Source organism: Muscardinus avellanarius (genome assembly GCF_963383645.1).
Source record: "Muscardinus avellanarius genome assembly, chromosome: 20".
Lineage (NCBI taxonomy): Eukaryota > Metazoa > Chordata > Mammalia > Rodentia > Gliridae > Muscardinus > Muscardinus avellanarius.
This window is the reverse complement of record NC_137806.1, coordinates 35,221,402-35,343,877: the sequence shown is the minus strand read 5'-3', so window position 1 is coordinate 35,343,877 and position 122,476 is coordinate 35,221,402. Positions and strand designations below refer to the sequence as shown.

General features: G+C 54.2%; 4 protein-coding genes across 4 annotated transcripts; 1 reads left to right on the top strand and 3 right to left on the bottom strand.

Annotated features, from left to right (window-relative positions):
- Positions 1–3,724: 3,724 nt before the first annotated feature.
- LOC308277639 (uncharacterized protein C1orf198) lies at positions 3,725–25,945 on the bottom strand (the record flags this gene model as incomplete). Its single annotated transcript, XM_080716920.1, has 4 exons — positions 3,725–3,781; positions 4,124–4,645; positions 11,966–12,016; positions 25,613–25,945. The coding sequence occupies 4 exons, from the start codon at positions 25,943–25,945 to the stop codon at positions 3,725–3,727; spliced, it is 963 nt and encodes a 320-aa protein (XP_080573046.1).
- Positions 25,946–39,412: 13,467 nt separating this feature from the next.
- TTC13 (tetratricopeptide repeat domain 13) lies at positions 39,413–83,063 on the bottom strand (the record flags this gene model as incomplete). Its single annotated transcript, XM_080717248.1, has 23 exons — positions 39,413–39,527; positions 40,641–40,720; positions 40,819–40,897; positions 44,335–44,414; positions 45,551–45,686; positions 46,809–46,918; positions 47,824–47,908; positions 49,185–49,268; positions 50,335–50,427; positions 51,111–51,243; positions 51,728–51,858; positions 53,175–53,331; positions 54,240–54,414; positions 54,525–54,666; positions 55,744–55,826; positions 61,681–61,791; positions 62,483–62,599; positions 65,510–65,602; positions 67,138–67,203; positions 74,758–74,828; positions 75,585–75,660; positions 78,249–78,343; positions 82,838–83,063. The coding sequence occupies 23 exons, from the start codon at positions 83,061–83,063 to the stop codon at positions 39,413–39,415; spliced, it is 2,538 nt and encodes an 845-aa protein (XP_080573374.1).
- Positions 83,064–83,278: 215 nt separating this feature from the next.
- ARV1 (ARV1 homolog, fatty acid homeostasis modulator) lies at positions 83,279–90,533 on the top strand (the record flags this gene model as incomplete). Its single annotated transcript, XM_080717243.1, has 6 exons — positions 83,279–83,431; positions 85,667–85,786; positions 87,163–87,316; positions 88,829–89,053; positions 90,056–90,194; positions 90,350–90,533. The coding sequence occupies 6 exons, from the start codon at positions 83,279–83,281 to the stop codon at positions 90,531–90,533; spliced, it is 975 nt and encodes a 324-aa protein (XP_080573369.1).
- A 6,971-nt stretch (positions 90,534–97,504) lies between these two features.
- Positions 97,505–115,341, bottom strand: FAM89A (family with sequence similarity 89 member A; the record flags this gene model as incomplete). Its single annotated transcript, XM_080717129.1, has 2 exons — positions 97,505–97,765; positions 115,078–115,341. The coding sequence occupies 2 exons, from the start codon at positions 115,339–115,341 to the stop codon at positions 97,505–97,507; spliced, it is 525 nt and encodes a 174-aa protein (XP_080573255.1).
- Positions 115,342–122,476: the final 7,135 nt, after the last annotated feature.

Genomic DNA, 122,476 nt, shown 5'->3' with positions numbered 1-122,476 from the left:
AAGAATAAAAAATAGGCCTGGGGGTGTAGCTCAGAGGTAGAATGCACCTGGGTTCCATTCTCAGTAAAGGGAAAAAAAAAAATATATATATATATATATGGGCAAAATTGATCTCAACAGATTTTGTATTTTATTTAATCCCTGATATCTGAAATATTTCAGCATAGCAAAATTGTCCATAAGATATTTTCCTTGTCCTGGCCCCCTCCCAAGTGCTCAGGGGCCAGAGGGCCAGGCAAGCACCTGCTTTAAGAATCTCTTTAGTTTTTCTCCTAGAAACCTCTTCACAAGTCTGATGAGAAGCCTTGAGTGGGGAAGACAGCTGGAGCCCCCCTCGAAGGGTCAGACCAGCCGCCGGACGCCAGCTCTGCCCCCACCTGAGGCAGCCAGAAATGTCTCCAAGGCTGCCGGCACCGCGGGGAGGGACAGTCACCCAGGAGCGCCCTGCCATCCTCTGCGCTCTGTTTTTTCCTCTGATTACCATTTTTAGCATCTTTTCATATGTCTGAGTTTTTAGGCTTTTCTCTGTTCAATTTCCAAAGTTGCTGGCCTCATTTTGTTAATTTACAGGAGTGCCTTGAGCATTTGTTTTATTTACTTATTTACTTATTTATTTTTAGTGGTACTAAGGATTGAACCCAAAGGCATTCTACCTCTGAGCTACACCCTTAACTTTTTTTTTTTTTTTTTTTTTTTTTTTGCAGTACTGGGGATGGAACCCAGGGGCATTCTACCTCTAAGATACAACCCCAGCCCTATTTTTTTATTCTTTATTTTGAAAGAGAGTATCACTGAGCTGCAAAGGGCCTCACTAAGTAGTTGGGCTGTCTGCGAACTGAGGATCCTCCTGTCTCAGCCTCCCAAATGCTGGGATTACAAGCGTGTCCACCACGCCGGCTTAGCACTTTCTATTTTTATTTTGAAACAGCATCTCACTAGGTTGATTAAAGTCTCACTACTTGCTGAGAGTGTCATTGAACCTGTGTTCCCCACCACACCCGGCTGCGTGGTGCTCTTGACACTGCGTGGAGACTGCAGTGGGTGGGCTCGGGGGGCACTGAGCTGGGGCTAGCCGAAGCCCTTCTTCCCCTGTCCACCACAGCTTCCCGAGTCCAGCAGAGGCCCACACAGACACGTCCACATCCAATATTTTTAAATGGATTTATTAAAGGCTATTAGTATAAAATACAACAGAGTTATAAGTTGTCAGTAAGAATTTATCAATTTTGAAAAGGTGTATCAAAGAAAGGGAGGCGTTCAGAAAGGAAGGGCTCCTGACATGGCATGAGGGCCGCCCAGGGCGAGCTGCTGCTCCACAGGAGAGAGAAAGGCCCTGGCTTTCATCTCTGGGAGCTCTTGTGAAATACCGTCATGCAGACCCAGGTGCTGGGTCCTGGAGCTGCGTCCCAGGCGCAGGCTGGGGCGCGGGGGGCCCGAAACCACGAGCGGGCTGCTGCTGCTAAGTGTGTATTCCCCAAAATAAATATAAGCTCCTGGCGCCAGAATCTGCAGCATGGCGCCTGGGTAAACATGTGGACAATCAGGGCTGTGCACCCCACACTGACGCAGGCCCCAGAGGACAGGACGGGGGCCGCCTCTGCACACTCTGCCCAGGTGCGGGGACAACGGCCAGGCAGGAGGGGCAGCTGGCTTCTGGCGGCAGAGCGGAGCAGCCCAGCGTAGGCCTCTCCAGGACTCGTGCCAGGGAGCTCTCCCCTGGAGAGTAACCAAGCGCTGCGGGTACTGAGTCCCGAAGGTGTCAGCGCACAGCGTCCAAAGGCCTCGGACCTCAGCTCGGAGGAGAACCTGAGGAGAATACTGACATCGGCAAGAAAGTGGGAAGAAATAGTAATTTTTGCCACAAGAGAAGAAAACTGCCCCAACAGAACCCTTCCTCCCTGCTGCCCAGCTCGAAGCCACAGGCTTGCGGGGGTTCTGGCCACGGGGCCTCTGAATCAGCCCACTGCCTGGGGGTAGAGGCAGGCGGGCGGTCTGCACTGAGCCCTGGGAGCGGGCGCCCGCCTGCGTGCGGCCTGGACCTCTGAGCGCCGATCCTCTCGCCACCACACTGGGCGCCTCGCTCCCCGGCACGCATCGACTATTAAATAGTGCAGAAAGGATCTCTCGACCTGCCAAGCCGCAGCTGACCGCCGAAGGAGGAAGGCAAACCCCAGCCCCAAGGGCCAGGTGGGGTTGAGGCGCAGGAACTGATTGGCAAGAACCAAACCCAACCTCGGCTGAGCCACAGCTCTGGCGGAAGTTTTCCTGGGGGTAGAGGGACTTGCCTTGATTTACCTTGGAGCCAGGTAAAATATTCTGAAATGCCTAAGAAACAGACATTTAAAAAGAAGACGATGTGGCTTACAGAAGCAAACGGTTGAAATAAGGTTCTGCCCATACATGAAGGTATCTCCCATCTCACTAACACGTATGGGGAGCGAGCGACGGAGGGCGGGGACGCGGGGGAGACTCACTAAGGAATGTGCGCTCATATTATGTACCATTTTGAATCTCACTACGATGTAGAAATTACAATGCACCAATAAAAGCAGATTAAAGAACAAGAAAGAAGATGCCATCCTTTGGAACCGAACCCAAGCGCACACAGACGGGGCTCGTGGGATTAAGGCTTTGGGTGCAGAGACACAGTGACTTGTGTACCGCACTGCAGGCGCTCGCAGCCCTCCCGAGGCCTCCCGGAGGTGCAGGAGGTCCAGAGGCTGCCAGGCGGAGCCAGGGTGGACAGCGGCTTCCTGGAGAAGCCCACGCTCCAGCACAGCCTGGGAGCGGGCCCTGGCTCCAGGAGGCTGCTGCCGTAGTCTCACGGGGTCCCTAGGAGGTGCTGCCAGGCATCAGACACCTCCCACTCGACGTGGTCGGGGATTGGGGGGCCGCCACGATGCAGCCTGACCTGAAGGGTTCTCGGATGAAGGAGGCATGGCCTGGCCAGGCTCACACTGTGAAGTTCTAACACCGTTAATCGGAAAAACCCCGGGCTCCACCACGCTGCTCCTCCCCGTCCGCCCAGTCCAGGTCACCAGCAAGTCACACAAATCGTAAGCACTTCCAGAAGGAAACCAGTACGAAACCAAGAAAAGTGGCGGCCCACAGGCTGCTAACGCCAGATACAAAATAGTGGCTGGTTGAGACAAAACGCAACCTGCAACTCTTTTTAAACAATAATCGATACTCTGATTAAGTATCAGGGCAGCTCAAAAAACGATCGCCTGGTGTGGACAGTCTGCTTCCTGGAGGTGGCTCGAGGTGGTGGGTGGCTTCGCAGGGGCAGCGACCAGTGTCCTGCGAGCAGAGGGCAGAGGGAACCGCCCCGCGGGGACACGAGTCACCTTCTACGGTAGAGTGGGGTGGGAGGGGGCCGCAGGCGGAGGCACAACCACGTTCAGGACTGTGCCTGGTCCACGGGCTTTCCCGCCAGGAGGCTGAGCCAGGGGAGGCTGGGGAGAGTTTATGGACGGGCGGGACTGAGTTCTTCATAGTCCTTAAAAACCCCAATGTAAAACTTCTGCTATCAAATCATTGAAAATAGCATCTATATCTGGTTTTACCAAAAGGAGAGGAAACCTGGCCACATTTTGCAATTTCCAAAGGATAAAGAAGAGTAGAGAAACTGGGGAAACGCGCCAGGTGACGCTGCCCTCGGACTCTCCGCACGCTCGGGAACGCCGGGGCTCTTGCCGGCCGGACCTTCTTCCTCTAGCACCGTTTACCAGTTGTCCAGAAAATCAAATCCCGTCTTCAAGACGACAGTACTGGAGCTGACCTGGAGCGACAGAAAGACAGGAGCGTCTTCCCCAGCCACGCGCAATCCAAAAACAGCACCTCATTTAAAATGACCCAGATCGGGCGGCCCGCTTCCTCTCCGGGGCCCCTGCCCTCAATTTACTTCAGCGCTGGAGACCAGAGAACCACAGGAGTTTGGGCGCTTGCTGTTCTGGGCCTGTGCCCGCCTGCCCCTCCATGACCCAGACAGGTCTGTGTGCGGCCCGGGGCCCCACTCCGAGCAGAGGACAGTGTGTCCACCCCTAGGAAGGAGTGCTTGCTAGCCCTGCTCGGTTGCCCCGGGGATGAAGCCCCCTCGCGGCCGGAAACAGTGGCCACCCACCTGTGCAAGCTTGGGCTCCGGGAACAAAGAGTTGTCATCATCCTGGGTGGCGTCCAGAGCCGGCAGTGTCCCTGAACACTCAGAGGGGGCGGCCCCCGGAGACACACCCAGGGGGGCCTGGGCCGGCTGCGGTCTCTCTCGCTCCACACCGGCACTGGGAAATGCACGCTGCTCCTGGCGGGGGGCCTTGGCCTCCCTGTCTTTAGGGGTGGGCTCCTGCCGGTAACAGGTGGGCAAGACCTTCTCCCCTTTCTCCATGGACTTGATCTGGCTGGGGGTCAGCGACTGGAACTCCGCCTCGGTCCCCTCCCGGGACCGCTCGGCATTAATCTTCCAGAAGGGCGCCTCCTCTTCCTTCCGGGCCGGACCCAGCGCATCCAGGCTGGAGGACCTGCTGCCCTGGGAGGGCTTGAGGGCCTGCGCGGCCTGGGGCGCTTTGGACGGCGGCCTTGGCTCGCTGGCGGGGGCACCGTTGCTTGGCTCCTGGATGGACAGGCTGGAGATGCTGAACTCCATCTGACTCTGCGCGGGGACAAGAGATGACCACACTCAGAGCTGACGGGACAGGCGCCAGCTCTCCATGCCCCCAAAATGTAGAGAAATGCAAGGACACTGGCTGCTGTCCAGGCATCTGTCTGTCCTTAAACGGCTGTTTTCAGGAGTGCCCTCCATGCCTGAAACACGTCAGGGGGCTCTCAGGCCCAGCCCTGCCACCCGTAGCACCTGATCTGAGACCCCTGAACCTCGCTGGGCATCAGGGCTCTGCTTGGTGAGCACAGCGCCCACCTGCTCTGCCAGCAAGGGCCGGTCCTACCTGAGGGGCTGCTGGGTGTGGCTGGCGCATCTCTGGGAGTTCAGGGGTGGGCGGGACAGGACCCAGTGGAGGAGGAACCCAGCTCAAGACAGTGAACACCCAGAGGTCAGCACTGGGAGGCACCCAGCACACTGGAGCAACCCATTCCTGCTATCGCAGAGACCCCTAACGATGGCACTGCTGAGCAGAGCCAACCAAGGAATTGCTGCCGGAAACCTGAGCGAACAGCCCCCAGAGCGGAGGCCAGACACCCACGTCTTCCCAGCTCCGCAGGACAGGAGAATCGCAGTTCATGGCCAGCCTTAGCTACTTGATGAGGTCCTCCACAACTTTGTGAGACCCTGTTTCAAAATAAAGACTAAAATATAAGGCTGGGGTTGTAGCTTGGAGGTAGAATGCCCTTGGGTTCAATCCCCAGTATTGCAGGGAAAAAAACACACACACAAAAACAACCAAGAAACAGCCCTCAAAGCCGTGGGTCTGCCAGGAGCTGTGGTTGAGAGCAGGGAAGACACCTGGGTATGCCCAAGGCACCAGGAATGTCGTTTTAAAAAATATTTTCAGAACCAGGCGTGGTGGCACACACTTGTAATCCCTGCACTTGGGAGGCTGAGACAGGAGGATCACGCAGGTTCAAAGCCAGCCTCAGCTACTAAGCGAGGCTCTCAGCAACTTAGTGAGACCCTGTTTCCAAATAAAATAGAAAATAGGTCTGGGAGTATAGCCCGGAGGTAGAAAAGCCTCTGGGTTCCACCTCCAGTACCACCAAAAAAAAAAAAAAAATCATTCTACCAATGAGAAAGTGGAGGTTTGGGGTGAGTTACTCTCCTAGGTTGCTAGTCCCATAGGAGAATCCGCAGCTGGGTTCCAGCAGGGTCAGGCAGCTCCAGGGCCTGGGTGCTGACAGAAGCCAGGCTCCGTGTGCATCACAGGACCCTGCGTGCCCACCTGCTAGACCTTTCCTAAAGGACCGCTTCTGAGTAAAACATTCTAATACGCTGCACATCCCGAATTCCACAGCAGAGTTCAGGGCCACCATGAGTATATGGATGACGGTTCCTTTAAATACCAAAGCACTAAAAATAGCTCGGGATGGCCCAAGCCCGAGGCAGCGCTGACTTTGATCTGGGGACCGTAATGTGAGGCAGGCGCTTTGGACCCAGCGCTCTGTCAACTCCCAGGCTTTTTCAGGGTCAGCAATTTCTCCGGCAGGATCTTTGCTTGGCTGCCCACGAAGGGTGAGGCTGCTCGTCCTGGAGGCGTGGAGTGGCCACAAGCACGGCGGCCCCAGGACCTTCGCTGTTGGACAGAACCTAGCGCACTCGGCCGGGTGGCTTCCCCGGGCGGCTTCCCTGAGCAGCAACAGGTCGCTCTGGCACTTCACAGACACCAGACACCTCCAGACTGCTCCTCAGAGCAGGTGCCATCTGGCTGAGGCCCGTGGACAGGAACAGCTCCCAGCTGGGGGCTTTGGAGGTGAATGTGGGAAAATAAGAATTTTTTTTGTGGTACTGGGGATGGAACCCAGGGGCACGCTACCTCCAAGCTACACCCCCAGCCCTATTTGTATTCTTTATTTTGAAATAGGGTCTCACTGAGTTGCAGAGGGCCTAAGTAGCAGCTGAGGCTGTCCGCAAACCAAGATCCTCCTGTCTCAGCCTCCAAATGCTGGGCTCACAAGCGTGCGCCGCTCGCCCGGCTGGAAGTGGGCGTTTAGAGAGGGGCCAGTTCTGCTGCGCCGGCTGCCTGTTTGCTGCGCTCTTGGCATCGCACCCAGCTTGGCTACGACCTCTAAACAGCGGGCCTTCCCGGGCCCCAGGGCTGAGGCTCCCGCCTTTCCTTACCCATGGGGAAAGGGTTCGTTGCCCAGGCTCTCCAGGCTCGGGCAGGCTGCGGAAGGGAGACCCAGGTCTATGCCTGCCTGGGCCGGAGAACCCCAGAAGCCGCAGTCAGGGGCGCCCTGGTGGTCTGTGCACGAAGCCCAGGGCAGTTCAGCGTGTGGGCCGGGTGTGCCGCACCAGCCCTCAGGCTTCAGGCACTTTTATCATTCTGTTTTTGTTTATTTTGGGGACTAGGGATTCAAACCAGGGGCATTCTACCTCTGAGCTACACCCCCAGCCATATTTTATTGTTTTGGTCTCCTTGGCTACTGAATGTCTTGCTAAGTTGCGGAGGCTGGCCTTGACCCTGTGATCCTCCAGTCTCAGCCTCCTGGGATGACAGGCCTGCATCATGGCAGCTGGCTCCACACGGCCACTTTGGACACATGCTCTGGAACCTCAACCTGGGGTTCCAGGGCCCCAAGCAGGCCCTGGGCTGGGAGAGGGGGGTCGACAGTGAGAACACAATGGAATTCTGGACCAAGTTTCTCATTTTTGGAAAAAAGTTGTTTTTTTGTTTTTTGTTTTGTTTTGTTTTGTTTAGTCCTGGGAAAAGAGCTGGGCTCTTGGGAGAGAGGAGGTCACGGCAGCCCTCTCCCGGCATGAGGGTAACTGGGCCCAAGGAAGCTGCCTGGAGAGCGGGAGCAATGGCCAGACACTGATTCATCTCCCTCAGCTCGGGCAGACGGCAGGGGCCAGGGTTCAACACAGTGGTCTCCATAACCTCTGAGCAGGGAGAAGGGAGAGTAGATGAGGAAGCCCCATGCCTGCAATCCCAGTACCCAGGAGGCTAAGACAGGAGGACTGCAGGCTCGAGGCCAGCCTTTCAAACCCAACCTAGCAAGAACATGTTCCAAAATAAAAAAGCAATTAAAAAAAAAAAAGGCTGAGGTACAGCTTGGAGAGTTTCATCCCTAGTACCAAAAGAATTAAAAATAAGTAAATATATAATTAAAAGGGCTGGGTGTGTAGCTTGGAGGTAGAACATCCCTGAGTCCAGTCCTCATACCACCAATAATAACAATGACGGTACTGACACGATGGTGTATGCCTCGATTCCCAGTCCTTGGGAGGCTGAAACAGGAGGATCGCAGCTTTGAGATGCTGAGCAGCCCAACGAGACCCTGTTTCAAAACCAAGACCAAAGAAAAAATGGGCTGGGGGTGTAGCTTGGAGGTCAAATGCCCTGGCTTCAATCCCCAGTCACGTGCGTGCGCGCACACACACACACACACACACACACACACAAACACACACACACAATGAAGCCCCTCTGCTCTCAGCCGGCCTTCCACGCCCACAGTGCGCCTGAGCCTGGGAGGGTCTGCAGAGGTCTGGGTCCAGCAGCCTGGGCATCTGTCCGCCCACGTGGGGAACAGGGTCTCAGCTGGCCACGTCCGTTCTAAAAACAGCAAGACCACAACAGAGCCCACTATCTATTTTTGGGTCCCACTCACTGAAAAGGAATGTGTAATATTTCGGCGAGGGGTGTGTGCACTGCCAAAACCAACTGTTTGGCTTGGCAGCCTCCACAGACCAAGGGCCAAGACCAGAGTTACAGAAGCGTCGTCGGAAAACTTCACAGCGCTGCAGAGGCCCCGCAGGAACAATCCAATGTCACCACGCCGCCCGCCCACCCCCCTGCAGGAGGAAGGGGAGACGCAGAGGGGGCCACGGGAAACCTTCCAGAGTCACAAGGCAAGCCAGCGGCAGCCTGGTGGGGCATCAGAGGGTTGGGTGCAGAGACAGACGGGTGGGGCGGTCCACCTGCCTCGCAGCACCTGCAAGGCTCCAGGCACAGACCAGGAGCTAAATAACTCAGAGCCCTGTTTACCAGGGAAAACTCACCAGGGCCCGGGTGCAGGGGGACCCGCAGGAGACGGGGGCAAATGCCCCCACTGGCTCTAGTGCACTGTGGGCCCTGGGGCCGAGACCCAGGCCGGCAGGCACGCCAGGCTTGGAGCTGCAGCTCACAGGCTAGAGGTCCACCGAGGGCAAAGGGCCTCGCCATGCTATACGGCAGGGGCATGGCCCGGCCCTGGGCAGCCCTGGGCAGCCCTGACTTTGTGCCTCGGTTTCTCCCTCTGCCAAAGGGACTGTGAGGACTGAAGGCAATGCACCACGGTGCTCAGCACAGATCCGCACGGTGACCCCTCAGCTGTGGCTGAGACAGGGACAATCAGAAATGGGTCTGTGCAGCACTGGGGGCAGGAGGGACCGCCGCAGAGGGATGGGTGGGGGTCTGAGCAGAGAGCAGAGGGGGGAGTCTCAGGGCAGCTTAGGGGCCGTGGGAGGGCACATTATTCCTCACGCAGGGTCTAAGGCATGGTGCCAAGGGCTCAGCTCTTGGTCTTGAGAGAAACAGGGAAAGAGGGAGAAAAGGGAGGAGGCAGAATCCTGAGCAGAGATGGGGGTGTCTGTCAGGACGACCCAGGGGTGCCGGCAGTGCAGGAAGTGTGCCGTGATAGGAGGGGCACGGCCCTTGGACTGTGCTTCTGGAACCCTTTTGGCTGGCTGTGAGGGCGAGAGTCTAGCAAAGACGTGACCTGGAACCGAGGGGTGCTCCACGCCCTGAAGGAAGGACCCTCCGTCCCCCATGGGCGGCAGACACCTGCAAGCCACAGACAGATTCGCATCCAGTCTCTCTCCACCAAGCCATGCTGACCGTGAGCTGACCTCCCTGAACTGTTGCAGGGGCACCCGTGGCAGGGACAGGAGCCCCAGCCTCCCTGGACGGGAGAATTCGAGTGTGCCATCCCCAGGCGAGCACTGCACTCGGGACCTGCAGTGTTCGCGGATGCTTGTTCCCTTCCAAGGAAGGACTGAGGGCTTCCCCACCCTGGGAGTGACCTACGTGGCCATCGAATCCAGGCACTGGACCCCCAGCTGACGTACCACCCCCAGACAGGCAACAGAACCCCAAGTTCGAAAGAGACAGGCAAGAGCCGGGCGTGGTGGCATATACTTGTAATCCCAGCATTTGGGAGGCTGAAATTGGAGAACCGTGGTTCAAGGACAGCTTCAGCTACTTAGTGAGGCCCCTTGCAACTCAGTGAGACCCTGTTTCAAAATAAAGAATTAAAAATAGGGACAGGGGTGTAACTCAGAGGTAGAATGCCCCTGGATTCCATCCCCAGTACCAGAGAGAGAGAGAGAGAGAGAGAGAGAGAGAGAGAGAGAGAGAGAGAGGCAGGAAAATACCAGACAGCTCAGCCTGGGGTGGAGCGGGGGTCCCCAGGGCCCGGATGTGGCTGCCCTGCCTCCACAGGCATCCTCCAAACCCTCAGCCCAGAGGGCCTGGGGAATGCAAAGGCCAGCTCCCAGCCTCCTCGCCTGCAGCATTCTGAGCCTTGGCTTTTCCCTCCGCAAACATCGGTAGCATGGGAGAGGAATGCTTGTCCCACGGCGCCCTCCCCCCTGCAGCCTGCCGGGCTGACCGATGAGTGGAAAAGATGATGTTAGGATCACAACCACCCCTGGGACAGGCTCGGCCCCGCCAGCCTCCTTCCAGGACAGGCTGTCTGCAGGGGTAGGGGCGTGGGGAGTTACTGCTGAATGGGTACAGAGTTCCAGTTTTGCAGATGGAAAGAGTTTGGGCTGTGTTAATTAACTTGGTATAATCATTCCACAGTGTATACGACTAGCAAAACATCTCATTGTACTCCACAAGTACACGCAATTTTACAATTTAAAAAAAGAAGGGGGGAGTTCTGGAGACGGAGGTGGCGACGGCTGCTCAGTGTGAATGGATTCCGCGCCCTTGAACCGCACTGGGCTGGGCTGCTTGGCAGCACAGCGTGTGCTCAGCACCTGGGAGCCCTGGGTTCTATCCCCAGCACTACAACAAGGAGTTAACACGATAAATTTTATGTGGCGTGCATTTAATCACAATGAGTAATACATTTTAAAGATTAAGGCCTGAGAGATTAAAAGTGGGGAAAAGCGGCCGAGGACCGCCACGGAGTGAATGCCCAAGCTCAGCGTGGAAAGTCATGTTAGATGTGGCCGCCACCGGGCTCTCCACCAAGGGGCCGACTCTCCCTGCGCCTTGGCCGGGCGACTGACCCACACAGGCGCAGAACCGCGTCCTCCTGGCGGCTCCTGTCAGCTTGGCTTCGTTCTCGATTCTGGAGGGCCTGGCACCACCAGCCCAGGTGTGAGCCGGACACCGAGGCCACTGTCCACTCCAGGTGCCAGATACCCACTGCCCACGCTGGCCCCGGGGCTGTGCCTGCACCAGCGGCCACTTGGAGAGATACACCACTGTGTCCCTGGATGTCACTTATGCCAGAGCAGGAACAGAAGCTATCTCACCCCACACACAGCTCCTCAGGAACATCTAACAGCAGAGCCAACCCACCAACACAGCACTGAATGTTCTGAATCAGAGACTGAAGCCTTTCACGTCCTGTCCTTGGGCCCGACACCTGCCCGCCGGTCGCTCCGCGGCTCACTGAGGCTCTTGTTGGCTGTCAAGATGCTCTTGGGCCACCCTAGCACTGTGGATGACCGTGACAAACACCAAGGCCAGGGCTAGCACTCCATGACGGGCTCTATCGGCCACACACCTGTCCAGCCTATGGACAGCCGCTCGCCTCTCCCCGGTTCAAAGCTTCGTGCACCTGTAAACGCCCACCACTGTCTCGGTGCTGGTGGATAGAGGGAAAAGCAGAGACAGCGCCCCAGAGGGCGGCCCTCGCCCAGGCTCGCAGGAGGACCCAGGCAGTGCGCTGCAGGCCACGATTTCTGAAACCACCTTCTTCCTAACTCCCGCCAGTCCCTCCTGTCTAACAGCAGGACCGTCACCTCTGGCCCAGCGGTGTGGGCCGGAGCCTTGGGTCCTTCTCCTCCCGAAAAAGAAATGTGCAGCCATGCGACTCTTTTTTAAAAAGGACAAATAAGCCAGGCATGGTGGTGCACGCCTGTAATCCCAGAATTTAGGAGGCTGAGACAGGAGGATCTGGGTTCGTGGACAGCCTCAGCTACTTAGGCCCTTTGTAACTCAGTGAGACCCTGTTTCAAAATAAAGAATAAAAATAGGGCTGAGGGCGTCACTTGGAGGTAGAATGCCCCTGGTTTCCATCCCCAGTACTGAAAAAAAAAAAAAAAAAAAAAAGGACAAATAAATCTAAATTTAATCCAACTCACCCTCGTTTCCCAGGAGAAAGGGGCGGAGTGCTCATCTTGCCAAGTAATGTCCTGAAATAAAATTCAAGAGTTAGTAGAAAACCTAAACCCAGGCATACCCCATGCAAATAAACACAACCCAGGATCAGGGGGGAGTCCAGACTCAGGGAGAACCCCAACCCAGTGCAGGCAAGGGTGCTCCGCGCCCCGCCCCGCCCCCAACAGACGCGGAATGAGTTCCCCTGGGAGGTGGGGGGAGGCCTGTGGCGATGGTTTTGGGTCTTCTGGGCTCAGCAGAACAGCCTGCATCTCAGACCGACCAGCGACTAGCTGTGCTCACTGGGTGGTGACTCCAGCCTTTGGGGCTTCTGCTTTCTCCCTGGTAAAGGGAGGATCACGCCATCCTTGCATGAGGGTGAAATGAGGTGACCCCTGAAAGAAGGCCTGCCCATGGCTTCCCACTCAAGACCCACCCACAACCTGCCAATGCCCGGCCACGGCCTGCGGGCCGACCCCACACGGCTGACCTCCTGCCTGCACCACGCAAGGCTCAATCAAGAGAACAGAGGCGACAGCCAACTTAATGCAGGTGGTCAATTCCAGTGAGATCTGATGTCACCCACCCCCACCCCCGGGGAAAGCAGGGCTGGCCTTGGGCCCTGTCCGCTGGCCTGCACTGTGGCCAGGAGCCGCCCCTGGGCTCCCCTCGGCTCCCTCAGCCCTCCCTGCTGGCCAAGGCTCCTCCCTGCCTGGCTGCTACCAGGGATCCTGGCTTCTGGACCATACGTAGGTCCTCTGGGTGACAAAGTCTGAGAACAGGATAAGGCGTTTTATTAGGAATGAGATGATTACATGCGTAGCTCACATTCCTACCAATAAAACACCCAAGTAGTTTACGTCCTTCCTTAAGACCCCCGGTAAATCCTGTCTCCTCCTATTGAGAGTGATCCCTGCCCTTGCAGCTAGGGGACCTGGCTTCCTCCTGCACACAGGGAAGCCCCAGGGGCCCTTCTCTTTGCTTCTGACGCCACCCATTCCACCCAGCCTGGCCTCAACCTTGGCAGAGACTGGGGAGGGGGCCAGGGTCCCCACTCGGGGGACGCCTTACTAGCAGGGCAGCGGCACACAGCCTTCCAGCCCCCGGCCAGGCATCTCTGAGCAGACCCCTCCGGAGTGTGAACCACAGCACTGGAGGCTTTGAATCAGTGGGAGGCTGACAGCTCGACCCCAGGAAGGGGATGGGAGGGAGCCGCACAGGGACCCCACCATGCCACACGCGGCCATACCCAGCACCACGAAGGCTTGCTCCTACCCCATCCCCAGCGCCTAGGGGACCCCAGCAGAAGCTCACCAACTCTGAACAAATAAGCCCTGCGCAAGCCGGACCCTCCCAGAGCTCACAATTCCTGCAACACTGCCCATGGCCCTGCTGGGCTCTGGCCCCAGGAGGTGGAGGACTGTCTGTGGTAGAGAACAAGCCCTGCACTGGGCCCCCAGTGGCCAGGGGCTAAGGACTGCCCCTTCCAAGGCTCTTGAAAGAGCAGCAAGGCAGACCAAAGAGGAGAGGCTGGAGGGGGGCAGAGCTCAGGCCCTTACACCCCTGGAGTGTACCCTCAGCCAAGCTGCGCCCTCTGCTCAGGAAAACCCTCGCAGCACAGACAGGACCGGTGGGCGCAGACCCCAGGACGCACTGGAGATGGTGCCGTCCAGAAAGCCCACGCCGGGCCACGTGACGGCCAATGTCATGGCATGGCCCTAATGCACACAGAGCTCCTCAAGCTGAAGATACTGGCTGGGGACAGGTCTGCAGCGTTCACCGCTCCTGAGGTCAGAGAAAGCTTTTAGAGATGACAAGGAGCCGGGTGTGGTGGCGCACGCTTGTGATTCCAGCACTCGGGAGGCTGACAGGAGGAACACGTTCGCAGACAGCCTCAGCTACTACTTAGCGAGGCCCTTTGCAACTCAGTGAGAACCTGCTTCAAAATAAAGAATAAGAGCTGGGCATGGTGGCGTACGCTTATAATTCCCACACTTGGGAGGCGGAGACAGGAGGATCACGCTGGTTCGAAGCCAGCCGCATGTGCTGGCTTAAGAGACCCTGTTTCCAAATAAAAATATAAAAAATAGGTCTGGGAGTGTAGCCTGGAGGTAGAAGGGCCTCCAGGAACCCCAGTACCACCAAAAAATAAAATAAAATGAATGAATGAATGAATGAATGAATTAAAGAAAGAAAGAAAGAAAGAGAAAAATAGGGCTCAGGGTATGGCTCGAAGGTAGAATACCCTGGGTTCCATTCCCAGTACCACACACACAAAAAAAAAAAAAGAAAAAGAAAAAGAAAAAGAAAAAAGATGACAAGGAGCCAGGCGTAGTGGCACACGCTTGTAATCTCAGCACTTGGGAGGCTGAGACAGGAGGAGCGCAGGTTCATGGCCAGCCTCAGCTACTTAGTGAGGCCCTCTGCAACTTAGCGAGACCCTTTTTCAAAATAAAGAATACAAAAATAGGGCTGGGGGTGTAGCTTGGAGGTAGAGTGCCCCTGGGTTCAGTTTGTAGCACCAAACAAGACTAGGAGCAGGGGCTCTGCCTCCCCTTGGAATTTCAATTAAATCCCAGTCACTTCCCAGCATCAAGCCTGGGCCTCCAAAAATGGCAATGGCCGCCTGGAGGAATGTGTGCTGGCCGGCCCTGGGCAGAGGGCTGGGGCAGAGGCCAGGGCCCGCCCACAACTGTGGCTGGTCTGTGTCCCTGGGCCCTGTGGGGGGCGGGACACTGAGTTAGGTGGCCCTGAAGTCTCTGAAAGCCTCAGCTCTTGGGACCCTGGAATCCTTTCAGAAATAATAAAGCGAGGGCTCTGCTTCTAAGTGGGGGACGCAGGAGACCACCTGAACGGCCTCTATAGGCCGTCCTGGATGTGACCGCGAAGGCAGGGGCACCTTGGGCCAGCGTGCTTTTCCCAGAGGCCACAGTGGGCAGAGGAAGTGTCATGCGCCACCTACGGGGCGGCCGGAGGTGGCGCACGAAACTTGATTCACGGCAGGGTCCCGGGTCCAGCCTTGTAATCGCAACCGTGAAACCCGAAGGACTAACCCACGAAGGCTTTTGGCTTTGGAAGGTGACTGTGCCCGCGACTCTGAGGCACGTGCTGGAATTCCATGGGGTCGCAGACGATTTCTCCCAGGCCGGACATCAAGTCAACAGCCTTTTGTTTTCTCCAGGAAGAAACTAAGTCATGGGGCAGATTCCCTGGATGGCTGCAGTTCTGAGGCTCATAAAACACAACAAAGCACTTAACGAAAACAACCCTGTCAAACAGAAATGTGATGGGGGTTCTGATGTCGGCCTTGGGCACACGCTCCAGCCAGAGAAGGCGCTGCGGGCGGCAGGGCTCCCTAGGCGCCTGGTACATGGGCCCGTGTCCCCAGATTGGCAGCACTACTGACACTCTCAGACACGTGTGCACACACATGCATGCACACACACACGCACGCACACACACACACGCATACACACACACACACACACACACACCCCTCATGTGGCACCGGTTCTGTACGTTCACATGGGTGCCGCCGTCCTCTCTTCCACTCCCAGCTGGCATCCTTGATGTGGCCGGCACAGGCCTGGGGTGCAACCACACCTACTCCCCGGGGTGCTCAGAAGGCTCCCCACCCCCGCCTCCCAGGCACCCAGACTGACTGAGCACCCACGCACATCTGCGGCTCGGCACAGGCTGCTATCTGTGGCTCCTCTGGCCGTGTGACCTTGGGAATCAATTCCTCTCCTAAGAGGCATCCACATCGGAGTCTCTCTGTGGCTCTCATAGCTCGGGAGCCTGCCTCAGGTCACCCGGTCCCAAAGGAGAGAGAAGGCAGAGGGCCAACCATGGAAGGTCCTGGGAGACAGAGCTGGCAGGGCACGAGAGGCTCTGGGCCTGGGGTGGACACCCAGAAACCAGCTTGGCCCAGAGGCCTTTGATTTGGAAAATCCTTATCTGACTTAGTATGTACCTTCTAAAAAAATAATAATAAAAGCAGTATTTAAGTCAATCTTTCTCCTGTCTCTTTCTTTTTAAATTTTTTTTGGGGGGAAAGTACTGGGAATGGAACCCAGGGGCATTCTACCTCCAAGCTATACCTCCTGCCCTATTTTTTATTCTTTGTTTTGAAACAGGGTCTCACTGAGTTGCAGAGAGCCTTCACTAAGTAGCTGAGGCTGGCCGTGAACCACGATCCTCCTGTCTCAGTCTCCCAAATGCTGGGATGACAAGCGTGCGGCACCATAGCTGGCTCCCCTCTCTCTTTGCACAACACACACCTGTAATCCCAGTACTCAGGAGCTGAGACAGGAGGATTGCAGGTTTGAGGACAGCCTCAACAACTTAGAGAGTCCCTTAGCAATTTAGCGAGATCCTGTTTCAAAATAAAAAAGGTCTGCCGGGCGTGGTTGCGCATGCTTGTAATCCCCATGCTAGGGAGGCAGAGACAGGAGGATGGTGCAGGTTCGAAGCCAGCCTCGCTGGCTTAAGAGACCCTGTTTCCAAATAAAAATATAAAAATGGGTCTGGGAGTGTAGCCCGGAGGTAGAAGGGTTTCCAGGAACCCCAGTACCGCCACTAATAATAATAATAATAATAATAATAATAATAATAATAAAAAGCCCGCTCTGCAGATGGGCTTCCTGCGTGTGAAGTGGAAGGCGCTGTCTGCAGGGCGGCCCCCAGCCCTCCGCAGGCTGCTCTGGGAAGGGCAGCGGCCAGGAGCAAGGAGCTGCCCTGACCACCTCTGCGCAGCACTGTATGCAGCCAGCTATGACCGCCGGCAGACAGATGCCTCCCTGGGAGTTGGGGAGTGACCCCTGGGACCGCTGCGGCTGGTCCCAGACCTCAGACGTGGGGCTGAGAGCCCCCGCCCTGGCTCCCAGGTTCGCTTATAAGTCAGAACCACGTAGGGTCTGATTTCCTAAGGAGAATCTGTGGGTCCACCTGACTCGGTTCAAACGACAAGAGCTGGGAAGCTCGGGGGCAGAGCACATGCCTGGCATGTACACCCCAGCACTGCTGAACTAAAAGCCCCCCTAGGCAACTGCTCCGAGCACAGCCACTTCACGGGACCCCAGCTCAGTCACGGGACCCCCGCCCCTGAGCAGCCTCCTGGTGTGGGAATGCCTGGCTACGCTGGCTCTGGGGCCCATGTCTGTGTGGTCAGCCCTACAGAGGCCGCGGCATGGACGGAGTCCTGCTGGGCCGCACTCAACATCCTCAGGCTACTCTCACTAAGCCCCCGGCTTCGGCTGCTCTCCTGGGGCTCCAGGGCTCCCGGCCAGGCCTTGCCCCCGACCCCCGTGAGGCAAGCTCTGATGAGCATAACCCAGGAGGCACGTAACAGTCTCCGCATGCCGCCTGGCTCCACAAGAACCCCTTTGAAAGCTTTTTGTTCTCCTGGCACTTGAAGATTGCATACTAACTATAGCAGGGCTTAATAACAGTGCTTCACAGCTACAGTACCCAAGCTGCTATCACTAGACACCCATCACGCAGAGGCGGAAAGAATATGGGCGCAGTTTGCTGACTACCTCCTACCGGGAATGTGGAGTTGCCCAACTATTCAGCTCCCAGGAAACGGATTCCATGCTCCTGGGTGACTCGAATGTGTCCGTAACCTGCAGGCTTGCTGGGACCATGACTGGCCACTTACTCCCTAAGTCCACAAACCAGAGATGTTTCTGCTTGATACACAAGGGCGTCGTGGCTTAGGCTGAGAAATGCTGTAGGCGGAAGAGAGCAGGCTCAAACGGCAGGGCCTTCAGGAAGGGCAGAAAGCCCCCAACACGGCGCTGGTGATGTCTGGTGACCTGGGCTCCTCAGCACATGCTGGTGAGCTGTCTACACTAAGAAGCGAGAGCCTGCCCACCAGCAACAGCAGGTCACCTGGACCTGTCAATCAACGGAGAAGAGCACGTGCTCCACGCAAATCCCACAACACTTCTGTGTGTGTAGTCTCGAGTGTTAGAGACGGAGATGTTCAAGGTGACCACGCTCCTTGGGGTCTGACACCGACAACCTAGGTCTGCACGAAAGCCCGCCTCGCATGTATACGGAAGCTTTGTCCACAACCGCCGGCACCTGGACACAGCCGAGACATCCTTCAGCAGGTGAGGACAAGCTGTGGGGCGCCAGACAATGCCGCACTATTCAGCGCTAAGAGAAACAAGCCACAACCGGGGCAGTGGCGTGCCTGCATCCCCTGTATCTGGAAGGCTGAGACAGGAGGGTGGCAGGTTCAAGGTCAGCCTCAGCAACTTAGCAAGACCCTGTTTCAAAATAATAAAATCTAAGCCGGGTGTGGTGGCACATGCTTGTAATCCCCGCGCTTGGGAGGTGGAGACAGGAGGATGGCGCAGGTTCGAAGCCAGCCGTGCTGGCTTAAGAGACCCTGTTTCCAAATAAAAATATAAAAATGGGCCAGGTGTGGTGGCGCACACTTGTAATCCCCGCGCTTGGGAGGCTGAGACAGGAGGATCGCACGGGTTCGAAGCCAGCCTCAGCTACTCAGTGAGGCTTCCAGCAACTTAGTGAGACCCTGTTTCCAAATAAAATATAAAAAAGGTCTGGGAGTATAGTCCGGAGGTAGAAAGCCTCTGGGTTCCACCCCCAGTACCACCAAAAAAAAATTAAATAATATAAAAATATAAAAATGGGTCTGGGAGTGTAGCCTGGAGGTAGAAGGGTTTCCAGGAACCCCAGTACCACCACCACCACCACCACTACTACTACTACTAATAATAATAATAAAATCTAAAAAGGGCTGGGGGTGTAGCTTGGAGGGAGAATGCCCCTGGACTCAATTCTCAGTACCACATTAAATAATGAGCAGCCGAGCCAAGCATGGAGCACCCAAGCACGGTGGGTGGGTGCACCCAACGTGTGGGAAATCTGAAGAGGCCGCACTCAGTGGGAGTCCCACTGTGCGACACTGCGCACAGGGACAGCCAAGGGGGCAGTAGAAGACCAGCGGTCACCGGCTGTGGGTGAGAGGAAAGGCAACTCGGAGTTCCCAGGCGGGAGACCGCGTGCGTGTGCAGTGTCACAGCAGATCTCACCCAGCGCCTGCCAGGACCCAGGGTGCGGGGCACCGGCACCACTGTAGTGTGGGTGCCAACGCAGGTGCTGGGCTGTAACAAGGGCACCCCTCTCGGGGATGCGGGGAGCAGCTGAGACCCTGCTGTGGGGCCAGGACACAGGGGACTAACTCTGAACTTTCTTCTTTCTTTCTTTCTTTCTTTCTTTCTTTCTTTCTTTCTTTCTTTCTTTCTTTCCTTTCTTTCTTTCTTTCCTTTCTTTCTTTCTTTCTTTGGTAGTACTGGGGTTCCTGGAAGCCCTTCTACCTCTGGGCTACACTCCCAGACCTTAACTCTGGACTTTCTACTCAGCCTGGCTGTCGATCTAAAGCTGCCGTAAGAGGTTAGTCTACTAAAGGGGAGGGGAGGGAAGAACGACCGTGTTGTGCCCCTTTTACCCCCCGCCTCTCTGTCGCGCCACGCACGTCTTTCTGGAATCTACACGGGTCCTTGACTTGTAATACATTTAACTCTGCTGAGATATGGGGTTTCCATAACTGGAAGTTTGAGCTGTAACTCCAAAGACAAAGGGCAGCTACGACTTAACCACTGGCACATTCTGCTGTGGGTGCAGAGCAAGCTCAGGGCACCACAGGCCACGCGGAAGCAGAGCCCAGCGCGCCCGCCATGGCCGCGGGACGGGGGACGGAGCGAAGCGCTTCAAGGAAAGGAAGAGGAGGAGCAGCAGCCTGGGAAGGCAGGTTCGACCCGAAATCGCTCCTTTATTATTTTTTGGTTCTGGGGAAATGGCTATTCTCCGGTGCTAGGCAAATCTCTATCAGGGTATAAAAGTCACACCTGTCGATTAGAAGGTGGCTCCAAACCTGCCCCTCCCAGCACCACCCAGCAAGTCACTGCCCGATTCCTGCGGCCACCCCCCCACAGGAGCCAGCAGACAGGCGCCCGGGGAAGGCGGAGTGGCTGCCTCAGCGGCCAGGGCACCAGGCCAGGTGCTGATGGGGCAGGGAGCCCTCCTTCTGCCTCGGAAGCTTGTGGGACAGCCCGGCCTCTCCCTTGCAGCCGGAGGAACTAGATCAGCTGTTTCCGAAGGCCTGCACGGCAGCCACGCACAAAACCCCACGAGGAGGGCCACAAAGAGCCGCGTCCGCCGCCATCTCTTCTAAGCCCAGTGGATGCATCAGACAGGAGGCAGCCATAATTCAGACATTCCAACTTTCTAAAAAACGAGATCCTGAGAGGCAACTCCCACACTGGCTGTCCGCCTGCCTTCCCTCCCTCCCTCCCTCTTTTCTTTCTGAGAAAAGAAACGGCTGACCTGCTGACGTGGGAAAGGAGACCTCACGTGTGTGCAGGTCCTGAGCCAGCCAGGTGGAATCCAACCAGTACCACTGGCTGCTCGAGTGGAGCCCTCGAGGGGCCCTGCCAACGGGTTTGAAATGCCACTTCTGCGCGGTTTGGAACCTTCAGCAATAACCATACAGGTGCAACTTTCACAATAAGTTAGTTTATTTTTAGAACCCAAACACCTAGGCTGGCGGGCACCCAGGCCCTCGGGCCAGCAGGAGCCTGAACCTCAGAAGGGAGGGTGGGGTCGCCCGTGCCGGCAGCCAGAGCTTCCACCCCTGCAGCTCTGCGGCACCTGAGCCGGGGAGGAGAGCCACCAGGCCTTCGTTTCACGGCAGTGCAGGGGCCTAGGCTCAGAAAAGGAGGCTAACGCCCAGAGGAGTCCAGGGACACTGAGCAGGCCCCGGCTTCCCGTGCAAGAAGGGATGAGGGTCGAAAGACAGCCAGGCAGCAGCCGGCCACACCAAGCTGCTAGAGTACCTGGCTCCGGGGTCTCAAAACGCCTGTTGTCCCGCTTCTCAGTAGAGGCAGGAGGATCGAGGCCTGCCTGGACAACTGAGACCCTGTCTCAGTGGAGGAGTGCCCCTGAGTTCAACTGGAGGAAGAGAAGAAGGAGGAGGAGGAGGAAAGGAAGAGGAGGAGAAATATCTCAGTGGTAGAGTGCCCCTGAGTTCAACTGGAAGAGGAGGAGGAGGAGGAGGAGGAGGAGGAGGAGGAGGAGGAGGAGGAGAAATATCTCAGTGGTAGAGTGCCCCTGAGTTCAACTGGAGGAGGAGGAGGAGGAGGAGGAGGAGGAGGAGGAGGAGAAATATCTGAGTGGTAGAGTGCCCCTGAGTTCAACTGGAGGAGGAGGAGGAGGAGGAGGAGGAGGAGGAGGAGAAATATCTCAGTGGTAGAGTGCCCCTGAGTTCAACTGGAGGAGGAGGAGGAGGAGGAGGAGGAGGAGGAGGAGGAGGAGAAATATCTGAGTGGTAGAGTGCCCCTGAGTTCAACTGGAGGAAGAGAAGAAGGAGAAGGAGGAGGAGGAGGAGGAAAGGAAGAGGAAGAGAAATATCTCAGTGGTAGAGTGCCCCTGAGTTCACCTGGAGGAGGAAGAGGAGGAAGAGGAGAAATATCTCAGTGGTAGAGTGCCCCTGAGTTCAACTGGAGGAGGAGGAGGAGGAGGAGGAGGAGAAATATCTCAGAGGTAGAGTGCCCCTGAGTTCAACTGGAGGAGGAGGAGGAGGAGGAGGAGGAGGAGGAGGAGGAGGAGGAGGAGGAGGAATATCTCAGGTAGAGTGCCCCTGAGTTCAACTAGAGGTTGGGGAGGTTCTATACCATACAAAGTCTGGGTAAGGTGCTGAGGCTGGCGTATGGAAGCACCTCCCTGGCAGCTCCACCTGCTCAGTGGAGAGGGAAAGAGGCAGCCATTTCACACAAACCAGACACACTGGCTGCCCGGGTTTCCGGGTCACCTGCCCGGGGCCTGTATGCAGCTGAGCAGGTGGCGCAGGGCGCAGAACCCTGCAACTCTCCCCGGTGCACCCCGACCCTGCTGGACGGGCCGCAAGGAGCCTGGGGTAGGGACGGGAGGACAACACACGCCCCAAAGTTCAGTTTTGTCTTGTTTCCTATCCATGAAGATAGATAGAAGTTGCTGAGGCACACAGGGTGATCCCCAAACCCTTGGGAAACAAAAGCCTTTCATCTCCCAAAGCAAGCCATTCCCAGGAGCCTGCTGCTGGAGGCAGAACGCAGCACCCACAGCACAGAACAAGCTGGCTGTTAAAAGTGTCCTTGATTACCTGGGCGTGGTGGCACAGGCTTGTAACCCCAGCATGTGGGACCCAGGAGCCTGCTGCTGGAGGCAGAACGCAGCACCCACAGCACAGAACAAGCTGGCTGTTAAAAGTGTCCTTGATTACCTGGGCGTGGTGGCACAGGCTTGTAACCCCAGCATGTGGGAGGCTGAGACAGGAGGATCGCAGTTTGCGGACAGCCTAGACTATTTAGTGAGGCCCTCTGCAACTCAATGAGACCCTGTTTCAAAATAAAGAATAAAAAATAGGACTAATGGTGTAGCTCGGAGGTAGAATGCTCCTGGGTTCCATCCCCAGGACCACACACACAAAAAAAAAGCATCCTTCTCCAAATTGCAGACCTGCCTGGATGGTCTAACCAAAACACGGACCCCACGGGACATCCCAGGTCAGCGCCTGCTCCAAGCCAGACCCGCTGAGCACCCCACCCAACCCACCCAACTCGGAGATGGCCAGGGCCAGACCCTGGGCAGGCTCCGGATGGGGTGGGCCTCTCCTAAGCTGTGGACGAGAGTCCCTCTAGCAGCAGCCCAGGTTCCCTAACCCAAGGACAGCTTGGCGCCATGATGCGGTGAGGGGGGGCCTTGGCTGAAGCTAAACTTCAGTACATTTTTAGTGAGATCAGATGGGGGGTTGAACCCAGGGGCATTCTACCTCAGAGCTACACCCTCAGCCCTATTTTATTTTGAAACAGAGTCTAAGTTGCCGAGTATCTCGATAAGTAGCTGAGGTTGACTTTGCCATCCTCCTGTTTTATCCTTCCAAGTGCCAGGATTACAGGCAGGTGCCAGCACGCCCAGCTCACAAGCATAATTCTTAAAGGAGCTGGTGAAGACTATGAGGATGGGCGGGGGTTTAAGCACCCTGAACGAGGATGCCTCTAGTTTCTAAGATAATTGAGCAAATCGATTCCCAAGGAAGTAAGAACCCTCAACCTGATGGGTGCCTCCCTTCAACCCTAGTGGCAGAGCTGCCTTCTCTGCAGAGGACCAGGCTAAGTCATCAAAAGAGGGGCCACGCTGCTGCGCCCGTCCTCCACACCGGCAATTTCAATGTCTGAGCTGAGCCTTGGACCATGCTCAGAGCCACCAAGATCTGTGACCAACATCGAGTGTCACATAATCAGGTTTCTATTTATTCCTGGAACACGACCATGGGTAGATGACGGTGGCTACACCTGCAGGTCCCGAGATGTCGCCACGTGGACACGCCAAAACCCCATCCCTGGCAGTGAAGGGGGTATTTAAAGAAGCAGGCAGCACCTTCAAGGAGCTGCCAGGGCTGGGGAGGCCCCAGCAGAGGATCAGGGGGGACGGGGCAGACGGTCCTACCGCCTAGCTCAGGATCCCCTTGTTCAAACCCGAGGCCTATCTCAGAGTTGGCCCGCCTTGTCCGTAACAGCCATCCCTTGTGGACAGGCACCTGCCCTCTTCCAGGGACAATCTCCTGAGGGTGACAATGAAAACAGGCTCCACTTTGATGCCAGCCTCTTGCCCTCTTGATGGAACTTAAAACTCTCTGCTGCAGTGAGCCCACGGCCACCCCAGGAAAACATGTGTCCTGGCGGCGTCCCTCTGTGTCTCCCCTAAAACCCAGTGTCCCCAACCCTCTGCCCCCTGAGCTGAGGTTGCTCAGGGGCAGCTGGGCATGCCCTCAGCCAGTCTCCTAAGCTGAGGTTCAAGTCTGAGACAGGGCTGGCCGCTCCTGGAAAGGCGCACAGCTGCCCGGCACACAGCCTGGCTTGTTTTAAATCACGTGGGGTCTACAAACTCAGAAGCAGGCGGTCTGGCACCAGATAAGGAATTAGAGTCAAAAGTTAAGTTGGACCCATCTTTTCTCGCCAGTGTCCCTGGGCTCTAAGGCAGCCTGGCCTTTTGATGATACACACATATGCCCTCAGCTAGACGCCAAGCCAGGGCCAGCGAGGCACTGCCCAGCCTCGGCAAGTGACCACAGGCTCCCGGCCCTCACACTGGTCCATCCCCAACCCGGCCACAGAGGCACTGCCTGCCCATCACCCACGGGTGCACGGGCACTGCACACGTCTACAGACAAGCCTATTTCCACACTGAGATATTTCGGGCTCTCGGAATACATTTCAAAACCTATATTTTCCTCTCCCCAGCTTACCACACCCTTGTTTTTCCTGGCAAAGCCCTCAGAGTTTAAAGTCCAATGGAGAATTTTCTTTCAATCGCACCAGAATCAGGCCCCGTGGGCAGCAGAGTCCTCCTGCCCTTTCTCACTTTCCTGACATTAAAGTGGGCTGTGACCACAAACATCTCACATTGGCCAACATCCCCACGTGTCCGGCCTGAAAATCTGATTTAAACACCACTCTGAACTTGAACCCCTTCCACAGTCCACAGCATCCTCGGAACTCCTGCCTCCGCGCCTCCTCCCGCCCGCCCGCAGCCTGAGACAGCTGCTGCTGTGAGTGGCTCTCCCTGCACACTGGCTCCTTCTTCCGACTTGTCCCCCCGCAGCAAAGTTGAGCTGGGAAGGCCCAATAGCCACAGCGTACATTCCAGAAGCGAGAGCGAGCCCAGGTTCCAAGGGGCTCCGACCTGGGCCCCTGTGGCTGACCGGCCCCCCGGAGCTGCCCCTGCAGCTTCTGTTTCACAGAGCAACCCCTCTAGAAGTTTCTGCCGCGTCTACACCTGAGGTTGAGACGAGACATCTTAAGTAGCCCAGGCTTGAGCCCATCCAAGTGTTTCCTCTGGATTTTGGTAAAATAAATAAATAAATGAAACAGGATCATCTGGCTCACCCCCCAGAACACATGCTGTCAGGGTCCTCACCCCACACACCTGCGGGCGGCTGGCTTCAATTCCCCTGGGCTCCTGCCTCGCAATTCTTCCCCAGAGCTGGCCACACAAGACGCATACAGCTGTACTGAGTACCTCCCCTTCGGGTCCCCCGGCACATCACCCCCGATTAACAAGGTGGACACCTAGGCTCTAGGACCGGGATTTACCCAGGGCCACACGGCTGCCAGAGGATCTGGACGGGAACCCAAGTGGGTCTGCTGCGGAATTCCTGCGATTTACTTTGGCTCAGCCAGCTCCAAGCCGGCTGCCGGCCAGCACTGGTGAGGGGTCTTTAAAACGCCCTTCTGAACAGCCCCCACCGGGTGTTCCTGCTGCCCCCCTGGCTGCCCCTGGAATCGGGCCAGTCCTGGGGAGGTCTTTAAAGCCCTCTGGTCCCAGGACAGACCCCCACTGGGCCCTCTGGCCACCCCTGGGGCCGGCGGGGGGTCTTTAAAGCCCCCTTTTCCGGGAGAGCCCCTTCCCAGGAGGCTGGTCCCGGTGGGGGGTGCTTAATGCCCCTTCTTCTCGGGACGGCGCCCCCTCGCCATCTCCTCCCGGACAGCCCCCTCCGAGCCTCCCCGGGTGGGGGCCTTTGAAGCCCCTTCCCCGACGACCCCGGGCCGGCCCGCACCCACCTCGTCGCCGAAGCGCACGAGCTTCTGCCCCGTGGGCCCGCGCAGGCCGGGGAAGCGCGCGGGGCGGCCGGGGGCGGCGGGGCCGGGGGCGGCGGGGTCGCGCGGCCCCACCAGGCAGCGGTCGATGATCTCGTCCTGCTGCGCGGGCGGCAGCCGCGCCCACTCGGGCCCGTACTTCTCGCGGATCTTCTCCTTGTCCTGCATGATCTTCCTGGCCATGGGGCTGAGCGACGAGAAGTAGGAGAAGCGCTTGCGCTCCCGCTCGTCCAGCGGCCGGTTCCCGCTCATGACCGCCGAGCGCGAGGCCGCGATCGCCGCCGCCATGGACGCCATGCCCGGCCCGCCGCGCCCCGCCCGGAGCGCCGCCCCCAGCCCGGCCGGCCCACCCGCGCCGCCCTCCACCCCGGCCGCGCCACCGGGGCCGCCCTCCATCCCGAGCGCCGCCCCCACCCGGGCCACCCGCCGAGGCCGCCCTCGCTCCCGAGCGCCGCCCCCACCCGCCCCGGAGCCCCGCCCACCGCAAGCCACGCCCGCCGGAACTGGCCCGCCGAGGCCGCCCTCCATCCCGAGCGCCGCCCCTCCCCGGAGCCCCGCCCACCCCCAAGCCCCGCCCACCGGGAAGGCCACCCCGCCAAGGCCGGCCTCTCCCGGGGCCACGCCCATCGGCTCCGGCCCGCTGCGCTTCCCGGTCCCCCAGACCGGTTCGCCGGGTCTGGGGCGTCCCGAGTGTGCGCCGGATGGCGTCCCCGCTGCTCCGGTTGCTTCCCGGCGGTGACAGCCACGCACCACGTGGTCACCGCGGACAAAGGAAACTTCTTGCACGTGCTTAAGGAGGCCGGAGCTCCGCGCGTCCGTGGCGCGGGCCGCGGTCCTTGGCAGACGGCCCGCGAGGAGGCTGGAGGGCCACCTGGGAAGGCTGGACTCCCTATTGTGGAGGTCACAGCCTTCAAGAAAATTGGCAGGCCCTGCTGAAGGGCCCGGGTATAAGTCCCCGGCCTTGCCCTCCCCCGAGCGCGCCGCCGCCCCGTGCAGACCCAAGCCCGACGCGGGGATTGGGGCCCCGCGACCTCCGTCAGGCACTGTTTCTAGGCAAGTCCCCAGATATTAATTACATTTCCAGAACACTTCTTTAATCATCACCCACCAGACCCGGGAGAGGAAAGAGATCCATGGGTCAGTGTCCTGAGACTCAGGCAAAATCCTCATACCAAAAATATAAACGTGCGGGAGCCGCAAGGCTGATCCAGGAACGACAGGCTTCTTAAGATCTCTGGCAGCTCACCGCTTGCAAACTGAGGAGGGCTGGAGATTGTCACGCTCAGGCAGAGAGGCGATACACCACGCTGGGGGTGCCAGGATGGTCCTGAAGTGCCTCTCTCACGCACACCTCAGTCATAATTACAGAGCCCCCCACCCGCCCTATTACTGTCTTCTTTTTCTTTTCTTTTCTTTTCTTTTCTCTTTGGGCTGGGGGTGGAACCCAGGCCCTCTGTGCATGCTAAGCAAGTGTTCTACCACTAGGCCACATCCCCAGCCCCGGGGTGACTTTAGCAAGACTCAAGCCTCGGGTCTTTGCCTCTGAAGTAGCGCTTGAAGGAATGAACACAAGTGCACAAATACCTTGCAAAGCCCTGCCCCAAATATGAGACGGCCTTATCCTCTTCCTGCTCAGAATCTGAGGACGTTTTTTGGACTGCCTTGAATGTGGTAAGCCCTCTAATGGAAGACATTACTATCAAGAATGTTGCCAGCATAAGACCGGAGAAGCAAGAACCACCAGATAGCCTGACTGGTCAGGGCGTGCGGACTATTCATGAAGCCACAGCCTATGACGTTTATATTTATTTTCAGTTCAAGTTGATGCTATGTAGCAGGGTGTGGTGGCCCAGGCTTGTGATCCCAGTACTCAGGAGGCTGAGACAGAAGAACTGCAGGTTTGAAGTCAGCAACTTAGTCAGCAATTTCAAAATAAACAATAAAATAGGGCTGGGAAATTGACGCTACAAGCCGGGTGCAGTGGTGCGTGCCTGTGATCCCAGTACTTGGGAAGCTGAGAGCGATCACAAGTTTGGGGGCAGCATACAGCAACTTAACAAAACTGTGTTTCAAAATAAATAAAGAAGGCTGGCTGAACCGGGCTTGGTGGTGCATGCTTATGAATCCAGTACTTGAGAGGCTGAGACAGGCAGATCACAGGCTCAAGGCCAGCCTCAGCAATTTACTGAGGCCCTCTGCAACTTAGTGAGACCCTGCTTTAAAATAAAAAATAAAGCTGGACGTGGTGGTGCACGCTTGTAATCCCAGCATTCAGGAGGCCGAAACCGGAGAGTCGCGGGTTAACAGACAGCCTCAGCTACTTAGTGAGACCCTCTGAAACTCAGTGAGAATAAAAAATGGGGCAGGGGCTGTAGCTCGGAGGTTGAATGCCTCTGGGTTCCAGCCCCAGACACACACACACACACACACACACACACACACACACACACACACTAAAATAAAAAATAAAATAAGGGCTGGAGTTGTAGCCCAGAGGTAGAGTCCACCTACTAGGTTCAATCCCCAGTACCACAAAATCAATATATAAATTGATGCTATACAGGCTCAATACGCTGACCTGATGTCCTGACGTTTCTCTTCTTCCTGCCTATAAAGTAGGTGATACTTAAACATGTGCATTCAGTTAGCTTCCCAGAGCTGGCTTTGAAATCACATAGGAAAGGCTCGTTGGCATTTAAAATCCGGCCTCACGTTTTCAAAGCAGTTGCAAAAATAAGTGTTGCTTTCAAAAGAGCACCACTCCTTAAGTGTTTTGGGTCAATTTATTACAAGGAAGTCTTTGTGTGTGTGTGTGTGTGTGTGTGTGTGTGTGTGTGTGTGTGTGTAATTTTCAAGTACTGAGGATTGAACCCAGGGGCATTCTATCTCCAAGCTACACCCCTAGCCCTATTTTTTTTATTCCTTATTTAGAAAAGTCTCACTAAGTTCCGGAGGGCCTCACTAAGTAGCTGAGGCTGGTGGCAAACACAGATCCTCCGGTCTCAGCCCCCAAGTACTGGGATTACAAGCGTGCACCACCACGCCCGGTTCAAAACAATTTAAGTGTAAGAAAATTCAGAGGTGCTGGCCACAGAGTGAAGTCCGTGATCTGGGGACAAGGGGAAGAGTGCTCTTTCCAATTATGAGAAGGAACTCGGAGGACTAGATGGCTCGGAGGCTTCGGCTGAAATTAGAAGCATTTGCTATGTGGTAATGTCGCCATTACTCTGGGCGGAGTAAACACGGAGAAACGCCAGCGCTGTCATAAGAGGCTGTGGTCTGAATAGTTGTGCTTCCCCGCAACTCACGGGCCGAATTCCTCGCCCGGCTGGCGTTGGGAAGTGGGAGCTCTTGGGAAGTTGTTAGGTCAACTGGTTTTTAGTTTGTTTTGTGTCTGTGTGTTTATATATCTTATATAATGAAGTTATCTTTATTATAAGATAAAAAAGCAATTACCCTGTAATGTGCCCTTTTCCTCCACAATATCATGAACACTTTTCTACTGTTAAATACCCTGGCAGCGGGTATGGTAGCACACACCTACAATCCCAGAACTTGGGAGACTGAGACCGGAGGATCACAGGTTAGAGAATAGTCTCAGCACGTAGTAAGACCCTCATCAACCTAGTGAGACCCTGTTTCAGAAAACAAATAAAACAGGAGTGGGGGTGTAGCTCAAAGGTGGAATGCCCCTGGTTTAAAGCCCCAGTAACACACACACACCCTGAAACATGGTTTTCATAGTCATTAAACATTCTAAGAATAAGGAATATAGACCTCATTTAACCAAACCTGTATTTCTGGACTTTCACACACAGAGGAAGTCCTTGGGCAAGCCTTCTGTGGGAGCTGTGCTCCTCGGCCCTGGCATGACCCAGCGAGGGGTCAGCTTTGTGACCCTCTCGGACCACAGGGGAGAGCCGATTGAGACCTCGCCCAAGCAGCTAAGACTGGATGGAGGAGGCAGCCACCTCTGGGGACAGGGACAGAGAACAGAGAAGCTCATCCTGTAACGCAGGGCGCGGAGGACCAGAGAGGAGACCCTCCTGGCTCTTCAGAACACCCTCTTCCTGTCCTGCAGGAAGGTCAGGGCAGGCCTAGTCCCTGAAGGAAATCATCCCTGCCTCCAATGGTGCACAGATGGGTTTCCATGTCTTGAAACAGTCCTAAGAATTTGTGGGTGTGGTACTGCGGATCGAACCCCAGGGCATTCCACCTCTGAGCTACACGGCAAACCTTTTTATCTTGTGGTACTGGGTGTGGAACTCAGGGGCTTTCTACCTCCGGGCTATACTCTCAGACCTATTTTTATATTTTATTTGGAAACAGGGTCTCACTAAGTTACTGAGAGCCTAAGTAGCTGAGGCTGGCTTCGAACCTGTGCGATCCTCCTGTCTCTGCCTCCCAAGTGTGCGCCACAATGCCCGGCTTTTTTTCTTTTTGCGGGTCTGGGGGTGGAACCCAGGGGCTTTCGACCTCCAAGCTACACCCTCTGCCCTATTTTTTATTCTTTATTTTGAAACCGGGTCTGAGTTGCGGAGGGCCTAAGTAGCTGAGGCTGTCCGCGAACCGTGATCCTCTGGTCTCAGCCTCCCAAATGCTGGGATTACAAGTGTGCGCCACCGTGCCCGGCTACTTGTTTACCTTTTATTTAGAAACATGATCTCCCTAAGTTACAGTGTGCTGGCCTTAAACCTGCTATCCTCCTGTCTCAGCCTCCCAAGTGCTAGGATGATAGGCCGGCACCACCATGCCCCGCGGTGAAGCTTCCTCCCAGTAAGGTCACATCCAGGTGGTAAGTTCCTTGCGTTTTGGCACAGAGGCTCTTTGCTGGCTGTGGCTCTTGTGTGGGAGGGCCACTGTTCAGTACTGAGGCCTCCGAGGGAGAGGCACGAGCACATCTGCCTGCAAGCCGTCTCCAGAGCCTGTGCCTTCAGAGGCTGGGCGCGCTGTGCTGGAGCTGGTGTGTGTGGGCGCAGGACCAGGGACACGTGGAGTGTTCCTGAGGAGCGGCTGCGGCCTGGATCATTTTCCTGCCTAATGTGAAACAGCTGTTCTTGCAGATTGCCGTGGTCCGAGCCTGTTTGCAAGGAGGCGTAGACACCGGCCTCTGCCGTGTCACCTCAGCCATGTAGGCAGCGAAATGTTAAACCTTCGCTTCCTGACAAGTTGCTCTTTCCAGAAAAGGAAGAACCCAGGAGGCCCTGCAGGGGTTTTGGAACGCCCCCCCGCCTCCCTTATGGACGACAGCTTCTATCTCCCCTGTTTACACATCGGATTCAACGCTTCCATAATTTTGGGGGGTATTGCGGTGGAACCCAGGGGCATTCTACCTCTGAGCTACACCCCCAGTACCACCAGAAAGAAAAAAAGAAAAAAAAGGTTGCAAGTAGAGTTTGGAGGTAGAAGGTCTCTGGATTTAACCCCAGAACAAAGAAAGAAGAAGAAAAGGACACAAATCCCTACAGACAGCCGCACACACAGGAGACAGACGCGCGTGCGGAGTGAGAACAGAGCTGCGGGCTTAGGACTTGCGCGGCTCCGGCGTGCTGGTTAGGTTGTCTCTCCGGAGCCAGGCGGGCAGCACGCGGGCTTTGATGTACCATTCCTGATATTTTGTGTGTTTCAAGTAAGTCTTTATACACTGAAAGTGGTGGTGGGGGGTCTGCGGTGCAGCTTCACGGTCCTCTGTAGGAGCACAGAGCAGGGAGTCCGCCCCCATCTGCCCACTCTGCCCCTGGCTTTGACACTAAGGGCAGGGTGTGTGCCAGGGAGACTGGGAAGGCTTCCCGAGTGCTTGTTTTGCTTTTCTACTCTCAGGAGGGAGGGAGGAAAGCAGTTTGCACTGTGAAGTCCCTTTATCCCCTGCGCCCGACAGTCTGGCTTGAGGAGAGCCTGGGGAGGACCGCTGTCCTCCCTGCCAGTCCCTCCCGGCTGCTGCCCGCTCCGGCCGCCCACACCAGCCACACAGCGCTCAGGACATCTGTGTGAACACCCGTGTGGCTTCAGCGAAGTTGTGTAAAAAGGACGAACACTTCTGATTTTTCTGAATCTTATAAAAATAGCCAGTTAAGAGAAAATTTAAGAATTTGTAATTGACCTGGAGAACATTGTGTTAAGTGAGAGTAGCCAAACACAGAAAGAGCTAAACCGAGCGTGGTGGCGCACGCTTGTCATCCCAGCACTTGGGAGGCTGAGACAGGAGGATCGCACGGGATCAAAGCCAGCCTCAGCTACTGAGTGAGGCTCTCAGCAACTTAGTGAGACCCTGTTTCCAAATAAAGTATAAAATAGGTCTGGGAGTGTAGCCCGGAGGTAGAAAAGCCTCTGGGTTCCACCCCTAGTACCACCCAAAAATAAACAAACAAAATGCTCAAGCTAGGGAGTATTAGGGACACCAGAGGGACTCCAGATAATGGCAGGGAAGCCTCAGAGAAGCCAGGGGAGGGGAGGAGGAGGAGGAGGTTTATTAATGGAAGAGCTACATTCGATAGGTGTGCACGTGTGGATATGACATTGTTAGCCTGGACGCGCAGCACTGGGAGGGAGGGCGGGGACGGGGCACCAAGTGCTGTGTGAACCTTTGCCATTGTCAGCATCATCTACATTATGATGTGAGACGATGGTGCACCAAAAAAAAAAAAAATATATATATATATAGTCTGTAATTGCCTCAAGATACGTGTGTGTGTGTGTGTGTGTGTGTGTGATGCTGGGGACTGAACCCGGGGGCATTCTACCTTCAAGCCACACCCCCGCCAGCTCTTTTTGTTTGGAAACAGACTTATAAGTTGCTGAAAGCCTTGCTAAATTGTTGAGGCTAGCCACAAACCTGTGATCCTCCTGTCTCAGCCTCCTAAGTATTGGGTTACAGGTGTGTGCCACCAAGCCTGACTATAAATCAAAAAACATTTTTGGGGGTACTGAGGATTGAACCCAGAGGCATTCTACCTCCAAGTTATACCCCAGCCTGATTTTGTTTGGAAACAGGGTCTCACTAAGTTGCTGAGGCTGGCTTCAAACCTAAACAATCCTCCTGTCTCAGCCTCCCATGTACTGACTGGGATGACAAGTATGCGCCACCATGCCCAGCTGTAAATCAAAATATCTAAGACTAGAAAAAGCCACTGTATTTGCCTTCACTTTCCAGGTAACTCGGCCCGAGAGGTGAACTGATCCGCTTGAGGGCAGACGGCGGCCTGGGTTTGGCCTCCTGACTGGGTAGCCTTCAGAAGGGCCTACCCTTTCCTGGCTATGTAGCGTTCCCATCTGGGATGCACCCCACAGCTCGGGGGTTGCGAGCACAGTCCCCGACGTAGTGAGGTTCAGAGGGGCTTTAGGCCACGGCTGGGTCATGAGAGTCGGGACCTCATGGAGGTCACTGCCGGAAGGTTCCATCCACTCGGCCGAGCGGACTCCTGGGGCCATGGGGGTGTGGCCTGGCTGGGCTTGTCTTCTCCTCAGCCTTGCCTCCGCCGTCCCAGCACTGACTGAGCCTTCTTCAGTCTTTCCTTAGGTAACATCCCATTAGAAGGAAGTGAGAGTCCCTGGACAGGTTTCGACCTTACTCAACTGACCACCAGCACCGGCTCGAGCCCGGGCCCCTGGCGGCTGGCCGGGCCAGGAGGGCGGTGGGAGTGTGTGGACGTCCTCTCTCACCATACTCACGGCCACACGCAGGGCACAATATAATCTCCACCCAAGCAGGACAGTCAGGACTGCAGCGCGTGCCAGCGCAAGAGCCCTGGCTTGGAGCCACACGGCAGGGTGACAGGACGGGCCAGTGGTAATAGACGGTTCAAGACAGGGTGAGCTGGTAATCCCAGCATTCAGGAGGCTAAGAGCAGAAGATGGCGGTTTGAGGACAGCCTTAGCTACTACTTAGTGAGACCCTCTGTGACTCGGTGAGACCCGGTTTCAAAATAAAGAATAAAAAATAGGGATGGGGGTGTAGCTCAGAGGTAGACTGCTCCTGGGTTCCATCCCCAGTACTGCAAAACCAACCAACCAACCAACCAACCAAACAAACAAACAAAAAACACACAAGAATGAAGGACTAGACACGGAGCCCTGCCCTAAACCCTGAACCTGGACTCTGCTCAGGGCATTGACTGCCACTCGCATCCCCTTTTAAAAATGGCAGAGGCCCTCATGTGGACTGAGCTGGCCCTGGGCCCCACAGCGTAGCCAGGCCAGAGGCTACGTTGTTAAGCCCAGTCTGGAAGGAAGCGGCCAGATCAGCACAGGCCAGTTTTCAGGAGGTCCCAGGCTACCCGAGTGAGCTAACAGGACGTCCCTCGGCTTCGTGCTTGCCAGAAACCCCGTGTAACCAGGTGTTGCGGGATCCATTTCCTCCCCTGTCCGTCTCCTTGTCCCCGCCTGGGAGCCAGTGCCCCACTCCCTGGGAGCCCCGCTGTGCTTGGTGAAGCAGCGGTCACCCGCCTCATGCACCCTCGAGGCTGGCTCCTCTTTAGCATGGTGGGTTTCAGGGCAGAACTGTCTTGCAGGACGCTCTGCTGTCCTATGCGGCAGCCACTAGACTTGTGTGGCTGCCGAGCCCTGGGCGCGCAGCAGTGAGGCCCAGGAACGGGCACCGCCAGCCTTCAACACATCGGGAGAAGCTCCGAGGCGAACTGGGTCTGAGGTGGCGGTGACCTGAATACCAGGGCAGGGCCTGCAGGCTCCGGCTGACCGCTCAGTGGAAAGCATGCCAGTCCAACCCCGGGGAAGAGGGGCAGAGGCAGATGTGGGCCGGGAACTGAGGCTCCATCAGACGCCTCGAGGCACGCTCAGGAGCCAGGTGGGCCAGCCCTGCTGGCGGGAGCCTGGGCTTGAGGCCATCCCCCTACGTCCACGCTATCAAGGTGACTGGAGAGGTCGACGGCCCATCCCCCACACGGGTGCACCAGAGACCCCACTCTAAACTCCTAGTTTGCTAACGAATTTGATGTACCTTCTTTCCTTTTTCTCCTTTTTGTCCTGGGGACTGAACTCAGGAGTGCTCTACCTCTGAGCTACACCCCAGCCCTTTTATTTTTTGCTTTTCAGCAGGGTCTTGCGATGTTGCCGCGCTCTCTTGGAACCTGCGACAGTCCTGTCCAGTCTGAAGCGATATCCATTTTCTTTTTCCTTAGGTTCCAGCACTGTGATCACAGGTGTAACTGTACGAAGAACAGAGGAATGCAGTAAGGACTATGGGCGCGCTTCCACCCGTTTCTGGTGAGCCCTTTGCGGGTGCAGCCAGAGCCAGGGAGCCGGCCCAGTGGCCCAGGCTACGACCTCCGCCCTCCCGCCTGGGCATGTGCCGGTGAGGCATGATCTGCGGTCCTTCGTTCTCACAGGCCAGGCTGAGACAGAGTCTCAGACACGTGCCGCATCTTGTAAGAGTCAGCTCATCTACTTGGGCCAATTTCCTAACTAAAAAATGGGTATCTCGCGAACTTCCGGGAAGATGGCGACCGAGAAAAGCGGGGCTTAAGAGTCCCGCTAACAACCAATCTCCATTACCACAAAAAGAGCGCCTTTCATAGCCAGAAAACACCATCACCAGAAAAACAAAAAAACCACCAGGCTCCAGAGAGAAAGCGGACTGAGAACAGAGCTCAGGGCCACAGAGGAGACACACGCGCCCGAGGACGCGGCAGCAGCGCCATACTGCCGGCGGCAGCGGCGAACTCAGCGGACGGCTACAGCAAGCCGAGGTGAGCTGATGCGGAACAGCCAGGCGGGATCTTTCGGCGCAGACAGCATTTAAAGCTCCCAGTGGCTGAGCTCAGCACATGCTGCAGGGATTCAGAGTGGAAATCAAAACCAGAGAAGAAAAAATACGCCAGCCTCATGGCCGAGGGCGTGGCAGAGGCGCCATATTGCCACCGGCGGCGGCAGCAGCAGTGAATTCACCGAGTCCAGTACAGCTACATCTACGTACTCAAGAACAGTGAGTCAAATTGCGGGCCACAGAGGAGAAATCCCAGTATTGTGCCTCCTGGGACTTGACCCAGTGAGGGAGTGGTGGTGGCAGAGATATCACACCATAGGAGAGCGTGCAACCTGGCACCCCCCACAGTCTAAAGCAGCCTCTATCGACTCCCTGGGTCGGAGACTCTGTGATACAACCCAGTAAAGGAGTAGTAGGGTCTGAGATAATACAGACTCGAGATCCAGAGCACCTTAAGTGAAGCCATAGTGACCCAAGGGAAGAACCCAGAGAAGGCACAAACCTCCGAAATCATGGGAAAGAGGAATAACACTGAAGTAATGAATGTGCACAACCCCACAACATCAGAACCTGATAAAACAGAAAATCAGAGATTTCTAGAAGATCAAATCAGGAAAATAACTGTAGAAATAATAGAGGTGCTTCGAAAAGAACTCAGAGAGAGCCAAAAAGAGATAAAGGATGCAATTAATGAAGTAAAGGCCTCAATTCAAAGCACAAACAACCGATTAGACCACATGGAGAACAGAATCTCGCTCTTAGAAGATGAGCAATCCAAAAATGAATGCATAGTTTCTAATCTAGAAAAAGATATCCAACAGCAGGAATCTGACATTGAAGAAATATGGGCCCATCTTAAGAGAGCTAACCTAAGAATAATTGGAATAGAGGAGGGAAAAGAAAGTGATACCAAAGGGATCAACAATATCTTCAAGGAAGTAATAGCAGAAAATTTTCCAAATATAGAGCAAGAGGTTGATACACAGATCCAGGAAACTTATAGAACTCCCTTTAGACAGGATCCGAGAAGAGGATCCCCACGCCATATAATTGTCAAAATGACCAATGTGGAAGCCAAGCAGAGAATCTTAAAGGCAACAAAAACAAAGGGCCAAGTGACATTCAGAGGCAAACCAATTAGAATCACTCCAGACTTCCCAAACCAAGTCATGAGAGCCAGAAGGGCTTGGAGTAACATATTCCAAACTCTGAAAGAAAACAACTTCCAGCCAAAAATTTCCTATCCAGCAAAACTTTCTATCAAATTAGATGGAGAAATAAGAAGCTTCCATGACAAACAGAAACTGAAGGAATTTATGTCTTCAAAACCAGCGCTAGAGAAAATACTCAAAGAGATTAACTACAAAGAAGAAATAGGTAACACTCACCAGAACCAGAGAAACAAGAGTTTCCATCTAACAGACAACTAAGATTGGTTATCTGTGGAGATTCATTATTTATGTTAGTCTTTTACCTATCTCTAAATTGTATTGTTTGCCTTTATTGTTGTTAATTTTTAGGATTTCTAGTTGGAATATTAATATACCTTCAGATATAGCATTTGGAAATATTTTATCCAATTCTATTAGTAACTTTTAATTCTGTTTACATTGTCTTTGGATATACAATATTTTTTTTATTTTTTAGGGAGTTTGTATATTCTTCTGTTGCCTGTGCCATTGAAATCATATCCAAGAAATCACTGCCAATTTCAATGTTATGAGGTTTTATGACCCAGATTTTCTCCTAAAAGTTTATAGTCTTAAGATTTATATTTAGGTCTTTTATCTAGTTTGAGTTAATACTTGTATGTGGGATTAGGTAAGGGTCCAATTTTATTCTTTTCCATATAATTATTATTTTTCAACAATATTTAGTTAAAAGATTATTATTTCCACCACCAAATCTTCGTGGAAACCTTGTCAAAAATAACTTGACAATATAGGGAAGAAGTTAGCTCTAGGCTTGTATTTAACTCCAATGGTCTATATATCTGCCTTTAGAACAGTACTACACTGTTTCAATTATTGTAGCTTTATATGGTTTGAAATCAGAAAATATACATCTTCTAGCTTTGTTTTTGCTTCGAGATTGTTTTGGGTATCTAGAGTCCATATTCCATATCAGGATAGATTTTTTTCTGAAAAATAAATATATGATAGTTTCACCTAAAAAAAAGAAAAAAATATTCTCTGGTAAGAAAGAAAGCAAAAAGAATTATTGAAATGTTATCTTTAAGTCATCAAAAGCTTGGTATCAGACAAATGAAACTGTTATGTGAGATTATCATTTTTAATTTTGGATAAATTGCTATAATACTAGATGTCAACCACTAAGCCAAGCATGGGAGGGAGGGATGGGGAGAGAATGGGGTGGGGATCGGGTGGGGGCTGACTGGGCGATGTGTGCATGTATGTCTACAAAAGTTTGTATCCCACTATGATGTATGAATACAGTGCACCAATAAAATAAAATTAAAAAAAAAAATGGGTATCTCCTCTCCAAAGCCACAGAATTGGTGAAAACCTAAGGAAAAGTCCCTGGTAAAATTGAGGATTTTGACTTTAGACAAGATCAACAGGCTGAGCGTGGGGGCGCACCTGTAATCTAGAACTCGGGAAGCTGAAACAGGAGGGTCATAGGTTCAAAGCCAACCATAGCAACTTAGTGAGGCTCTCAGCAACTTAGCAAGACCCTTTTCTAAATAAAGCCAAATGGGGTAGGGGTGTAGCTCAGAGGTAGAATGCCCCTGGGTTCAATCCCAGGAACACACACACACACACACACACACACACACACACACACGCTAATGGGTTTGTCTCTATGGCCTCACTCCACTCTGAACTCTGTCTATACCCGCACAGATCCACTAGGGCTTCAGGAAAGAAACTCCACACATGCCTCTGAGCCGTCCCGGTGCGCCTCAGCAGGTGCCCTACCAAGCCGCAGGCTGGCCTCATGGTGCCTACTGACCCCCAAGGCCAGTACGATGCTCCGGACTCACTCCGGCCGTTTCCCCAGCCCCGTCCTTTACCTGTGCTGAGTGTGAAGGGAGGGCCGGTTTGGTCAAAACAAGACACACGCACACCACCACCCACTCCTCAGGTAAGAGCCACGCACACCACCACCTGCTCCTCAGGACAAGGGCTGGGCACCGCACGTAGGACAGGTGCTGGAACCGGACCAAGGGGCCACATCTTGAGAAGCCTTCCGGTGACCGCAGATGCCCAGCCCATGCCATCACCATGGTGCCAACTCCCGTACGCACCTCTGCCACGCTGCTCCTAGGTACGATCCCAAGAAAAAACTAAGCCAGAGAAAGTGAGAGCAAAATGAAAGACCAGAAGTGAGAGGACTTGGAAAGGGCAGCAGTTCAATAATCCCTACCACTCCCTGCATCCTGAAAACAAGACAAGTAATTTCTGATTGTTCTCATACCCAAAAGCAAAGCCAGTCCACAATAAAAAACAGACATAATCCAGTGCCCAAAACTGGTGATTTATAGAAACCACCTTGGTTTATTTTTTTCCAACAAAGAAAAGAAAAACATGGTTCAGTAACTCAGTGTTGGGACGTTGGCAAATACCGTCTGCGTCATTCCGAGTGGTGCTCCTGGCCGCGAGCCGTGGCGCCGGGTCTCCACAGCCCCGGGAGACAGGAACCAGGCGCCCGGCGCGGCGGAGGGCTCCGGGAACACTGGCGTGAGGGCGCGGGTGCGCCTTGCTTGTTCTTGGCATCGTTCATCTGAATTATTAATTTTTGGTTTCTGAAGTAAACACTGTTGCTGAGAGGAAAGTCACATGATCAGCAGTACCCAGCTGGCGGGGACACCTCCCTTCCTAGTCAGGTAGCTTTCCCCAAAAAACCCGCTTTCATGATTTCTGTTGCGGTTCAGAAAAGTAAGGAGAATTATTTCAAGTATTCAATTCCTATCAAAAATTGGTATCAAAAGTAATAAAGGACCTAATTCCTTAATTCCATGTTTTAAAAAATAGCTTAAGAAGCAAGAGGCCCGGCCCTTTACGTGTGCAGACCCCACAGCACGGCTAGAGTTTCTTGAGACACGGTGGTGAGGGATCTGTGTTTAGCACCTCGATTATCGACCTTAACGTTGGAAACGTCTCTGATACAGATGGGAGGGTCTTGTAAGAAGGCGAGATGCTGAAAAGGAGAAACAGACATGCTATGAGATGTTCTATTTATTTACTTTTTGCGGGTCTGGGGATGGAACCCAAGGGCATTCTACCCCCGAGCTACACCTCCAACCCTATTTTTATTATTTATTTTGAAACAGGTTTCAGTGAGTTGCAAAGGGCCTCACTAAGTATCTGAGGCTGGCCTTGAACCTTTGACTCTCCTGTCTCAGCCTCCCAAGTGCTGGAGTTACAACTGTGCGCCCCATGCTCAGGAAGGCCAGGCTTATGGCACACTTATTCCTGCAACACATTCACGTGCCAGCACCGTGTGTGTGTCACCAGCACCATGGCCCTTCCTGGCCAGGCTTTGGGCCAGGCAGCTCGCATCCTGAGCTGCGCAGGGCTCAGCCCGGGCTTCGGGGAAGCTGCCCAGGCCACGCAGGCTGGCTCTGGAAGAGTGGCTTTGGCCCGGCACCGCCCTCCCCATCCATCCTGACTCAGCACAGGGGCGGAGCTGAGTGGGCTCAGGGTGGCCAGGTACACTGCGAAACGCTGACCCAAGCACAAGGTCAGCTGCCATTGTCCCCCAAAACTGATGGAAGAGTCACACTGAAACCATGTAAGAAATGGAAGCAAAACCCTCGACAGTGCGCTCACATTACCAGAGTGCGTATAAATCAGAAAACCCCAAGGAGAACCGGAGACACAAACGAGCACACCGGGCAGACGCGGGGCCTCCCACTTCTCACGGCACAAGCGCCCGCGAGGAGCCAGTCCCGTCCGCGGGTGAGATGGAAGGACGAGTGCGGGCCCAGAGAGGGCCAGGCCTCAGCCTCCTCGGCCTCGTCCGCTGGCGGCGCTCGCTCACTGCTCGGCCTGTCTGGGTCTCCGTGGCTCTGCACCGCCGGGATGCAGCCCTGCACACGAGCCCAAGGGCGGAGCGAGGTGGAGGGGCATATCAAGGGCGCACCGGCTCCTTTCACAGCTCTCTCCTTGTTTCTGGCTGGCCTTTCGCTGCTGCTCTTAACTCACTCCGCAAGGGCTCTAGACCACGGCAGGACACGCGGCCTCGGGAAGGGGACTCAGGGGATGCGCGGCCAGGCCCACAGCTGCGGGGCGGGAGCACACGCCACGCTACCTTTTCAGGTTCATCCAGCTCTTGGCTATTCTGCTGAAGGCCTCTGAGCCGGGGGCCGTCATGGCTTCAAAGTCGACCAACTGGAAGAGAGGCGAGGGAGGGGCTGAGAGGAGGCCAGCCGGCTGCGGTCCCCAACAGCAGGAGCAGAAGCCACAGGCGCCCCGCGCCGCCCACCTACCTTCCCCTTGGGGATCTTCCCCGCCACTTCCTTCCCGCTCGCCATCAGCGCTCCCACGATGACGGAGTAGGCGATCACACTGGCCAAGGAGGAGGAGTCAGGGGGGCCACACGCAGCCCCCCGCACGCCCGCGACTCCCCACCGCGAGCACCAGCTCTCAGTCGCACTTAGAATACTTTGCTTTTGATTATGCAGCAGTTTACTACTAAGATATTTACTGATTTGCTAATTCAAGCGGAAATGTCACCAAGAACTTTCTGAGAAAAAAAGTGTTTTTATTTATTGGTTTTCTTCCTATTTGCTTTTTTGTTTTTGAGAAATAATAAGTTATAAAATGTGTTCATGCCGGGCATGGCGGCATACACTTATAATCCAGTACTTGGAGGCTGAGACAGGAGGATCCCAGGTTTGTGGCCAACCTCAGCTACTTAGTGAGGCCCCCTGCAACTCAGTGAGACTGTTTTAGAATAAAGACTAAAAAATAGGCTGGGGGTATACCTCAGACATAGAATGCCCCTGGGTTCCATTCCCAGTTCTGCAAAACAACAACAACGACAAAAAACACATGCCCACATTTTTTTTTTGTTGCTGCAATACTAGGGATGGAACCCAGGGGGTACTCTACCTCTGAGCTACACCCCCAGCCCTATCTTATTCTTTATTTTGAAACAGAGTCTCACTGACTTGGGAAGGGTCTCACTAAGTAGCTGAGGCTGCCCGTAACCCAGATCCTCCTGTCTCAGTCTCCCAAATACTGGGATCACAAGTGTGCACCACCATGCCCAGCTCTACTTATGTTTTTAACAATTTTCTTGAAGCATAGCTTTAAAATTATATATATATATATATATATATATATATATATATATATATATATATATATATGTCAGGTGTGGTAACACAAGCTTATAATCCCAGCACATGGGAGGCTAAGACAGGCAGACTATAGGTTCAAGGCTAGCATCAGCTACTTAGTGAGGCCCTGGGCTCACCTTCCATTTATCTTAGGAGGTAGAATGCCCCAGAGTTCAATCCCCAGTATACTAGTATTGGGAATGGCCTAGGAAGATTTGAGAAAGTTATGATTATTAATATATTTCAAAAATTGGGTGAGGGGCAAATCTGTGCAAGGACTGGTTTCTGTCTAAAAGCAGGCAACTATTCCAATGTAAATTAACCTAGCTAAAGGTAACTGGCAAGTCAATAGGAGAGGGGAACTAGGCCTTTCTCTATCTGAAGACAGACCTACATGATTGGATAAGCCAGCTAAGATGGTAGGAGGGGTCGACCTTCATGAAAGGAGACACCTGGCCACACCTTGCTAGGGGAGGTATCTTCCAGAGACATTCACTACATCAGAATTACGCAAACAAGATGGAGGTCATGGGTATAAAAATTCTGGTCCACGTGCTATATCTTGGGGAGTGGTGAGTTGGCCCGGGCCACCCTCCCCCCTCACGCCATTTTGGCATAGGGCTGTAACTATTTCCTGTATTTCTATTTTCTGTATTTCTATCTTTTTAATAAATCTTCAGCAACTGTCCAAACTATGCATATTTATTCTTAGCTTAGGACAAGAACCCGCGGTTTTTCTGTTTTTGGTCATTTTGGGTTTTGTTATGGGTGGTGAATTGGCTCAGACCACCCACCCCCATGCCATTCTGGCATGAGTTGTAACTATTTTCTGTATTTCTATCTTTTTAATAAACTTCTTTAAATCTTCAGCAAGTGTCCGAGCTATGTATACTTATCCTTAGCTCAGGACAAGAACCCGCGGTTTTTCTGTTTGTGTGGTTGTGTTGGGGGAATTATTTCTCCCCACACACACCGAACATATTTCACCGTAACAATATATACAATAAAGTTTATAATTATAAACATACGATTCTTATCTTTTTTGTATGTGATCCTAGGGATTAAACCCAGGGGCGTTTTACCTCTGAGCTTCACCTTCAGCCCCATTTTATTTTTATTTTGAAATGGGGTCTCGCTAGGTTGCTGAGGTTGGCGTTGAACGGTGACCCTCCTGTCTCAGCTTCCCATGAACTGGACTTCCTGGGGTGCACCACCATGCCTGGCTTATGCATCCCATTGTTAGGTATAGAAGTACTACTGGCCTCCTAAGAACAAAAGCAGAGGAAAGGCAGCAGTCTGACCTCGGGGCGCCGGGGTACCTGTCTGGGGGCCCCGCCTGTGGGCAGAGCCTGCTGGTCAGGCCTCTCCTGGGCAGTGCAAGGCACCAGGTCCTGGAGACGCCGGGGTCTCTGGGCAGGGTACCTGCCTGGAGGCCCACAGCCGAGTCTGCTAGTGCTGCCCCAGGCATTGGGAGGCACCCGCTCGGCTCCTGGCAGGAGAGCTGGCTGACACCATGGCCCGGCGGGGCACCTGTAGGGCAGCCTCCGAGGGCTGCCTTCCAGGCCAGGTGCCATTGTCAGCACAGCAGAGGAGCAGGAGGGCTGGGGTAGGGTGGGGGCTCACAGGGGAAGGAGTAAAGGAGGGAGGGAACGGGCAGTAGGGACAGGGCCTCTCCACTGAACACTGGAGCTGGAGGCGGGGCAGGAAGCAGGAGGGGCGGGAGGCTGCCATCTTCGCGGCCTGTGTGCCGCCGGCCCACCCGTGGCCTGGAGGGTGATGCACTCAGGCCCTCCATCACGCATTCTGTGCACATACTGGGAAGCATTACGCTGAAAACCCACGTTTCTGTTTTACCAAGGCCTTTCAAATACTCTAACAAACTTACTGCCACATTTAGGAGAGTTTTACTTTCTACAATATTAATTAAAGACATTAAAGTGTGTTATTTTATTATTTATTTATTTACTTTTTGGTGGTACCGGGGTTCCTGGAAGCCCTTCTACCTCTGGGCTACACTCCCAGACCTATTTTTACATTTTTATTTGGAAACAGGGTCTCTTAAGCCAGCACACGTGGCTGGCTTCGAACCTGGGCGATCCTCCTGTCTCTGCCTCCCAAGCGCGGGGATTACAAGCGTGCGCCACCACGCCCGGCCTAAAGTATGTTATTTTAGCCAAAACATCTTAAGTTCAAATGCGTGTACTCTACACCATTTACACAATTCACTGCACAAAGTTCTGGGAAAGGAAAGGGAAGAGAAAGGGAGCTGCAGACACACCCTTGTGAACAACTCCCGTGTGTTCACAGCACAAGGAGCAAGGATTATCTCATTAAAACACAGTGCGGAAGGAAGTGCTGCTGATGCAAAGTGAAACTACTGCTAAACAAATAAGGCCAAAGGCAGCCAGTGCCCAGTAACCAGAGGAGGGGACGGGCAGGGAAAGGGGCGGTTTGGGGGCCGCGGAGGCCACTCCCAGCACGCTCAGGCACTCTGCATTAGGTCTTCTATGGTTCTTTTGAGGACATGGTAGATCAAAGAAGTGATATTTTTGCATGCATTCTTATCATTTTTTGGTATAATTGGGTACCTATACCTGTATCAGGAAATAGCTAAAAACATTTTAGAATGTAAAAAAGCCTTAGTCATAGGCTAGCACTTACCTAGATCCTCGAGAGAGGGGCATTAAATTATAAAAGTAATAAACCAAGGATAAAATTAGGTTGCAAACAGCGTCAGCCTCCTGGAAGAAAGGACACAGTTCAGGAACTTAAAGACCAGACGCCAACCCACACTCCCTGCCGTTCATATGGGAGGGCAGCTCAGCTCCGCACACGCTGGTCATCTATCTGTTTTTTGTGGGTTTTGTTTGTTTGTTTGCGTGCACGTGTGATACTAGGGGGTGATCTATCTCTGAGATACAATGAAACAGGGTCCCACTAAGCTGCTAAGTGGCCGAGGCTGGCCTTGAACCTGAGGCTGGCCTTGAACCTGTGATCCTCTTGTCTCAGCAACTCAAGTGCTGGGATTACAGGTGTGCACCACCACGCCCAGGTTCCTCCTTACAATTTTATTATTAATTTATTTATTTTTGTAAACTAGGGATGGAACCTGGGTCATTCTACCTCCGAGCTACATCCCCAGCCCTATTTTTTTATTTTTAGTCATATTTTTGAAACAGGGTCTCACTGAGTTTCGAAGAGCCTTGCTAAGGAGCTGAGGCTGTTCTCAAACCATGATCCTCTGGTCTCCACCTCCCGAATGCTGTGATTACAAGTGTGCACCACCACGCCCGGCTCCAGTTACAATTTTAAAAAGCACTTATCACAGCCTAATCTGCTCACATGGGCTCTTGCATGCACCTTCTCTCTCCTCTCTCTCTCTCTCTCTCTCTCTCTCTCTCTCTCTCTCTCTCTCTCTCTCTCTCTCGGTGCTGATGATTAAACCCAGGGCCTCACACGTGCCACCGCCCCAGACCCTAACATGCCTTCCGATCAGCTCCCTCCCTTGGCACTGCGGCAAGTGTCTTTACTGGGCCCCCTAGCCTTAGAGGCTTAATGGAGGAAGAGCTGACTGCCAGGGAAACGAAGCGACTTGTCCAGGTGGCGTTGTGGAGCGTGCTCAGGCACAGACCGGAGGGCCCTGCGCGCCAAGGAACGGCGCCAGATTGCTCTGCGCTGCCATCACTGTGGTTACTGAACAGGCCGTTTCTGCCCATAAGAATACTTAAAAAGAGACATTTACAGCTCACATAGGTACTTGTAGCTTCAATTCAATCTGATGTCAGGCCTAAGAGGTACGATCTCAACGAAAGGTGGGGGCTTTTAATATCTGCAAAAGGTTTGCAGAGGAGTGGGAGCTGGAGAAAGAGAAGCCTACCCCAAACTCTGACGAGAGGATCAGCACTTTCCCCTTGGCCGTCAGGTCTTTATACAGCGCATCAATTTCAGCGTGGTACAACTGGGTCCTCTCCTCTGTCGTTTGAGTTTCCACGGAAAACAGGATATTGCCCACTCTGAAAAGACAGCCATGGCATCAAAGGCACGTATCACACAGCCCAGCCAGCCACACACACACAGTTCAAAAAGGAGAAGCCACAGCAAAACCCAAAGCGCACAGCACAGCACGGCAGGTCTCCCGCACGTGCCTCTCCAGGCCCCCTCCCAGGGCCGCGGGTGGGCCGCCTGCCCTGAGTCCGGCCGCACAGCGTCCTCAGCACGAGCTGAGACAGCGTGTGCAGCTGCGGTGCTGAGGAGCAGAGGCTTGGTGCCTGTCCACTCAAGGTCAGCGGTGAGAACTCGTGGAAGGAAGCCCGGCCTAGCATTCCCTTTGGAGGGAAGCATCTTTAGTGGGAAGGTACTCTGATAAGTGTCTGGATGCCGGGCGTGGTGCCACATGCTTGTAATCCCAGTACTACGGAGGCTGAGACAGGAACGCAAGTTCACAGCCAGCCTCTGCTACTTACACCCTCTGCAACTTAGTGAGACCCTGTTTCAAAGGAAAGAATAAGAACATAGGCCCCAGGGTGTGGCTAGAATGCCCCGGGTTCACCCCCAGTGCTGGAAAAAGAAAAGTGGTTTAGAGACCTAATGATGAGGAACGTCCACGAAAGCTGGAATTTGCAGCCTGGTGTTTCCTCATGAAGGCCTGGGTAAGTTCTGGCGAGAACTCACGGGCTGGCTTCTGTAGCCTGTGAGTCAAAGCCAGAGCCCGAGGGGCGGCCAGGCTGCACCCGAGTGGCCAGACGCAGGAGCGCTGCCATCGGGCCAGGAGTGCGGATGGCTGGACAACTCTGGCCCGAATCAAGGGCTATGGGGCTCTGAGAGCAGAACCATGGCTCTTGACAGCCTCCCCACCTCTGTACTGTGTGTGGTGCTGGGCTGAGCCCAGGGGCCTTCTACCTGGGCATTCTACCCAGCCCTACTTTATTTTTATTTTAAAACAGGGTCTTGCTAGGTCGATGAAAAATCTCACTACTTGCTGAGGCTGTCCTCAAACCTGAAATCCTCCTGTCTCAGCCTCCCAAGTATTAGGATTATAGGTGTGTGCCTTGCCTCCCAGGGCCATGCCTGCGCTCACTGGCACCTCGGCGGCCAGCCCACGCCTGCGCTCACTCACGTGCATGCCAGACACCTACTTGTCCCCCGTGACCGTAATCGTGAACCCATCGTGCTCCTTTCCCTGGTCTTTGAGGCTGGGAACCTTCGTGTTCACAGTGAACCCGTCCTTCGTTTTGGTATTAAACTGCTTTCGGGGAGAAAGAAAATCCATGTTACTGGTGTCTGGTCCACTGAAAACTCAAGGGCCACTCTGGGTGCTGACCCAGCTTGGGGGTGTCTAAGCGGCATCTCAGAGTCTCCTGATGGGCTCAGGAGACCAGGAGCCCTGTCCTGGCAGAGACGGAGCACCCTTCCAGCCCTCAGGCCCAGGTCCCAGCCCAGGCGGACACAGGCCCTCCCAGGGGCTGAAGCGGCCTCTCCTGTGCTGCCTTTCCCAGCGTACACATCAGTACACCCGTTAAGCCCCTGAACACATCTACGGAGTGGGTAGGGGCTTCAGAGAGCACAGGTTCCAGCACCAGGCTCATCTCAGGTCACTCGTGGAGGCTGGCTCGTTTTCCCTGGTTACGGGTCTTGCTTCTTCGCTCCTCTGCTGACCCTCACGGCAGGCGCATGGCCTGGCTCACGGCCCAGGACAGGACCGCTCCCACCGCCCAGGGGCCTGCCCTGGTGTGCAGACGCCCACCCACAGCCAGTAAACAGCCTTGGCAGAAAGCTGGAGTGAGCAAAGGCCCCTCTGTCCATCTGTGTCTGAGCACAGCTGCCCCGCAGGGGCCCAGGGCTGCAGGTGCTGTGGAGAGGGCGACTGTGCTCGCTGGCCAGAGCCAGGCTCAGCCCTAGCACTTCAGTGCCCTCCAGTTTCTGCAGTAATGGCCGCCTCACAGATGCGCTGTCCTGTTTAAGTCGAATGCCAGTATTTTATTTCATTCTGGTTATTCCTCAGAAGGTGCTTGTATAACTGATTTTGGATATCATGTTTCTAAGTATTCAAACAACGGCATGCTGATAAACGTGCACTTACTTAATCAGTTACTTTAACAGTGCTGCTGGCTTCCCCTCAAAACTCCACTACAGTTTTGATGATAAACTTACCTTCATAATTGGAAGAAGGTCTTCTACTCTGTGTACCTTTTCCAAAGCTTCTCTAACTTCCAACAATCCTTTAGGATTATTAGCTCTTAAAGACAAAGAGAGGAAGGAGGGAGAGGGCAATTGAAATTGATGTGGAGATGGGTAACTGATCTGTCACTAACTCTGATTTAGATAGATGCTCCGATCGCAAGCAGCTGGATAGCTGTTCTCTATCCTCGGGTACCACACTCATGGATTCAGCTGACCCAGAAATCAAAACTAGGTATAAACGACTGCCTCTGAGTCAAACATGCACAGGCTTCCTTGATAACACTCCCGACAAGACACAGTGTGGCACCAGCTGTATGTGAGAACTGCACATTTCACGGAAAGGACCAAGCACCCTCGGTTCTGGACCTGCCGGTCTTGGAGGCAATTCTCCAGGGATCCTGAGGGGCGGCTGGATGGCGGGCCACCTAGCACTCTAGATGATGGGTTCCGGACTGCGACGAGGACCAGGGAAGCAGCAGCCCATCTCCTGAGAGCAGGCAGGTGTGGGCGTGGGCGTAGGTCTGGTCCGGAAGCTGCCACCCTAGCCCACTCTGCCCCTGGAGGTGCACGTGTTTTGTTTTTTTTTTCTTTCTTGGTGGTACTGGGGTTCCTGGAAACCCTTCTACCTCGGGGCTACACTCCCAGACTTATTTTATACTTTTTATTTGGAAACAGAGTCTCTTAAGCCAGTGCGGCTGGCTTCGAACCTGCGCGATCCTCCTGTCTCTGCCTCCCCAGCGCGGGGATTACAGCGTGCGCACCACGCCCGGTGGAGTGCCCGTGTTTTTCTTTCCCAAGTTGCTTAAATGAAAGTGGCGAGAAATTTTTATGCCAATGCTCTATGTAGTTGGGGATCTTTAACATTCACTCCCTAATAGACAATGAGAAAACAGACTGGGAACGCACAGCACTGAGCGGGAGGCTGAGGACACCCGCAGATCCGGGCTCCGCAAAGCTGCCAGAAGATGAGCAGGGCCCTCCAGAGCCATGTGCGCAGCGGAGCCACAGGGCACGCGGCCTTTGATTCAGCATGTTCAGTCTGTGGATGGCAGCGGTACTGCGGACGGAACCCAAGCGCGTTCTACCTCTGAGCTACATCACCAGCCCTATTTTATTCTTTTATTTTGAAACAGGGTCTCATTAAGTTGGGGAGGGCCTCACTAACTTGCTAAGGTGGCCTCGAACCTGTAATTCTCCTATCTCAGCCTCCCAAGTACAGGGATTACAAGTGTGGGCCACTAAGCCTGGCATGTTGCCATATTTTATAAATAGAACAAAGGTAAGATTATGAAATCAATCTATTACTATGAAGGAGAAAACTGAAGACTTACCCATGATAAACAAGAATTCTATCTTTAATAAAATGAAGTATTTTCTCAAAATATTCCAGATATCTCATATTAATCACCTGACCCCTGAAAGGCAGAAATGATAATGAAATTAGCCATTTTTTCACAAAAGAGCGTGTTCAAAGCAACATCTAGGTCAACCCAAAACACTAAGAACTATGAGAAGAATGCAGTAGGAAAGGTCTGGGAGAGCCGGTGGTCCAGCGTGGGGCCAGCTAAGTGTCAGCTCAGCAGAGCCGCTCTGCCAGGAGAGCCGCTCTGCCAGGGAAAGGCTCCTGGCCAGTTGCAGACGTGCCCCAGCAGGGAAGCCGGGCTCCGGCAGCACGGCTCACCCGCACCATGCCTGGGTCTCCCTGCCGAGCATCGCCTCTTCCCTCGCCCCCGCCTGCTGCCTCTCACAAATCTGTTCATCTTGCCTGGGCTACAGTGACCATGCAAATGTGCAGACCTGTCCACGTCACTTCTCTGCTTGCAGTCCACCAGGGCTCGCCACTGTCTCCAGGGAAACAAATCTCTTGGCGTGTGGCGTACGGTAGATGATCTCTTAGTGTGTGATGCACAGTAAATCTACTAGCACGTGACGCACAGTAACTTACATTCTGGCTCTGCCTTTCCCAACACAGACCTTTACTGTGTGCCCCTTATTTACTCAGAGGGCAGCTAAGCGCGTGCCAGGAGGGAAGAGGTGCGCCGCCCAGGGAGCCAACCTGCAGAGCTGCTGTACGGAGCATCCTCGGCTCGCGGCCTCACCCTCCGCGCTCCCGGGGAGCAGGCGCAGTGACCGGCCTGTTACTCTCCGAGCCGAGTCCTTTCCCTGCCACACAGACTTATGGGGGGGGGGTGAGCACGGCACTCTCTGCCCAGTTATACTCTGTGACATTTGAGAGCCCTTCTGGCCTGCGGTCGAGGCACAAGCTGCCAGTCCACCCTGCAGTCGCGCTCTGCACCCATGGGCAGAGCCAGGAGGGACGGTGCTGTGCGTGGCGCCCTGTCTGCAGCTGGCCAGCGGGTGGGCAGCAGTGGCCCGTGCAGGCCCAGGGTTGACCCTGGCCAAAGCCGCCAGGAGAGGGGGTTGTTCCCGGGCTCCAGGGCCCATCTGCCAACCCAGGAAAGAGCCATCAAAGACTGGTACCTGATTAGATTGATGTGGTTGTTAAAACCTCTGCTGAGGCTTCGTGCTGGCATCTGGTCCAGCCACAGCACAGGCTGGTCAGGGTCGGCGATCCTATAAAACAGAGTTCACGAAAGAGGAGACTGTGAAAACCCAGATGTGCCCAGAAACACTCAAAATAGAACATGCACAACTGCAAAGGTGAGGGCAAAGCAGCCACGAACTTGTGACATCTGACAATGTGACACAAGCCTGCACACTACCGAGACCTCCAGAGGACTGAGCACAGAGCTGCAAAGGCCTACGCCAGGCAAGGAACTCCAAAGACACCCTCCCCAGGGGAGCTGTCAGCTGGAAACGGCCATCACTGAGTGTGTGTGTGTGTGTGTGTGTGTGTGTGTGTGTGTGTGTGTGTGTGTGTTCCTGAAGATGGAACCCAGGAACTGAGTTCCTGAGTTCCATAGTTCCTGAGCTATACCCCTGGTCCTATTTTTAGTTTTTTAATTTGGAAATAGGATCTCACTAAGGTGCTGTCAGCCTCATTAAGTTGCTGAGGCTGGCTTTGAACCTGCAAATCTCTTGTCTCAGCCTCCCACGTACTGGGATTTCAGACATGCGCCCTCAAGTCTGGCTGGATTGACTGTAATTTGAAGCAATTTCTGGCAAACTTTAGAGAGAGAAAACGAACTTCTAGGACCTGTCGCCAGTGAGCACAGCGATGCTGGCTGGACCCTGCTGCAGAGAAGAGCCCGCCGTGCGAGGACGGCCCGTGGGCTCACGTGCACGAGTGCCCTTACCGTCTCCACTTCACAGCGATGTCAAACATGTCTCTCCACTGCATCAGCCGTGTTTTCCCGTTCATGCGAACCTTCGAGTTGGTCCACGTGCGCTGAACAGCCTGCATGACTTCCAGTGCCGCCAAGCCCATGGCTGAGGGAAACAAGCACAGAGAAGACAGGTTTGAAGGGCGGCTAGGAGGGCGAGTGCCCTGCCTCGGGAGCCTTGGCCATCACTCAGCAGCTAGCATGCAGAGGATCAGAAGTCCTGGCGACGCAGCAAGACCAAGGCATGTTTTAGTCATGACGGTCCTAGTGAACTTAAACCACGCTGATCCCCCAGCTCTGCCCCTTGTGAGGCAAGCGGAGGCTCCGACTCTTCCTCTGCAAGCCCCTGGGCCGGCGTGGCCTGCAGGGAGGACTGGGGTGCAGGCTACACCGCCATGATAGCAACGGCACAAGGCCAGGCTGCAAGATGAGAGATAAGAGGCGTCTGCCTTCAGAATCGGTACGGCGCGCTCCACGTGCTCTGTTCTGGTCGTGTGAGCACAGCACTCAGTTTTCAGAGACGCAGAGCGTGGTCCAAGCCCCCTGCTCTCATGCCAGGAAGAGTTCCGTTTCAAGAGCTTCCAGAATACCTCTGTGTACTCTCTTGTTTGGCAGGAAACCAGGCGTCTCGTACTGCATCAGTGATCCCAGGCGATCGGCTGCGCAGATCAGCTCCTGCACCTCAGGCTTGTAGCTCTCGAAACTCTGATGTAGCACGTCCCTGCAAGAAACACCACACACGTGGGAAGGGTGTCCACTGCGGACACTCGGCCATCCGGTCCCTACAGAGCAACCACGCGCCAACTAGAACGTCCAGAGGCCAAGACCACACGGACCCTCGTACCACAGATCTGCTATCAGCACACTACGTTAGATTCCTCACGTCAATGATCCTATTTTCTATTCCTAGGACTAATCACTTTATTTATATATTTTTTTGGTGGCACTGAGGGTGGAACCCAGAGGCTTTCTACCTCTGGGCAATACTCCCACCCAGACCCATTTTTTAAATATTTTATTTGGAAACAGGGTGTCACTAAGTTGCTGAGAGCCTCACTAAGTAGCTGAGGCTGGCTTCGAACCTGCGTGATCCTCCTGTCTCAGCCTCCCAAGCACAGGGATTACAAGCGTGCGCCACCACGCCCGGCTTAGGACTAATCACTTTAAAAATCGATCTGGCCATTCTTTTTGTCTCTGCTCTTGCTGCTGCCTGTGATTTCCTCGTCATTTCGTTTGGAGTTATTCTCAGTTCTATCAACAACGCCAAGGTCTGAGCCCTGCGCTTCCGTCTGTGGTCTGTAGCTGCTCCTGATCCTTCATGCGGCTCTGGTGACCTCGGCTCGTGTGTCTGCCGGGTGCTCGGGCCCTCGGCGGCCCTGTACTCTGCGCCAGGCAGGGAGGGTTCACGTGTGTCTGTGCTGAGGCCCCGGTGAGCCTCCGGTGCGGCGTTCAGCAAGCCCGCCCGCTGCGGCCCGGGCACCTGTCTGGCCACGCAGGGCCGTCAGCCCACGGCCCCAGGACACGCCTGTCCCCGGGAAGCGCTGGCATTCCCCGCTCTGCTGGAGTTGTCCTTCTGCCCCTTTGTCTCTTTAGGGAGTGGAGGTGGAAGTCCTTAGCTTAAGGCATTGCTAGCCTCTCAGCAACTACAGTGTGTTCTGTATAGATATGTTCCTAGCGAGAAGACCCTCGGGCACATCTATTTTTGCCATTCGATAGCAGGAGCTGTCCAGCAGGATAACTGTGAATAAGTGAATCTGTTCTAAAAGTAACACAGTAAAAAGAAGCATGCACATCAGAGGCCAACAAGCACAGGTGCATCTGAAGCTAGCAGGGAAGGTCAGGCTGGAAGGAAAGGCAAAACCCTTAGGTAAGTCGCAAGGTACTTTATACATACACAAAAATATAGCTGAAGACATACAAACTCCAAAGAGAAATGAAATAGAAACGTGGACAGAAAGCCATTTGTGACCAAGGAATACCAGGATGAATTACAGCATGGTTCTGAAAGGGAACAGAGCTGCTGTTGGCAGCACTTACTTTATGTGGGGCTGCAGGCCGGGCTGCTCTTCGTAGCCATCTATGAGAAAAGGCAGGCCTTTGGCCCAGTGATCCTTAAAGCTTCCTGGCAGGTCCACATCAACGTTATACTCCGTGAGTGGGGTGTCGAGGTGTGCGTGGAGGTACCGGGCATACTCTGCAGACAGGGAAGGAGATCTGACACACCCAAATGCTGCCAAGAGCGCTCTCATCTCAAGTCACTGTTGAGGAGGCCCTCCGTTCTAACAAGCCCTGCTACAACAGGATGACGTGGCAAGATGGCGCCCACCTGAGCTTTGAGGAAAGGCCGGTCTAGGTCGGCTCTGGCTAAACTCCAACCACCTTCCCACAAACCACACTGATGAGCCTGCATTGAACACGATTCCAGAGCTCAAGATCCCAAGTCCAGGGACAGACCGAGGCCGCAGTCCTGAGCTGGCTGCCGGTTCCTGCAGGCGCAGTGCAGGGAAGAACAGGTGTGGAGGACTTGCCCTTCAGGCTAGGACCCACAAGTCCCAGCTCCACTCCGCCAGAACAGCTCCACTCCACCAGGTGGCGCCATGCCACCAGGTATAAACACTTAAAATGGGCTGTGGCAGAAACTGAATTCTACATGTTACAAATTTAAATTAAACTTAAAAAGACGCTTGATTCAACTACTAGAAAGCCTTAGTATGCCTGGAATATCCTGCATATATAAATTTACTTTTTTGTGTATATTTGGTACTGGGGATGGAACCCAGGAGCATTCTACCTCTGAGCTGCATCTCCAGAACTACTGTCATTTTGAAACAGGGTCTCACTGAATTGCAGAGGGCCTAGGTAGCTGAGGCTGTCCTCAAACCTGCGATCCTCCTGTCAGCCTCCCAAATGCTGGGATCACAAGCAGGGACCACCACGCCCAGCTTAATCTTTTGACTGTAAATTTTGTGAAATCTAAATTCAGATCAAGAATTTCCAATGAAAGCTAGACACAGGGCTAGACACGTCCATACTCCTAGTAACTGGAGCAGCTGAGGGAGGAGGACTGCAAGTTCAAGGCTGTGTTCTGCCGCTCCGACTCACCTCGGAGGTACTTCACTTTAAGGTACTCTGGGCTCGCCTTCTGGCCCGGAAGAGGATCGCTGAGCATGACTTTGGTCTGCGCCTTTATGCCTTCGTAGAACTGTCCCATTGCCACGTGGCTGAGTCCCTTCATGTACTGACACACCTCACTGTAGGGCTCCAGCTGCAGACACCTCTGGGCAGGGAAGGACAAGCGCCAACTAGTGTGGGTGTAGCCAGCGGCAGGGAGTCGCCACCACCCCCACCTCTCCCGGCCGTCCGCAGTCACTACAGGCAGAGGCTCACCTTGAAGCTCTTCAGCGCCTCCTGCAGGCTGCCGTGGTGGTACAGCATCATGCCCCGGAGCTGGAGCGTCTGCACGTGGTTCTGGTTGAGCAACAGAGCCTTCTGGAAGCTCTCAGTGGCTGCTTCAAAATTGCCCAGTTCTCTAGGGATTCAACAGCAGGGGTGAATGCGCAGTGTGGACCTCGTGGGCCTCAGCACCAGCTCGCCCTGCCCACTCGCGGCCCAGCCGGCTCCCAGGGCAGCCGCTTGGCACCCAGGCTCACCAGGCAGTTAACCTACTGATGCCCAAAGAAAGCCCTCTCCCCTTTTATAGTGAGCTCTTGTCCCTAAAAATGGTGTAAATTTTAGTATAGGCATTCAAAAGCACTTTCCTCCTTTGGAAAAATGTATACAGACTATAAAAACAGACAAGTCTATCATTCTGATTCAGATTCATAGGCTTCAAATTTGTATTTTTTGATCACTGAAGTTATTTCACTTAAAATCTCATAAATCATTATGCAATTTCAACCTTGTTTATTTTACTTTTTAATACCCAGGTGCATTCTACCTCTGACCATACCCCCAGCTCTGTTTTATTCTTTTATTTTGAAACAATTTCTCACTAAGTTGCCGACAGTCTCAGTCTTAGGCTGGTTGTGAACCTGCAACCCTCCTGTCTGTCTCCCAAGTACTGGGATCACAAGTGTGCACCACCACGCCTAGCTTTCAATCTTTTTTAGAAGGAATATATTTTAGAATTGTAATAATTCCAGAAAGAAAACAGTTGTTACTAACCAGTCTTGTGTGTGTGTGTGTGTGTGTATTTTTTTTAACTGGGGATGGAACCCAGGGGCATTCTCCCTCCAAACTATACCCCCAGCCCTATTTTTTTCTTTATTCTTTATTTTGAAACAGAGTCTCACTAAGTTGCAGAGGGCCTAAGTAGCTGAGGCTGGCTGCAAACATGTGATCCTCCTGTATCAGTCTCCCAAGTACTGGGATTACAAGTATGTGCCGCCACGCTCAGCCCTAACCAGTCTTTTATATATTAAAACTTACAAAAAAACAGGAATATCTTTCAAATACCTTATACAAAACTTTTTTTTTTTAATGGAACTGGGGATGGAACCCGGGGCACTCTACCTCTGAGCTATATTCCGGGCCCAATTTTTTTATTCTATATTATTTTGAAATAGGGTCTCACTAAGTTGCAGAGGACCACCCCGTTTCCACTCACCTGTAGGCTTGCCCCAGGCTCTTATATGCATCAATAAAGTCAACTTTCTGCTTCAAAGCTTCTTTGAAGGACTCAATGGCTTCCTGTAAAATTATATAGAAAATCAGTTAATCTGCATAACATTTAAAATTGAGTTTTACACAAATCACTAAAGGGTTAAATATGTATCATCTATGGTCTCTGACAGCCTCTTTTAAATAAAAGGATTTAAAAATAGAGGGGAAGAAAGTGCAAAACCCTGGAAGTTGGAGGGACTTAACTCTGGAGCAAACAATTGCATTACTACGGAATCAGCCCAAGTCTCTCCTCTTAAGACGAGCAAACAGCTTCGCAGGGCGCCTCATCTGTGAGGACTGAGTGCTAATGGTATCACCTTCTTATAAATAGCATTCTCTTTACCCAAAATAAACTGGTAGCTATGTGAGACAATTAGAAACGATCATAACTAGTTGCATTCAAAAGTAAAACAAGAGACAAAGTATATAGGAAGCAAAAGGGAGCCCACGCTCTACCAGGAGAGGACCGTAACACACACCACGGGCGAGGTCAGGCCGCAGCCACTGGGGAAAGGGCCCCGCCCTGCGAGAGCTTTCAGGAAGTGCTTCCTCTGCTTAGGGACACTTCCCACTGTGATGTAACCATCCGGTAACAGTCCCCAGACACTTCAGCTTCCCCGTAACAATGCATCCTGGCAAAGTTAACCGCTACAGAGCAGGCGCTGTGGTGGCTGTGATGGCAAAGACCTGGCCGGGGACCGCTCCAGCCCATTAGCTCAGGTGGGAGAGCGCTGCTGCAGAAGGTCCGTGCCTCCCACGTGGCACACTCAGCAGACATTTGTGGTCCGTGGGTGCAGAGGGGCTCTGCACAGTTGTGACCCTTCAAAAAGCCACTTTCCCCACCTCTGGATTTCCTCTAGGGCGCAGCAGGGCCCGAGAGGCTGACTCTCCCAGGACAAAGGTGGGGACGGGGAGCAGTGATGGAGGAGTCCTTCTGAGGGGGACAGGGCACAGTGATGGAGGAGTCCTTCTGAGGGGGACGGGGCGCAGTGATGGACTCCTGCTGGAGGGGGATGGGGCGCAGTGATGGACTCCTGCTGGAGGGGGATGGGGCGCAGTGATGGAGGAGTCCTTCTGAGGGGGACGGGGCGCAGTGATGGACTCCTGCTGGAGGGGGATGGGGCGCAGTGATGGAGGAGTCCTTCTGAGGGGGACAGGGTGCAGTGATGAAGGACTCCTTCTGAGGTGATCAGGGGCGCAGTGATGGACTCCTGCTGGAGGGGGATGGGGCGCAGTGATGGAGGAGTCCTTCTGAGGGGGACGGGGCGCAGTGATGGACTCCTGCTGGAGGGGGATGGGGCGCAGTGATGGACTCCTGCTGGAGGGGGATGGGGCGCAGTGATGGAGGAGTCCTTCTGAGGGGGACGGGGCGCAGTGATGGACTCCTGCTGGAGGGGGATGGGGCGCAGTGATGGACTCCTGCTGGAGGGGGATGGGGCGCAGTGATGGAGGAGTCCTTCTGAGGGGGACGGGGTGCAGTGATGAAGGACTCCTTCTGAGGTGATCAGGGGCGCAGTGATGAAGAAGTCCTACTGAGGGGGGCGGGGCGCAGTGATGGAGGAGTCCTTCTGAGGGGGGCGGGGCGCAGTGATGGAGGACTCCTTCTGAGGTGATCAGGGGCGCAGTGATGAAGAAGTCCTACTGAGGGGGACGGGGCGCAGTGATAGAGGACTCCTGCTGGAGGGGGATGGGGCGCAGTGATGGAGGACTTCTTCTGAGGGGATCAGGGGCGCAGTGAAGGGCTCCTGCTGGAGGCTGTGTGACCAAGGGCTAGGAGTGGAATCACCATGGCATGTAGGAAGCCTGAAGTCTGCTCTTAACGTGGCCCCGCAGACTCCACAACTACACTTCTAGTCAACAAACATGGACTGCGCGCCTGCTATGTGCCAGAGACGAGTGAGTGGGGCAGAAAGATGAGTACCTCATCATCTCTGTCCTCTGAGGCTGCAGGCTAGTTAGAAAGCCAACTGGAGGCTGCTGTTAGCAGGCGATGTGAGCTGGACAGGGACAGGAGCCTCTGGAACAGAGAGGGCGTGCCAGCCGCGGGGCCGGAGCAGGCGGGCGCGGGGGGCGGGGGGCATGGAGGGGAGCAGAGAGCCGGCGTTCCCCGGTGCAGACGGTGCCACCTGCTGGCAGAGTGCTGGGAACACTGGGCAGCTGTGCTGGGCTGCGTGGGGGGCAGTGACCTGGACACAGCCCTACCAGGCAAGGGCCAGAGGCTGAGCCACCCTGAGAATAGAGAAGGCCCAGGGAGGAAGAGCATGAGATGGGCCCAAGGGGAGGCCGCTGTGGGGTCCAGGCAAGAGATGATGAAGGCTCACACTCAGAGCGTTTGAGGGGAGAAGAGGAGGGTCAGGTCTGGGGCACTGCAGAGGGAAACTGAGCTGAGGCAGAATCAGGAGGGTGCTGGATGGGGCGGAGCCGGGAGAAAGGCCAGCCGGGAGCCGCTCGGGCATGTTCCGTCTGCGGCGCCCAGAGGCCTCTGCTGCCCCTCCACTTACAGCATGCTCGACTCCACAGTTCTTCAATGTCTGACTTCTCTGCCGCTTTTAAGTCTTTGGTTTCAGGGTTCCTGTCTAATCACTGCACAGCTCTCTACCTCATTCTGCCAAAGAGGGACACAGCAGAATCAAGATTTTAAGCCACTGGGAACACAGACACTATGTTCAAATGAATCAATCTCTAAACACATGAATGGTCTGAATTTGTCTGTTTGGCAAATGTGACCATGATGGCCAAGCAACACTGCCGACACCCGGGCCAATGGCGACCATCCCTCTGGGGCGGCGTGCTCAACTGAGAACAGGCTCAGACAGCTCAAGGTGAGGGCTGGTGAAGCGGAGCTCTCGACATGCGTCTCTGAAGGAGCCTCACGACAGACAAGACGGAAGAGATGCTGCAGCCATCTCCCTAGGAAGACGCAATGCGCCTGCACATCTGCTGAGTGGACGGCTATGGACTCGTAAGAGAATATTCCCCAAAACCTTCCTATGTAATATGCCGTAAAGAAAAAAAGCCACCCATCTAATTAACTTCTAAAGTGCCATCGGCCTGAGCGGGCCACTTCAGGTTATGAACACAGCTCAAACCCAGGGTCCTCCTAGCTCTTCGTCTCTATAGTTGTTGACAAGAGAAACACTCAGTTTCCTGGTTACGGAATGGGGACATCTCTGCTCCTTCCACACCCCCCAGGGCTCCACCGGGACGGAAGAGGCTATGCAGACACAGCCTGGGCTCCCTCTAGTTCTAAGAATGAGAAGGGGCCACTGCGAGAGGAGGAAGACCAAATACTTTGGCAAGACTGGTCCAGCCAGGGCTCTAATGCCCAGGGAGTGCACCATCTCCACGTCTGCATCCCATGGCTCTGGAATAACCAACTGGGTTTTAGTCCTGTGCAACTTGGAGTCTGTCTGAGCTACAAGTCTCTCTTCTAAAACCTCATTTCTTACAGACCTAAGAGCCTGCCCGGGTCCCGTGCTCGGCTCTCAGTGCAAGGTGAGACTGGAATCATTTGCTTGCATTGGTTTTCTTTTAAAAGACGTGTTCAGGTTTTTCTCCTCCAGAGCTCCTGGAGGGGTAGACTGAGCTAGAGCACCATGGGTCAGAATGTCTTCACTTGAGGTGACCGAGAAGGTGGCCGCAGCGGAGAGCAGACAAGACGCTGGGAAGCCCCCGCAGCTGCCCGAGCACTTCCAGCTAGCTGCGGTCCCAGCCAAGGCCGCGGCATGTCGGGGGTCCGGCAAGCAGAGGTTTAGAAACCAAGTGTGCATGTTCCTTCTGGTCTGGTTAAGTGGGATGAGAGTGATTTTCTTAGAATCTACAAGATCTTGATTAATCTCCACAGGCGATGTGATCCACAGGAATGCGTGGTCCATTTTCTTTCTTTCCTTCCTTCCTTCTTTTCTTTTTCTTTCTTTCTTTCTTTTTCTTTCTTTCTTCGGGTCTGGGGATGGAACCCAGAGGCATCTGACCTCTGAGCTACACCCCCAGCCCTATTTTTAACTCTTTATTTTGAAACAGGGTTTCACTGAGTTGTGGAGGGCCTCACTAAGTAGCTGAGACTGTCCGTGAACCGTGATCCTCCAGTCTCAGCCTCCTGAATGCTGGGATTACAAGCGTGCCCACCACGCCCAGCTGCGTGGTCCATTTTCAGTTCACAAAGGACTTTCCATGCTGTGTCCTATTCAGTTCTCAGTTATATCCAGAGGCAGACAGCAGGCCATTCCTACTTAGCAGGTGTGAGGGGAAGCTGGCCAAGTGGAGGGCATCATCCGTCTGAAACTCCTCCGCCCCATGGGTCCATCCCATCCTTCCTTCCTTTCTTCCTCCCTTCTTCCCTCCCTCCCTTTCTTTTTTGGGTATTGCCAATTAAACTCAGCCATTTTACCTCTGAGCTACACCCTCAGGCCTTTCTATTTTAACAAGGTCTCGCTAAGCTGCTGAGGCTCGCCTTAAACCCGTGGCCTCCTGTCTCAGTCTCCCCAGTGCTAGGAATACAGGCGTGGCCTGCTGTGCCCGGCCGCACAGACACCTCTTGGGCACCTGCTACATGACAGGCACCGTCGTGCACTGGGGACGGACACGTGGCCCATGCACAGCAGTTCCCCAACTGCTAGCAAACATGCACATAGCTGTGACATGGTGCCACCAGCACCTGCTCTGCCCTGGCTGTTAAACCTGCTCTCGATGACTTACAACACCCGCCAAGAGCTGAGGGCCACAGACAGGGCTGTTAGGCTGCATCGTTCAGGGAATGACAACACAAGAACACCTGCACGCCTTCAACAGAGCTTGGTTTCCTTTGGTGCGTTTTGGTCTGCAGCTGGTGGGATGTGAGAGTGTGGGGCCCACTGGGCAGGACGTGTGGACCTTGGTGTGCCAGGTGTGCCCAGAGTGCCAGGCATGTGGACCTCGGCGTGCCAGGCATGTGGACCTCGGCGTGCCAGGCGTGCCCGGAGTGCCAGGTGTGTGGACCTCGGCATGCCAGGTGCGTGGACCTCGGTGTGCCCGGCATGCCAAGGTGTGCCAGGCGTGTGCAGTGATGAAATGCTCTTCATGCTGCCGACATGTGCGGCTGCCTCCCGTCCTGGCCGTGGCTGCCTCCTGCATGGTGCGTCCTTCCTCTCCCGGGCGGCATGACTCTTCAGCTGTGTGCTGCGCTCCGTTCCTGGGACAGTCTCTTCCCGTGGGCATGTCCTGCACCGCGATGACCCCAGCCAGGCCTCCTGCAGCACAGACCCAAGGGCGTGCATCGGGCACCAGGCACTTCTGCTCAGTACCACAGCTTTCCTGGGTCTCGGCCTCTTCCTCCAACTGGGGTCCTCAAGCCACTGCACCGCCAGGCTCAGACACACTTCCTCCCACTCCTGCTGCCTTGAGCGGCTCTGCAATTCCTCACTGGTAACCGGGGACACCACCGGCGCCTCCCAGCCAGCCTGTCCCTCTGTGCCTAGACACCAGTCAGAATCTACTTCGGAGTTAGATTTGGCCCCAGGATGGATTTCCCCAATCTGGAACTCCTGGCTCCTCCAGGCCCACAGCCTGAATCAGGGTGCTCAGCACAGCACTCTGGGATGAGGACTGGCTCAGCCCACTCCAGCCGGCGCTCAGACTGCACGGGCCAGCATGGGGCCACCTCCTGCCCACCTCGGGCCCCTCCCCGAGCTCTCTAGCCGCAGCCTTGGTGAGGGTTTTGTTCCCTCCTCTTAACAACTGTGTACTGCGGCCCTTCTGCACCTCTAAGGACCTGGCTAAGAGCAGACCAATAAATACTTCAGACTACTTTCTAGAAGAGACCAGACCCGATATGTTACCCTAAACTCAAGCGAGGTGCATGGCCCCGCCCAGAGCAGAGCCGGGGCGTGCTGCTGGGCGTCTTCACCTTCAGTAGTCCTCGGTGGAAGAAAGTCAGGCCTTTGTACAGCACGGCTGTGGGCTGGTTCCTGTTCAGCTCCAGGGACTGCTGGAAGTCCTCGTGCGCCGTCGCATAGTCCTGTGGAGAGCAGAGGGAAAGGGAAAGCTCGTCCCGGGAGAGAGCAGCAGCCTGCCCTGAGGCTCGGAGGGAGCGCAACGGATGGGCTCAGCCCGCAGCCCGCAGCCCGCGGCACACCTGGCTTTATTCCAGCCACACCATAGATGCCATGGCCATGGCCATGTCGGGAGACCCTGTGCTGGACTGGATATGTGCATCAAGCCCCTGTGAGTCCTTTCCACGTCCCTGCGAGGACCGCGAGCCACAAGCAGCTGTGGCGGCAGCCAGGACTGGGGCGGGAGGGAAGCGCCCCGCTGAGGTCTGGGCGGCTCGTACAGCGAGAGGCTGCACCTGGGAACCACGCTGGCTTCGGGCAGGAAAAGTCAAACTACAGCTACGCTCAGAAGCCATGCTGCCAACACACGTGACTCGCAGCGGATGTCTCGGGAAAGCCGGAGCGCAGCCCGCGGGCCAAGCTTTCTCTCTTTTTGTTTTTGTATCAGTCTAGAATTTGTTGTTACTGATGGCTTGGACAAGAAAACATAAGACTTGGGTATGTAATATTCTCTAACAGGCTTAATTTCAGCAAAGACGATGTTTTCCTAAGTGTCCCCAGGCACAGGTTACCAAACAGTCCAAGTACCCCCTCAGACGGCCTCTGAGGGGAAGGGCAAAGGGCAAAGGGCGAGGCCAGCAGCGGTTTGCCGCTCACCTCGGATATGAAATGCAAGGTGCCCCGGTGCCGGTACAGCCGCGCCGAGGGCTGCAGCTCGATGGCCCTCGTGAGGTCGCTCACTGCCTCGCTGACGCGCCCCAGGGGGGACAGAATCTAGAAAGAGAAGGCCACAGTCAGGAAGGCCGCAGCCTTCACCCTCCCCCACAGGCCAACCAGAGCCGCCCCAGCGGCAGGCTCGGTGCCTGCGGGCCAGGGGCTGCTCTGTCTACTCGCGGGAGGGAGCTGACAGCTGTGGCCTCGGCAACTTGCTCCCCGCGGTCCTGTGCTCGGGTGTACCGGGGCCGCGGCTCTTGGAACAGGACCTCTTTTCCTAGCCCAAGTTTACCTCTCAAGTCGAACTCTGGCATTTACACATAAAGATGTCAAAATCCAACTGAGCGGTCACTGTGGACCATCAGGACAAAGTCCTGGGCAGACTGAGCCTCCACGGTCTGCACCTCGCTCCCTGGTGGGAAGAAGAGCAGAGGGACAGCTCCTAGGGCCCCAGCGCTCTGCCAGCTCCAACTCGCCGCCACACCTGCGATGCAGGAGGCCAGTATGGCGAGGCGTTTGGAAAAGCTTGAGCCACTAGTCACCTGTGTTCAAGTACCATGGCATCAGACAATTGAGAGTGTGAAGGCTCGTGGAGACACAAGCCCAGTAGGCGGCAGTGTTCGTGCGCAAGGTCACACGCCCACCCCGAACACTCGGCCTCGAGGCAGGGTTTCTATCTCGGGCTCCCCTTCCACACCAGGGTTGCCGGCGGGCCTCCTATTCCAGGAGCGCAGGGCAGGCTGGCCCCGGTGGTAAGAGTGGCAGCTCCAGGGGAAGGCAAAGGGATTGCGCCAAGGAAAACATTCTGCCAGTTTACTGGTCCCAGGTACCCAGCAGGATTGTCACACCTTGGCACAATAATCAACATGCGTGGTGAGTGGGTCACTGAAAAGGTTAACATGTTTTTACCAAATACAGAGTGTTTCAGAAAGTTTGACAGAGAAATAGCTCACAGAATCACTTTTGTGCTATATAAATCATACGGTAGAGTTTAGCTGGGCAAGGCACTACGTGGCGACATTAGTGCCAAAAAATTCCATAAAAAGAGATTATTACTATCTTTTTAAGATCATTAAAATTAGCTGGGTGTGGTGGTGCATGTCTGTAATCCCGTACTTGGGAAGTGGAGACAGTAAGATTGAAGGTTCAAGGCCAGCTTCAGCAACTTAGACCCTGTTACAAAACAGAGAACACACAGGACTTAGGCTGTAGCTCATTGGTAGCGTGTCCCTGAGTTTAATCCCCAGAACTACAACGACAAAAAAGACAAATGAAAACTATAGTTCCGATTACCATATCGACTAGATTCTGACTTGTGAAGTCTTATCTAAATGCACTTAACTAAACTCAACTTATCAGAACAGTGCCTGATACTGGGGAGGGGCCAGCAGCCCGCGGAATGGGCGGTGGAAACTCGACCAGACCAGTCACTGCGCCAGCGGGTGGCACGGGCACGGTGGTCCAAGACTGCAGCCCCGAGTCCTGACTGTGGCCCAGAGTGGACCAGAAGGGGAGCCGGGAAAAGTCCCAAAGACCCAGGGCCCAACAACAGTAAGCCCGCTCGATGGGCCCGAGCTGCGCGGCAGTGTAACATGGAGGCAGACACGACAAATGCGGTCTTACGATGACTGAATGTGCACTGCTCCTGGACTTACTAGTGTTCTCTCCCCAAAGAGAAAGAAAAAGTGGCTTCTTAGGTCACCCTTAAAACCACAGCACATCAGACGCTTAAAGGGTGAGCAGCATTCAGACCCAATGCACTCGCACACGAGCCCCGGACGGCTCACTATTATACTAGGAACACAGTGAAAGCCACACTGACTCAAAGACAGAGAAGGGCACCTCGCCCCTGCTCCCTGCTCCAGCGCCCTCCTCCCGCGTCCCCGTGCAGGTGACAGGCCCCACCTCGCCTCCCCAGCAGCCGGGGCACGCGGCACGCCGGCTCCTTCCTGCAGAGGCCTCCACGCCCACCAGCCCCGCCGTGTCCAGGCACCTGCACTCCGTGACCTTGGGGCTCCGGCACAGACGGTCCGCTACCATCCTCCTACCTCCCCGGAGTCACATCCACGCAGACAGGCCCATCTCGTCAGTCATACACAAGCACTATGCACGCGGGCACACACACACATGGTCACAGTCCCCTTGAGGCTGCTCCTCACATCTACAAAGACGGACCCATCTTGTGAGAGTTATACACAAGCAACACACACCCGCACACGCACACGCAGTGTGCCTGGTCACAGTCCCCTTACCTTACCTGCTCCTCACATCTATGAAGACAGGCCCATCTCATGAGAGTTATAGATAAGCACTGCCTACGCACACGTACACACACACACACACACACACACGCATGTACACGCACACATGTCACAGTCCCCTCACCTTACCTGCTCTTCACATCAATGCAGACCGGCCCATCTTGTGAGAGCCACAGGGCTATGCTTTTCCGTTGTTAAAGTACATCACGTGCACATGTCACATGTGATATGCTCTTTGTGTGTGTGTGTGTTTGTGTGTGGCTCAGTATTGGACCCAGGGGCATTCTAACCCCAAACTACACCCACACCCCCAGCCCCACTTTATTTTTACTTGGAAACAGGGTCTCGTTAAGTTGCTAAGAATCTCGCTAAGTTGCTGAGGCTGGCTTCAAACCTGCAATCCTCCTGTCTGGGCCTCCCAAGTACTGGGATTCCAGGTGTGCAGCAGCGCGCCCGGCTGCGTTGGTGGAAGCAGTGCATGCCGGCACCCACATCTTAAGGTGCTTATCACTCTGGTGTGTTACACCAGAGGCATCGCACAGTCCACACTCTTCTAGTAGTTTCAACCATGCTTAAGGGTGCTGGGTACCCATGTGGGACAACACAATAGGTTCACGGGAGCATTAAACCGACAAGTGACAGACAAGAGGCGACATATCTGACTGCGACCAACCCATCAAGACAGAGGGAGAAGGAAAACCGCACTCACTTCTGCTCGTTGCTCAAATACCTCTGGACGATCTGGTTCCAAGGTAATTACTCGGCTCAGTTCAAAGAGAGCGAGCTCAGCGTTCTTAATGTCCTTGAAAAGGCATTAGCTTTGTGTGAGAAAGACTGTTACTCAAACCGGGTGGAAAAGACCTGAAAAAACTAACAACTTAGCGACCAGCTGTGCAGAAATAAACAGGAACCTCATTTCTGCGTGAATGCCCTGCCAAGCGCCCTGAGTTGTGAAGGCACGGCGTCTCGAGTCTCCCTGCCTACGGCAAGCAGCGCGCTGAGCCTGGCCACCCACCTGGAGCTCCCGGGCAGGACCCGGCTCCACATCTAAGTGTGGGCTGACGCGGCTCAGGGTCGAGGGTGCGGCCCCTGGGGCTGTGCAGCGATCTCATCGGTGGCGATGGGGACAGAGACAGCCCAGTGCCATAAGCCCAGCGAGGCACCCCGGCAAGGCGGGCGAGCCAAGCCCCTGATCCTCGCTCACTGGCACTTAACGTTAAAAACACACGTGCAGCTCTTCGATAAAGACGTCCAGGTGTAAAGTTTACAAAGATGAGAATGAGGAAGCAGCAGCTATCGCTGAAGCTGCCTAGGGAGACCTCCACTCTGTCACGGGCTGGTGGGTGATAAACGTTGCTACTGTCCTGAACAACCCACCGTTCCCACCCAATCCATCCCAGTCCTCTGTGTCTCAGAAGCACACACATATGTGTACAGTATCTTTTTTTTTCTTCTGGTGGTAGCGAGGATGAAACCCAGGGGCTTTCTACCTCCAGGCTACACTCCCAGACCTATTTTATACTTTATTTGGAAACAGGGTCTCACTCAGTAGCTGAGGCTGGCTTCAAACCTGCACGATCCTCCTGTCTCAGCCTCCCAAGCGCTGGGATTACAAGCGTGCACCACCACGCCCGGCTAGTGGTACAGTATTTTTAATTTTAATATTTTAATTAAAATATCTTAGAGACTAATATTTTAATGCAAAAGCTACACAAGTGATATTTCTACCTCAAAGCAATTTCATGTAAATATTTTTAGTATTCGATAAGACAAAAGCTTTGTGTACAATGCTTTAGACTAAAAATCTGGAGAGCTGGATCTCAGAGCATCTCATGATTCCCCACATAACCTCAGGGGAGCATTTTTATACTGAGGGGCTTTGTTCATGTAAAATGTGTCTCTTCTAACTTTCCTCCTACTTTCTCAGAGAAATAAGAGGAATGATTTGATTATAGCTACAAGTATATCACACCTATCTGCAAACGGCACAAAATTCAGCACATAAAATAAACTTTGTACGCTAAGGCCCTCATGTTCTTCCCCCACTTGCAGTGACTGTGAAAAGAACTCGGGTTCTACACCCTGCGGCACTGCCCGGGCCTGGCCTGCTTGCGGGGAGGATTTCGTGGGAGCAGTCAGGGCTCGGACTTTCCTTAGTATATGTCAGCTCATCACACTGGGCTGGGGAGCTGTGTGCACCACCTACTTGCCCTCTGACCCTGGTAACCCCCACGCCTGTTCTCAGCTGGGTCCCCACAGGGCCGAGGAACAGTGGCAGCTCTGCAGGGCCCTGCTGGGTGGGCAGGTGGGCAGCGAGCAAAGCCATGGCATACTCACATGTAATGCCTTCTTTCCATAGGCCATCCCTCGGCCATAAACTGCACTAACCAGATCAGGCTCCTCCTAGTTAGACCAAAACAGAAACAAGTCAAAACTATAAACAAAACAAAACAAAATATTAGTGCCTCAAGTGACAGCTCTAAGTCCTCTGCCACCACCCCTGGGCTCACTGGCCCGCCCAGGCCACCTGCCTAAGGCTCCTGAACAGACACAGCAAGGGTGTTAGGACCTCGGCACCTCACCTGGGGTCACCCGGCCTGACGCAGGGCACCCAGGGCTCCTGAACAGACACAGGGAGGGTGTTAGGACCTCGGCACCTCACCTGGGGTCACCAGCCCTGACCCAGGGCACCCAAGGCTCCTGAACAGACACAGGGAGGGTGTTAGGACCTCAGCACCTCACCTGGGTCACCAACCCTGACCCAGGGCACCTAAGGCTCCTGAAGAGACACAGGGAGGGTGTTAGGACCTTGGTACCTCACCTGGGGTCACCAGCCCTGACCCAGGGCACCTAAAGCTCCTGAACAGACACAGGCAGGGTGTTAGGACCTCGGCACCTCACCTGGGGTCACCCGGCCTGACGCAGGGCACCCAGGGCTCCTGAACAGACACAGCGAGGGTATTAGGACCTCAGCACCTCACCTGGGTCACCAGCCCTGACCCAGGGCACCTAAGGCTCCTGAAGAGACACAGGGAGGGTGTTAGGACCTTGGTACCTCACCTGGGGTCACCAGCCCTGACCCAGGGCACCTAAGGCTCCTGAAGAGACACAGGGAGGGTGTTAGGACCTCGGCACCTCACCTGGGGTCACCCGGCCTGACGCAGGGCACCCAGGGCTCCTGAACAGACACAGCGAGGGTGTTAGGACCTCAACACCTCACCTGGGTCACCAACCCTGACCCAGGGCACCTAAGGCTCCTGAAGAGACACAGGGAGGGTGTTAGGACCTCGGCACCTCACCTGGGGTCACCAGCCCTGACCCAGGGCACCCAGGGCTCCTGAACAGACACAGCGAGGGTGTGATAAAAACTTGGCAGAGTGAGGGAGGCCAGCAGGGCTGACACCGTCTAGTCTTTCAGAGCTCTCGCCGGACATGTTACCCTCTCAACAAGTCTGATGGGCACGCCAGTCTTGTGCCTTAGAGAGGGGCGAGGCTGGGCAGACGTGAGCGCAACTCCTTTCACACATGCAGGAGCTCCTCCCGGGGCTAGGACTCCCGTGCCATGGTAACAAGGAGAGAACGGAGTGTGTGGCCCGATCTGCTGGACTCGACTGCAGTTCTTAAACTAAACAGGTTGGGGTTAAAAATCAGGCTTCCAGCCGGGCATGGTGACACACGCTTGGGAGGCGGAGACAGGAGGATCATGCTGGTTCGAAGCCAGCCTTGCTGGCTTAAGAAATCATGTTTCCAAATTAAAAAAATATAAAATGGGTCTGGGAGTGTAGCCCGGAGGTACAAGGGTTTCCAGGAACCCCAGAACCACCAAAAAAAAAAAAAAAAAAAAAAAAGTCAGGCCTCCTGCAGCCTGTGTCCTCTCCCTTGACTCTGCTCCAGGCGGACCCCAGGAACGCCTGCAGGCCCGGCGAAAGCGCCGCTCTCCTGGCCACTGAGGCCTTCGCCCACTTCTGGGGCGTGGATCCTCCCTGCCGGGGGTGCCCCTGCAGCGTCCACATGGCCTCTGAGCCCTCTGCTGCCAGGCGGGCCCCGTGAAGTCCTGTGGAAGCTCAACACACTGCGCCAGGCTGGCCCTCCGGAGCCCAACATACGCTCAGCCTCCCCAAGACAGGGCGACCGCCCGCTGCAGAGTGCCTCGGCTCACAGACGAGCAAGGAGGGCCGGCGAGGGCGCCGTGCTGAGGAGGTTCTAACGGGCAGGCAGTGAGCAGTGTGGATGTCCAGGGCCAAAGGCTGCTGGCCACTGCCAGCCAGCAGACTGGCCTACACGATAGTGGGAAACCCAAGCTCAGCCGAACATGTGCAGAGTCCTAGCTCCCCAGGCCTCAAGAGAGCCAAGAGGGGCAGGCCCAGACACCCAGCGCCAAGTGCGGGCTGCCTCCTGAGTGCGGGCTGCCGGTGCCACCAGCGACTGCTGTGGGCGCCACCTCTCCCCGCGCTCACTCACGACCCAGCCTCCACCAGCTCTGGCCATCCGCACTCTGTGCCGAGAGAGAGGCGCAAGCCACACAGGACTGGGTTCCTCGGTGTGCAGAAAAGCCTCCCCAAAGCACGACAGCAGTTCTCCCTGGGCGGGGCGACCAGCCATGTCACCGATGTCTTCATACGCTGCTGTGTGTTTTTTAAGTGTTGAAAACAGACCTGCAGCCAGGCGTCGTAGTACACGCCTGTAATCCCAGTACTTGGGAGACTGAGAAAGGAGGATCGCAAGCTTGAGGCCAGCCTCAACAAATTAGTGAGGCCCTCAGCAACCTAGTGAGACCTTGTTTCCAAGTAAGAAATAAAAAATTGGCTGGGGTGTTGCTGAGAGGTAGAATGCCTTTGGGTTCAATCCCCAGTACCCCAAAACAAACACACAAAAGACAGATCTGCACTCAATCAGCCGTTATCAGAAAAAGACGGTTAAAAGTAACACATACTCCACTCTGGACAAGCTCGAAGACGGGAAAGGTCAAGAAGTGGCTGGGAGGCACGTGGCTCTCTTGCAGACACCCCCTCCACCTCCCCCTGCACTCCAGCAAGGGCGGGGCGAGAGCCACAGGGCGGGATCGGCCAGGGGACCCCAGAGAAGGGCTCCCGAGGACTCCAGGAACTGCCCCTACTGCCAGAGACAGAGGGGAACAGAAAGAAACTGAAGCCGGGCTCCGAGCACAGCCTGCCATCCCAGGGCTTGGGAGGCTGAGATGGGAGGATCGCAGGTTAAGGCCAGCCTCAGCAAGCAGTGAGACTCCCATCAACCTAACAAGACTGTTTCAAAAAATAAAAATAATACAGGGCTGGGATGTAGCTCGGAGGTAGACTGTCCCTGGGTTCAATCCCTAGTCACACACACGCACGCACGCACGCACGCACGCACAAGAACAGCACTGTCCAGCACAGGCCAGGCCACCTACGTGGCTCACTCCTGAAGTGACATCTCTGGTGGGGACGCAGCTGAGGCTCAAGACACGGCACCGAGGAGCTCTGCTCCTGAGACAGGCTTCCAGACCGCCAGGAGGTGAATGGGGAGAAGCGCAGCCCGGCGTGACCGGCGTCCCCCACCGCGGCGCCTCCCTACACCCGCCCGCCCGGGGTCCTGGCTCTCTTGCCTGAGGAGGGCGCCATGCCCTCTGGCTCGCCCACTGCCCCTGTTCTAACCCTTCCTCTTCCCTGGGCCCCTGGAGATGCCCACTGAGCTGTCGCTGGCACCGAGGTCTGCTCGGGACCCGTCGGGCTGGCAGCCCTGCCCGTGATGCCCACACCAACCCTGAGCTGCGGCGCGCGCTCCATCACGGCATACACTCCCTCCGTGCCCAGCAGAGGCCGCGCCGTGCCGCGCCTGGCCGGCTGCCTGCGCTGCCGTCGCCGTCTTCCAGCTCGAGAGGTGGCATCACTCCACGGCACTAGTGTTGACTCGCCAGCAATTTCAGGACCCGCTAGTGCACAGTGACCCACGGCCAGGCACCGGGACGGAGCATCGCGACACCCTGCAGGAACCACCCACTGCGGGCCGGCTCCCCTGCCCGCTCACAGCTCAAGCAGGCCCGGCCCCTGTGCTCTCCCGGTCCACGGCAGAGGCAGACGCGTGTCCACGGCCTCTGTGTCCAAGGCACACTCCCGCCACAGCACGCTCGCTCTTGACGGGGAAGCGAGTAGCTTTCTCTGTCATTCCTGCCGACGTGTGGACATTAGTCACCTACTCAGTACATGTTCACTCTGGGCCACTGCGGGTGAAATCTGCTTCCATGTGCTAGGAACACCCTGCAAAGCCGTGCCACTCCTGCGCTGGGCTAAGAACAGCGAGCAAAAGCCAGCATCTTTTTGTCTTTTTTTTTTGGGGGGGGGAGTTATTGGGGATTAAACCCAGGGGCATTCTACCTCCAAGCTACACCTCCCAGCCTTTTTTAATTGTTTATTTTGAAGTTGGGTCTCACTAGGTTGCTAAAGGTCTAAGTTGCTAAGGCTGGTCTTGAACCTGTGATCCTCCTGCTCTGCCTTCTAAACACTAAGATTGCAGGCATCTGGCACTACGCCTGGCTAAGGCCACTATCTTGCCTTCCTGGAGCACAGCCAGAGTCACAAGTAAAAATGTAGTCCCGTTTCCAACAGGTGGTGAGCAGAGCAGCCACAGAACACACGCGGACAGGGCTTCGCTCTGATAATTCACCACAGTGACTGGCAAGGCAGCTCGTCTCCGTGCTGCGGTCCCTGGGCCAGCTGAAGGGAAAGGAGTGCAGGACGCCCACAGCCACCACGCGCAGACCCGGCCAGCGCACCTACTGCCTGAGAAGCTCGGCGCCTCTGGGACCCGTGCAACAGGTGAAAATGATTCTCTTGAGCTGGGCGTGGTGTGCGCACACCTGTAGGTCTCATACTTAGGAGGCTGAGACAAGAGGATCACAGGTTCAAAGCTAGCCTCAGCAAGTGGAAGGCCTTCAGCAACTTAGCAAGACCCTGTTTCAAAACGAAAAGTAAAATAGGGCTTGAGTGTAGAATGCCGCCGGGTCCAATGGCCAGTAACGCACGCACACGCACACGCACACGCACACGCACACGCACACCCCCGTGGTCTTTGGCTCAGTTGCAACTTGAAGAAGGAAGGTAAAAGAGCCACAGCCTGAAACGCTGCATATGAAAAGGCGCCCGGGACGACACCACCGTCACTCCGCAGAAGCCCCCGCCGCGTTCGCCAGCGGACGGGAAGAGGGTGAGTCTTACAGAAGGGTCAGGCTTTAAGAACACAGAGAGACCGCCTTATTTAACAACGGATTCCAGTTAGCTGGAGGAGGAGCCGAGCCATTCTTTGGACATCAGCTAGTCTTCAGCAGTACTGTGTCCATCAACTTCTAACTTAAAAGCTAAGACAGAAAGTTTTACCAGGAAGTCTGAGTTTCTTGTTAAATTTTTGAAAATCATTATAGCATCTGTTACTGAATCTTCGTGTTTCTATTTCTCATCAAAATCGGAGAGTATAAAGACAACGTGACACATTTTCCCCTGACTCTAACTGGACGCTCCCCACCCGCACCTGCAAAGTGGCTTTCACTTGCACCACGACGTGGACGAGGCTGGTGCCAAGAGGAGCCGTGGGAGCCAGGCCTCGCAGCCCCACCCCCGGAAAAGCAGGCGGGCCCGAGCAGAGCATTCCCAGAGAGAAGCCAGCCCAGGCTAACGGAGCCGACCATCCACCTGTGGGGACGCTATGTCAGACTTCAGCCCATCACCATTTCTTTTTGAGAAATTCTCATCAACTTTCTGAATGCCATAGAAGAGGAATGCGCTCCACGGCCACAGACGGCAGCGCGAGGCACAGCCCCGGGCCACCGAGACCACGAGACTGTGGAGATGAACAGTGGAGAACATTTGTGCCACAAAACTAACTTCAATTATGAAGCAGAGAGCGTATACACAGAAACGCATACTTAAAAAGTTAAAGATGAGCTGGGCGTGGTGGGCACGCTTGTAATCCCCGCGCTTGAGAGGCTGAGACAGGAGGATCGCACAGGTTCAAAGCCAGCCTCAGCTACTTAGTGAGACCCTGTTTCCAAATAAAATAGAAAAAAAGGTCTGGGAGTGTAGCCCAGAGGTAGAAAGCCCCTGGGTTCCACCCCCAGGACCACAAAAAAAGAAAAGCAAAGCAAAGCTTTTTCTTTTTTGAGGTGCGAGGGACGGAACCCAGGGGCATTTCACCTCCATGCTGATCTCCTAGTCCTTGTTTGTTTAGTTTTTATTTTTTGAGACGGATCTCCTGGGTTGCTCAGAGCCACGCTGCATCGCTGAGCTCTTAAACATATGACCTCCTACCTCGGCCTTCCAAGTGTTAGGATACAGGCTTTTACCATCATGTCCAACGACAAAACTTTCAAATGATGTTAGACTGGCAGAATTAGGAAATTCGTTAAATGTTTTTCTTGCACAATGTTACCAATTACACTGATAACATTTTCAAAAAGTTGAATGAAGCCAGCCATGTGTGGTGGCGCACGTCTGTGACCCTAGCACTCAGGAGGCTGAGACAAGAGGATCACAGGTTCTAGGCTGGTCTCAGCAACTTAGTGAGGCCATGCTCAAGATAAAAAGAAAACAGGGCTGGGAGTATAGTTCAGTGGTATAGAACACTCTGGGTTCAGTTCCTAGCACCATCACACACGGAGAAAAGGTAATAAAAGGTTGCAGGTCTCCTGGCACGTGGTGGCCTAAGTTACTTATCTGCTCCTACAGATGCGTGAGCACCCCGTTCAAAATGGCTTCAGCATTCACTATGCAGAGCATGCTTACCTTCTGCACTACTGCAATACGAAGAGACAACTTTAAAACCTATTCACATTCTACCTTTGTATTTCAAATTCTACTGAAGAATAGCATTCCGTGTGCCACCCTAACACACAGCTGCTTGACCTAGGAACCTCAAAGTAATAACTCATATCTCATCAATATGCTTAGAATAAATACGGATCAAAAGGAAAACAAAAACAGAGCTCAAAGTACAAGAAGAGACTCGGAATGAAGTCTCTGCAGACTGGCAGCTGTCCGCTGACCATGACTGACACTGCCGGTTTACTAGGTGGTACTGAGCAGCTAAGTTACCCAGCGCTCACTATGCGCCACGTGCTGAGTACTAAGTACTTAATAGGGTCTTTCATTTAAACCCAAACAGAATTTTTCGGAGGTGATTATTATTATTCCCGTAACCCAGGAGGCTAAAAAAATTGGTAGCAAGCATCAGAGTGGCCCCAAACTTGGGCACCTCTAACTCTAGAATCCATTCCTTCTTCCTGGCATCCACAGGTGGCACCTGGCTCAACACTACAGCAACAGTGCAGGTAAACTGGCAACGGCAAAGGCACTGGGCTGCAACCCACATGGGCAGCTCTAGGTTTTCTCCTAGCTAGACTTCAATACGGTCACCAATCGACAAAGGTGCCACGCTTCCACAGAGGAGTCTCACAGCCACCTCCAGCGGGAGCACATGAAGTAGTTATCCTGCAAATCCTGTTTCAAGAATTCCAGAGCCCAGGGCTGGGCGTGGTGGGCACGCTTGTAATCCCCGCGCTTGGGAGGCGGAGACAGGAGGATCGTGCAGGTTCAAAGCCAGCCGCGCTGGCTTAAGAGACCCTGTTTCCAAATAAAAACATAAAAATAGGCCTGGGAGTGTAGAGGTAGAAGGGTTTGCAGGAACCTCAGTACCACCAAAAAAATAAAAATAAAAATAAAACTCCAGAGCCCATCCCCCGGGAGGTGCCACACGCGGCAGGGGCCGAGGCACTGTGCACACTGCTCGAGCTCGCTGGGCTCTTTCCCTCCTTTAGAATAAAGCGGTCCTGCAAGGCAAGCACTCAGCTTCAGCACGGACGCCCTGCACCTGCTCGTGGGCCTGAACCAGATGTTCCGCTGCGGCACCTCAGCCACACACACGTTCACACCCTGTCATGACCACACCCTCGAAATGAAGAAGAACGGTTACCTGGAGCATGGTTGAAAAATGCCTTATTGCTTCGTCATAGAGGCCACTGCCAATCAGCACATAGGCAATAGCTGCAAAACAAAGCGCAGAGCGTGAAGGACTGGGGCTCCGACCCGAGGCAGCAGCGCACTCTGCTTACTCTCAAAGAACTCATCGTCATAATAATACAAGAGGGCTAGTTTTACTCTAGTTTTCTTGATGAGGTTAAACTCCTGTCCAGAAAGATAGGAATGGACACCATTTGGGTAGCCAGGTGGCCAGAGGCATCTCACTGGGCCAGCAGGGGGAGGAGCCAGCACCAGGGGGTCAGCCTCACACAGGCATGTCCAGCAGCCAGGGCGAGCGACTGGTGTAAGCCAAGCAGAGCGTGGCTCAGTGCGTGGAGCACAGCCTGAGCAAGCAGCGACACCTTGGTTATCTCAAAAGAATGAAAATAAAATAGGGCTGGGGTGTAGCTCAGGGGTAGATTGCCCCAGAGTTCAATCCTGAGTACCGCACACACAAAAGAGAGAAAGGGTGAAGCGGGTGTCCTGAGACTCCATCCACCTCTGCTTCCTCCGTGCCCCCATTTGATGGCGGCACACGAACGACCCTCACTGGGTGGCGAAAGCTCGTGAGAACACTGCCACGACCCTACCTGCCGGGGGCCCAGGGGTCCCAGGGCTGGGAAGTCCTCGTAGGTCAATGTACGCAAGCCCTTCCTTGAGAATCGGTGATGCTCGAGGGAAGCACAGTGGGGCCCAGCGCCCCGCAAGGCCTGCTCCAGTCCCTCCCTCGCCACCCGCCCTCCTGCTCAAAGACGCCGCGGAGCGCCGCTCCAGCCTCACCTAACTCTTCGTTGGTGCTGTCATTGTCTGTAGCAAACGGGAATCTCTTCTGCTCTGCAATAGACTTGGCCTGGCTCTGAAAAGAGGGAAAAGAACCAAACGTATATTTTAGCTCCCACAAATGAAGGAAAATCCGCACTTAAAAAGCAGAGCTACGCTGGGCTCGAGGGAAGGAAGCATGGGCACTGCCCTTATCACGGGCTCCGAGGACGGCCTGCCCGCGCTGGCCGCGCCCTCCTCCATCCAGGGCCTCGTTCCTGAGAGCAGGCATCTCTTCACTTCTACAGCGATTGATCCTGCGGCTGCTCCAAGGCCCCCCATACTTTCAGGCTACTTAATGACTTCAATCATGTCACAGAAATCACTCTCTAGTGGTGGCTTCCATGTTTTGAACAATAAAAAAATTTTAGAAACAGCAGCTACAAATTGTACAAAAAGGATGACACAAAGAACCAACGAAACCTAACCAAGAAACAAAACAGCCGGGCGTGGTGGCGCACGCTTGTCATCCCCGCATTCGGGAGGCGGAGACCGGAGGATCGCGGTTTGTTTGTGGCCAGCCTCAGCTACTTAGTGAGGCCCTCCACAGCTCAGTGAGACCCTGTGTCAAAATAAAGAATAAAAAACTGGGCAAGGGGTGTAGCTCAGAGGTCAAATGCCTCTGGGTCCCATCCCCAGACCCACACACACACAAAAAAGAAACAAACAAAACATTCTATTAGATAATGCACAGTAAGCCAGGCACAGTGGCACACGGCTATAATCCCAGCACTTGAGAGGCCGAGACAGAAGGAGCTCAGGTCCGAGGACAGCTTCAGCAACGTAGCAAGACTCTAGGCAGGACCCTGTTCCAAAACAAAAATAAAAGGGCCTGCGTATCGCTCAGAGATAAGGCTGTCCCTGGGCTCAGTCCCCAGCACTAAACACACAAAGCAGGCGCAGTCGACGGTGAGCATCATCACCCTCAACGGAGCGGGGCCCACAGGAACCCTGTGGGCATGGCCGGGCCTCCGGCCAGAGCACTACAGCAAAGGCCGGAGCCAGGGGACCGGCGAGTTGGCGGCGACAGCAGCCGTCTGCCCGAGTTTTGTCCACCACACACAGCGATGCCGTCGCATATCTTGGCTGTAACAAATCAGGTCTGAGAACACGGACGCCTGCTGTCTCACCGGAAGATCTAACCGTCAACAGTAAGTTCCCCAGGTGCACGTGAGAATCTTGGCTCCACACCAGATTCAGCCGAGATCTTATCAGAGCGCATGCACACACGTCAACAGGAGAAGCCAAGACGGGAAGGGACTACAGTCGGTCGCCTTGGCGAGCCCAGAGAGCAGCCCCAGCAACAAGCCCACCCGCTGGGCTCTTCTCTGAATCCACAGGACACAGCGCCACCGCATCTCTGATGTAAATAACCGCACATGCGATACGCTAACGTTCACGCAGTCTAGCCTGCGCTCGGTACTCTGCACCAGGAGCTGAGCTGCGATCTGCTGGTGTACTGATCCCAACAGGGCTGCCAAGTATTTCCACTTACGCTCCCCGTACACGCACAGTTCAGCACTTGACTTTCCCACACAGAGCTCGAGAGCTAGCTAACTCAAATGAGAACACGAGCCACCGCTTCCATCACACGCTGAAAGGCAAAGCAGGGCACCCGCGTCAGGAGGCTGGGCCTCTCGCTTCCCACCCGGGAGTCTGCCTAAGTGCGGGTCTGCAGCTCCCACTGCTGTCTCTGGATGGCCCTTCCAGTGTGCGGCATGGCTGGGAGCTTCCCTGACGGTGGGAGCCCGGCCAGCCTTCCTCAGACGCAGTGACCAGGCAAGGCTCATCACACTCTCCACGAGAGCCGGACTCACGTGGAAACGCAGCTTCCGAATCACCCTCGGAAGGACCTCGGAGACCCTGGTGCAGGATCAACCGCCCCAGCGACACACTCAGTGATGCCCAACGTGCACCTCCCGCAGCCCCGTCTGGTTTTGGACGCGTCTATTTCAAGAGCTTTTCCGGTATCAAGTTGGACTGTGGAGCAGTGGCTTAGGAAAAAGCAGAGGCCCATCTTATTGGCAACTACCAACTCTGCCCAGTAATCCTGCCATGAAAAGGCAAAGCCCTCTGGGAAAGGAAGGAGTACGCTCAGGGGAAATTTTAAATAAATCTACAGGTGTATCAAAGGGAAGGCCTGTGGGGCACGCTGAATGTGGGCGCCGAGCAACTGGGTGTCACAGGCAAGCACCAACACTGGAAGGGCCCTTCCCCCGGAGGCGGTCGGTGCCAGGCATGCATCCCTGACATGGAAGGGGCATCTTACCGCTCAGCTGCTACTGATCACCAGTAGACACAGACGACCCCACACTGGCAAAGGGTAGAAAAGTCAGATTATACTACACCTCCAAATACCACAGGCTCCTAGAAACAGGTCCAGCCACGAGCCACCCGTCAGACCTCACAGCCTCAAAGTCCTAGGTCCAGCACCATCAGCCGCCTGAACTGTCAGTCTTAACAACCCTTCTAAATACCAGAAGACCTATCTTCACCTGCTGCCCGTAGAGCCAATGGGATCCGATGCCTACAACATCAACAGAGGCAACCCCTTATGCTTCACTGCAAAAACGGAGAGCACGGGAGAGCTCGGGAGAGCACGGGAGAGCTCGGGAGAGGGCCTACCAGAATCTTCTCTGTGCTGAGCGAGAGCAGTGAGTCGCAGGGCGACGATCCTCTGGCCTCACAATCCGACTCGTGGAAGTTCAGAAAGGACGACTCTGCAAAGCAAACATTCCTTGTTACTCTCCCTCACGTCCCCGAGGCTCCTCCGGAAGTTGGAATCTTAAGACCCTCCGCAAGCAAAATAAGGACAAACGCAAAACGCAGGTAAGAGGCGTCCTGCCTCCGCCTCTGCAGCCGTGCGGCGCGGGTCAGTCTGCACGGGGCCTGCACACCCAGCGGCAGCCGTCCTCACAGCTGTGGATGTGAGACTTCCCGAAAACCAACAGGGCAGAAATAGCACCGGTGCAGTGCCTGTCTCAGTACCAGGGGTCACCGCGTGGCTCAGCACAGGGTACCGGGTGATAGCTGAGCGCCTCCAGGGAGCCTTCTCCCATCTAGCAGCATCCACCTTAGACTTTAAGAGAGTCCCGGGGAGGCGGGGTGGGCATGTCTATCATCCATGGGAGACCGAGGCCGTCACAGGTTCAAGGACAGGCTCAGCAGGTAGTGAGACTCTCATCAACTAGGGAGACCCTGTTTCAAAATAAAAATAAAAAACAGGGCTGGGAGGGAGTAGCTCAGAGGCAGAATGCCCTTAGGTTCAATCCCCACTGCCACAAAATACTAAAATAAAATGGAGTCACATGAAGACCAGAGTGAAGCTAGCAAGACCCGGAGCAGAAGACACACACTAGGGGCCTAGTGCCCAGTCCACACACGGTCCTGCAACTCAACAAGACAGACACCATTTACGACAGGCTGTAGAACAGGAAGGCTGCGGTGCTGTGCGGCCGCACTCAGCCCTGGCTGCTCCGGGCTTGCCCGGCCGGACTCCTCGCCCCCTGGGTGTGCCCTTTGTCTTCCCGCGCAGCGCTCCGCTGGCCAGGGCCATCTGCTCGGGCCCTGTGCCTTTTCTCATCCATGTACTGAGGACGTGGTGCTCATTCCCCTCCAGTTGGGCGACTGCAGACACACAGTACATCACGGCCCGTGTCCTGTGGTTGAAGCAGGCGTGAGAATTCAACTCTAAGTCCCTTGAAGACGCAGCTTGATTCTGAGGTAGCTTCATAGCCCATTCTCTCTCTTAGATGAGTTTTGGACAGTGTGATGCTCTTTAATGATTGCTGAACTAGGACATATCTTTTTACTTATTTTTGGTACTGGGGATTGAGCCCAGGGCTTTAAAAACATGTGCTGCAGTGAAGTTTTCATAAAACGGAATAATTCAGTGGCATATAGCACATTTGCAGTATGATCGTCAAAACATGTCCATCCTCCCAAAGGAATCTTGAAGATTATATCCAACATCTGCAAGACCTCTGCAAGGTCACAGTCTGAGCTCTGTGGACATTTATTTTAAAAACACAGTAATAATTCATGTTTATTGCAGAAAGTGTAGAAAACCACAAAACAGAAAAGTTATTTGGACAGTACCACTTCTCAAGAAACTGCTGTGAAAATTTTATATGCTATACTTAAGAGTGAAAACTTTGAACCGGGTGGTGGAGCAGGCTTGTAATCCCAGTACTATGGAGACTGACAGGAGGATCACAGGTTCACAGTCAGCCTCAGCTACTTAGCAAGGCCCTTGGCAACTTAGCAAGACTCTATTTCAAAATAAAAGATACACTAGGGCTGAGGATGTAGCTTGAAGGTAGACTGCCCCTGGGTTCAATCTCCAGCACCAGAAAGTTAAAAAATAAAAGTGAAAATTCTGAAACCAGACGGCCTGGGTTAATTTCTATTTCCGCCAGTACTCATTAGCCTGTGACTGGTGAAATCTTCAGTTTCATTTGCAAAATAGGGTGAGGAGTGCACCTACTTCTCTGGTGGTTGTGAGACTTTAGTATATGTTTTGGGCACATAGAAAGAGAGAGAAAAATGTTAGCTACTATTACCATCTCTGGATGAAATACACTGTTTATAACCTGCTCTTCAACAGCAGAACGTAAATACTTCCCCATAAGATTAAATTTGTCTTTACGTTTAAATTTAAATGTGGTGGGGGTTATGTATCAATTTCAACTTATTTAAAATGAGTTAATTTTCTACACTGGACAAACTTGTGTTGTCTCTAGGGTAATCCCTAGTCAGTTCCACACTGCTTCTGTTACTGCAGCCTCCTTTCAGTGTGAAAGGAAGCCATCATCAACTATTACCCAAAATGCTTCTCAGCCTCCCGAGGACAGGAACGCAAAACCAGCCAAGCCAGGCTGAAGCTATTTCTATGAGGAGGGCAACTGGGCACTGGCGCTGTGGGCCATCGGCATGGGGAACTCGCAATGGAGGAGACTCGAGTCGCCTGGCCCCAGAGCCTCTCAGCTATGCACAAGTGGCGACCTGCAGGAAGTCACCGATACAACCGGGGACGGCCACAGAGAGCAAGGCAGAAAGCCCTGCACGCTGCAGATCCTCGGCCAACAGCTAGAGCTCGGCAATACCAGTGAAGACAGGCACCCCACTCAGCCCTGGCACTGATGCTCTGCGTAAGGCAGAAGTCCTTCAACATCTTCATTTACTAATAGTTTTGTGGTACAGGAGATTGAACCCAGGTCATTCTACCTCTGAGCTACACCTCCAGCCCTATTTTATTTTGAAACAGGGTCTCTCGCTAAGTTGGGGAGGGCCTTGCAAAATCGCTGAGGCTGGCTTCAGACCTGTGATCCTCCTGTCTCAGCCTCCCAAGTGCTGGGATCTCACCAGCTCTATCCCCCAACTTTTTGAAAACTTTTGTCTGCGTCTGTTTTAGGTGGCATGTCTCTGTTCCTTCAGTTTCTTCTGGGATCTTTTCCCTCTATGCGCACCCCTCTTCTGACTTAGGAGCGACTCACTCCTTTTCCATAAGGCTCATCTCGATGTGGCCGGGGAGCTTGGTCACAGGTGGTGGAGGTGCGTCCCAAGCGCTCTGGCCCCTGATGTGCTGAGTGACCAGAGACACCAAGCCCCGAAGTTCAGCCCCACTCATGTGTTTACAAGCATGTGTGGCAGAAACCAAGCACTCTTCCCGGGCTGCCAACCCACGTCCCCTGGTAACCCAGTGCTGCACCTCTGAAGAACAGCAGACTCGTCCCCACGTGAGGCCGCGGGGGTGGACATAAGGGCTCCTCCACTGCCCAGCTTAGGAGAACTACCTTTACCCATTACCTGGGGGAAATCTTAACACAAGTCAGAGTCGGCACAAGTGAGGATTCTTAAATACAGGCACAAACCTGATGCTACAGAATGAAAATGGCCGTCTCCACCAATGAGACCAATCATTGTCTCCTACTGCCCGGAACCGGGTCTCTTCTAGCCAGCGAGCACCGCGTGAGTACAGGATGGAAGGGAAGTCTGCCCACAAAGACGATATGCTCCTAAGCCCCGTACGCTTTCCTGCCTGCAGCCACCGGTGGTCAGGATAAAAACTGTCTGCAGCACACTACAGCTGAGACCTCAGGGACCTGGCGCTCGGGCCCCTCACCTGAGATAAGGAGCTGCCGTCTTTGAGGTGGCTCCAGCTTTTCCCATAGCCTGACACAAACAGCTAACAGCTCACACGCATTCTCCGCAGCACTGGGCAGCGGGCAAGCACTCCTGTTTACCAGCTATTCCTCGCAGAAAAATTAAACCCTGTTCTCAGTGGAACAGTGTCTCCCATTTACAGAGGACACAGACCTGCAGATTGTGCTCAGAATCCCAGGGGGCCTGGCAGTGGTCATTCTTCACTACGTGACGCCGGCCTTGTTGGTTACGCAGGTAGCAGGCAAGGCCAAGCACAGAAAAAGAAGTCATACATCCTCAGAGAGTGGGACTTCCTCCCAGAAGTCAGATGGTGCTAAAAGGAAATCAGACTGTGCTAATCTTGACATTCCATCTTTGTCAAAGCAACAGGCACTGTCTTTGCAGGTACAATGGTGCTGAGAACACCGCTGAGGGGCCCTAAAAGCAACCAGCCAGGCCCTAAAGAGTCTGGGAGGCCCAGACTGAAGGGTTAAAAAGACCCACCACAAAGTCCCGAGTGGTGGCACACACTTGTGATCCCAGTACTTGGAAGGCTGAGACAGGGATCGCAGCTTTAAGGCCAGCCCCAGCAACGTGGCGAGACCCTGTTTCAGAAAGAAAAAAAATTAAAAGGGCAGAGGATGTAGCTCGGAGGTAGAATGCCCCTGTATTCAATCCCCTGTAAAACACACACACGCAAACACACACACACACACACACACACACACACACACACACACACACACACACACACGCCAAAACAAAAAAAGTGCACGTGTGTGTTGCCCAGAGGCCTCAGCCCTGGCTCCCGGTGCCCAGCGTCAATGAATGAGCCGAGCAGCTGCCGGGCTCCCGCCTGCAGACCCCGGCTGCGCGCCCTGCGGCCTCTGGGCACCTGGTGAGCACGGGTCGGTCCAGACACCGAGCCCACCGGTGTCGCCGCGCAATGCAGAGTCGCCCTTCGGTCTCCAGGACGGACCTGGGCGAGACACCGCCGGCGGGGTTGGCGGGACAAGCTGCCAGGCGCCTCCAGCCGGGTCCGCCCTGCCTCGGCCCCGCGACCCACTCACCGCACTCGGCCGGGTACTGGTCCGCCCAGTCCCCCGCCCGCGGGCAGCCGCCGCCCGCCGGGGCCTCCTGCGCCTGCCGGTGCTGCAGCTCCTGTTTGAGCAGCGACAGCGGCGAGTAGTGCTCGGAGGCCTGCGCGCAGGCCAGCGCCCCCAGCAGCAGCAGGAGTAGCAGCAGCGGCGGCGCCGCCGCCGGGGCCACCGCGCCGGCCCGGCCGGCAGGTGCCATCTTCGCGCACAGCGCACGCGCGGCTCGCGGGCCCGGCGGGCAGGTGGGCGCGGCGGGCCGGCCTCGCCTGCCGGGAATCGTAGTCCCGGCCCGGCCCGTCCGGACGCTGCGCCTGGAGCCAGGACTACAAGTCCCAGCAGGCCCCGCGCGAGAGAACTTCCGGCGCGGCGGCGGCCAACTTCCGCCCGGGACCGGAAGCGGGCGCTGCAGTGACCATGGGAACGGGCGGGCGCGGCGGGCCGCGGCCCGCGAAGGGCGCGGGGGCCGTCGCCTCGGCCCCCTGCCAGTACAGGTGCATCGAGTGCAACCAGGAGGCCAGGGAGCTGTACCGGGACTACAGCCACGGCGTGCTGAAGATCACCATCTGCGTGAGTGCGCGGACGCACGGACCCCCGCGGGCCCTGCTGTCCCCTCTCCTGTCCGCCTCGCTCCCAGACGCTGCCTTTCTCCCCGGCTCTCCCTGCTGGCTCTGTGCGCCCGGGCTGCGGACCTCGGGTCCCCTCTAGTGCTGGGTGCCGGCCTGTTCTTCTCGCCCAGACGTGTATCAAGTTCGTTCTGGGTCTTAACGAAGGAAGGCCACTAAGGTTCTGATAAGTCAGCCCGGCGTGGTAGCGCTCGCCTGTCGTCCCTGCACTTGGGAGGCTGAGACAGAAGGATCGCAAGTTGGAGGATAGCCTCGGCCACGAAGCGAGACTCGGTTTCCAAATAGGGCAGGGGGTGTAGCATGGAGGTCAAATGCCCCTGGGTTCCACCCCCAGACCTGCAAAAAAAAAAAAAAAAAAAGAATAACATAAAATAAGGACTGGGACTGTAGATCTGTAGATCGGACGTAGAATGCCTCTGGTATTCTACCTATACCCAAAAGAAAAATAATAATAATCTGAAAGGCTTCAGCTCCGTGCACTGTTGTAATGGCCAGCTTCCAGCCTTGTGATGTGGGGTGCAAAGATAAATCCCAAAGTTCTTGTACGCCCATTGCTTTTCCTGCTTGTACCGTTTTTGTCTTATCAGAGCTTCAAAGTGTCTGGTTAGAATTGTAGCTATTAGTGTTTCGCAGTGAACGTGGCACTTTACACAGGTTGTTAAGCTGCTGCACAAGTCGGTCCTCTAGTAGTATAGGACTTGATTACATTGTAATTCATTTGGAGAACCCGAAACTCCGAATAGGTAAGGGGTGGAGCCGATACAGGGACACTTGATTAGGCTGCCGGCTGAGTGCCTTGCAGCCCAGCACCCTCCACTGCCTCCTGCAGCACAGACGTGTTCACGATGTCACTGGAGGGAAACCCAGGCTTCCCTGGTGGCTGGCACCCCCAGATTGTCGGCACTGCCCCCCGTTCTTTACCCACTTGTAGCTATCACAAGTTCAGGGGCAGGGGCACTTCACTGAAATCCTTTCTCCAGGTCAAGTGTCAGGAACCACAACATTGGGGCTCATCTACCGAGCAGGCAATAATTTATCACTGGAGTATGTTAGAGACTTTTTATTTTTAATAGTTGTGTGTGTGTGTGTGTGTGTGTGTGTGTGTGTGTGTGTTGCTGGGGATTGAACCCAGGGGCATTATACCTCTGACCTATACCACCAGCCCTATTTTATTTTTTATTTCTTATTTGGAAACTGGATCTTGCTAAGTTTCTGAGATCTTTGCTAAATTACTGAGGCTGGCATTGAACCCAGGATCCTCTTGTCTCAGCCTCTCAAGTACTGGGATTACAAGCATGTGTGCCCATGCCTGGCTTATTTTTAACAATTTCTATGAATTGAAAATAGAATTGTCAAGCCGGGCATGGTGGCTCATGCTTGTAATCCCAGCATTCGGGAGGCTGAGACAGGAGGATCTTGGTTAGTGGACAGCCTCAGCTATTTAGTGAGGCCCTCTGCAACTCAGTGAGACCCTGTTTAAAAATAAAGAATAAAAAATAGGGCAGGGGGTGTAGTTCAGAGGTTGAATGCCCTTGGGTTCCATCCCCACACTGACAAAGAAAAAAAGAAAACAGAATTGTCTGGGATACTTTTCTGCCAGGAATCTGTATTTTATTTATTTGTTTGTTTGTTTGTTTGTTTACTTATTTGTGTGTTTGTGTTACTTCTACCTCTGAGCTACATCCCCAGCCCTATTTTTTATTCTTTTTTTTTTTTTTTTTTTTTTTTTTTTTTGGTGGTACTGGGGTTCCTGGAAGCTCTTCTACCTCCGGGCTACACTCCCAGACTTATTTTTAAATTTTTATTTGGAAACAGGGTCTCCTAAGCCAACGTGCGCAGCTGGCTTCGAACCTGCACGATCATCCTGTCTCTGCCTCCCAAGTACTGGGATTACAAACGTGTGTTGCCACACCCAGCTTAGAATCAGCCTTTAAATTAAAAGTTTTCAGCTTTTGGAATAAAGGTTAAAATCATCAGTATTTCTAGCCTCGAAGCTCATACTTGGCCCCTTGTGAACTACTTCTTACATAGATGGACAGTTTGTATCTGAGTGGAAGTTTACTTAAATGCTGCTTTAGCCTTGTTGCGTACAAGTCTTAACTGTTGGTTGTTTTGAAGTCTTTTACAATTTCAAACCGTGTGTGTTCACTTGTTCTAATATTATCTTGTGTTGTTTCAGAAATCCTGCCAGAAGCCTGTAGACAAATATGTCGAGTATGACCCTGTTATCATCTTGATCAATGCCATTTTATGCAAAGCCCAGGCTTACAGGCACATTCTTTTCAATACTAAAATCAATGTAAGTTGTAATAATTTTAATGTTATTTGTATTTTGAAAGAATAATGATTTTGAACACAACTAAAGAATATTATGAAAAGGTGAAGAAATTCTAACTGAAGAGTAGTGGGTCTTTTCTCTCTCCATGCGTGAGTTTCTCAGAATAACGGCCTGGATTTTAAAAAGCACGCGACGCTTGTGAGCGTGTGAGGGTGTGGCGGGCAGCGTCTGACAGCAGCAGCGATTGCCTTGCAGTGGCTTATCTATAGAAACAGACTCACAGAGGCCAAGCAGAATAAAATTAAAACTAGTAGTTGGGGAAAAATTATTCTCAAGAGAATTAAGCAAACCGAAAACAAAAACATTTAAAAGCAATTTGTTGGATGTTTATACAGTTATTAAGGAAATTAATCAGGTAAACAACGAGTTTAGACATAACAGTCCTTATTTATAAAGTTGGACTTCTCAAAATACAATCTAGTGTGTTGAATTGTAAATTATTTAATAGTTTGGGTAGCTGACAGATAAAATGAAAAGACACCCAGTTAACTAAAAATCAGATAAACAAAACTTTGGTGAATGTCCTAAATATTGCGCGGAACATATGTATACAAAACAAAGCACTTGTTGTGTATCTGAAGCCCAGATTTAACTGGGTGGCCTTACTTCTTACTTGCTTAACCTAGCACCCCTCCATCTGGGCTGGACACCAGGCTCTGAGGAACTTCAGCTGTTCAGTGCATGGACCTGACCTTCACTCATCGACTGGGGGCTCGTTGTTTTCATGTGCAGATGGACGTCAGGCAGTTTCTTAGGTGCTGTGATAGAACCTTCAGGATATAGTATCTGCCTGTGGCTGTTTCCACCTCTATGTAAATCAGATAAATGTTGCTCTTGGTTCTGGGCATGGGAGAGTTGTCAGATGACAAGTGAGCCCTTTAAGGCAGTGATTTGTAGCTAGGTATTTGTAACTAAGGAGGAAGTTAGGATCCCTCTGACCCCTTCAGAACATACACAGAAAGAATGAAAAATAGGGCTGGGGTGTAGCTCGGAGGTAGAATGCCCCTGGGTTCCATCCCCCGTAACACACATACACACACACACACACACACACCCTGGGTTTAAATGCCAGAGACTGACTCAGAACTGGGACCTAGACATTGGTAACTTAGAACATGCCCTGGTGTGATTGTGACGGACGTCGCTGATGAATCGCTGGCGTGCAGAATGGGTGCTGTCTTCACTGGCGTGCAGAATGGGCTCAGCCTCTCGGCTGGGCAGTTGGGACCCTGCACGCCGGCTCCCCGGGACATGCCTCAGAGCCGGGCGCGGGCTCTGCCCTGGTGCCATGCAGTCAGGCCCTCCCCTGACTGAGTGGCGGTGTCTCTGACCACCAGATCCACGGGAAGCTGTGCATGTTCTGTCTGCTATGCGAGGCGTACCTGAGGTGGTGGCAGCTTCAGGACTCCAGCCGGAATACCGCCCCTGACGACCTGATCAGATACGCCAAGGAGTGGGACTTCTACCGCATGTTCGCCATTGCGTCTCTAGGTAGGGCGCCCGCCGCTCCCGGGCCTCACCTGCCGCAGCACACGCCGAGGGGGTGGTTCCTCGCCGACTCCTCTTGTCCAGAGTCCAGGCTTCTCACTTGCGGCGCCAGCTGAGCCCTCTGCTTATCCTGAAGCAGGTGACATCTCACCTTCAGTCATCACGGTTCTGATCATCTGTATTTGGAACCTCTTTAGTTCCGCTATTTTAAGTTGTGAAACATTCAAGGGGAGTAGAGTTGTGATATGACACGTGTTTCAGAAAAGCCTGGTTCTGGAGATGCCTAAGTATAAGTAATACAGCTTATGGGAAAGAAAGATTTAAGGACAGATCACTTGGCGCGTGCATGTGTGCGTGCGTGTGTGTGTGCACGCGTGTGCATGTGTGTGCACGTGTGTGTGTGCACGTGTGTGCACGCACATGGCTAGCCAGAGGCCGTGATGGTAAGGAAGCCACAGCACAGTCCAGCTCCCGGTCAGTAGGGACCGGGCAGCCCGCACGGTCACGCCCACGGAACGCCAGGGGAGCTTCCTCCTGCTCATCTGCCTCTGGAAGAATACATTCCAGAAGTGTAAGGAGTTGTACTCTGAAATGTTGTGAAAATGAACAAGCCTTTTGTGTATTTTTGTGTGTGGCACTAGGGATTGAACCCAGAGGGATTCTACCTCCAAGCTACGTCCCCAGCCCCATTTTATTTTTATTTTGAAACAAGGTCTTGCTAGGTTAGTAAACGTCTCACTACTTGCTGAGGCTGTTATGTTGTTTTGTTTTGTTTTTTTTGGGTAGTACTGGGGGTGGAACCCAGGGGCTTTCTACCTCTGGGCTATGTTCCCAGACCTATTTTATATTTTATTTGGAAACAGGGTCTCACTTAGTGAGGCTGAGAGCCTCACTCAGTAGCTGAAGCTGGCTTCTAACCTCTGCGATCCTCCTGTCTCAGCCTCCCAAGCATAGGTATTACAAGCGTGCGCCACCACGCCCGGCTTGCTGAGGCTGTTTTAGAAACTGACCCTCCTATCTCTGCGTCCTGAGTACGGGATTACAAGTGTGCACCACCACGCCCAGCTTGGCCTTTTAATTTAGTAACAGAATATTCAAAGTCTCAGAGAGAGTAGGCATGCAGTAATAGCGGAGGAATACACACGTGCTGCGCCGTTCTCAGGGCGGCTCCATCTTCAGACCGAGCAGCCTCCGTTCTGTCTCATTCCTTCCCGGAGAGTCCGTCCTCCCAGGGTGTTGCGCAGAGAAAGCCACCGGGCGATCACAGGCTAACTGCCTTTCCTCCAGTGATGATGAGAACCTCGTGGAAGGTGCTGAGATGCATTTCGTGGGTCATCCAGCAGGATTTGTCAGCAGAGCTGCGCTTGGTTTCTGAAAAGCAAAGGGATCCTTGCTGCTGCTGCAGCCCCCGGGATGGGCAGGGGTGCGCTGTCTCCTGGAGTTGAGGCTTGCTTGCTTCTAGGGTGACTGGTTGGCTGAAGACGCACGTAACTCTATTTCCCGTTTCCTCCCTAGAACAAGCTGCCTTCTTTATCGGCATTTTTACTTTCCTGTGGGTGGAACGACCCATGGCTGCGAAAAAGAAGCCCGGCCTGGTTCTGCTGCTGAAAGCCTTGCTGCTGTCGAGCTACGGGAAGCTCCTGCTGATCCCCGCCGTCATCTGGGAGCACGACTACACGCCCCTGTGCCTGCGGCTCATCGAGGTGTTCGTCCTCACCTCCAACTTCCAGGCCATCAGGGGTAAGGCGCCCTGCCAGCCTGCCCTCACCCTGGGCACACAAGGAAGCGCAGAGCGGCCGGCCGGGCGTTCAGCCTAGCATGGGCGAGCTGCTGGTGCGCAGGCCCTGTCCTGAGAGCAGGAGGGCAGCCACTTTACTTGCATTTTATGGGTGTCCAAAGCCACATGGTCAGGCCGCCGTCAAGCCAGGACTGAAAGCCAGGTCCCTGCCTCCCCCGCCCCCAGAAGGTGCCAGGTGCTGTGCTCATGAGCCTGTGGCCCGTCCTCCTCTGTGTGTGTGTGTGTGTGTGTGTGTGTGTGTGTGTGTGTGTGTAGTGGTGGTGGTGGTGGTGCTGGAAACTGAACTCAGGGCATTCTACCTCTGAGCTGCACCCCAAGCCCTTTTGATATTTTGCTTTTTTTTTTTTTTTTTTTTTTTTTGCGGGTCTGGGGATGGAAGCTACACCCCCTGCCCTATTTTTTATTCTTTACTTTGAAACCGGGTCTCACTGAGTTGCAGAGGGCCTCACTTAGCTGAGGCTGTCTGCAAACCATGATCCTCCAGGTCTCAGCCTCCCGAATGCTGGGATTACAAGCGTGCGCCACCATGCCTGGCTGATATTTTGCTTTTGCAATAGGGTCCCACTAGGTTGCTGAGGTCAGTGTTGAACCTGCAACCCCTCTGTCTTAACCTCCCAAGCACTGGGATTGCAGGTGTGTGCCGTCTGCCAGGCTCTCGCTGATACTTTTGTCGCATGCCACAGGCTTGTCCTCTTGCACACCCTGACCCTGGAGTTTTTCTGTTACTCTCTTCGTGGGCCGAGAGGCTGTTTTTATTTTCCCTTTGCCATTGCTGGGACTCTGCTCTTGATGTAGGAGAGCTCAGGGCTCGTTGTAAGCAGAGGCTTTGATTTCCCCAAAGGTTTGCGATGAGAACACAGGAGAAGGAAGCAGGTAGCTGAGTTAGACCAGGGCTGCACTCTGATCTGACCGCCACCTCACTGCCCCACCCTCCTCCCTCTCAGTGACTCTGAACGTCAGCCGCAAGCTGGCCTTGCTGGCGGTGCTGAGTGGCGTGCTGCTGGAGAGTGCTGTGGTGTCCCTGCTACAGCGGATGGAGTGGGACCTGGGCAGCGACTGCGCCACCCACAAGCCTCAGGACCTGTGAGGGCGTGGGCTCCGAGACGCAGGCCCCGCCGCAGCCGGCTTCCTGCCCCTCGGCCCCTGGGTCCTGCCCTCCACTGCACCCTCCACGCCCCTCCCCACTGCCCTGCCCCAACCCGGCCTCCTGTTCCTCACCTGCTCTGCCTCTTTAACAGCACCTGGGGCCTGGTGGCAGCGTGGGGCCTTGAAGTCAGTCCATCAGCATCTGCCCTGGAGAAGACGCACGCCGCTCTAGGCAACCGCTGCCCAGGCTGCCAGGCCCCGACACCACTGCAGTGGCTCCAAGACTCCGGGGCCAGGGCTTGGGACCGCCTGCCTTCCCGGCAGTCAGGGCAGTGACCTGTGGTTAGGAAATAGGCCCACATGGTTTAGGTAACAACTTAAAAGACATCGTCCTGCATCGTGTTGGCCCACGGCTTACACTCGTCTGTGTCTTGTGTGGACACTTCACCCTGGCTAGAAGTTGGTTCTGGGAGAGGCCGGGCCTCGGCCCCCAGCGGCCTCGGCTTTTCCCGCTGCCGGCAGCAGGCTGTGCCTTCTAGGCCTCTGTCTGCCCCTCAGGCTCCCTCTCCTTCGACATTTGCACCATGACCAGCTGCATACAAAAGAGAAGACATCGGCTGGAAACCGCGCTCTCCATCCCCCATGAGTACAGTGACGTGAAGATTGACTCCTTACACATACACGCACACACACAGCACGGGCCCACGGCCACTGAAGTTTGCACCTGTCTGTAGACAGCCCCAGGTGAGACTTACGATTCACACATGATAAAAGATGCAGGCTTCGTTCCTGCGGCGTATTTGTACCTATTAAATGTTAAGTTGCTGGCCTAAGATAATAATTTGTGTTCTTATAACAGCAGAAACACTTTAATAAAGACTTTCAGAATAAATTGAATTTTGTACATTTTTAATTCAATAAATACTCTGAAATTCACCAGCCCAAAAATAAACAAGGAACCCCTGAATTGCACATGTGCCTGGGCGAGTTAGACCCCAGGTTGCTTTGCTCGTCCTGGTTCTTCACGGTTTGACCATTCGCTCCTAGGTGCTGGCTGGACGCCTGCTGTCTATGCCTGCTCCCCAGGGCGCATTGAGCGGGCCAGGCCCCTGGAAGCTAACTGGGCAGCGACTGGCTAAAGGGTTGAGAGAATTGTAGCAGTGTGGTTGGTGCTGGGAAGGGCAGTGGGACACCTGTGGCCTGGGAGCCTCCGGGGAGGAAGGGGCTCCAGCACCGTGACCAGTCCTGGATTGCCACAGGGACAGAAAGCTCAGGCCAGCTGGGCAGAGGGTGGGCCAGCAAGTTTGAATGGACGCAGAGAAGCCATGTAAAGCTTGGGCTATGAGGATCTCATGAGGTGCAGTGTATCTCAAGGACAATAAGTAAAACCAATATAGTTGAAGAATCCAAGTTAAAAAAAAAAAAAAAGCTAGTTGGCTAACATCCCTGAATAGCTGCGGGTGGAAGGCCTGTTGGCCACCAGGTGGAGCCTGTCATTGTTAGGGAGGCAGACCCCGGAGGAGGTCAGCTGGGCAGGCTCCCAGGGCTGCGGTGTGGCCCGGTGGTGGGCACACGTGAGCGTGCACAGGCAGGGTTCAGTGCCCAGCACCACAGTAAACACAAGAAGAAAAGAAAACCAGCAAGAATGTAACAGCGATCTTGTGAGTCTTTGTTAACTTGGACAGCACATGGTCCATGTGTAAAGCTGTGATCTGTACAACCCCAGTCTTTCTTAGTCATCACAAAGGTGTTTGCTGCCGGGTGTGGTGGCGCACGTTTGTAATCCCCGCGCTTGGGAGGCAGAGACAGGAGGATCACAAAGGTTCGAAGCCAGCCGCGCTGGCTTAAGAGACCCTGTTTGTAAATAAAGTATAAAATAGGTCTGGGAGTGTAGCCCGGAGGTAGAAGGGCTTCCAGGAACCCAGTACCACCAAAAAAAAAAAAAAAAGGCGTTTGCTGATCTTTATAAACATAAAAGGCATTAGGACGCCTTTCTTCCAAACAGTGAGCGGCTGGGAAGCAGAGGGCAGAGGCCGTGAGCGCCGGCCTGGGCTCCACTCGCTGTTGCTTGAGGCGGCCTCTGCCAGCCGCACGGCCCACAGGAGAGCAGCCTCTCCACACCCGCGCCGTCACCAGCAGCCCTCCATGTTTTGCAGCATTTTAAATAAAACTTTCAAAGAAAACACAAGTCCAGGCCTAGACGACAGTTGCTCATTTTGCCTCCGTTTCTCCTCTGAGTTTGACGTAAGCAGGTGCAGGCTGGATTGGCCAGCTAGTTACTGTGGCGGATTTTCAGGTGGTGACGGTGTTCAGTGCCTGACAACGATGTCTCTTTTCCAAACCTCATCCACCCAGAAATAAACTGGGGCGTGGTCTAACAATCTCAACAACAAAAAGTGCTTAGCTGGAAACTGACCTGAAAATACAAAACATGTCACTTTCAGCTATCCTCCTACCTTATTAAAGAGCACACATGCAGGGCGTGGTGCACACGCTTGTCATCCCCGCGCAAGAAAGGAGGAGCACGCAGGTTCGAAGCCAGCAGCGCTGGCTTAAGAGACCCTGTTTCCAAATAAAAATATAAAAAATAGGTGTCTGGGAGTGTAGCCCGGAGGTAGAAGGGCTTCCAGGAACCCCAGTGCCACCAAACAATAAAAAATAAAAAAGCACACGAACTCCAGCCTCCTTGGAGAGCGTGCCTCCCAGCACGCGTAGATAAGCCATCTTCCACGTGCATTCAGAGCATGCTGCTGGCCCCTGAGAGTCAGCACAGCCAAGGACCAGAGGAGGAATCGGCAGCTGAGGGGAAGGCTTGAGCTAACACGGCCAGCCGCAGCAAGTAGACAAGTGGTCCTTTGTTAAGAGACTCCGACCACAGCGGCTAAAGCCCTTGGAGGGGAATTGGGATGAAAACACCATGGTGCATAGAGGAGCCACAGAAAGGCTATTCTTAGTTATTTACAAGTGAATGTATTAATCGGGAAACTTGAACACATTTTAGAAAGCACAGTCTTAAAAAGCTTTTGTTCCGAGTCATACAAGCAGGGACGACAGGACTGAATCTTCTGGTTCTGTGCCTAGTCGAGCGGAGTGTCCCTGGGCCTGTGCTGGTCTCTCTCTCTGCAGACCCCGAGGGTCTGTCTTCCTTACTGAGAAGGAGATAATTTACTGTTCTTTAATTGTGGTGCAGAAAATAGAGAATGAAAGGGCTTTAAGTAAATCAGGAACATAAATGAATAGAACCAGATTTAAGTACTGGTCTTGGGTCTGAGGGAAGAAGCTATAGGTGTGTGTGTGTGTGTGTGTGTGTGTGTGTGTGTGTGTGTGTGTGTTGCTGAGCATTGAACCCAGGGGAATTCTACCTCTGAGCTATGCCCCCAGCTCTTTTTTTTTTTTTAAATGTGGAAACGGGGTCTTGCTAAGTTGCTGAGGTTGGCTTTGAACCTGTGATCCTCCTGTCTCAGCCTCCAAGGATTATAGGCATGGGCCACCACACCCAGCTGCAAGTGAGGATTCTGCTATATTTTTTTCCACAGTGCAATGCTTGTGACCCAAGGAAGTTGTAATATGCCTTTCTGAGACCTAACCATTAACATTTATAAAATTAGAAACATATTCTGAGGGCAAAAGTTGTTAACTCAAGACTGAGACTAAAATACTCTCTGGCCTCCGGAGGACCATCAGAGTCCTTCAGACGTCAGACATCGCCACAGGAAGCACCTCGGTGCCCAAACAGGACTCTACCTGTTTGTTTCTCGTTAATAAATATGTACGTGCACCGTCGCTTCGTGCTGGGCACTATTTAAGGGCCTTGTAATGATCCATGTATTTAATTCCCTGTAATGACCTAGAAGACTCCAGTCAACTAAAGCTGACTCTTAGGAGCTCAGGGGAAGTATTTTCTGAATTGTTGACAGAAGCGTTGGTTAGCAGGGTGAACTGTGGCAGCCCATTCAGACCTGGGTGGAGACCCGGATGGAGACGGGGAGGGGGGGGGCAGAGGCCCTGGGAATCCACAAGTTTCTGTGGCTGCGGCACATGCTAGCTGGCCTAAAACAACATGCTCGCCCCATGATTGTCCAAAGTCGGCCTCGCCGGGCCAACATCAAGCCGCCTCCCTCTAGAGGTAGAAGGAGTCCCCTTCCCTCCTCCGGGGTCCCTGGATTATGACTTCATCACTGCGGTTTCTCTTCCTGTCGCTCGTCTGGTGTGTATGTGTGTATGTGTCAAACATCCCTCTGCCTCTCTTAAAATCACCTTTGAGCTTTAATTCTGTACTTGAGAGGCTGAGACAGGAGGATCACAGTTTTGAAAACAGCCTCAGTAAGAGCCGGGCGTGGTGATGCACGCTTATAATCCCCGCCCTTAGGAGGCAGAGACAGGAGGATCGCGCAGGTTCAAAGCCAGCCATGCGTGCTGGCTTAGGAGACCCTGTTTCCAAATAAAAATGTAAAAAATAGGTCTGGGAGTGTAGCCTGGAGGTAGAAGGGCTTCCAGAAACCCCAGTACCACAAAAAAAAAAGAAAGAAAGAAAGAAAGAGAGAAAGAAAGAAAAGAAAACAGCCTCAGTAAGTAGTGAGATGCTTGTCAACCGAGTGAGGCCCTATTTCAAAATAAAAATAAAACAGGGCTAGGGCTATAGCTCAGAGGTAGAAAGCCCTTAGGTTCCATCCCCAGAATCACCCCCACACAAATAACACTTTGATGGCACTGAAGACCCACCTGGGTGATGCGGAGTCAGAGTCCTCCCATACCAAGGTCAGCACCCACCTCTGCAAAGGCCCCTCTTCCGAATGTCGCTCTACAAGTTCCATCACCTCTCCTCTTCGACCAGATGTCTCTGGGGGCCTTTTTTCAGTCAGCCAAAAAATCATGCGGGCAAGAGGAGCCCTGCCCATGCACCCCACACCAGCACCCCTCCCACGTTTGAGAGGACTCTCCCAGGGGGAGCCGAGCGCTTTGTTTGTGGCCTCACTGAGGACGGCAGTACAAGGGCTCCTTGAAAGGCACCTCAGGAGGCAGCGGGGCCACCGGTCATGGGCTTCTTTGCCCAAAGAGGCCACCAGATGGAGCCCTTAAAATTGCCTTGTAGTCGGCCGGTGGCGCACGCCGGTAATCCCAGTGCTCAGGAGGCTGAGACAGGTGGCTCTCAGGTTCAGAGTCAGCCTCAGCAACTCCGTGAGGCTCTTAGTCACTCAGCAAGACCCTGTTTCCAAATAAAAAATAAAACAGAGCTGGGCGTAGTGGTGCAAGTTTGTAATCCCAGTACTGAGGCTGAGACAGTCGGACCACAGGCTGGAGTCTGGCCTCAGCAACTTAGTGAGATCCTGTTTTAAAATAAAAGAATAAAATAAGGCTGGAGGTGTAGCTCAGAGGTAGAATCCCCTGGGTGGTTCCATCCCTAAAACCACAAAAATATAAAATAGGGGTGGTAATATAGCTCTGAGCTAGAATGCCCCTGGGTTCAATCCACAACACACACACACACACACACACACACACACACACACACACACACACCCAGGTGTGGTGGCGCATACCTGTAAATCCCAGTACTTGGGAGGCTGAGACAGGAGAATCACAGTTTCGTGGCCAGCCTCAGAAACTTAAGAAACTTATGAAAGCCCTTCACAACTTAGACTCTGTCTCAAAAATTAAAAAAGATAATAAAATAAGGCTGAGGGGCAGTTCAGAGATAGAATGCCCCTGGGTTCAGTCCTCAGTACCACACACACACACATACACACACACACACACAGATTCCCTGGCAACAGCTAAGGAATGCCTTGCCACTCCTCCTGAAGCGTCCAGCGTCCACCTGCATGGACCCTATTGGCAGGAAACACGGCTGCTCACCTTCATGGGGCTTTGATTTGAATTCAAGGTCAGAACCCGCCCTACGCGCCTGCAGCCAGCTGGAGAGTCTCTCCACGTGACTGCCAGGCCGCTGACACCTGGCTTCTTCTCATCTGTCCTGACTTCTGAGCCCACGTTTGAAACATGGTGTTTTATTGTTGTATATGGATAAAGCAGCCTTAAATAATCTTGGTCACTACGTGGAGTATAGATGAGACCCGGCTACTTAACGCCCTCGCGCACGGGTGGGGTGTGCCTCCCTGCGCTAGAACAGACCACAGACCCGTCCCGGGGCAGGCGAGGGCTCCCCCAGACAAGCCCAGTTCTGGACAGCCGGCTGCTCACATCAGCCTGACAATGGGTGCTGACGCCGAGCTGCACTTCCCCTGTCTAGCCAGAAGGAGGCGCCATGAACACCTCTGACGCTGAGTGGAGGGGCCGGAGCATTCAGAGGCTGGCGGAAACCTGGCGTCAAGGTGGCCTGCTACTCACGAAACAATCGCTAAAACGCTCAGCAGAGGAACAGCCTGTCCACAAATTCACTCAATGGCAATGAACAAATTTTCTCCCGGTGCGTGACTGGACAAGTGTCTGGGCCAGGAAAACCGATTCTGAACTCAGAACAAAAGGACACAGGAGTGCACACACAGAGCCGATCATTTTATTCTCATGTTTACCCCACAAAGTGTAACATTCTCGTCAAACATTTTAATAAATAGATTAAGGCTTACGGTAATCGCCGTTTCGAGTGGAGGATGGTTTGTTTCTAGCGCATTTGTGTACCTGCAGTCATTAAAAACAAACACGCTTGCCTACTGTGGTGAAAGCGTTGGCTCCCCTGGTCTTCCCGTGCACCCTGTCTTTGTGCTGTCTTCTCTCCTTCTGTCCTTGATGAGGAAGGAGTGCCGGGAAGTTCTGGCAGGCTGAGAGAAAGCAGTCGACTGATGGTGGCGGGGATATTCACGGAACGTTTCTACCAAGTTCCCTGGACAATTAGTGATGCTACTTAAAACTACATAGAGCCAAACAGAAAGCCTTAGGAGCTCATCACAGGGCAAGGAAAGCTGTGGCCACACCGAGGAAGGGCGCGAGCCACGGTGGCTTCTCCGGAGGAAGGGCGTGGAGACTGTGGCTTCTCTGCCTCACACAGCAGAGCAGGAGCCCCAGCCCTCTGTAAGGCAGTCAGGAGCCAGCGGTGCCCTGGGTCTTCCAGGGGGACCCTCTCGCCACTGTCCCTGAAGGAGTCTCAGCTCTGTGCCTCAAGCCAAGGAGCCAAGGATGCTCTGAGCACCTCCAGGTCGCCGAAACAGACGCAGCCACCCACTCGGACAGCCACGGAAGGTCAGCGCCTTCCCCACCAACAGGTTGGACCGTGGCTTCCGTCTGTCCACAGCGGAGGGGCAGGAAGCAGTTGTTAACAGAACGTCCGGCTCGAGGGCTCCTCCCGAGCCCTAGATGGACTCCAGGATCCAGTCACTGCTGGAGAGCGGGGAGGCGGGCAGGGACAGGTCCCGAGGAGGGCCGGGGTTCCTGCCTTGGCCCGGAGTGTCCTGCTCCTGGGAATCCTCCTCCTCGTCAAAGAAGCCGTTCTCCAGCGCGCAGGCGCAGCCTGGGCTGGAGGCTGCCTGGCACGCGCCCTTGTACTCCTGAATGGACTCGTAGAGGCTGTACAGCTGGCAGAGCAGGGACATGTCCAGCTGGCGGAGACCAACCTTGGGAGGCGGGGAAGAAAAACAAGAAGTGAGCGCGGGGTGCGCCGTGGCCAGCGTTCTGCCGGGCCAGCACATTACACGCAGGGCCTGTGCTCGAGGCTCCATCTCCAGGGAGGAGCATGCCTTGGCTGCGGCCTGCCCACGCCTCACACCTACACCCGTGTCTGGGAAGGCTCAGTGTCTGCCCTGCTGCTCTGGGCTCGCCCCGTGAGGACCCGCTCTGCACGGGCGGAGCCCCAGCTGAGGGCAGGCCGGGCACCGGGACACAGGGCTCACTTCCTTTCAGACGATGGAGCACAGGACGACCACTCTGGCTCCCCCGCGGTACGTCGGGATCCCAGGAATGATGGCGTTCATCCAGGATCCCCGCCACGGACCGCCGGGGCCACCCCTGCAGCAGCACCTCTGAGCGCACAGCCCCCTTGCTCAGGGAACACAGGTCGATGCCTCTTCCTAGCGAGGGTTGTGGGTCCCTTCCCAAGGCCGCCATGACTACGGAAAGCCCAGTCAGTGCGACTAGAACAGGGAACTCTTCCAAGTCACACATGTTTATTGTCCAGTCCCTCCCTTCCCCACTGCCCACCCCGGGAAAGAGCAGAGACAGGACAGGAAATGCGTCCATTCCATCAGCCCCAAAGAGAAAAGGGCTTGCAGCCTCAGAGACGCAGGGAACCCGGGAGCCCTGTTCAGCAAGTGGGTTCTGTGCAGGCCACAGAAGGTGTGCCGGCCATGCTGGACCTCCGCCCAACTGAGCCCCAAGGGGAAGGCGCTCTCAGCACGGTGCGGACCCTCCTGCTCCTCCCCTAAGCTGGCAGCTCTGCATTCTGTGCCTCCGACGATGGCATGATACTTTCTCTTCTGGGGCTCCTGGGAGGACGAAAGGCAGTTCAGTCCGTGCTGATGGATGGCGCTCAGGGGCCCCGCAGGGGTCTCTCAAGGTAGACCAGAGAATCTCCATATCAAGCTGAAGAGACGCAACACGTCCCGCAACTCCCCATCTCCAAGGGAACCCTGGCTGGCTCCTGCAACAGCCTGGACACACCACACACACACAGAACTGCAGCCGGAATCCCAGCTCTTCGGAGTCTGAGGCAGGAGGCCTGCAGGTTCGAGGCCAGCAGGGGCAACTTAGCAAGGCCTTGTCTCAAAAGAAAAAGCAAAATTTAAAGGCCAGGGGTGAGCCGGTGTGATGACGTACACTTGTAATCACAGCATTTGGGAGCAGGAGACGGGAGGATCCGGGTTCGCAGCCAGCCTCAGCTACTGAGTGAGGCCCTTTGCAACTCAGCGAGACCTTGTTTCAAAATAAAAAATAAAAGCTAGGGCTGGGGGTATAGCTCAGAGGTTGAATGCCCCTGGGTTCCATCCCCAGTACTGAAGAAAAAAAAAAAAAAAGGCCAGGGGTGTAGCTGAGTCATAGAGCGCCTGCCTAGCACACACGGCCCTGGGTTCTTGGGGAAAGACCGTGGCCCACGTGAGGGCTCCATCTCCAGGCCTAGCTCTGCCTCCCTCGATTGTCTGCCGAAGCCCACGCTCTCCGCTGGCCTGTGCTGCAGACATTTGGACTGGATCGTCCGCCCCAGGTCCTGGCCGCTGCTACTGTTTCTCTGTGAATGCAAGAGCTTAGAGACACCTTCCCGGGCTGTTCAGAAGCAGACTCGGGGCAGTGGTATCCTGCTCTCAAAAGTTCCCCTCAAACAGGTACACAACAGCAAGCCGAAAACGCCCAGGCCCACATCCTAGGCCAGTGCCACACCTTCTTCCAGACTGGATTCTGGGTGTGTGTACACACACTGTCTGGATGGAGGAGGGCCCTGTGCTGTGTTTTAAACATGACCCAGATGATTCTGACACCCGGTCCCAGTGAAGAACCAGCAGTCCCGACACAAAGACCTTTCTGTTCTCCAGTGCTGTGACTTGTTCTCCTGGAAGGACAGTGCTTCAAGGCTAACCCAGCACAGGATGCAAACTGCCCACCTGAGCCCAGACGGTGGCCCTGCCACCCCGGCCATGAGACTGGATGGCGTGCCAGGCTACAGCAGCTACAGCCCCCTTGCTGTGGGCGCCACCTCATAGCTTCCTTCTCCCGCTCCCCTCCCCACCCAGCACACAGCTGGGACCGCGGTGGTTGGGGTGAAAACCAACCAGCAGTGCCACCTCATGGGGGGCCACTTGGGGCTGAGACCCCAACAGGAGGGGCCCTGGGATGCTCGAAGGGAGGGGCTCCGAAGGGAGACCTGGACCTCTCCAGTCAGAGGACTGTGCGATACAGGTCACCATCCTCTGGCGGGTCTGCCCTTGAGGCCGGCTGTGACTTTTCCCTTCGGCATGCAAACAGGCCTCCCTCTCAGGCCTCTTTCCCAACCACCCTGTAATACCTGCAGATAAGTTTCACTCCACACCCCTGCGCCCTAAAAACCAGCTTCTCTTCTCCATGCTAAGTACCTCAGGTCCCGCCACGGTTCCCGCCAGGCCGTGCTCTCCACTGACTACGGAGTCGGCCAAGATTCCTCTACAGTATCAGACCCAAAGACAAGCACCCGGTCAGATTCTGGCTTGGAAATCTCGGATACACTTCTCTAGGTGTTATTACGGGGAAAATACTAACTTTAACAACACCGTGCCCTCCCAGAGTCACAACAGCATTCGGGAGGCTGAGACAGGAGGATTGCAGGTTCGCAGACAGCCTCAGCTACTTAGTGAGGCCCTGTTTCAAAAAAAAAAATTGGGCTGGGAGTATAGATCAGAGGTAGAATGCCCCCGGTTTCCATTCCCAGTACTGCAAAAAAAAAAAAAAAAAATTGCCAGGTGTACCAGCGCAAGTCTGTAATCCCAGTACTTGGGAGGCAGAGACAGGAGAAGTGCAGGTTTGAAACCAGTCTCAGCAATTTGACAAGACCTTGTTTCCAAATAAAAAATAAAATCAGTCTGGAGGTATAGCTCAGAGATAGAATGTCCCTGAGGTCTACCCTAGTACCACGAAAATAAAATATAATTTTTTAAATCATGGAAAGACTCACTGGGACCTGAACACAGTTCTACTGGGTGACTCTGACACCTGGGGACCCTGAGACGACCCCAGGGACACCGACGGAACAGTCTGAGTTCGCAGGGAAGAGGCCAGAGCTCAGGCTCCGTGGCTCTGAAACCCTCTGGGCGCTGAGGGCTCTGACTGTCTGTGACCCCGGCCCATCCAAAGGGGCCATTTCCAGAGTATTCCTCGCCGCCCTGGGATATGCCTCCAGCAGGTGCTGAGGCCGCGGCACCGTGGCGCCGGGATGACTCACAGGACCGCCTTGTCATCAGGAGGGCTGCTGACCTGGAAACGAAGGTGTGCCCTGCCTAGGAACCCAGCGAGGTACTACACACGCCCATCGTATAACAGGACACTGCCGAGCCCGCAGGCAGACTTAACAAGGCCACACACGCAAGCACGCATGCACGCACACGTGCCCTTGCAGCAGACCCAGACTAGACTCCCTCTGGCTTAGCAGAAACCCTCAGAATCACCAGGAAGACACAGGTTAGCAGCCACCGGCGCCCCGACTTCCTGGCCGAGGCCTCTCCTCACTGCGGACGTTGGACATTTGCACTGCACCTTCAGAGGGAGCTGAAACCCGTGGCAGCATCCTGTCACCTGGTCTGACTGCCCTTCAGGCTGGGCCCCCTGTACCGCAGGCACCGCTGGGGCTGGGGCTGAGGCTGACCCCGAGTCCCCACTGCACTGGGCCCAGCCTGGCAGCTGTGCCCCAACTTGTTGGTCTGACTGGCTCAGCCTGGTTTGGTCCTGTTCCCTCCTCTTCTCTGCCTGTCTCAGGACATTCGTGGCCCCCACTGGATGGATGTCACAGGCCCGCAGACGGCTTTCTCCAGCCGCAGGACAAGCTCCTTTAACACTTGATCCGATTCCCATGGGGGCCCTCGGCACCTGGCCAGAGCCCGGCAGAGCAGCTGTGTGGGTTCGGTGACTCTGTGACCTGCCCAGCTGTAGAGCTCCCAGAATGGGTGGTGCAGAAGCGGCCTGCCCTGGGGCACACTGGGTCCTATGTCACACCCTCGGGCAGCCTCAAACCACGGGGCTGAACAGGCAGCTGTCTGGGCACAGTGCACCCCACGCTGCCCCTGCAGAAAGCGTCAGGCCCCAAGGGTCAGGCGGCTCCCATGACGTCAGAAAACAGGTCTTGGCTGAGAAGAGCAATAGACTCCAAACTGCGTTTCCCCCTGCAGTGCTCTCTATGGGATGGAACAGTCGGCAGAGGGGAGAGACCCCAACCCCAAAGCCAGTCTCTCAACCCTGAAATGATGGGGGTCTGGGCCACTGGAAGGGGGCAGAGGGGCCACCCCAGAGACTAAACTATAGGGAATGACTAAATCACCCATGACAAGGACGTCCAGAAAAAAGTGCGGGGGTGGAGAACCTCCACAGCCAGCCCATGAGTGCCCTGCTGCCCTGCCTACCAGCAGGGGAGGCCTGCCCTCAAGCCCTGCACCCCAGCCCTGGACACAGCTGCACCGGGAGAATACAGCTCTCTTCTGAAAGAACACCATTTGAAAATTCAGACGGGCTCCCCTGAGCAAAACACACAACCCCAGATGCTGCAATTTCTGCTCCTTTGTTCTAGACTTCAGAGAAAATCCAGTCAACCGGCCTCCACTGCTGCCAGGGGCCCCTGCCTCCTTTTTCTTGGTTCAGGCTTCCTGTTTCCTTCCTGGCCCTTCTCTCCCCTTCCACATCGGGCCCCCTCGCCCTCCTGCCGCACGCACGCACGCACACATGGACACACAGGTGGCCACCAGCCACGGTGCTCGCCCTGGGCCAGCAGGGCCAAGCAAGCGACGGGATCCTTTCCTTGTGAAAAGTTAACAATGGGCTCGAGGCAGGAATAGGTCTCAGACAGGATGGTGGCGCCAGCTGTGTCTCAGGCCACTTAAGCCTCTGAGTGTCTTTGAAGTCTGCAGCAGGGGAGCAGCTTCCCAACTTATAAAAATGTGCAACGGAATCACCCGTAGGAGACGAGGCTTAGAAAAAAAAGGAGAGAGAGTGAGTTTTACTGGGGAATGAACTGGCGATGAGTGGCACTCTCTCTGAACCACAACTCCATCCTATTCTTCTGTTTGTTTTGAAGCAGGGTCTCCCTACGTTGCTGACAGTCTCGACACATTGCACAGGCCGCCTGTCAAACCCGCAATCCTCCCGTCTCCGCCTCCCAGAATTACAGGGACGCACCACCACGCCTGGCTGGGAGGAACCTTTAAAAGGAAGTTTTTGTTGATTCAAAACAAACATCACAAAAAAGCGCTAAGATATTTTTATAAACACAACTATTTTAAGAAGAATTTTCCGTGTCATTTAAGAAACTAAAACAAAGGTTAGGGCAACTCATTAGTGTGCATAGGAGACATACACAAAAGCAACTTCTTCCCAAATACAGGATATTGGAAGAAACCAAACCCGCCAGGGCGCGGCCTCCCTTCTCCTGGTGCCTGCCGGCCCAAGCGGGTCCTACTGAGGCCTCTGAGAAGACGCCCCTGCCAGCCACCCTCCCTCCAGCCACCGAAGCCATCAACCTCCCAGAAGAGCGCCAGGTCTGAAGATGACGGTGCACCCACGGAACCAAAATGAGACAGAACGGCGGCTCCATCTGTGCTAAAGACAGAGGTGCACGGTTCGCACCACAGGAGCAGTTCAGCAGGGTTTCTCCCCGTGCAAATAGGCGTGTACACACACACTGGCGGGCTTTGGAGTAGACGTGTGAGCAGGGATTCCTGGAAAGCTGGACTGGGCAGAGGAGCATCACTCTCAATTTATAGCCTTTAGTGCTGCTTAACTTTTTTTTCCCCCAACAAGCACATTTCTCTTCATTAAAAATCAATCAATCAATCAATAAATCATAGCCGGCATGGTGACGCATGCCTATAATCCCAGTAATTGGGAGGTTGAGACAGGAGGGTTGCTAGTTGGCGGCCAGCCTCAACATTTATAGCAAAGCCCTCTGCAACTTAATGAGACCCTGTTTCAAAACTAAATAGGGCTGGGATGCAGCTCAGAAGTAGAATGCTGTGAGGTTCAACCTTGAGTACCACATGGGTGTGTATACATGCAGACGAATCATAACACACAGAAAATAGATAATAGATGCATACTGCTAGGAAGACCACGTGCTCACAAACCCCTGGCGGCATCTATCAAAGGCCTAGAAGAAAAATGATAGAACTTTGAACTAGGTAACTAAATTACTTCTAAGCTTTCATAGAAGAGAGGCAAAGATTTCTACTGTACAGGAATCTGCCCTCTTAGTGTCCTTCCTGTGAGGTGGGCGCTGATTCTGTCAAGACGAGACTCTCAAGCACGGAGGACAAAGGCCCTGGCTGCGACAGTTGGCGCCAGGGCAGGGAGCTGCCCCAGGCCTGTAGGACCACACCTGGGCCGCCGCGGGGAGACTGAAGGCTGGGCCCTGGGTCTGCAGGACCGGACCATACCTGGGCCACTGTGGGGAGACTGAAGGCTGGGCCCTGGGTCTGCAGGACCGGACCATACCTGGGCCACTGTGGGGAGACTGAAGGCTGGGCCCTGGGTCTGCAGGACCGGACCATACCTGGGCCACTGTGGGGAGACTGAAGGCTGGGCCCTGGGTCTGCAGGACCAGGACCCCACCGGGGCCGCCGCGGGGAGACTGAAGGCTGGGCCCTGGGTCTGCAGGACCGGACCATACCTGGGCCACTGTGGGGAGACTGAAGGCTGGGCCCTGGGTCTGCAGGACCAGGACCACACCGGGGCCGCCGCGGGGAGACTGAAGGCTGGGCCCTGGGTCTGCAGGACCAGGACCACACCGGGGCCGCCGTGGGGAGACTGAAGGCTGGGCCCTGGGTCTGCAGGACCAGGACCATACCTGGGCCGCCGCGGGGAGACTGAAGGCTGGGCCCTGGGTCTGCAGGACCAGGACCACACCGGGGCCGCCGTGGGGAGACTGAAGGCTGGGCCCTGGGTCTGCAGGACCAGGACCATACCTGGGCCGCCGCGGGGAGACTGAAGGCTGGGCCCTGGGTCTGCAGGACCAGGACCACACCGGGGCTGGGGCTGCTGCGGGGAGACTGAAGGCAGAGGCCCAGGTCCACAGGACCACACCTGTGCAGGACCACACCTGGGCCGCCTGCAGGGAGACTGGGAGATGGGCCCCAGCGTTAGCTTGGCTTTGAAAAGATGCTGGGATCCCTGCAATTTTTACTCTGGCTTTTCTGAATTTCCTACCAGATGGACTGATCTGCAATGAGAGAGCCTTTACAGTTACCTTTTAAAAATGTAATGAGTGAGTAAAGAGTGCAGAGAAGGCTCGGAGATCCATTTTAGCAAAGACGGGTAAACAGGAGATCTAATCAAGGTGCTAGTCCGCACCCGCAGGCCTGGATATGAAGTGAAGAAAACAGGCCCAATCGATGGTGACAGGATTTCTGATGAAGAATGTGTTGACGGAAGGGCGCTGACCTGTGCGCTGGCTAGAAGACGGGAGCAGAGCAGGACGAGGCCAGTGCTGACGGAGGACTGCGGCGCTGGCCACCCACGCTCCACTGGAGCCCAGAGGACGCCCTCCCCGGGGCCCGAGGCCCTGCTCACTGAGCGAGCCGGGGCTGTGCGCTCTCCCTTGGGTGGAAACGCGCCTGCACGATCTAGCCTCGCCTCTGTTGATCTCAGGACTAGACTCTAGAGAGCTGTAATTCAGGGACAGAAGGTAAACCAGGGCGGGCCCTCAGATTAGACCAAACTCAAAGCTCGCCCCTCTCCCACACTGAGCTGGGAATCCCTCTCCCGGGGAAGGCAGTTCCGGCGGGGTCTTCTGAGGACACCGAATGATGCAGGGCTCACAGTGCGACGCACCTCTCCCAAGGCCGTCCTTGTTATCCCTAACCTAAACCAGCGGTGCCTGTTCCAGCCTAAGCACAGCAGAAAAGCTAGTGACCAAGCCGGGCGTGGTGGTGTACGCTGTGTCCCAGTGCTTGGGAGGCTGAGACAGGAGGGCCACACATTCAGACGGTCAGCAACCTAGTGAGATCCTGTTTCAAAATAAAGAAAATGGGAGCCGGGCGCGGTGGCGCATGCTTGTAATTTCAGCATTCAGGAGGCTGAGACAGGAGGATTGTGGTTCGAGGCCAGCCTCAGCTACTTAGTGAGGCCCTTTGCAACTCAATGAGACCCTGTTTCAAAATAAAAAATTGAAAACAGGGCTGGGGGTGTAGCTCAGAGGTAGAATGTCCCTAGGTTCCATCTCCAGTACCACAAAAATAAATGATAAATAAATAAATAAAATGGAGCTGAGGTTGAAGCTCAGAGGTAAAATGCCTCTGGATTCAATCCCGTGCATCAAAGAAAAAGAAAGAAAAGAAAAGAAAAGAAAAGAAAAGAAAAGAAAGAAAGAAAGAAAGAAAGAAAAGAAAAGCTACTGACAATTTTAAGAAATGGCTTGGTGCATTCTTTTTTCTTTTCTCCAATTATGAATATAAAGCATCCTAATTGCATTACAACTTAAATGATTCATAATTCTTGGAACCAGCTTTCTCTAACTCTCTGTTGCAAGGTAGTAGCTTGCTAATTTATACTCTTAAAATTGTTCAGAGTCCTAAAATGCTTTTATTGTGAGTTACACCTATCAATATTTACATTAGAAAAAGAGAGGCTTTAAAATACATATGAATTAATTTAAAAATAAACATGTCATTTTATAACATGTTTATTAAAATAAACATGTTATTTTATTATCAATTATTAAATTATTAGTCTATTAAATTAATGATTAAATTTCAGTAAATTAAACTATTAATTATTAAATTATTAATTAAAAACACATTCCATGTTAACATACACACTTTGATCAACAACATTTTTATAAATATTTGTGTAATTTCCCACTCTAATACATCTGCATTTGGGTCTCGGTGGCATGCTGCTGTGAATGCAATGAAGACTCTGGCCTCACAGCTGCGTCCCTGGGGGGGAGAGGAAGGGGCATCTCCAGCTGCGTCCCTGGGGGGGGGGAGGAAGGGGCATCTCCAGCTGCGTCCCTGGGGGGAGAGGAAGGGGCATCTCCAGCTGCGTCCCTGGGGAGGAGAGGAAGGGGCATCTCCAGCGCTTTGGGACACCGGCTGCTTGGCTACCACCCTTCAGCCAGTGGCAGCGTGGAATCTGAAACTCTACAGATGAGCTTTTCACATGGTTCTAGTGCGACCCAACAGTCTTGCCCTTTGAATGGATCTTTCAGTATCAAGTGCTAGTCGCATGGAAAATGTGGAAAATAGATGGGATGAATTATGCAGATCTCCCGCGCACTGGGACATTTCCTTACTTAATAAACAGGAAGTCACATTTGCCCACATCATGACCACAGGCTCAGGAGTGCCCAGAAAGGACCTGGGTCCCTAGGCATCCCAAGACCGCACACCAAGACCACACCATGTCAGCAAACAGCCCGCAAGGCACCAGGAATACCTGTTCTGCTTTCTGGCTGCTGTTACCACAAATGCAAACTCGTGTGTGTGTGTGTGTGTGTGTGTGTGTGTGTGGCCACATTCTTTCAACAAGAGTACCATATTCTTTCCTTTCTTTCTTTCTTTCTTTCTTTCTTTCTTTCTTTCTTTCTTTCTTTCTTTCTTCCTGGGTCTGGCAATGGAACCCAGGGGCATTCGACCACCGAGCTACACCCCTGCCCTATTTTTTTTTTTTTTTTTTTGGTGGTATTGGGGAGTGGAATCCAGGGACTTTCTACCTCTGGGCTATACTTCCAGACCTATTTTATACTTTATCTGGAAACAGGGTCTCACTGAGTTGCTGAGAGCCTCACTAGGTAGCTGAGGCTGGCTTCGAACCGGTGCGATCCTCCTGTCTCAGCCTCCCCAGCGCAGGGGTTACAAGTGTGCCACCACGCCCGTTTCTTCTATCACTATTGCACTTTTTTTTAAAGTCCTATAACATATATCAATGGATAAGTACTGCAGTTCAGTGTGTGACTATTTCTGTAAGCTATATCTGTAAAACTGAAATGTTTGGGAGAAGGCCTGAGGGGTCCCTCCAACTCCTCCTCAAGTCTGCGTAATCATGGCAAGAGCGAAAGCAGCTGGTCAGGTTAGCAGATCTCCACTTTTCATCCTGGAATAATTCCACGTAAGAAAGCCAGGTCAGCAGGAAGACATGCCGTCCTGCTGCCGGCCTCTCTGGCGGCCCTGGCCACACGCTCGCACCCTCCTGCAGCTCTGCCTTCCTACTAGACACAAGCATTGAGGGCTTTTAGGGAATGAAGTCACAAGGCCAGAAGACAGTCATTGCGAAACTGCCCTCCAAAAACACCGCTTGAGGGCAGCCTGCTTGCCCCAACCCTCACGCCGCCACGACCATGTTTGGAAGTGTTCGCTGGCCTTTTAGGCACAGTCTGACGCCTAGCCTCACAACCTGCATATTTAAGATCTGAAGGGGCCGGGACAGGAGGATCCGGATTCAGGGACAGCGGACAGCCCCAGCTACTTAGTGAGGCCCTTTGCAACTCAGACCCTGTTTCAAAATAAAGAATAAAAAATAAGGCTGGGGGCATAGCTCAGAGGTAGAATGCCCTGGGTTCCATCCCTAGTACTGAAAAGAAAAAAAAAAAAGAAAAGAGAAAGATCTTAAGGGATGCTGAACACCTTGCTGTCTCTCTTACTGTAATGTCCTAAGTATAACTGGGGGCCCCAAAGATCCTCATATGAGGACATTTACCTTTTATTACATTTCCCTGACAATATTTACCTTACTAACAAGACAAGCTGAGGGCCTCTGTTCACCAACTGGATGGATGCGGCCGCCCACTTAGGAATACCGGACGCCCTCTGACCCGCTTTCTGATCTCCATGTGTCCCTGGTTGGACCTTCTTCCAATCGGCTCCTGGCTGGGACAGGCCTGGCACTGCCAGAGGTCAGCCCCCATCGACTAGGGAGCTCTGGTCAGACGACAGGGGCCCTCCCTGCAGTCAGGGACAGCAGGCACACAGCTGGGCTGCAGAATGCCCACACCTGCACGGCCAGGACACCTGGCTGTCGGGGCCAACCACGAAAGTAAACACAGCACCCATAAAAACTGAACGGGCCACGCACCACGGAGAGTTTGTGGGGCTGCGTCACTAAAGTCCTGGGAAAGTGGCCGTCGCTGGTTGAGTGTCTGTGGGGACGCGTACAGGAAGGCATGAGCGAGCCGGGGGGCCTGTAGGCAGGAGGTGGGCTCTATCGGCAAGGGGCGACTGTCCAGCCGGCCGCCAGCCTCGGGGCTGGTTCCCACAGGCTCGTGAAAGGCACTCTCAGAGCAGAGTCTGGAGTCTCCACGGGGCTTGTTGGTAAAACAGAGCCTCCTCTGTTGCTCAGGAGAGCGCCCTCAAGGGATCACAGTCCCTTCTCCAGCCCACTTGGGTAGCCTTGCCCACCTGACCTCAGAGAGCTACTGCGAGGCCACCCGGCCGGGAGCAGGGGAGGTGCCCATACCCCCAGGACACAGTGTCTGGCTGTGGCCGCTGGAGCCCTGCAATGAAAAGCCGTCCATTGTGGAGACACTGGGCACTCTGATGGGACACGTAACCCACACGTGCCTCACCCACAGGCGAGGGAAGGGCTGTGCTCTTTGAGGACTCTCCTTAACCCAGGACGTGCCGAGATCATCAATGGCGCCCCACGGGCAGGTGCGGAGGCAGATGCAAGCTTGAATCCTGCAGACCCTCAAGTCCCGGGACTACAGCAACCAACCTCACATGGAGACAACCGAAAACTGTCCCCTCCGTGAGGGAGACCCAGTCCCCAATTCTATTGACACTCGGTTTCACCTTAGGAAAATAAAAAAGTCCCAGTACTTGGGAGGCCGAGACAGGAGAGTCACAGGTTCATGGCCAGCCTCAGCAACTTAGTGACTTTCAAAAATAAAAATAAAGAGCTGGGCATGGTGGCGCACTCTTGTAATCCCAGCATTCAGGAGGCTGAGACTAGAGGATCCTGGTTCACAGAAAGCCTCAGCTACTTAGTGAGGCCCTCTGCAACTCAGTGAGACCCCGTTTCAAAATAAAGAATAAAAATTAGGGCAGGGAATGTAGCTCGGAGGTCGAATGCCCCTGGGTTCCATCCCCAGACCTGCAAATAAATAAATAAATAAATAAATAAATAAATAAATAAAAACAAATCCAGGCATGGTGGCACATGCTTGTAATCCCAGCATTTGGGAGGCTGAGGCAGGAGGATCGTGGTTTGTGGTCAACCTCAGCTACTTAGTGAGGCCCTTTGCAACTCAGAGAGACCCTGTTTCAAAGTAAAGAATAAAAAATAGGGCTGAGGGTGTAGCTCAGAGGTAGAATGCCCCTGGGTTCCAGTCCTAGTACCACAAAAAAGTATATAAAAAATAAAACAGGGCTGGGGTATATCTCAGAGATAGCTTGCCCCCTAGGTGTAATCCCCAATACCACACACGTACACACACACAAAGAAAAAGGAGGAGGAGGACACTGCGCTCCCGTCCTCCTCACTATCAGCCGGCCCACGCCGGCCGGGCTGCCCAGCTGGGCTGCCTGGCATCTCTCTACATTCTCACAAACTGGAGTTAAGAGGTGTGGCCCAAACCGAGCGTGGATGTGGCTGGGGGAGGCAGGTTCCAGAGTGGAGCAGAAGCCACAACGGCAGACGGCAGTAGACTCTAGGTCTTGTCCATCTCTGAAAACAGCCCCTTTCAGAAGATTCTCCTTCTGCAAAAGCCCACTTGGTGTGGTAACTTGGTACCCTTTTTCAGGGTAAAACATTTTACAAAAAGCAATGGGGTTTAGCTCAGAGGAAGAACGTCGTGGGGCTCAACCCCAGCAAGAGGGCTGATTCAGGTTGCGGTTCTAGAGAATCTTCAGTCGTAGTGAATGGGCACTAGTAAGGAGGGTCATGTGGCGCCATGATGCCTGACCTGCCGGGTGCCGCCGCGGACCTTTTATCCTCCACAGCTCTTTGTACCCAACATTCATTCACATGCTGAATGTGACCAAAAAATATCCTCTGCTCTCACAAGATCAGCAGGCATTTTCAAAAGGACTTGTACGGCTGTTGCTTTTTCTTTTTTCTCTTTTGTGGTCCTGGGGATGGCACCCAGGGGCATTCTACCTCTGAGCTGCACCCCCTGCCCTATCTTTTATTCTTTATTTTGAAACAGGGTCTCACTGAGTTGCAGTGGGCCTCACTAAGTAGCTGAGGCTGTCCGTGAACCCAGATCCTCCTGTCTCCGCCTCTGGCTGTTGTTTTTACCAAGCAGTAACCTCTTGTCTGACCCTCAAAGCTTTCTGAGCGGGCCCTTCTGGGGAGGCCAGGGGACTCAGGCAGCACCCAGCTTCACAGAGGTGGGGTTACTAGAGCAGGAAGTGTGGACATCAGGAGGTCACCAGGGGCAGAACCTCCTGTCCACACGCCCTCCGCCCTCTGGGCTGGGTGTGGGCTGCTCCAGGCCCCACCCTTGGTGTCCACAGGGCCTCTCTGAATCTGCATTGCTCCCCCGGGTCTGGGGTCTGACCAGCTCCTCAGTTCTCTCTCCCAGCCTCCAGCTGCATGCCCTGAAGGATTCAGCACACTGATATAAGGCACGTCACCTCCCCCCAGCAGCTGCAACTCCCAGTGTCTCATCCGCAGAGGAACCCACCCCATCCCCATCGCTGCATTATCCAGAGTCAAAGGACACCTATTGCGGCCACACTGCGGCACACCACACAATCACAGAAGATGCTGTGATGGCCGGGTGGTGGCACACGCCTGCAACCCCATGCTCGGGAGGCTGAGGCCGGAGGAGCAGAGCTTCAAGGGCAGGCTCAGCAATGTAGGGAGACTCGGCAACCCAGAGAGACCTTGTTTCCAATAAAAAACTTAAAAAGGCAGGAGGGGGCGCTGGTGGTGTAGCTCAGAGGTAAAATATCACTGGGTTCAATTCCTAATGGCCATTTTAAAAAAAGATGCTTTGCTGGGCGTGGTGGTGCCTGCTTGTAATCTCAGTACTTGGGAGGCTGAGACAGGAGGATTGCAGGTTTGAAGTCAGCCTCAGCCACTCAGTAAGGCTGTCGGCAACTTAGCAAGACCCTGTTTGCAAATAAAAAAAAATAAAACAGGGCTGGGGGTATAGCTTAGAGGTAGACTGCCCCTGGGTTCAATCCCTAGCATCACAAAACAACAACAACAAAAATGCTTTAGTGTGTAATAAGCACTAGGAAAATGTTTGCCGTCTGTGCCCCCACAAATCAGAACGTACGTGTGAGCCACGTGTACCAAGCGTACAATGCGATGATGAAACAGGGCTCCGGTGCCCAACAGACCTGATGGGAGTGAGGCCTTATGGGAGCTAGACTCTGAGCATCCGATTTAAAATATGAAATACACTTTGAGCACCTTTCCCCCGAGAATGCGTCTATAAGGATCAACACAGTGTCTGGAAAACACTCTTTTTTTTTGGTAGAACTCAGGATTGAACCCAGAGGCATTCAACCTCTGAGCTCAACCCCCAACCCAATTTTATTTCTTATATAGAAACAGGACCTCACTAAGTTGCAGACGGTTTTGCTACGTTGTCAAAGGAGGCTGACTTCCAATCTGTGGTCCTCCTGTTTCAGCCTCCTGGGATTACAAGCACGCACCACCATGCATAGCTAAGCGCTCACATTTTACCTACACAGGAGCTGTCCTAAAACATCAGTGGTGACCATCCCTCCATGCTAAGCCTGTGATTTTATCTGTTTTGCTTAACTGCACATTCCAGAAAAACCTCACGTCTCTTTTGACCCCTTTCCCGCCACTGCCCCCGGCCCTAAGACTTCATCACCAATTCCCGCCACGTCTGCTTTCAAAAAGCAGCTCCCACTGGGCAGTCTCTGGGCTGCAGAACCCACCCCTCCCGTGGTGCAGGCTGGGGTATCTCAAGAGCCCCCAGCCCAGCTTGCCTGCCCTGCTGCACCCCTCGACGTGCGGTGAGGACGCCCGCTCTCTCAGTCCTCGAAGTCCCTCTCACGCAAACTCCTGGCGGGCGGGCGGGCGGGCGGGCGCTCCAGCCGCAGGTTGTCTGCAGCTCTCCTTCCTGCACTCTTCTTCCTTGCTGAAGTCCTGCCACCAGGAGCCCCCCAGGCCCCGGCCGGCCAGCCCTCTGTATCTCCGCAGGACCCCCTTCCCCTCTGTACCTGTGAGCGACCTTTTCTCCTGTTCTCCTGTGGCACCAAGTTAGGTCTCTTTGGCACAGATTTGACCTCAGGCCTTCAAGAGAAACGGAGCAACAGAGACCTTCTGTGGGGGGTTCAGGAGTGAATGCCTCTTCTTGTCTGGCAAAACCTCCCCGCTGGGAGCCTCAGCTCGACTCAGCTCAGCAAATCTCTTAAAAAGCCAGGACACAGTACCTTTAAAGTCTTGGTGAGCCGGCGTGGTGGCGCACACTTGTAATCCCAGTACTTGAGAGGCTGAGACAGGAGGATTGCAGGGTCGGGGCCAACCTCAGCTACTTAGTGAGGCCCTCTGCAACTTAGGGAGAATGTTTGAGAATAAAAAAATGAAATAGGGCTGGGGATGGATGTAGTTCAGAGGTAGAATGCCCTTGTGTTCAATCCATAGTTACACACACACACACACACTAGTCCTGGTGACATCCCTCGAAACGGACTTGCCAGGGCCTGAAGCCACAGTTTGTCCCAGCTGAATACAGACAAGAGATGGCAGGTTTCTTTCCGGCGCTGTAGTGAGGAGAGGCACTCCTAAGGTGTAATTACAAAGTTGTGCTGTTCTTGGTCACAGCAGGAGGGACCTGCATGCCAATGTCCAAGCCACCACAGCAAGACTCACTTGGGAGTCCCGGGGAGCATGTTCATAAGCCATAGCCCCACAGAGGCCTTTCCTGCCTCTCATTCAAGACAGGAACTTTGCCGGGCGTGGTAGTGCACACCTGTAATCCCAGTACTTGGGAGGCTGAGACAGGAGAATCACGGTTCGAGGACAGCCCAAGCAAATTAGCAACAGGCTCTCAGCAACTTAGTGAGACCCTGTTTCAAAATAAAATGGGAGAGGCCGGGCGTGGTGGCACACGCTTGTAATCCCAGCATTCGGGAGATGGAGACCAGAGGATTGTGGTTCAAGGACAGCCTCAGCTACTTAGTGAGGTCCTTCACAATTCAGTGAGACCCTGCTTCAAAAAATAAGAAAACTAAGAAAATAGGCTGGGGGTGTAGCTCTGGGTTCCATCCCCAGTACTGCAAAAAACATATAAATAAAATAGTAATAATAATAAATAAAACGGGATGGTGCCCAGCTCAGAGGCCCCTGAAAGAAAGAAACGTAAGCGCCAGGTGGGGTTTCTTTTCCACCCCTGAGTCCATGCTACACCCAAGTCCAGGCTGTGAGCACCTTAGGGGTGGGTTTATCCAATTAGCCCACAGCCCACCAGGTGCTCTGAATGTTTATTAACAAGTAAAAACAGTTGGCTTGGAACTTAAGGGGTTTTGTAAAAAGCTTATAAAATCTTTTCAGAGAGAATTAAAAATCACTTTGCAGAGTGGGACAATACCTAATTGATTAAAAGTATGAAGGCTACATTCTAGTTTCAATTAAGTCCTAGTTTTCAGAACAGATATGCTTCTGGGGGGAAAAAGGATCCATAAATTGAATTTTCCTAAACATTATGTTAAACGCATGAGGTACTTATTTAAAGGATTCCTCTAACACACTTTTGGCAAACTTATTCTCAGGGAAACAGAAGCTTCCCTATATTAGATTTTCCTACTAAAGTTTCTACCTAGCTCAACCGCAGAAAACCTGGACGGGGCTGGCAGAGGTCCGGCTGGGGCCGTATAAGCTTCCAGAGGAGGGAGTTCTCCGTCCAGCCCGCCTGGCCTGAGCCCAGGAGAGAGGGAAGGGGAGGCCGGGGCGGCCCAAACCCTGCCCTAGCCGGTCTCCAGCCTCTCCTTCCTCTTCTTCCCCTTCCTCTTGTTTTTCTGTACTGGGGATGGCACCCAGGGGCATTCTCCCTCCGAGCGACACCCCAGCCAGCCACCACCACCTCTTCTGAAATCTGAAACAGGGATTTCCCCAGTGGGGAGGGTCTCCGCTGAGATCCCCCTGTCCTAGACTCCCGAGCACCGACCCGGGATTTCAGGCGTCACCCGGGGCCACAAACACCTGCTGGCACTTTCCAGGACCGAGAAGAACTAAGCTGCCTTGCTTTGGGGGAGCCCCGCGGACCTCGCCAGGCGGGGACCACAACCTCCCGCCGTGGGGCCGGGCCGCCGTCCCCTCGGGGACAGGGCGCGTCCACCCGCGGCCTTACCATCTCCTCGCGCAGCAGCGCCAGCGCGGCGTCCAGGTTGGGGGGCTTGGCGCCGCGCCCCGCCCGCGCCCCGCCGCCCGCGCCCCCGCGGCTCAGCTCGTCCTGGATGCGCGACTTCTGCGCGTACAGCCGCTGCAGGTGCCGCCAGCCGCCCGCCGCGCCGCCCGCCGCCGAGTGCAGCAGCCCGCTCAGGCTCTTGGGCAGCGGCGGCAGCCCGTCCACCCGCAGCCCCCGGCCCGCGCCCGCCGCCCCGGCCCCGCTCATCGCGCCGCCGCCGGCCGCCCCGCCGGGCCTCCAGGACCAGGGACCCCGGCCCGCCCCCGCCCCGCCCCCGCCCCGCCCCGACACCCGAGACCCCGCCCTGGCCCCAGACCCCACCCTGGACACTGAGGCCCCGCCCCGGACACCCTAGGCCCCGCCCCAGACGCCGAGACCACGCCCTAGACACCCGAGGTCCCGCCCCTTACATCCCGAGGCCCGCCCTGGCCCCAGACCCCACCCCGGACACCCGAGGCCCCGCCTGCTGCTCCGCTTGCCTCCAGCTGGCCCCCCCTGCGCCCCCATCTCCAGCTGGTCCCCGCCCCTCTGCGCCCCACCTCCTGATGCGTCCCAGGCCCAAGTCCTGGTGCCCCACTTCCAGCCTGGGCCCTGCCCCTCCGCGCCCCACCGCCAGCTCCGGTCCCTGCTTCTCTGCGCCCCACCCCTAGAGGCGTCCCCGCCCCTCTGCGCCCCACCTCCAGCCCTTGTCCGGGTCCCAGCCCAGCTGTGCCCACCTCCAGCTGCGTCCCCGCCCCTGCGCGCCCCACCTCCTGATGTCCCGAACCCCTCTGCACCCCACCTCCAAATTCTGCCCTGGGCCCTCTGCGCCCCACCTCCTGATGCGTCCCCAACCCCTCTCCGCCCCATCTCCAGCTGCGTCCCCGCCCCTCTGCGCCCCACCTCCAGATGCGTCCCAGACCCAGGTCCTGGTGACCCACTTCCAGCCTGGTCCCCGCCCCTTTGCGCCCCATCTCCAGCTGCGTCCCCGCCCCTCTGCGCCCCACCTCCTGATGCGTCCCCAACCCCTCTCCGCCCCACCCCTAGAGGCGTCCACGCCCCTCCGCGCCCCACCTCCAGCCCTCGTCTGGGTCCCTGCCCCGCTGTGCCCACCTCCAGTTCCGGCCCTGGCACTGGCCTCTGCGCCCCGCCCAGCGCCCCGCCCAGCTCCAGCCCGACTTCCAACCCCCTAACACCTGTCAGAGCCGGGCCTCCGCCCCCTCGCTCCCACTGCTAGTAACTTCCGAGCCCGCTGCAGGACCCGCCCCGGAGGCTGGGGGAGAGGCCGGGTGTCCCGGTGGTGCGGGCTCGCTGGCCCTGTCGGTGAGGGAAAGTGCCCGGTCCCCACCGCTGCGCCCACCAGGAGCGCCCGGCCACTTCTGGGAACTTCAAGAGACACAGCCTGGCCACGAACGCTACAGTAACTAAACTGGAATGTGAGGAAATCCGAGAAGGAGATTAAATCTCGGCAAAAATAAACGCGAGTCACACCTCTAAGAAGACAGAGCAAGCCAGGCTTGGCCCCTTCCAGGAAGAAACAAGGACTGACAGCGCTGGCCAGACTATGAACCGGGTCAGGGAGCAAGGGCCGCGCCAACTCAGGTGGAAGGAGACTCCCGTGGGTGACTAGCTTTAGTGCCTGCGATTATTTGGCTAATTATAAAGGAACTTAATTGTGCTAAATGCATTCAGTAGGAGCATAATTATAAAGTAATCTGAGTGGTTCACACACGGGACATAAAAGCACCTCCTAGTTTTGAGGGGCTTTCTCCCCTTTAATCTACCACGTAGGGAGCCAGCCCCTGAAGCAATGTCTGACCTCCTGTCCTGCTTGACCCTGGGACAGGGAGACTGAGGGACAGGCCCCAGCACTGGCACCTGGGAGGCTTCCCAGCTCAACCCACTCTGCCCAGGAGCCCAACCCGCCCTGGGCCTGGCCCTTCAGTAATTACCTGGTCCCCTTTCCAAACGCCAGGTATTTCTCATTCACCTGTTTAAGCAGCGGGTGTCTTGGGTGTCAGGCTGCAGGTATGCCTGTGTGGGAGGGAGGGAAGGCCCTGCGGTCCACACCCTGAAAGCATCCTGTTCATTTCACCTATCCGGTCTCTCCTGCAATACCTAGCAGAACTCACTCACCTAGGGGGAGAGATTGGGCTTTGCACTGGCGCAAACATACACAAAGTCTCTTAAAGATGCATGTGTATAATGGATGAGATTAGGAACTTAGCATCTAATCACAGGCTCACTGATACAGTACCCCCCCCCGTGTGTGTGTATGTGTGTGTGTGTGTGTGTGTGTGTGTGTGTGTGTGTAATTGGGTATTGAATCCAGAGGCATTCTACCTCTGAGCTACACACCCAGCCCTTTAATTTAATTTAATTTATTATTTATTTATTTATTTTTATGGGTCTGGAGATGGAACCCAGGGGCATTCAACTTCTGAGCTACACCCCCTGCCCTATTTTTTTATTGTTTATTTTGAAACAGGCTCTCACTAAGTTATGGAGGGCCTCAAATAGCTGAGGCCGGCCACAAACCTGTGATCCTCCTATCTCAGATTCCCAAGTACTGGGATTGTAGGTGTGTGCCCCACGCCTGGCTTACCCAAGACCTACAGTTGATAATATTGAAGTATTTGGTCATGGTGTTGGGGGGGGGGTTCCCAGGGCAGTGGTATTTTTAGCTACTATAGAACAATGCTATTGAAACCAGGTGCGGTGGGCACGCTTGTAATCCCAGCATTCGGGAGGCTGAAACCGGAGGATCGCGGTTCGCGGACAGCCTCAGCTACTTAGGCCCTCTGCAACTCAGTGAGACCCAGTTTCAAAATAAAGAATAAAAAATAGAGCAGAGGTTGTAGCTCGGAGGTCGAATGCCCCTGGGTTCCAACCCTATACTTGAAAGAAAAAAAAAAGAAAAGGACAATGCTATTGTAAAAATTCTTTTTAAAATAGATTTTTGTTTTTAATTTATTGAGCACTGCTATTAAAATAATTAATTGAGAAGTCCTTAGGCTGAGGCAGAGTGAAACCCGACTCACTGTAAACAATACAATGACCCTAGGCTTGTGCAGCTGGCCCTCACGCGGGACTTTCTGCTGGAATGGATGTTTCCAACCACGCAAACATGCACGGCCCTGCTTTGCCTTCGCATCTGCCTATTGAGGGTCCTCCCTTAGCTGGGCCGACTGCCCTGCCGGCAGGAGCTGCCCAAGTCCTGGAAGTGCTCTTTGCTCGGCAAAACTCATCAGTATTAGCCAGGAGTGGTGGCGCATGTTTGTAATCCCGGTTCTTGGGAGGCTGAGACAGGAGGAGCCCAGGTTCCCAGCCAACCTCAGCTACTTAGTGAGGTCCTCTGCAACTTAGTGAGACCCTGTTTCAAAATAAGAATAAAAAATAAGGCTGGGGGTGTAGGTAGAGGTAGACTGCCCCGGGTTCCATCCCCAGTACTGCAAAACAAACAAACAAACAAACAAACATAGAACTCTTCAGTATTTTAACACAGTGCTCAGTTTATCCCTTCACACTATGATGACAATTTTTTTTTAAAGTGGTGGCTTTGCTCTGGTTGGCCCAGCTAATGAGCACCAGAATTTTGTCCCAGGCCAGGAGCTTCTGCCTGGGGAAGCGCCAGAGGCAGAATCCACAAAACTACTTGGTCTTGTAAAGGCTGAACTGGAAAGACTTGAAATGGACAAGGTCACAAAGGAATGTCTCTGGAGCAGTATTTAGACATTCTCTCAACGGCTGGGTGTGGCAGCGTGCTCCCCTAGTTCCAGCTACTCAGGGGCTAAGGCAGGAGGATCGGAAGTTGGGGGCTAGCCTGGGAAACTCAGCGAGACCTTGTCTCAAAATCAAATATATATATAAAAAATGCATGTAGACAGGTGTAGTGTCACACGCTTGTCATCCCAATACTTGGGAGGCTGAGACAAAAGGTTCCCAGGTTGGTGGCCAGCCTCAGCTGCTTAGTGAGGCCCCCTGAAACTTAGTGAGGCCCTCTTTCAAAATAAAAATAAAAAATAGGAATGGGGGTATAGCTCAGAGGTACAATTCCCCTATGGGATTAGAATACATACATACATACATACATACATACATACATACATACATACATATTGTTTAAAACCAAAGCTAAAGCCGGGCGTGGTGGCGCACTCTTGTAATCCCCACGCTTGGGAGGCGGAGACAGGAGGATCGCGCAAGTTCAAAGCCAGCCTCACTGGCTTAAGAGACCCTGTTTCCAAATAAAAGTATAAAATAGGTCTGGGAGTGTAGCTTGGAGGTAGAAGGGTTTCCAGGAACCCCAGTACTACCAAAAAAATAAAAGAAAGAAAGAAAAGAAAAGAAGATCTCTCAGACTGGGGCAGGTGTTCTGTAGTTATGGTGTGTGTGTGTGTGTGTGTGTGTGTGTGTGTGTGTGTGTGTGTGTGTTTTGTTACTGGGGTGGAACCCAGGGGCTTTTCTACCTCCGGGCTATACTCCCAAATGTACTTTATACTTTCTTTGGAAACAGGGTCTCACTAAGTTGCTGAGAGCCTCACTAAGTAGCTGAGGCTGGCTTCGAACCTGTGCGATCCTCCTGTCTCAGCCTCCCAAGCGCGGGGGTTACAAGCGTGCACCACCACACCCGGCTTAGTTATGGTTTTTAAACACTACATGGTGTGACATGTTTGCATGTACAGCATAGAACTAACTCCATGCATGTTGGAGAGGGGTGTTTGTGACCGCTGCCCCATCCGAGTCATTGACAGAACAGCAAGCTGCCAGGTCGAGGACAGACACTGGACCAGAGACCCTTCTCCAGGTGACAGTGTCAGCTGACTCACCCTCTCTGTGTACACTGGGCTGTTGCTCAACTGTGCGAGGTTGGGGACAGAGTGCAGAAAAGCCAGCTGTCCAGTACGATCGCCACTGATCACAAAGGGCCACTGGCCCTGGAACGCGGCTGTGGCCCCGCCGAGATGCATTTTGAAGCCTCTTCCCAATTCTGGTACAAAAGGCATAAAGCACAGTGATTCCAAAGGCTCAGCACCAGAGTGTCTGGCATCTCGTTAATACCCGTGTCGATGGTTCGGATGATATTCAGGGTACATGCATATAAATAAAAATATTTTTGCACTGCTAGAGATTGAGCCCAGGGGCATTCTCCCTCCAAGCTACACCCTCAGCCCGGTGGAGGGCCTCACTAAGTAGCTGAGGCTGGTCATGACCCTGCGATCCTCCTGTCTTAGACTCCCAAGTACTGGGATTATAAGCGTATGCCACCATACCTGGCTAAACAAAAATTTAAAATTCAGCTGTTTAATTTGTGTTAATGTGGTTACTAAAATTATGATTGCATATGAGCCCTACATTTGTAGCTCAAATTTTTCTCCCTTCCTTCCTCTCTTCTCTTCTTTCTTTCTTTTGTTCTTTTCTTTCTTTCTTTCTTTCACTAGGAATTGAGCCCAAGGGTTCAATCTCAAGAACCTCCAGGCTACACTCCCAGACCTATTTTATTTTTTAGTTTGAAACAGTGTCCCGCTAGGTTGCCGAGAGTCTTGCTAACTTGCTGAAGCTGTCCTCAAACCTGCAATCCTCTGGTCTCAGCCTCCTAAATACTGGAATTACAGGGGTGCACCCCACACCTGACTCACATTATATTTTCATTGGACATTGCTGGCCTCGAAATAAGTCCTAGACCCCCAGGGCTTACAGTTCAGATACACATGCACGGGCAGATTTAAAAAACAACAGAAAGCTTTAGTGATAGACACGTGTGGACCACAGGAGATCACAGATGGGTTCATGGGTGAGGAAGCCCTTGAGAGGGAGTTGGACTGCTATGGCCCTGCCGGAGTTAGAGATGGGGCAGGGGTGGACCTGAGTGACGTGGGTGGGTGTGCGCTCCTGGTGGTGAGAACGTGAGGCCCCGCAGACTCCAGGCGGGCAGCACCAGCCTTCAAGTGCAGGCTGAGGCGCCTGTCTGTGCTCTTGGGCAGCGGGAGGCAGGGCAGAGAAGGTCTCAGCCCAGGATGGAAGGTACCCTGCTTAGGGAAGACCCTGGAGGGGAAGGAAGGAGGGAACGCCTGGGGCTTGGGCTGGGGTGTGGCTCAGCGGTGAGTACTTGCCTGGCACACATGGAGCCCTTGGTTCCATCCCCAGCATTGGGGAAAAGAAGAAGAAGAAAAAGAAAGAAGGGCGCTGCTGTTCAGTTCATGCCCGAGGCAGAGCTCCTGGGGTGGGCCGCAGGAGAGGATGTTTCTCAGGTTGAGCGTGCCAAGTGGCTGACCGCCCACTGAGGATTGTGCCCAGGACACTACCCATGCTGTCCCTTTTCACCCTGAATGAACGAGAGCAGACAGAATAACTACAGTGGCCACTGAGGTCCATGCAGAACAAAAACCACCCAGTTGACACGGGGCCAGCTGAACCAGCCGCCCAGAGCTCCCTCCGCAGCAGCCGGGGTTTCCAAGAGGACTTGGGCTGGGACACTTGGCTAACTCTGCTCCCGTCCCAGCTTCCCCGAAGCTGGAAATCACGAGGCTTCCCCACTCCCCATGGCTCAGACTCCAAACAGTGGGGGTAGAACTGACTGAACAGTAAGCAGGCGGAGACTGGACTCTGGCCTGGAATCCGCACAGAGAGGGATTTGGGCTGTAAATAGAATCAGGAGCGTAGACAGAACTAACTCGAAGTCATCAGAGTCAGGCGCAGCAGAGAGAAAGTGACCGGCCTTTAGTCAGCTCTGTGGATTAGGCAGACAGAGCTCTGCGGAATTCCACGGCAAAAAACAGCGTGGTCCAGCGAAACACTGCCCCCGCCTCGTTCTTCCAGTGCAGAGTTTGGTACCAGACGTTTAAGTTGGTACCCGAAGTTGGCTAATTACATTTATACATCACAGTGGATATATTTATTATAAATTGAAAATTACTTATTTTTTTTATCTATTTGTGTGCATGTATCTGTGGTACTGGGGATTGAGCCCAGGGGCATTCTACCTCTGAGCTACACGCTCAGCCCTATTTTATTTTTAATTTTGAAACAGGGTCTTGCTAGGTTGATGAGAGTCTTACTACTTGAGATTGTCCATGATTCCGAATCCTTCTGTCTCCGCTTCCTGAGTGATAGGATCACAAGTGTGCGCCACCATGCCCAGCTCCAAAACGACCTTAAAGTAAAGGTCTTCCAGCCAGGCGTGGTGGCGCACGCTTGTAATCCCCGCGCTTGGGAGGCTGAGACAGGAGGATCGCACAGGTTCGAAGCCAGCCTCACCTACTTAATGAGACCCTGTTTCCAGATAAAATATAAAAAATAGGTCTGGGAGTATAGCCCGGAGGTAGAAAGCCTCTGGGTTCCACCCCCAGTACCACAAAAAACA